This window comes from Pelodiscus sinensis, chromosome 1 (assembly GCF_052426305.1).
Source record: "Pelodiscus sinensis isolate ZL-2025 chromosome 1, ASM5242630v1, whole genome shotgun sequence".
NCBI lineage: Eukaryota > Metazoa > Chordata > Testudines > Trionychidae > Pelodiscus > Pelodiscus sinensis.
In genome coordinates this window covers 350,312,443-350,434,050 of record NC_143052.1, presented here as the reverse complement: position 1 = coordinate 350,434,050, position 121,608 = coordinate 350,312,443, and the positions used below count along the sequence as shown (strand labels likewise).

Below are 121,608 nucleotides of genomic sequence, written 5' to 3'. Positions count from 1 at the left end.
ACTGTTTAGGATAGTCAAGACAGAAGCAGACTGTGAGGGACTCCAAGAAGATCTCACCAAACTGAGTGATTGGGCAACAAAATGGCAAATTAATTTTAATATGTATAAGTGTAAAGTAATTAGGAAAAATAAACAAATTACACATTAGGAAAAATAAACAAAACTATATGTATAGTATGATAGGGGCTAATTTGGCTATGACAAATCAGGAAAAAGACCTTGGAGTTATCGTGGACAGTTCTCTGAAAACTTCCACACAGTGTGCAGTGGCGGTCAAAAAGGCAAATAGGATGCTAGGAATTATTAAGAAAGGGATAGAAAATAAGACCCAGAATATCTTACTGCCCCTGTATAAAACTATGGTACGCCCACATCTTGAATACTGTGTACAGATGTGGTCTCTTCACCTCAAAAAAGATATTTTGGCCTTGGAAAGGGTTCAGAAAAGGGCAACAAAAATTATTAGGGTTTTGGAACGGGTCCCATATGAGGAGAGGTTAAAGCGACTGGGATTTTTCACTTTAGAAAAGAGGAGACTGAGGGGGGATATGATAGAGGTCTATAAAATCATGAGTGGTGTGGAGAGGTCCGATAAAGTGAAGTTATTAATTAGTTCCCTAAATAGAAGAACTAGAGGACACCAAATGAAATTAATGGGTAGCAGGTTTAAAACTAATAAAAGAAAGTTCTTCTTTACACAGCGTGTAGTCAACCTGTGGAACTCCTTGCTAGAGGAGGCTGTGAAGGCTAGGACTATAATAGATTTTAAAGAGAAGCTGGATAAATTAATGGAGGTTAGGTCCATAAAAGGCTATTAGCCAGGGGATAAAATGGTGTCATTGGCCTCTGTTTGTCAGAGGCTGGAGAAGGATGTCAGGAGACAAATCGCTTGATCATTGTCTTCAGTCCACCTTCTCTGGGGCACCTGGTGCTGGCCACTGTCGGCAGACAGGATACTGGGATAGATGGACCTTTTGTCTGACCCAGTATGGCCGTTCTTATGTTCTTATGAAGGGTGAGTTCTTCTACCTGCTCCAGCTCTGGTGCCTTGAAACATGGAAAACGAAGGCCACAGCCATTCCCACCGTGATGGACACTTACATGCATCATGAAATGAGCTACTCATCTCCACTCTCTACACTGAGGTTCCAGTGAGGTGTAAGGCCTGGACGTCCCCATGGATGAGGGAGGACAGAGCCCTAGGAAGGAGACAAAGGCAGGCAGCTGCATTTCCAAAGTGATTGGGTTCATGGAGAATCAAAGGATGGGTGGCTCATAAAGAACCTTAACAGTGGCTCTGTCGACTCCAGTGTTCCTCTCTGTACCATCAAGAAAGAGAAGGGATGTGGATGTTGTTTATTTGACCTGTCATTGACCTGTCTCTGGTTCAATTGCTATGGGCCTGGAAAAGCTGCAGAGCTGTTGTGCAGTGGCAATCCTGAGATTAAAAGGACTGGGACTAAAAGAGGAGACTGAGGCAGGAGATGATCATGGTCTATAAAATCATAACTGGAGTGGAAAAAGTGAATAAGGAAAAGATGTACTTGTTCCCATAACATCAGAAGAAGGGATCACCAGATGAAATTAATAGACAGCAGGTTTAAAACAAAGAAAAGGAAGTATTTCTTCACACAGAGCATAGTCAACCTGTGGAACTACTTGCCAGCGGATGCTGTGAAAAACAGTAATTTAAAAGGTTTCAAGGAAGAACTAGATACATTCCTGGAGGTTAAGTCCATCCATACGTATTAGCCAGAATGGGAAGATATCCCTAGTCTTTGTTTATCAGAGGCTGGGAATGGGTGACACGGGAGGGATTACTTGATGAGTACCTATTCTGTTCACTCCTCTGGGGCACCTGGCATTGGCCACTGTCAGAAGACAGGACACTGGGCCAGACGGCTCTTTGGTCTGACCCAATGTGACCGCTCTTATGTTCTCATGAGGGCTCTTGATGCTGAATGATCCATGAGACCTGGCCCAGCTATGGACAATGGGCATGGTCACTCACCCCTCACTGAGGTCCTCAAAGAGGTGCCTGTGGCTGCATGATTCTCATAGACTCATAGATTTTAAGGTCAGAAGGGACAATTATGATCATCTAGTCTGACCCTGTGCACAGTGCAGGCCACAAAATCTCACCCACCCCTCCTAGAATAATCCTCTCACCTATATCTCAGATATTGATGCCTTCAAATACTTTGAAGACCCCAAGATGCAGAGATCCTCCAGCTGTGATCTGTGCCCCATGCTACAGAGGAAGGCGAAAAACCTCCAGGGCCTCTGCCAATCTACCCTGGAAGAAAATTCCTTCCCAACCCCAAATATAGCGATCAGCTAAACCCTGAGCATGTGGGCAAGACTCACCAGCCAGACACCCGGAAAGTTCTCTATGGTAACTCCTATAATCCCTCCATTGACCTATTTCCCACTGATAATGAATGGTCAATTAGTTACCAAGATCATGTTATCTCATCAAACTATCCCCTTATCATAGAATCATAGAAATGGAAGAGACACCAGAAGGTCATCAAGTCCAGCCCCCTGCTCTAGGCAGGACCAATCCCTTCTAAATCAACCCGGCCAGGGCTTTGTCAAGCCGAGACTTAAACACCTCTAGGGATGGAGACTCCACTACTTCCCTAGGTAACCCATTCCAGTGCTTCACTACCCTCCTATTGAAATAGTTTTTCCTAATAGCCAACCTGGACCTCTCCCACCACAACTTGAGACCATTGCTCCTTGTTCTGCCATCTGTCACTACTGAGAACAGCCTCTCTCCATCCTCCTTGGAACCTCCCTTCAGGAAGTTGAAGGCTGCTATCAAATCCCCCCTAACTCTTCTCTTCTGCAAACTAAACAGACCCAAGTCCCTCAGCCTCTCCTCATAAGTCATATGCTCCAGCCCCCTAATCATTTTGGTTGCCCTCTGCTGGACCCTCTCCAATCCTTTTTGTAGTGGGGGGCCCAGAACTGGACACAATACTCCAGATGTGGCCTCACCAAAGCCGAATAATGGGGAATGATGTCAGAGACATGATTAATGCTGGGGATCTAGGAGTAGCCACTCACAAAGGCTACATCTAAACAACACCCCTCTGTCAGCAGAGGGATGTAAATTTGACGTATAGGAAGTGCAAATGAAGCAGGGATTTGAATATCCCACCCTTCATTTGCATAATGGCAGCCGCTGCTTTTTTTTTCCGAAACGGGGCTTTTCGGGAAGGGGCTTGGTTTAGAAGGGGCTTGCAGTTTAGAAGGGGCATTTTCGACTGAAATGTCCCGTTTCGAAAAATGCCACTGCACGCCAGGATCTTTCAAAACGGGGCATTTCTGTCAAAAATACCCCTTCTAAATTGCCAGTTTTTTCCGAAAATCCCCGTTTCGAAAAAAAGCGGTGGACGCCATTATGCAAATGAAGGGCGGGATATTTAAATCCCTGCTTCATTTGCACTTCCGATATATCTAATTTGCATCCCTCTGCCGACAGAAGGGTGTAGGTTAGACACACCCATAGTCCAACCCCCTGCCCCACTGATGGCTCGTCACACCACACACTTGCGGAGCCCATTCCCCACTGAGGCAAAGCAGAGCTGGGTCAGGGAGGGAGGCTCTGACACGCAGGAGTCCTGGCAGGAGACTCAGGCCCAGTTTCCCTCCTGCCCTCGCCTTGGTTTGTGCTGCCCCAGTCATGCGAAGGGGTGGAAATGGCCATCATCTCCCCCACAGAGTCACGGCTCGCTCCTATCCCAGCCAGCCCCTTGGTTTCCGAGTGAGCCCCATTCAAAAGGCAAACACGGGACATATTCTAAAACTGTGACCTGTCCCACACCTTCTGTTTCCCATTGTGTTCTCTCTGCCCCGCTCCTACTCACTAGCTGGAACTCCGTACTCTGCCCAGGCCAGAAGCCAGAGCCAGGCAGGGATAAAAGCTGCCAGAGAGAGCAAGAACCACTGTGAGGAAGCCCAGATCCACCACCTGCCTTGGGCAGGAGGCTGGAGGCCATGAGAGAAGCAAACACCCTGTCCCCCAGGAAGTTCAACCCAGGCAAGCTGGTGACTCTGTGAGTCCCGGGCAGCTCTGACCAAGGCGAAGCTTAGGTCTGATCAGAGAAGCAGAGCTTCAGGAGAAGAGGATGAGCAGGGGCAGTGGTGAATGGCCCTCAGGGAAGGAGGAGGAGGGGGTACTGCAGGCCCAAACCAGTGCAGACCATAGAAAGAAGGTGGGGAGCGGGGACTCTTGAGTCAAAGCAGAAGATGGGCAAGAATGTAGCAGAGATGGTTCTTTGGAGAAGACTGAATAATTGAGACCCCATAAAGGGCAGAGTGACAGGGTCCCAGACGGCAGAGTCACCTAGGGTACGTCTAAACTACATGACTCCGTTGACGGAGCCATGTAGATTTGTTGTTCTGGACGCTCCCCTGTCAACATCAAAGCCCTTTCTCGGCAGCCCCGGTAAACCTCATCCCACGAGGAATAACGGGGCTGCCGACAAAGGGCTTTGATGTCAGCAGGGGAGCGTCCAGACTAGCGCACTGAGCAGACAAACAGCTGATCAGCTGTTTGTCGGCTCAGCGCGGCAGCCATGTAAACTTAAATGAAGCCGCGATCATTTAAATCGCGGCTTCATTTGACTTTGCCTATGTGTCTAATCTACATGCCTCTGATGACAGAGGCATGTAGTCTAGACACAGCCCTAGAAGCTAGATTGCAGAGTCGGCAGGCAAAAATGGGGGGGTCTTGTGATGTATGAGATAGATGAGTGTAGATCTTTGACAGCCACCTGTCATTTTCAAACCTTTTTCTCCAGTGCTTCATGCTTTTGACTACTAACCCGCTTTCTTTTCAGGAGGCTGGGGGGAAGGTTGTCCACCTGTGCCCACTTTACCCAGAGCCACGAATATCTAGCCAAGCTCACTGCTCCAGAGAGAGACAGGCTGCAGTCAGCCCCAGCGCCTCAGCCAGCGCCAAGCCGGGGAACCCACCGCTTTCCCCATTTCCAGTTTCCAATGACAAGGGAAGGGACGTGGAACGACCCAAATGAAATTTCCGTGTACGTAGCCCTGTGGAACCTCCTTTTACTTTCTGGATGCCTGGTTTGATAATGCAGGATAATTTCAGCAAGATCACAGCTGTTATTGCTGCCATGACAATTGGCTGCCCACACAGTAGCCATGGGCTTAATCAGACCTGTAGGAACAGTGTGGAGAAGCCCAGATTCTAGGAACAGAGCCCGCACCAGGGCTGGTGCTGCAGGCCTGTTGTTTAGCATCATCCTCCGTCCCCTGGGATTTGGCCTCCTGCCATTTGCCGTTGGCTGTGACGGGGTTAAAGCTGGTGCACATGAAGCCAAGCAGCTGAGACTCCTTGATGGCCAAGTGGCCCCAAGGGAAGGTACAAACATGCTGCATAAAGGCAGTTGACTCCCTAGCTGAACACACACTGCCTGCTGCTCCTGCAACCTCTCTGATGACTTCTTGTGCTTTCAAGTCAAGACCTCTGGTGCCAGCGGCTCCCTTCTAGCAGGAACTGGGTACGTGGGCAGGTTTCTCTGTCTGTAACATGCTAAGTGCAGGGTGAAGGCTGCAGGCTGTTTGCATTGGCAGCTGTTCTGTGCAGCAGCAGAGGACTCAGCTGGGCTGTCGGGGTGACTCAGTGATGGGGCTGCAGGGCAGGCAGCGCTAGCAAGTTTGGGAACCCTCCCCTACCTCTCTCTATGCTCCACAGTGGGCTGCTCAAATAGCTTCACGATTTCTGAACAGGTCAGGATTTGTCAACATGCAGTGTGGTCGGGGCTCAATTTCTCTAGGCTCTGAGTGAGAGGAGACCCCACAGACTATAGATGACGAGTTCCCAAATCGACTTACACTTATTTGCTCCTGGAGGTTTAGGTTGGACATTAGGAAAAAGTTCCTAACTGTCAGGGTGGTCAAACACTGGAATAAATTGCCCAGGGAGGTTGTGGAATCTCCATCTCTGGAGATATTTAAGAGCAGGTTAGATAAATGTCTATCAGGGATGGTCTAGACAGTATTTGGTCCTGCCATGAGGGCAGAGGACTGGAATCGATGACCTCTCGAGATCCCTTCCAGTCCTAGTATTTTATGATTCTATGAAATCTACTCAGGAAATGTGTTTTAGTCTCTGGCTCGAATGTTAAAAAAAGGAATAAGGGATCTTTCGGAAAAGGCTTTATTTTCCAAAAGATCCCCGTCTAGACTGGCGCTTTTTTCCGGCAAAGCTCCGAGCCGGAAAAAAGCGGCAGCCATGTTTATGCAAATGAAGTGGAGGGGATTTAAATCCCCGCTTCATTTGCAATTGCGATGTGTCTAATTTGCATCTCTTTTACGGAAAGGGACACAGCCCTAGAGTGAGGCAATTGACGTCACTGTTATTGAATTAAGCATGATTTTAAACAGGGTCATTGCAAGACAGATAAAAACAATGACTGTTTTCCCTACGCACCTGTGCTTTGTTGACATGCATTCCCTGATACAGTGGGGCAAAATCAGAAGTGGTGGACCAGAAAGGGTTTCTGTATAAAGGTCAGAATGGTAAAATCACACTGTCCTCAAGTAGGCTGTGGAACTCCTACCCACAAGATATTAATGGGTCCAAAAGCTCAGAGAGGGAGTGTATATTCGTATTAGTAACCACATATTTCAATCACATTAGTGAGAATTTAAAAAATAATCTTAGAAGGGCTCCAGACCTTCCCAATTTATACCACAAACTGAGTCTAACTAGTTGGTGTCAGGAGAAGTGTTTCCCGTTTGCTGTCACAGGGCTTCTGCCACCTTTCTCTGCAGCATCTCATGCTGATCACTGGACACTGAGTTGGATGGACAACAGGTCTGATCCCAAGCATTGTTACAGGCTGGGGACCAAATGGCTAAGTAGCAGTTCTGCAGAAAAGGACCTAGGGATTACAGTGCATGAGAACCTGGATATGAGTCAATAGTTTGCCCTTGTAGCAAAGAAGGAGAATGGCATATTAGGGTGCATTAGGTGAGGTCACATCTAGAGCATTGTGTCCAGTTCTGGGGCCCCATTGGAGAGGGTCCAGTGGAGGGCAATCAAAATGATTAGGGGGCTGGAGCGCATGACCTATGAGGAGAGGCTGAGGGATATGCGTTTGTTTAGACTGCAGAAGAGAAGAGTGAGGGGGGATTTGATAGCGGCCTTCAACTTCCTGAAGGGAGGTACCAAAGAGGATGGAGAGAGGCTGTTATCAGTGGTGAGGGATGGCAGAACGAGGAACAATGGTTTCAAGTTACAGTGGGAGAGTTCTGGGTTGGATATTAGGAAAAACGTTTTTGCTAGGAGGGTGGCGAAGCACTGGGATGGTTCACTAGGGAGGGGGTGGAATCTCCATCCCTAAAGGTTTTTAAGTCTCAGCTTGACAAAGCTCTGGCTGAGATGATTTATTTGGGATTGGTCCAGCCGTGGGTAGGGGGTTGTACTCGACCACCTCCTGAGGTCTCTTCCAGCTCCAAAATTCTATGACCCAGTCTGGCAGTGCCTGTCATCAGTGGGATAAATCCAAAATTAAAGGGTTTTTTTCTCCTAATTTTCCAATAGCTCCTGGGAGATTGTAGAACTGCATTGAAAGTAGAAAGATGTCTCGCTGTATATCATCTAGTCATCTGGGGTTCTTTTCCTGTTAGGAAGGAAAATTCAGAATTACTTGGACCTGTTGAATACATGATGTCAGCTGCCAATGACACCACATTCCAATCTACCGTGTTCCTCCTCACTGGGATACCTGGCCATGAAGACATCCACCCCTGGATCTCCATCCCCTTCTGCTTTATATATGTTATTTCAATAGTTGGAAATTCAGTCATTCTGTTCATTATAAAAACTGATTCAAGTCTCCATGAGCCCATGTACATTTTCCTTTCCATATTGGCCATCACAGACCTTGGCATATCATTAGCCACCATGCCGACAATACTGGGCATATTCTTCTTTAATGCTAGAGAAATTACTATTGATACCTGTTTTGCCCAGCTGTTCTTCATCCACTTTCTTGCAAAAATTGAGTCTTCTGTGCTGTTGTTGATGGCCTTTGACCGCTTCATTGCTATCTGTAATCCACTGAGATACACGTCCATCTTAACCCTGCCGAGAATAGTCAAGATGTTGCTGGTGTTTGTGCTAAGAGGGCTGGCCGTAATATTCCCTCTTCCCTTTCTCCTGAAACGGTTCCGATACTGTCGAACCGGTGTCCTCTCCCACTCCTACTGCATACACCAGGATGTCATGAAGATGGCTTGTTCAGATATCAGAGTCAACAACATCTATGGCTTGTTTACTACTCTCATCACATTGGGGCTGGACTCGCTGCTCATCTTCATCTCTTATGTGATGATCCTCAAGACCGTGTTGAGCATCGCGTCCCACACGGAGAGCCTCCGGGCCCTGAACACCTGTGTCTCCCACCTCTGTGCTGTCCTGCTCTTCTACATACCAGACATCGGCCTGGCTGTGATCCACAGATTCGGGAATAGCTCATCACACTTGCCTCAGAGTCTCCTGGGCTATGTCTACCTTCTGGTCCCACCCTTGATAAATCCAATTGTGTACAGTGTGAAAAGCAAACACCTTCGTGCGAGGATAGTCAGGGCCTTTGTCAAATGAAGGGTCAGTGCATCACCCATTTCCAGGGGTGGTGATACAAGAGATGAAAATCACAAGCGATGGCCATGCTATCTGTCCTCTCCTGGGTCCCTTTCACCTCAAACTCTTCCATCTGCCCCATCTCACTCCTACTACTCCCCTTTTAACGGAGACTCTGACCCCTCTCCTGACTAGAAGTGAGAGTCAGGCCACTGTAAGTGCTTCCCAGAGGGCACTGTGAGGAGAAAGACTCTCCATATTTGACCCCCAAGGATGTACAAACCAGGGACGGTGTAGAGTCTAGTGCTCTCCACAGCAGACTGAGTCTGTGGCTTGACTAGTCTTGACTTTCTGGGTGGGAAGCAAAATATGTAGGGGGGGCATGAGAAACTTCCTGTGTGCATTTTACCCCCAGCGATGAATAACTAGCAGAGCTGATTCCTCCCGACAGATCCAGTCCTCGGATGGAGCTGAATGTTTATCTATAGATGAGTTTGCGTATATTAACGGATGGTCTGTTTTGGAGATCCCAGCGTTCAGTTGACTGAATTGACTGAAAAGGATTAAACCCAGGACAGCGGGTATCAGGGAAGTGTTGGCTGGAGAGCCAATGGGAAGAACGTGAGAAATTTGAAATTAAACTGTTTTTTTTCCTTCTTCAGTTTTCTGTGTGAGTTCAAAGCAGGAGCTGGGGGGAGTGATGGACTACGCCAGGAATAAAGGCACAGATTTTTCAGCAATATCCATGCATAAGGAAAGATTGAACAAAAAATGCTTAGTTAGACACAATCAGGTTCTTTTCTTTGGTTTTGTTTGGTTTGGTTAAACTCTTCTCTGCTAAACACCCCCGTACAATGTGATTGAAACTGAATCCCAGGGAAGCAATTCTCTGGGCTTTAATCTTTTCTTAGTTGCTCTGTAACATCTAGCTACTAAGCCTGACTTACCTCTTTGTTTTGTTAATGAAATCATCTCTTTTTAAAACTATGATCTGATTCCTGTGTCCTAGAAAGCAGGAGGTTCTGTGTCCATGTGCCTCAGACTGAAGGTCTATTACTAAGAAACTAGCCAATTAGCCCGTCATAAGACGGGATTTTCAGCTCTTCTTTCCTGAGCTCTCTCGCTCTGTCTCTCTCTCTCTCTCTCCTCCTACTGCCTCCCCCTCTCTCTCAGCTCTCCTCCGCCTCCTGCCTCTCTCTCCATCTCTTTCTTTCTCTTCTCCTCCTCCTGCATCTCTCTCCCCTCCATCTCTCCCCACCCCCCTTCCTCTTCTCCTACCTCCCCCGCCATGGCGCTTGGCTGAGTGCTGCCTGCTCAGCCGGGCTGCCGCAAGGGAGGGGGGTGGGGCAGTGACGCACACGGCCAGAGGTCTGGGCCTTGTATGTCACAGCCCTCCCTCCCCCTCCCACCCCGGGGAGCCCAAACAGCCCCTTGCGCTGCTGGCTCCCCTGGAAGCCTGGCTGAGGGGTGCAGCACTCAGCTGAGTGCCAAAGCAGGAGGAGAAGGGGGCGCTTAGCCGGGCCACCGCGGGGGAGGAGGGCCAGGGCAGTGACGTACTCAGCGCCATGGCGGGAGGAGGAAGGGGGGCAGTGACGTAGAAAGCCCCACCCCCTGGCCGTGTACATCACTGCCCCTCCCCCCTTCCTGTCCCACCGGGGCTCAGCTGAGCGGCGCAGCACCAACGCCACTCAGCTGGGCCGCGGTGAGGAGCAAGTGACGGCAAGCAGCCATTTGGGGTCCGGCTGTGGCCAGTGGCTACACCCCCACCCCCGTCAGGTCTGCTTCCCGTCCCCCTCCTCCCATCCAGACCCACAGCCCCCGATCCTCCCCAGCTGTGCTGCCTCCCCTCTCTTCTTGCTGGCCAGTCCCACGGCCCCCCATACACCTCCCAACTCCCCCCCGCCAGCGCTGCTTCCCTCCCCCCTTCCTCCGGGCCCCCCATCCTACCCTCCAGCTCCACAGCCCCCGATCCTCCCCAGTTCTGCTTCCTGCCCCCCTTCCGGCCAGCTCCGCCCCCTTCCCCTCCCTCAATAGCGCACTGAGATGCTCAGCTGAGCGGCGCTCCCACTGGGCCTCAAAGTGCCACTTCCCACTGCTTGCTCCCCTGCCAGGAGTGCCACAGAGCGCCACGGAGGGAGGGAAAGGGGGGTGGGTGCCACGCATGGAGGGGAAGGGGGTGGGGCTGGCCAGAAGGGGGATATAAAAGAGCTGGGGGGGGGGGCACGGGGGCTGTGGGGCTGGAAGGGAGGATGGGGGGGGCCCGGAGGAAGGGGGGAGGGAAGCAGCGTTGGCAGGGGGGAGTCTCTGGGGGGCCCTGGGGCTGGCCAAACAGACATGGAGGGAGAGGAAGGGGGATCGGGGTGCTGACGTACACAGCCAGGCGGCTACTATATATATGATTGCAGGTTGTTTTTCAGCCATCTCCTGAGGGAGAGTTAAAAAGCTCTGGGTAACCCCACAGGAAGAAATGCCCTAGTGTGTCTTCCTCTGTTCCAAAAGGTGTTTTTTTTTCATTTGGGTAGTTATAGTATCTCACCCAAGTTCATGGAGTCTGTGACCTTGGGGAGTTTTTAAGCAGACGCCATTACTCTTGCGGGCCCCCACCTTCTGCACTCAAAATACCAGAGTGGGGAGCAGCCTTGCCCGCATGCATCGCATTATACAAAATTGTTGCCATCTGTACCTGAAAGTGCTTGCTACAGTCTGCTGCGCACGTTTCACTGTAAGCGGGGACCACAATCACATTTTCTCTTTGGTTCTTATTACAACAGATCAGTGACACATTTGTGCAACAGAAAAAGCAAACTCTCAAAGGATTCAAGTGGTACCCAGCCGCTGCATATATCAGTGTATGTACTTGGCTGGTAGGGGAGAGTACACTCTTACAGTCACAATGGGGAGGGTGATCCAATATGTTTGAGCTCTCATTAGCACAGGCTGCCGAATTTCACCCAGTTACCCCTGTATTGTGCCCATTGACTGGTGTCTGTCTAATGCATAACCTGTTGTTCATCTGAAACGTATTTTCCAGAAAGGCATCTAGGGCTGGTTTGGAGACAGCAGGAGAATCCACCACCTCCCCTGGGAGTCTGTTCTTCTCTGTTAAAAATGTGCACCTCATTTCCACATTTCATTTGTCCAGTGTCAATGTCCAGCTATTGCTTCTTCCTGTAACTTTCCCTGCTACAGGTTGAATCTCTCTAATCCGGCACCCTCAGGACCTAATCAGTTCTGAACTAGAGAAATTTCTGGACCACAGGAGGCCAGTATCATCTAGTAGCATTGTCAACACTTTCACTTCTTATTGGGCCATTCGAGGGAGCTAGCAGGGAACTGGAGAGGGTCCTAGAGCAACTGCGGAGGACCAGAGAGTGTAGGTGGCTGAATTTAGCTACCAGTGGATCCCTGAAATCTGTGCCTAACTGTGGGGATCCTGAGATCTTGGGTCCCCTTTTTCATTTCCACATGGAGAAAGGGAAGGGACCTCCCCTCCTGGAACCATCCAAGGAAAATATCCATGTACTGAGCCTTCTGGAATCTCCTTAACCTGGCTTGCACCCTGGGGGTATGTCTACACTACATCACTAATTCAAACTAACTTGATTTGAATTAGTTAATTAGAACTAAGCTAGTTTGAATTAGTGCATCTAGACTTAAAAAGTAATTTGAATTAGCATTTTGCTAATTTGAACTAGCACGTCCACACTGATTGGACGCTGGGGTGCATTTAAGGGCAGCTGAAACCGGTTCCAGCAGGGCATCAGGTCAGTAGCTGCTTTGTGTGGCTGCTGTCTGAGGCTATCTGAGGCTCATGCTTAAAGGGACCCCCCTGGACAGCCGGTTCTCAGCTTTTTTGCTTGGTTGCCTACCTCGCAGAGGGACAGCAAAGCGTTTTTCTCTCCACCTGCCTGTGTCGGTGCTTCCCATTGGGGAACGCCACTGCAGTTGGCAACATGGAGCCAGAGCTCACCCTGGGCATGCTGCTCAAGATTTTAGACTTGCTGCTGCAAGCCTGCCAGTAATGGGTGGAGGGTGCCTTGCACCACCTGGTGCATATCAGCACCCTGCCTCTCTCCCTGGCCTACCCGGGGGTCATGGAGGAGCAGCAGCAGCGCCCAAACGCCAGCGTGCCCCGCTGCATCTGGCATCTGGACACCAATAGTGACTGGTGGGACCGCATCGTCCTGGAGTGCTGGAGAGACAGACAGTGGACCCAGAACTTCAGGATGAAGAAGGACACCTTCCTGGAGCTCTGCAAGTGGCTCGCCCCTGCTCTGCAGCGATGGGACACTCTCATGAGGCCCGCCATCTCCCTCCATAACCGTGTGGCCTTCGCCCTGTAGAAGCTCTCCACGCTGGACAGCTACCGATCTATCGGGAACCAGTTTGGCGTGGGGAGATCCAACGTCGGAGCTGTGCTCATGCAGGTATGGCACCCACTGGCCACTGGGCCAGAGGGGAGGGGGGCTGCAAGGAGGGGATGGGCCGCCCCAGGGAAAATGGGGGGGAGAGGAGGCGAAAGTGCCCCGCACCGGAGGGTTCGGTCTGTCCCAGCCGTACTACACGCCACCCATGGGGGTTGCTTCTGGGAGTGGGGAGCGGGGCAGTGCCAGGGAACGAACATTCCCAGGCACCCAGGCAACCCAGTGATTCATGGTTTGCTGTGTCCCTCTGCAGGTGGTCAAGGCCATCAACTGGGTGCTGCTCCACAGGGTGGTCCGCCTCGCCGACCTGGACACCATCATCCAGGGGTTTGGTGCCCTCGGCTTCCCCAGCTGCGGGGAGGCCATTGAAGGGACGCAAATCCCCATCCGTGCTCCGGAACACCAGGCCTCCCAGTATGTCAACCAAAAGGGGTACTTCTCCGTACTCCTGCAGGCCGTGTGTGACCACCGGGGCCAGTTCACGGACATTAATGTGGGCTGGTCCGGCAAGGCACACGACTCCAGGGTGTACCGGAACTCCTCCGTGTGCCAGAGGCTGCAGGCCAGGACCTTCTTTGCCACATCAGGGTCGGGGAAGTGGACATGCCCGTGTGCCTGGTGGGGGATGCGGCCTACCCCCTACAGCCCTGGCTGATGAAGACGTACACGAGGCACCTCAACCCCTCCTGCCAGGCCTTCAATGCCAGGCTCACCAGGGCCCGCATCATGGTCGAGGGGGCCTTCAGACGCCTGAAAGCCAGATTTAGGTGCCTCCTCACCCGCCTCGACCTCGCCGAACACAATATCCCTCCCGTGGTGGCAGCATGTTGTGTGCTGCACAATTTGTGTGAGTGTAAGGGGGAGGCTTTCCTGCCAGCCTGGATGGCTGAGGCTGACCGCATGGCTGGCCAGTACATGTAGCCCTGCAATGCCGCCATCCGGGAGGCCCAGCGGGGGACCGTCCAGATCCAGGAAGTCCTGAGGGAGAGCTTCCAGGTGGAGGAGGAGGACTGAACTCTCTCTGCATGCCCCACTGGGGCCTTCTTCCACCCTCCCACCCTTCCCTTTTCCCCTCCCTAACCCCCCTTCCTAATGTCAAATAAACACACCTGTTTTGCCAAGAAAAATCTCTTTTTATTTTACATAACTGGGGTGGGGGGAAGGGGGAGAGAGGGTGAGAGAAGGGAGGGGAAAACCTGGGAGGAGGGATCTGGAAGCGGGTGGAAGGGGAGGAAGGGAAGGGAAAGCTCAGGCTTGGGGGTCCTGCTGGCTCTCCCGTCTCACAGCACTGCGGGTGCGGGGGCATCGGGGGGGAGTGGGTGTGGAGGATGGGGCAGGAGGGACGGGGGGTGTGGAGGAAGCGGGAGGGGGAGAAGGGGTGGGAGGAGGAGCGAGAGCTGGGGCAGCCACAGTGGCTGGAGCAGGAGGAGGCAGGAACCTGTCCACCAGGGTCTGGAGGTGGCCTCTGAAGGCATGGCCCTGCTCCTCCAGCGCCTCCAAGCTCCGCTGCCTCAGCCGCAGGTCCTCCCGGACCCAGTGCTCCTGGATGCGGATCTGGTGCTCCAGTAGCCACAGGTGCCACCGCTGGTAATCCTCCAGGTTCCTGGTGTGCCATGGGTGGCTGTTGCAGGTGGGGTGGTGCGCCCTGCAGTCCCAGGTGCTGCAGCTGTGGTGAAACAAGAGCAGTGGTCAGTTTTCCCTGGGGATGCGGTGGGTGAAACCCAGCCCCCCTCTGAAAGGCAAGGATGGCATGTGGAGAACGGGCCAGGGCCCCTGCATGACACCCAGCTGCTGTTCCATGGTGGGCAAGGCACAGGCACACAGTCCCTGGGATCCCTCTCCCCCCACCGCCTCATACACATAAGAGGAGCATGATGGCACTCACATGTGGAGCCCTCCTCGGCCTCGGACGACACAGCCGATGTGCTGTGTGGGGTGCCTTGGGTGTTCCGGGTCCTGGGCAGGCTCTCTGCAGGCTCCTGGCTCTCGGCGTCCTCTTCCTCCATGTCCAGGATGGATCCCTCTGCCCCGGGGTAGATCACTACCCTGGGGACATGCATTGCGTGTGCCCCCAGGATGCGGTCCAGGGCCTCATAATGGGGGCAGGTCTCTGGGTCGGCCCCTGGCTGGCAGGCCCTGGATTAGGCCTGCCTCAGGTCCTTAATTTTGCAGCGGACCTGCTCCCAGGTCCGCATGTGGCCTCTGGTGGCCAGGCTGTCAGCCATGCGGCTGTAGATGGCCGCGTTCCTGTGGCTAGTGCGGAGATCGTGGATGTTGGAGGACTCCTCCCAAACCTTGATTAGGTCCACGATCTCCGCACTAGACCAGACGGGCGCCTGCCTCTTGCGGCTCCAGGCAGGCTCCTGTGAGCCGCCAGCTTGGTCCTGGGAAGAGGCGGAGGGCTAGGTGGCAGCGGGTGGCTGGCTTATCTTGTGCCAGGTGCAGGGTCTGCTGGCTGGGTGCTGGCAGGCTTGCAACTGGCACAAGCAGTATAGCCAGACTGTGGCCCTTTAAGGGCTTCGGGGCCAGGCGAGGGTCAGAAGAGTTTCCCTGGTTGTGCCCAGAGTGGCCACCAGGGCAAGCTGGGAAGGGCTAGCCTCCACCTACTTCGAATTAAGTGTCTCCACAGCCCTTAATTCGAACTACTTAATTTGAACTAGGTGTTAGTCCTCGTAGAATGAGGTTTACCTAGTTCGAATTAAGCGCTCCGCTAGTTCAATTGAAATTTGAACTTTCTGTTTGCATGTATAGATGCTATGAAAGTTAATTCGAACTAATGACTGTTAGTTCAAATTAACTTTGTAGTGTAGACATACTCTGGGTTTGTAGTGCAGGAAAGGGGTTGCTGGGCAGAAATCTAATCATTGCTATTTATTTTATTTTATTTTATTTTATTTTATTTTATTTTAACAATATCACAGACCCGAACGTACAGCGCTGACAAACCCAGATTCCAGGAATGGAGCCTGCAGCAGGGCTGGCGCTGCAGGCCAGTTATTTGCATCCACCTTCCCCCATCTCCTGGGATTTGGCCTCCTGCCACTTGCCATTGGCTGTGATGGGGTTAAAGCTGGTGCACACGAAGCCAAGCAGCTGAGGTTCCCTGATGGCCTAGTGGCCCCCAGGGAAGGTACAAACATGCGGCATAAAGGCATTGGCCTGTCTAGCTGAACACACACTGCCTGCTGCCCATGCAACCTCTCCAGTGACTCCTTGTGCTTTAGGGTGAAGACCTCTGGTGCCAGCAGCTCCCTTCTAGCAGGAACTGGGTACGTTGGCGGGTTTCACTGTCTGTAACATGCCAAGTGCAGGGCGAAGGCTGCAGGCTGTTTGCATTGGCAGCTGTTCTGTGCAGCGGCTGAGGACTCAACTGGGCTGTGACTCAGTGATGGGGCTGGAGGCAGGCAGCACTAGGTAGCCTAGGAGCCCTCCCCTACATGTGCCCGTGAATCACTATAGCTACTGAAGCTTCACAAAAATCTGACTTTGAGAGTGGCCTGGTAATGTTAAAACCCCAATGTCCATGATTTCTAAAGCACCTTGTGCTCAAATCCCAAACTTGCCAGAAGCCGAGATGGAGGAGACCTCACAGAATATCAGGGACTCGTTCCCAAATTGCCTCCGTTTTATTTACTCCTGGAGATTTAATCAGGAAATGCATTTTCACTGGCTTTATGCTGTTTTAGTCTCTGGCTTGCCTGAGAGGGCCACAATTCAGAGCTGTGCTGCTCTGTGGTAAGAGATCTGAAAGAGCGAATTTGAATTTTTTGACTGGCTGAGGACACCAGCACTCCTGCCCGGTCTACACCACTCAAAGTTACTGTTTATTGCTTCGACGAGGACACCAGAACTTCTGCCCTGTTGATACCCCTCAGAGTTACATGGCCACAGGCATCTCTGACCCTTTCTGGTCTCTGGGCACCACATATACGGCCTGGTATTTACCCTGCGCTCTCATGGGGTAAAATCCCACAATCCTCCACCCTCAGGCTGGGCCCTGGGCTACAACACGCTGTGGGCTGACTGTGCCTGCCCAGCAGGTTCAGGTGAGTACAGCTGCTCTGTTTCTTTCCCCTTTGGGAGTCTGTGAGTAGCAGTGAGATGTGTGACCAGCCGGCCTTCCTGAACCAAAATGCTGTGTAATCTGAACAGCAGGAAGAAAGTGTGACATGGAGGGATCAGCAGGTTTTCAAGCAACAGTCTGTCCAAGTCTCTGACCTCAAGTCTTCCCACTCCGATGGGATCCCAGGCAGGCCAAGGCCCTGCAGACTTCCCCAGCAGCGGCTGTGCCTGTCAGTCTGAAGAGCTTCCCAGCATTGGGAATTCACCTACATGGCTGTGTCCCAGGAATAGGCTGACAGCTTCTAGCTCCAGTGTTGTCTCTAGACCTTCTAGGGGGTGGTTACCAGCCACCTGCTATTAAATTAAGCAGAGCCATGCTGGTTTCACTTAATACCGCCATAACACCCACATCCTAGAGTTCAGCCAGTATCACTGTTCCGCAAGCATCCCAGGAGCTGGGTTTCACAGACACATTCCTTATGGCAGCTCAGCTCCATGTCTGTCACAGGGCATTTCCCATGTTATGAATGCAGGGCGTAGGCAGTCTGCTCGAGAGACAGCAATAAATTGCTCTCAGGTGTGAAACAAAGTGTCATTTCCATGAATACTCAGCAATTTGGCTTTGAAATCCACTTCCTGCAAACTCTCATCATGCCAGGTGCTGGGGTCAAGAGTACTAGAGAGTGAGAAGTCAGGAGATAATATTTCATATACTGACCCTTGTATCTGTTACCACTCCAGATTCAAGCTACAGACCGACAGAACAGAACCTAAAGAGAACCAGTCAGCTGTTAACCCAGGGATAGAGAAACTATAAGAACATAAAAATGGCCATACTGGATCAAACCAAGGGTCTATCTAGCCCAGTATCCTGTCTGCCGACAGTGGCCAAAAACAGGTGTCCCAGAGGGAGAGAACAAAACAGGAAATTTTCAGGTGATCCCTCTTCTGTCACTCATTTCCAGACAAAAAGAGGCTAGGAACATGATTCCTACCCATCCTGGTTAATAGCCATTGATGGATCTAACCTCCATGTATCTATCTATCTAGCTCTTTTTTGAACCCTGTTAAAGTCCTGGTCTTCACCAAATCCTCTGGCAAGGAGTTCCACAGATTGACTGCGCTGAGTGACGAAAACCTTCCCTTTGTTTGTTTTAAACCTGCTGCCTATTAATTTCATTTGGCAACCCCTAGTTCTTATATTGTGGGAATAAACACATTATTTTTCCTTATTCAATTTTTCCACACCAGTCATGATTTTATATACCTTTACATAACATAAGAACATAAGAACGGCCGTACTGGGTCAGACCAAAGGTCCTTCTAGCCCAGAATCCTGTCTACCGATAGTGGCCAGCACCAGGTGCCCCAGAGAGGGTGGACCGAAGACAATGATCAAGCGATTTGTCTCCTGCCATCTCTCTCCAGCCTCTGACAAACAGAGGCCAAGGACACCATTTTATCCCCTGGCTAATAGCCTTTTATGGACCTAAACTCCATGAAATTATCTAGCTTCTCTTTAAACTCTATTATAGTCCTAGCCTTCACAGCCTCCTCTGGCAAGGAGTTCCACAGGTTGACTACACGCTGTGTGAAGAAGAACTTTCTTTTATTAGTTTTAAACCTGCTACCCATTAATTTCATTTGGTGTCCTCTAGTTCTTCTATTTAGGGAACTAATACATAACTTTTCTTTATCGGCCCTCTCCACACCACTCATGATTTTATAGACTTCTATCATATCCCCCCTCAGTCTCCTCTTTTCTAAACTGAAAAGTCCCAGTCGCTTTAACTTCTCCTCATGTGGGACCCGTTCCAAACCCCTAATCATTTTAGTTGCCCTTTTCTGAACCCTTTCCAAGGCCAAAATATCTTTTTTGAGGTGAGGAGACCACATCTGTACACAGTATTCAAGATGTGGGCGTACCATAGTTTTATACAGGGGCAGTAAGATATTCTATATCTTATTTTCTATCCCTTTCCTAATAATTCCTAGCATCCTATTTGCCTTTTTGACCGCCGTTGCGTAATGTATGGAAGTTTTCAGAGAATTGTCCATGATAACTCCAAGATCCCTTTCCTGATTTGTCATAGCCAAATTAGCCCCCATCATACTGTACATATAGTTGGGGTTATTTTTCCCAATGTGCATTACTTTACACTTAGCCACATTAAATTTCATTTGCCATTTTGTTGCCCAATCACTCAGTTTGGTGAGATCTTTTTGGAATCCCTCACAGTCTGCTTCTCTCTTGACTATCCTAAACAGTTTTGTATCATCCGCAAACTTTACTACCTCACTGCTTACCCCTTTCTCCAGATCATTTATGAATAAATTGAAAAGGATTGGTCCCAGGACTGACCCTTGGGGTACACCACTAGCTACCCTTCTGCAATCTGAACATTTACCATTTATTCCTACCCTTTGTTTCCTGTCTTTTAATCAGTTCTCAATCCAACAAAGGACCTTCCCTTTTATCCCATGGGCATATAATTTACACAAGAGCCTTTGGTGAGGGACCTTGTCAAAGACTTTCTGAAAATCCAAGTATACTATATCTACTGACTCCCCCTTATCCGCCTGTTTGTTAACCCCTTCAAAGAACTTTTTCATATCATCCTTTAGTCTCCTCTTTTCTAAGCTGAGAAGTCCAATTCTTAGAATCATAGAACATTCCAGAATTTTGCTGACAGGTGATTGATTGGGACTGAGACACTGCGATCTTTTCAGTTTCTGAAGAAATCCAGGTGACCGGTGTTACATTTCAAATGTCACCCTCGCCTGATGAATCATCTGTGAAAGGAGATCAGAGGGGAAGGAATGGGCTGACATGTGTGTGACAAAGTACAAGTTTGTAAATGTTAGGACAGAACATAAGTAAGGCCATACTGGGTCAGACCAAAGGTCCATCTAGCCCAGTGTCCTGTCTACCGACAGTGGCCAGCACCAGGTGCCCCAGAGGGGGTGGACTGAAGACAGCGATCAAGCAGTTTGTCTTCTGCCATCCTTCTCCAGCCTCTGACAAACAGAGGCAAAGGACACCATTTTATCCCCTGGCTAGTAGCCTTCTATGGACCTAACCTCCATGAAATTATCTAGCTCATTTTGAACTCTGTTAGATTATGTCTAGACTATAGGGTTTTGTCGACATAAGTTTTGTCGACAGAACCTGTCGACAAAACTTATGTCGACATAGAGCGTCTAGACTCCATCCAGTTCTGTCGACAAAGCAAGCCGCTTTGTCGACATAACAGTGTGGATGCAAAGGACAGTGTAGATGCAATAATGCCTTCTATCGACAGAACTTTGTCGACAAAAGGCGTTATTCCTCGTAGAGTGAGGTTTACATACGTCGACAAAACTGCTGATTTTTGTCGGCGTTATGTCGACATAACTCAAAGGCAGTGTGGACGCAGGTATAGTTTTGTCAACAAAAGTCCACTTTTGTCGACAAAACCCTGTAGTCTAGACACAGCCTTATAGTCCTAGACTTCACAGCCTCCTTTGGCAAGGAGTTCCACAGGTTGACTATGCGCTGTGTGAAGAAGAACTTTCCTTTTTTGTTTTAAACCTGCTACCCATTAATTTCATTTGGTGTCCTCTAGTTCTTCTAATATGGGAACAAATAAATAACTTTTCTTTATTCACCTTCTCCACACCACTCACACTTTTATATACCTCTACCATATCCCCCCCCCCCAGTCTTCTCTTTTCTAAACTGAAAAGTACCAATTTCTTTAGCCTTTCCTCATATGGGACTCATTCCAAACCCCTAATCATTTTAGTTGCCCTTCGCTGAACCTTTTCTAATGCCAGTATATCTTTTTTGAGATGAGGAGACCACATCTGTACACAGTATTCAAGATGTAGGCATACTATAGTTTTATATAGGGGCAGTAAGATGTTTGTCTTATTTTCGATCTGTTTTTTAATAATTTGTAGCATCCTATTTGCTTTTTTGACTGCTGCTGCACACTGCATGGATGTTTTCAGAGAACTATCCATGATAACTCCAAGATCTCTTTCCTGATTAGTTGTAGCTAAATTAGCCCCCATCTTATTGTATGTATAGTTGTGTTTTTTTCCCAATGTGCATTACTTTACAGTTGTCCACAGTAGATTTCATTTGCCATTTCATTGCCCGATCACTCCATTTGGTGAGATCTTTTTGAAGTTTTTCACAGTCTGCTTTGGTCTTGACTATCTTGAACAGTTTAGCATAATCTGAACATTTGCCACTGATAATTTTAAATACCTCTATCATATCCTCCCTCAGTCTCCTCTTTTCTAAACTGAAAAGTCCCAATTTCTTTAGCCTTTCCTCATATGGGACCCATTCCAAACCCCTAATCATTTTAGTTGCCCTTTTCTGAATGCTTTCTAAGGCCAAAATACCTTTTTTGAGGTAAGGAGATCACATCTGTATATAGTATTCAAGATGTGGGTATACCGTAGTTTTATACAGGGACAGTGAGATATTCTGTGTCTTATTTTCTATCCCTTTCTTAATAATTCCAAACATCCTATTTGCCTTTTTGTTCACCGCTGTACACTGTGCGGACGTTTTCAAAGAACTATTCATGATAACTATCCACAATAATAAGATCTCTTTCCTGATTTGTCTTAGCCAAATTAGCCCCCATCATACTGGATGTATAGTTGGGGTTATTTTTTCCAACGTGCATTACTTTACACTTAGCCATATCAAATTTCATTTGCCATTTTGTTGCCCAATCATTCAGTTTGGTGAGATCTTTTTGAGGTTCTTTACAGTCTGCTTCTGTCTTGACTATCCTAAACAGTTTTGTATCATCCACAAACTTTACCACTTCACTGCTTACCCCTTTCTCCAGATTATTTATGAATAAGTTGAACAGGATTGGTCCCAGGACGACACCACTAGTTACCCCTCTCCATTCTGAAAATTTACCATTTATTCCTACCCTTTGTTTCCTGTCTTTTAACCAGTTCTCAATCCATGAAAAGACCTTCCCTCTTATCCCATGACAATGTAATTTACACAAGAGCCTTTGGTGAGGGACCTTGTCAAAGGCTTTCTGGAAATTTAAGTATACTATATCTACTGGATCCCCCTTGTCCGCATGTTTGTTAACCCCTTCAAAGAACTGTAAGGATATGTCTACACTGCCACGCTAGTTCGAGCTAGGGTGGCTAATGTAGTTATTCGAACTTGCAGGAGGAGTAACGATAGTTCAAATTAGGAGCTTTAATTCGAACTACCTAGCCCGTGCCGCGTGTAGCTGTGGGCAGGTAGTTTTAACTTCGGGACATTTAAAAATGGCGGCATCCGGGAACATTCAAATAAAGCCCAGGATATTTAAATCCCGGGCTTCATTTGCAAGTTCAAATGCCTACATTAGCCACCCTAGTTTGAACTAGGGTGGCAGTGTAGACATACCCTAATAGATAGTAAGACATGATGTCCCTTTACAGAATCCATGTTGACTTTTGCCCAATAAATTATGTTCTACTGTGTGTCTGACAATTTTATTCTTTACTATTGTTTCAACTAATTTGCATGGTACTGACATTAGACTTCCTGGTCTGTAATTTCCAGGGTTGCCTCTAGAGCCCTTTTTAAATATTGGCGTTATGTTAGCTGTCTTCCAGTCCTTGGTTACAGAAGCTGATTTAAAGGATAGGTTACAAACCACAGTTAATAGTTTGCAATTTCACATTTGAGTTCTTTCAGAACCCTTGGGTGAATACCATCCAGTCCCACTGACTTGTTACTGTTAAATTTTTCTATTTGTCCCAAAACCTCCTCTAATGACTCTTCAGTCCAGGACAGTTCCTCAGATTCATCACCCACAGAGGACGGTGTAGGTTTGGGAATTTCCCTAACGTTCTCAGCTGTGAAGACTGAAGCAAAGAAATAATTTAGTCTCCCCACAATGGCTTTATCTTCCTTGATTGCTCCTTTTGTATCTCGATCGTTCAGGGGCCCCACTGATTTTTTAGCAGGCTTCCTGCTTCTAATGTACTTAGAAAACATTTTGCTATAACTTTTTGAGTTTTTGGCTAGCTGTTCTTCAAAATCTTTTTGGCTTTTCTTATTACATTTTTACACTTAATTTGGCAGTGTTTATGTTCCTTTCTATTTACCTCACTAGGATTGGACTTCCACTTTTTAAAAGATGCTTTTTTTAATCTCTCACTGCTTCTTTTACATGGTTGTTAAGCCAAGGTGGCTCTTTTTTTGGTCTCTTACTATGTTTTTTTAATTTGGGGTATATATTTAAGTTAGGCCTCTATTATGATTTCTTTGAAAAGTTTCCATGCAGCTTGCAGGGATTTTGCTCTAGTCACTGTACCTTTTCATTTCTGTTTAACTAACCTCCTCATTTTTGCATAATTCCCCTTTTTTAAATTAAATGCCAGAGTCTTGGACTGCTCAGGTGTTCTTCCCACCACAGGAATGTTAAATGTTTTTATATTATGGTCACTATTCCCAAGCGATCCTGTAATAGTTACCTTCTGGACCAGATCCTGCACTCCACTCAGGACTAAATTGAGATTAGCCTCTCCCTTTGTGGGTTCCTGTACCAGCTGCTCCAGGAAGCAGTCATTTAAGTCATCGAGAAATTTTATCTCTGCATCTCGTCCTGAAGTGACATGTACCCAGTCAATATAGGGATAATTGAAATCCCCCATTATTATTGAGTTTTTTATTTTGGTAGCCTTTCTAATCTCCTTTAGCATTTCAACATCATTATCACTGTCCTGGCCAGGTGGTCAATAATATATCCCTACTGATATATTCTTATTATAGCAGGGGGTTACTATCCATAGTGATTCTATTGAACATGTTGATTCATTTAAGATTTTTACTTTATTTGATTCTACATTATCTTTCACACATAGTGCCACTCTGCCACACGCATGACCTATTCTGTCCTTCCGATATATTTTATATCCCGGTATGATTTTGTCCTACTGATTGTCCTCACTCCATCAGGTTTCTGTGAAATCCTTTCACTGTACTACGAATAGTACAAACTAAATGCTCATGACAAAAAAAGAAGATTAAGGGGGGACATGATAGCGGTTTTCAAATATCTAAAAGGGTGTCACAAGGAGGAAGGAGAAAATTTGTTCCTCTTGGTTTCTGAGGACAGGACAAGGAGTAATGGGCTTAAAGTGCAGCAGGGGAGATTTAGATTGGACATTAGGAAAAAATTCCTAACTGTCAGGGTGGTCAAATATTAGAATAAATTGCCAAGGGAGGTGGTGGAATCTCCCTCTCTGGAGATATTTAAGAACAGGTTAGATAGACATCTGTCAGGGATGGTGTAGACGGAGCTTGGTCCTGCCTTGAGAGCGGGGGGCTGGACTCGATGACCTCTCAAGGTCCCTTCCAGTCCTATGATTCTATGACAAGAATATGTGTTGAAAGCCAGCAGTAGGGCTCTACAGGAATCTGTCTAGGAGGGAGCAGTGGTAACATTACTGCTTACTGTCTTTGGCTTTAGAAAGCATTTCAGAAGTACGGAATTATAGACTCGCAGAAGCAGAACATTGGTGTTGGAAGAGAACTCAGGAGGTCATCCAGTCTAATCCCAACTAAATCATCCCAGCCAGGCCTTTTTCATGCTAGGCCTTAAAAACCTCTAAGGCTTGAGATTGTGCCACCAAATCTAGTAATCATTATGTTGCTTCAGTACCCTCCATGGTTTGGTGCTATGAACAATTTAATTATATCATCTGGTAACTGAGCAGAGGCTGTTGCTAACGCTTGCATTTATGGTCATGCATTCAATCGCTCTGCAGGGCTTGTGTAAGGTGTTCCAAACAGTCTAGAGAGAGCAGATCTACTGATCTGTGGTGCAGGAAAGTGGAGTGTAATAATGCTTCTATGTAATTTGCACCCATCACCTCTTACAGGAGCATGGCTGAAGGCACTTGCACACTCAGAGAAGCCTGAAGGATGGTCTTGTGCTCTGGAGTCAGTCATCCTTAGCCAGGTAAAGCACTTCAGCTGCTCTCGGAGGGATTCTTGGGGACCATAGTATATCACCAGGAGCGTTTGGTCAGGGAAAGTGAATAGAATCAGGTTCTGATCAAATTTCTACATGAAAATCTGAAGGGAGGCAGCTGAAGGCAATGTTACTGAATTATGAACATGACCCTAAGAATTTGTCACATGTGCTTAACAGAAGCAATGACATGATCTGAAAGCTCACAAATGGAGTATTTTTTTAAAAAAAAATACATATAATGAGGCCATCAGACATGTCTATAAATAGAGTCAATGCAGGGGTGATAAATATACAGATTGTTTTCATCATGTGTCAAGGCTGTTTCCCTTTCTGGCACTTCGAGTGCAGAAGGTGGGGACCCGTAAAAGACCTTCAATACTTTGCCTCTCTGGGCTTCTGCTTATAAAACTCCCCAAGGTCACAGATTTCCTGCCCTTGGGAGGTAGTTGCCACCATTAAGTATAAATACCCCTTCTTCTGAAACCCAAGAAGAAGCACTTGAACTTCTTCCTGAAGGGTCCCCCACCCAAAGCTATTTTACCACAAGAGAACTTGAGAAAAACAAACTGCAATCTCTGTTAGCTGACCTCTAAGTCTTAGGCACGCATACACAGACCTCCTGCTACTTTTCAGGACACAAGAATCAATTCATTGTCTTAAAAAGGTGATTATTATTATCAAAACAAAAAGATATATTTGATAAACCAAATTTGATTGCTAGGTGGCACAGAGCAACTGAGTAAAAATAAAGTAAAACACAGGAAAACATAGTATCTCTGGGTGCAGCTTAGATACAATGAATGGGGGAGGGGTGGGCACACATGGATTTCACACAGAGAAGTGTAACCAAACAACAAAAGAAAAATTACCTGATCCTTACTAAATGTGCATTTTCTTATCTACTCATGATCCATACTTCCCAGCCTGGTCCATTTCCATGCCCAGTATTCATTGTAGGCATGGTAGTTCTGTCTGGATTAATTCATCCTGTTTCCCCGAGCTCCTAGCTTAAAACTCACTCACAGGTTTCTAGACATAGGGAAATGAAGCGGCGATTTAAATAATCGCCGCTTCATTTACATCAAAATGGCTGTGCCGATCAGCTGTTTGCCGGCACAGTGCGGTAGTCTGGATGCTCCGCAGTCTACAAGGGAAGCCCTTGTCGACCACCCCATTATGCCTCGTGGAATGAGGTTTACCGGGGCGGTCAACAAAGGAAGCCCTTGTCGACCACGGAGTGTCCAAACTACAGTGCTGTGCCACCAAACAGATGATCGGCACAGTGCGGCAGCCATTTTCATGTAAATGAAGCGTTTCCCTTTTTTGAGTACACTAATATACATGGCTCTGTCGATGGAGCCTTATAGTCTAGACATACCCAAAGAGAACAGCAGGCAGGTATATCTATTCAAATTTAAACAATCTTTAAATTTCAACAATCTTTCCCATTGGCTTTCCTGGCTTCCTGCCAACCCCCTCCAGGTACCCAAGTTTAACACGTTAGTTCCTGAGTGCTAGTCAGCACTCCTCCTAGCCATCACACCATGAATTTGCTCTCTGTTTATATATGCTGTGATACAGCAAGTCACACTCAGCAAGGGAAAGCCAGGAAAGCTGTCTGTGGGGAAAGTCACAATGATAAAATCACATGGCGCTGAAGTAGGACTTGCAACACAATGCCACAAAATATCAATTGGGCCCAAAATTTAGCAGCATTCAAAGAGGGTCTGGATGTGCTCATGAGCAATCAGAAAATCCAAACTTTCCTGATTTGCACCACAAAATGTGACTCAAAATGGATGTCAGGGGGAAACATTCCCTGGGAGCAAGTTATATCAAAACATCCAATTGCAGGGTTCTTGGATCTTCCTCTAACCATCTGGTACTGGCCACTGGAACCTGAGCAGATGAACTGCAGCTCTGATCCAGTCTGGCAGTGCCTATCTTCCTATCTGTGGTATAAATCAAAGACCATGCATTTGGTGATCTTCCTTGAGCTCCTGGGAGAACAGAAACATGTCTCATTAAATGTCGTCTCATCTCCTGTTCTATTTCTTTTTAGGAAGAAAAGTTCAAAATTCCTTGGAACTGTCCAGGATATGATGTCAGCTGCAAATGACACCAAATTCACACATGCAGTGTTCCTTCTCACTGGGATACCTGGGCAGAAAGACATCCATCTCTGGGTCTCTATCCCCTTCTGCTTAATATATGGTATTTCAATAGTAGGAAATTCAGTCATTCTCTTCATTATAAAAACAGATCCAAGCCTCCATGAGCCTATGTACATTTTCCTTTCCATGCTGGCCCTCACTGACCTTGGCTTATCAATAACCACCATGCCGACAATATTGGGAATATTCTTGTTTAACTATAGGGAGATCAGCCTCAATGCCTGTATTACCCAGGTGTATTTCATACACACATTTTCATTAATTGAATCTTCCGTGCTGTTGTTGATGGCCTTTGACCGCTGCATTGCGATCCGTGACCCGCTGAGATACACTTCCATCTTAACTCCACCAAGAATAGCCAAAATGGGATTGGTGTGTGTGCTAAGAGGAGTGGTTCTAATATTCCCATTCCCATTTCTTCTGCAACGGTTCCAATACTGTCGAGCCAACATCCTCTCCCATTCCTACTGCCTGCACCAGGATGTCATGAAGTTGGCTTGTGCAGACATCACCGTCAACAACATCTATGGCATGTGTACTGCACTCTTCACGTTTGGGATGGATTCGCTGCTCATCTTCCTCTCTTATGTGATGATTCTCAAAACAGTGCTGAGCGTCGCATCCCGAGCGGAATGCCTCCGGGCCCTGAACACCTGCGTCTCCCATCTCTGCGCCGTCCTGCTCTTCTACATACCTGACATTGGTCTGGCTGTGACACACAGATTTGGGAATAGCTCTTCTCTCGTGCTTCAGATTCTCATGGGCTATATCTACCTGTTGGCCCCACCGCTGATGAACCCAATCGTGTACAGCGTGAAAAGCAAACACCTTCGTGCAAGGATAATCAAGGTCTTTGTCAAGTGAAGGGTCAGTGCATTGCTGATCTCCAGGGCTGGAACACAATTGACAGCCATGGCCACCTATGCCATCCTGGATTCTTTAACTCTGAAGCCCGTTTCTTTGCCCCATCTCTTTTCCCAAGGCCACACCTGTAGTATTGCACAGTGCCCAGACTCTGCCACCTCCCCATACTAGAAGCCAGAGCTATTACACTATAAGAGCTGCCCAGAGAGCCAGAGCCACTATGATAGGCCACACATTACCCATGTTTCACCACCCCCAAGATAGAATAATAGAATCATAGAATCATAGAACTGGAAGGAACCTCAAGAGGTCATCAGATCCAGTCTCCTGACCTCACGGCAGGGTCAAGCACCAACTAGACCATCCCTGATAGATATCTACCCAACCTGCTCTTAAATATCTCCAGTGATGGAGATTCCACAACCTCCAAAGGCAATTTAGTCCAGTGTTTAACCACCCTGACTGTTGGGAATTTTTTCCTACTGTCCAACGTAAATCTCCCTTGATGGAGTTTGAGCCTATTGCTTCCTGTCCTATCATCAGTGGTTAAGGACAATAATTTTTCTCTGGCTTCCTTGTAACAATGTTTTAGATACTTGAAAACTGTTATCTCATCCTCTCTCAATTTTCTCTTTTCTAGCCTGGACGCAACTAATTTGTTCAGTATTCCATCATAGGCCATGTTTTCCAGACTTTTAATCATTTTTGTTGCTTCTTCTCTGGACCTGCTCCAATTTCTCCACCTCTTTCCTGAAATGTAGCACTCAACAGGGACACAATACTATAGTTGAAGCCGATTCATCACAAAGTAGCTTAGAAGAATTTCCTTTAATGTCTTACTTACAACACTGCTGTTAATGCATCTCAGAATGATGTTTGCTTTACTTATTTATTTTTTTGCAACAGTTTCATACTGTTGATTCATATTTAGTTTGTACACTGTGAGCCCTGATCCCTTTCCGCAGTACTTCAACCTACACGCAGTTATATGGGCGCATCCACACTGCACCCTAAACTCGAAATAAGATAAGCAATTTGAACTATACAAATTTTGTCTCTTATTTTGAATCTATTTCAAAATAAGTTACACAATTTGTATAGTGCAAATTGCTTATCTTATTTCAAGTTTATGATGCAGTGTGGATGCACCCGTATAGAATCTATTTCAAAATAAATTATTTCGAAATTTGGCTCATCTACAGAGCACCAAATTTCGAAATTAGACACTATTTCAAGACGTCCCTTAACCCTTGTGGAACGAGGATTACCGAGATGCTGAAACCGTATGCCCGTTATTTAAAAAAATATTTTGAAATAATGGGCAGCTTGTGTAGATGTGGGGTAACTATTTCAAGATACTTCCAGGATCCTGAAATAACTGTGCAGAGTAGACATACCCTATGTGCGAAACTGATTGTACCTTCCTAAGAGGAGTACTTTGCATTTTCCTTATTAAACTACATCCTATGTACTTCAGACCATTTCTCCAGTTTGTCCAGACCATTTTGAATTCTAACCCTATCCTTCAAAGCACTTGCCACCTCGCCTGCCCCCCCTCCCCCCTGGCTTGATATCATCTGCAAACTTATTCAGCGTACTCCTATATCATTATCTACATTGTCGATGTACAAGGTGGAGAGTCTGTGCTCCCCACAGCACCCAGGGTCTCTCTGGCAGCTTTAACCTTGACCCAGCTCTGGCCTGGCTGGAGGCAGAGCATCAGGGAAAGTGGAGGGGTAGGGGCAGGGCCTAGTAGGAAGGGTTGTGCTATGGGGCAGGGCTTCAGAAGGCGGCAGCGCATAGGGGGTTTGACAGGCCAGAACAAACAATGACCTAGCCAGCAGGAGCATGCGGGTGTTCCTAAGTAAAGCAGAAAATGTGGTAAGGAGGCCGGAGAGCCCTTATTTTAGGGAAACTGAATTAAAGTGACCTCACAACAGGGGATCCTCTTTTAGGTCTCGGAGGTTGATTGACAGTCATTGTGAGGGTCTCAGAGGGAAGGCCTGTGTGTACTCAGGGTTACCTCAGGCCTGAGGAAGACGCCCTGGAGTGGCATCTCTCCTCAAGGACTTGGCCCGAGTGTGCTGTGCTCTTGGAAGCTTTTCCCAATGGCCTGGTGTCAAACCAATCTCCACCCTGCTCTGAACTCCATTGAGATAGACTGAGGAGAGACCAGTGAATTTAACCACTCTAACTGGCTCCTGGGCATGCCCTGTATGCCCAGAGGAGAAGCTCTGCCACAGCAGCATAGAATTTAACCAGGCCCATCGCTGCTCACCGGCATGGAAGTCAGGTCCAGTGGGGCGAGCACTGCTCTGTGACTCAGAACTACTGGGTTTGGTTCCCTGTCACTGTAGGCAAGCCACTGGCTGTCTCTGAACCTCTGCACAGGTGGATAATAGCCCTGCCCTCCCACATAGCAATGGTGGGTGGATAAATATATTCAGAGCTCCAAGGATCAGGGCTTTGTCAGGGTTCCACAGAACAGTACCTCCATCCCCTGTCTGCAGCAGTTGTACCTGTAAATATAGTTTAAATGCTTCTTAATTCTTTTCTTCCTAATGCAGTATCCTTAAAAAAAACCCCACAATACCCAGCAGTGCTAGGAACGAGAGGGCAAACAACACAAAAGGTAAAACACAATCATCATCATGTTAGTAGATTCCTGGTATTCTGAAATGATCTTCCATCAGACCTAGCTTTTCCTAAAGCTCTGAAAAAAAATTTTTTGCAGCAGATAATTGCTTACAATTCTTTCTCTTTTTTTAACAAATATCTTTGCGGATTGCAAGAAAAACAAAGTTATTACCCTCACACGTTCCTGTGTTTTTGTTCTCTGGGTAGCCCAGGTTTCAATGGTTTCTACTTTATAAAGGTTTAGGGTGAATTATTCCACCACTCACTTATTAAATGGATATTAATAACTGAATAACTTAACATTAACAATGACCTTAGCATCAAATCTATTACAAATGGGTGTTTATAAGTATTGTGTCAACACTATGCCTGTTATTTAGACAATTTGTCCTTGAGTCCAATGTGTTCAATACCTCCTTGGAATCTTAGCATAAGCTTTCATTTAATTATATATTTGGGGTTTGGGTGAATTAAAAAAGTACGCTATCACCCATATAATCAGAGCCATTTTGTACTTCAGATTTTAGCACTATGCAGATACAAAAATTCTTCTCACAAATGCGCTCAGGCTACTTTTACACTACAAGTTTTCTTGGCAAAAAATATGCTAATGAGGAACTCATTTGCATGAGGTCCAATCTCATTTGCATATTTTATGTGGATCCGTTTTTGCACTAGGGGTTTTTGCACAAAAACTAGCAGTGTGAACATTTACTTTTTGCACAAAATCCCTTTTTCCACAAGATCCTTATGCCCCCAAAAAGGAGGCTGTGACAGACCCTGGTAGCATATCTCTGATGAGCCTGTGCTAGCCAGGAGCTGGAGAGGGCTCTAGAACAGCTGTGGAGGCCCAGGGATTGTGGGTGGCTGGGTCTAGCTACCAGTGGATCACTGAGATCTGTGTGTAACTTTGGGGACCCCTGGATCCTGTGTACCGGTTTACATTTGTTATGGAGAAGGGAAGGGAATGTTGATGGTGATGATTCAGCAACATCAAAGCTGTGGTGGAATCTTTGCTGCCACTTGCCTGCCAGTGAGGTCACCATGGGCCTAATCAGAACCTCACGGACAGTGACCACAAGGCCAGATTCCAAGAATGGAGCCTGCATTAGCACTTGCTTTGCAGACTAGTTGTTTACCATCAAAATGCATCCCCTGGGATTTGGCCTCCTGCTTTTTGCCATTGACTGTGATGGGGTTAAAGCTGGTGCACAGGAAGCCAAGCAGCTGAGGTTCCCTGATGGCCAAGTGGCCCCAAGGGAAGGTACACACATGCTGCATAAAGGCAGTTGCCTCCCTATCTGAACACACACTGCCTGCTGCCCATGCAGCCTCTCCGAGGACTCCTTGTGCTTCAGGGTGAAGACCTCTGGTGCCAGCGGCTCCCTTCTAGCAGGAACTGGGTACGTTGGCAGGTTTCACTGTCTGTAACATGCCAAGTGCAGGGCGAAGGCTGCAGGATGTTTGCATTGGCAGCTGTTCTGTGCCGCGGCAGAGGACTCAGCTGGGCTAGTGACAGGGCTGGAGGGTGAGCAGCACTAGGCAGCTTGGGAACCCTCCCCTCCATCTGCCCATGCTCCAAGGGAGCTGCTGAAGCTGCACACAGATCCCACACTGCAAGGGAGCTCGTAGTGTTAAAACCCGCAAAACCCTCCTCAGAGTTTCTGAAGGGGCCGTGTGCTCTGGGCCTGATCCTGCCAGGGGCCGAGTAAGCGAAGACCCTCCTGGAATCTCAGTGACTAATTCCAAAGTGGCCTCAGTTTGTTTCTTTATTCCTGCACATTCAAACAGCAAATGCATTTACAAAGGCTTTGTTCTCTGGCTCAGGGGTGAGGGCAGCAGCTCAGAGCTGCCTTGCTCTGTGGTCACAGGTCCAACAGGGCCCCAGCATTTGTGCCCTGTAAAGACCACTCAGAATAACAGAACTTCTGTCATGTCTGCCCCCTCTCTGGCCTCTCAAACCTAGACATCAGGCCCAGTACCCTGCCCTGTCCCGGGGAGGAATCCCACGATTCTCCCACCCTCCAATTGGGTCTTGGCCTTCCGAACACTGTGCTTGCCCTGCACATCTGAGTGAGCTTGACATCCTGTGCTTTTGTCACGGGGAGTCTGTGACTCCTGGGGAGATGAGTGACCAGCCAACCTTCCTGAACCAAAACACTGTTCAATGCAACCAGGAGGAATACAGCGTAGCAGGGGTGAAAAAGAGGGTAAGTGGTTTTGCAGTGAGATGTTCTGAGGTGGGCTGGGCAACGTAGCAGATTGGAGCTCTTTCTGTGTGTTGGTCAGTGCCCTGCACAAGGTAGGATGGAAGAACAGGAAGCTGGATGCTCTCTGGGGGTGTTTCTTCACAGCACCCGAAACGCGAAATAAGCTCTGCACTTTGTGCTACACGAATTGCGTAGCTTATTTTGAGTCTATTTTGAAATAGCTTATTTCATCATTTGGCGCTATCTACATAAACCGCTATTTTGAGCCTTACATAAGAACATAAGAACAGCCGTACTGGGTCAGACCAATGGTCCATCTAGCCCAGTATCCTGTCTACCGACAGTGGCAGGCACCAGGTGCCCCAGAGAGGGGGGACCAAAGACAATGATCAAGTGATTTGTCTCCTGCCATCTCTCTCCAGCCTCTGACAAACAGAGGCCAGGGACACCATTTTATCCCCTGGCTAATAGCCTTTTATAGACCTAACCTCCATAAAATCATCTAGCTTCTCTTTAAACCCTACTATAGTCCTAGCCTCCACAGCCTCCTCTGGCAAGGAGTTCCACAGGTTGACTTCCCTTACTCCTTGTAGAACTAGACTTACAGAGATGGGGAAACGGCTATCCACTATATTTCAAAATAGCAGTTGTGTTCAAAAGATGCAGGGTAGCTGTTTCGAGATATTTCGGGTATTCTGAAATAACTTTGCTGTGTAGGCAGCTGTGTCAATGTTATGCCAAAACTTTTAATTGTAATACCGCTATTGTAAATGCTAAATTTTCATGACATGCATTAGAGCTGTTGGAATCTCTATTAAAAGGAGCAGTGGGATCTTTACTGCTTAATGGCTTTGGCTTCAGAAAGGGTTTCAGAAGTATAAAATCTTAAAATCAGAATATTCATGTTGTAAGAGACTTCCAGAGTTCATCCTGGCCAATCCCAACAAAATCGTCCCAGCCAGGGCTCTGTCGAGCTGGGACCTAAAAACCTGTAAGCATGAAGATTCTACCGCTTCCCTAGGTAACACATGCAAGTGTTTCATGGCCTCAATGGGTTTCTGCTATTAACACTTTGTTCGGTGGACAGTTTTATCGTATTGTCTCATGGTAACTGGTCAGAAGTTGTTTCTAGCACTTGCATGCTGGGCCATGAATTCAATCTCTCTGTAAGATAGAGCAAGAACTTCCAAATTGTCCTGGAAGACCCTTCGTTAAGGGAAAATGAATAGAGCCTGGTTCTGTTTGAATTTGCATGTTTACATCTGGAGTAAGGTGGTTAAGTGATTGTTACTGAATTAAGAACCAGGCCCTAAGGCCTGCAAAAAGACAGTGGCATAAATTGAACACTGAAGGGCAATGAATAAAAACATCAAACATGCTACTAAATAGCTTGAATGTGGGACAAGGAACTTCAGTGACTGTTTACCCCACGACTTCTATGTAGACACGTCACGACACAACGTACCACACTCAGAACTGGAGGGCCAGGAAGACTGTCTGTGGAAAGGTCACAACTGCAAACACAGTTCAGAAGCAAGTGGGTGGTGAAGGGAAATTTTCCCTGGGAGCAGATAATCTCATGGCTGAAACATCTAGCACTGGCCAGGGGAGACTGGTCTAGATGGAGTGCAGGTCTGGTCCAGTCTGACAATGCCTATTGTGCTCTGAGGGATGCAAATCCAAGCTAATGTCTTGGTCTAGCTTCCTTGAGTTCGATCTCCTGGGGGACTCTAGACTTCCACTGGCAGGAGAAAGATGTTTTGTTAAATATCATCCACTCTTCTGTTCTGTTTCCTTTCAGGTAGGAACATTAAAAACTCCTCAGACCGGCCCGGTATAATATGTCAACTGCCAATGAGACTAAATTCCAATCTTCCATGCTCCTTCTCACCGGGATACCTGGCCATGAAGACATCCATCTCTGGATCTCCATCCCCTTCTGCTTAATCTATGTAATTTCAGTAGTAGGCAATTCAGTCATTCTCTTCATTGTAAAAACAGACCCAAGCCTCCATGAGCCCATGTACATTTTCCTTTCCATGTTGGCTATCACAGACTTTGTCTTATTAATAGCCACCTTACCGACAATATTGGGCATATTCTTGTTTAACTTTAGGGAGATCAGCCTCAATGCCTGCTTTGCCCAGCTGTTCTTTATCCACTCTCTTGCAAAAATTGAATCCTCCGTGCTCCTCTTGATGGCCTTTGACCGTTTCATTGCAATCTGTAACCCACTGAGATATACCTCCATCTTAACACCAGTGAGAATAACTAAGTTGGGGCTGGTCTTTGTGCTAAGAGGGGTGGCTGTAGCATTACCATTCCCGCTTCTCCTGAAACGGTACCGATATTGTCGAGCCAATGTCCTCTCCCACTCTTACTGCCTGCACCAGGATGTCATGAAGTTGGCTTGTTCAGATATCGGAGTCAACTACATCTATGGCATGTTCACCACACTCTTCACGTTTGGACTGGACTCACTGTTCATCTTCCTCTCCTATGTGATGATTCTGAAAACTGTGCTGAGCATCGCATCCCACACAGAGAGCCTCAGGGCCCTGAACACCTGCGTCTCCCATCTCTGCGCTGTCCTGGTCTTCTACTTACCAAATGTCGGCCTGGCTGTAACACACAGATTTGGGAGCAGCTCTTCTCACTTGCTTCAGATTCTCCTGGGCTACGTCTACCTATTGGCCCCGCCTCTAATGAATCCAATTGTCTACAGCGTGAAAAGCAAACACCTTCGTGCGAGGATCATCAGGGCCTTTGTCAAGTGAAAGTCTGGAAACATGGACAATGAAAACCAGGAATGATATCCCTGTACAGCTCTTCTATCCTGGGTCCTTTTAACCTGAGACCTCTCCCTTTACCCCGTCTCTTCTACCAAGTCTGCAGCTTTTCTAATCCCCTTCGCTTGAGACTGTGCTCCTCTCCAGGCTGGAAGTGAGACCTGGGACATGGTAAGAGCTTCTCAGAAAGCCAGAGTCATTGTGAGGTCCCACTGGGGCTGTGCACTTGTTGGGGCAAGACATGGTGATGGGCCGAGTCACAGATATCCTTTTGTGACTGTCACTTGATGTGCTGAATATACCATTCATCCCACCACCCTGGCTTTTGGGGCACCTCAGCACCCTGTCCTGCTAAGCCAGGACCTTTGACCCTCTCCAGCCTAGACACGGAGAGGTTACTACGCAAAAAAACAAAAACAAAAACAAAAAAACATGGGAGCTAAGCTTAATACAGGAAGAAACTTGTTACAGGCAAAACCTTACTCTAACGGTCATTTAATTGTCTTTTCTCACAGGCTGGAAAGTCTCCCAGCCTGCACTTGATCCTTCCTCCTGTTGAGTCTCAGATGTTTCCAACCATCATCTTGGGCTGTAAGCCGGGGCGTCCTCCTATCTAGCAATAGCTTCTGTCGCTTGGTTTTCCCACCTTCTGATATATTTTGTCCAAAGTGGGAATCCTCTTTGTTCAGAATAAACGTTTTCTCTCCCTTCCATAGAAAAGTACAAGGACTGAGATGGGTCCCAGAGTCAGATGATTGAAAAGTGTCCTTGTGGGGATTCTCAGTCCCCTCCTCAAGTCAGGGCCATAGGAAAATCAAACACATTTACAGATCATTCTCCTTACCCATGAGCCATCAGGTTTCTGAAATATCCTTAATGGCCCTCCCTTAGCAAGCCATTATTAGTAAACCAGCTTTATGAATATTTCCATCAAGATATGACGTGCCCCATCACACCCTTTCCTGTTTACTCCACGCAGATAGCTCACATCTCAACTTTTCAGCAGACAACAGCGTATCCGTGCACCAAGCAAGTTCCTGCTTGCACCACACCTGAGTGACTAGCTCTGATTGGGGCTTGCAGGGAGGATTCTATCCCATCCCAGCTGTACTGCAGCCAGAGGAATTCTGACACCATAGGGCCAGACTGCACACAGCTCGTGTGAAAACGGATATGACCAGGGCATGCTGCAGTGCAGAACAAAGGGGAAGGAAGAGAGGAACGGAGGCTGCAAGGCAAGGGTGGCAAAACTTCACTCTGGGGTTGCTCCCCAGACCTACAATTTTTATCCTTAATTGGGTGCAGTTCTAGGTGGTGACAGCATCTCTCCCCCCTACCCTCCAGAGTCTGGTAGAGACTTGAGCAGATCTGGAGCAGCCAGATAGTGGACCTAACCATGAGGTGGGAGTCACACCAAAAGAAGTGGAGGCTGAGGAAGATGTGAAACCGAGTGGTGTGTCCAGTCAGGAGCTATTCTCCACTCCAGAGGTGTCTAGGCGGTCTCAGTGACTGCTGGCTGACATGCCAGACAAATGAGAGCAGACCCTTGGTAAGTGGTTTTGCTTTGAGACACTCTGAGGTGGGTTAAGGACTGAGCAACGTAGCAGATTGGAGCTGTTTCTGTGCGTTGGGAATTTCCCTGCAGTTAGGTTGGATGGAAGAATAGGAGGTCGATGTTCTCTGGGGGTGCATCTACACAGCACCCAAAACTCGAAGTAAGCTATGTAATTTATGCTACACAAATCACGTAGCTTATTTTGAGTCTATTTCGAAATAGCTTATTTCATCATTTGGCGCTACCAAACTTATAATTAAAGCACTATTTCGAGCCATCCCTTAATCCTGGTAGAACGAAGTTTACAGAGAGAGCGAAATAGCGTGTCCACTATATTTCGAAATAGCAGACAAATTCAAAAGATGCGGGATATCTCAGGTATCCTGAAATAACTTTGCTGTGTCGACATACCCTGAGATTTCACAAAATTCCACCACAGAGATCTCTAGGAAACGTTTCTGGAGGTTCCCAACAAACTTCTGCAATAGGCTCCTTGACAGATCCTCTTTTTTCCCTTGCCACATTGACGGACACTTTCCTGCACCATTCCATAATTACTGGGTTGTGGAACTAAGATACAGGCAGGGGAGAAGCATGGGGCCTGGGATGAAAGCCACACGCATGTGCCAGAGGCACCCTTGCTTCTCAGCTGACCTTTAGAAGTGAGATATTTAGTGAAACACTGGGAAAGTTTAGTGTTGACCCTGATATGTCCCATGTGATTTTTTGCTGTTACCTTTTTGCAATAAACCAGGACCCAGCCTCTGGGTTCACTCACAAATCTGGGGGAACAAAAAACAGGACTATGTAGCACTTTAAAGACTAACAACATGGTTTATTAGGTGATGAGCTTTTGTGGGCCAGACCCAGATCCTCAGAAATCTGGGGGAGTTCTGGATGTTGTGTGTTTGCTTGGGTGAGTGAGGAAGCGATAGGGATGGTCCCAGGAGTGTGTTTTCAGGCAGTGTATCAATGCCGTTTGTGCAGATATTCAAAGCGCTTGTGTTATTACTTGCATTTAATTCCACAGAAATGACCTTAAGGTGCCATCCTTCCGCACAAGCAGACTGTCTCTGCCGGATAAGAAAATGCCCAGGTTGCATCAAGGAGGTCCTCTTCCAATGTGGCGCTCCTGAACTGAGGGGTGGAAACGACTAAATGGAAGGAGTGTAGGGGAAGGGAAAAGCGGGGCAGAAAAGAAAACGATGCATTCCATAGGGGGTTTGCCCAGCTGTTCTTCATCCACTCTCGCAAAAATTGAATCCTCCGTGTGCCTGTTGACCGCCTTTGATTATTTCATTGTTATCTGTAGCCCGCTGATATATGCCTCCATCTTAACACCAGCGACAATAGCAGAGATGGGGCTTGTCTCTGTGCTAAGAGGAGTGGTTGTCGCATTCCCATTCCCCCTTCTCCTGAAACCGTACCCATACCGTCAAGCCAGTGTCCTCTCCCATTCCGACTGCCTGCACCAGGATGTCCTGAGACACCAAACATGATGCAGCTCCTCCTTATGCTCTTGACTGAGCAGATGTGTGCCACCCCTGTCCTTCAGCAGCTAAATTATTTCCCATGGAGTCCCCAAAATCCGCTGGACATTCCTATCAATTTTCTGATACTTTGCACTTTTCTCCACACCCCATCCCCAACAACTCTGCTTTTCAAATGAAGTTGGACCATGCTCGCCTATGACAACAAGAACCCCAATACTCCCCACCTCCATGAGTGTGAGTGTGTTTGTGAGAGGTTGTGATTTATTTGGAAATAACAGCAAGTGTTGTTGATTGGAACGCACGCTTTATTTATTGGCATATTGTTAGCCACCATGCCGACAATACAGGGCATATTCTTGTTTACTGCTAGAGAAATCACTCTTGATACCTGTTTTGCCTAGCTGTTCTTCATCCACTTTCTTGTGAAAACTGAGTCATCTGTGCTGTTGTTGATGGCCTTTGACCGCTTCATTGCTATCTGTAATCCACTGAGCTACACATCCATCATAAGCCTGCCGAGAATAGCCAAGATGTTGCTGGTGTTTGTGCTAAGAGGGCTGGCCATAATATTCCCTCTTTCCTTTCTCCTGAAATGGTTCTGATACTGTCGAACCGGTGTTCTCTCCCACTCCTACTGCATACACCAGGATGTCATGAAGATGTTCAAATATCAGAGTCAACAACAACTATGGCTTGTTTACTACCCTCATTACATTGGGGCTGAACTCGCTGCTCATCTTCATCTCTTATGTGATGATCCTCAAGACAGTGTTCAGCATTGCATCCCACACAGAGAGCCTTCATGCCATGAACACACGAGTTTCCCACCTCTGTGCTGTCCTGCTCTTCTATATACTGGACATCGGCTGTGATCCAGAGATTCGGGAATAGCTCATCTCACTTGCTCCAGAGTCTCCTGGGCTATGTCTACCTTCTGGTCCCGTCCCTGATAAATCCAATTGTGTACAGCGTGAAATGCAAACACCTTCGTGCGAGGATAGTCAGGGCCTTTGTCAAATGAAGGGTCAGTTCATCACCCATCTCCAAGGCAGGTGATAAAAGAGGTGAAAATCACAAATGATGGCCATGGTATCTGTCCTCTCCTGGGTCCCTTTCACCTGAAACTCTTCCATCTGCCCCATCTCACTCCTACTATTCCTCTTTTAACGGAGACTCTGACCCCTCTCCTGATTAGAAGTCAGAGTCAGGCCACTGTAAGTGCTTCCCAGAGGGCCAGAGGGCACTATGAAGAGCCAGACTCTCCATATTTGACCCCCTAGGACATACAACCCAGGGAGGGTGTAGAATCCGCTGCTCTCCACAACAGGCTGAGCCTCTGGGGCTTGACTAACCTTGACTTTCTGGGTGAGGTGCAAAATATATTGGGCTGGGGGAGGTAATGAGAAACTTCCTCTGTGCATTTTATCCACAGCAATGAATAACTAGCAAAGCTGATTCCTCCAGACAGCTCTGGTCCTCAGATGCAGCTGAATATTTATCTATAGATGGCCAATAGCCCGTCATAAGACGGGATTTTCCAGACTCTCCTCCTCCTCCTCCTCCTCCTCCTGCCTCCCCCCCTCTCTCTCAGCTCTCCTCCGCCTCCTGCCTCTCTCTCTATCTCTCTCTTTATCTTCTCCTCCCCCTGCTGCTTCTCATCCAGGGAACCGTGGAGCCCAAATGCCTGTTTGGGCTCTGTGCTCCCCGTACGGGAGCAAGCTGCGCAAGCGGCCATTTGGGCACCGCACTCCTCTTACTGCAGGGGGACTGCGGAGCCCAAGTGGCCACTTGCGCCTCTTGCCCCTGCACAGCAGCCTGTCTGAGCAGCGCAGAAGTCAGCCGAGTACCACAGCAGGAGGCGAAGGACGTGACTAAGCCAACAGCACCGCCCAAAGGCAACAGCCATCATTTCAGCATTATAGAGTCACAGACATTGGGCTACTATATATATGATGAGATTGTGTATATTGATGGACGGGAGGGGTGCTGGTCTGTTTTGGAGATCCCAGCATTCAGTTGACTGAATTGACTGCAAAGGGTTAAACCTAGAAAAGCAGGTATCTGGGAAGTGTTGGCTGGAGAGCCAATGGGAAGAGCATGAGAAATGTGAAATTAAACATTCTTTCCTATTTCAGTTTTTGCATATGAATTCAAAGCAGGAGCTGGGGAAAGTGATGGACTAAGCCAGGAATAAAGGCACAGATTTTTCAGCAATATCTACACGTAAAGAAAGACTGAACCCTGAAACAAAGGATATGCGCGTGAACAAAGAATGTTTAATTAGACAAAATCCGGTCCTTTTCTTTGTTTTTGTTTGGTTTGGTAAAACTCCTCTCTGCTACCCCACTCCCTCCCAAACACACACACCCCTGCACACTGTGACTGAAACTGAATCCCAGGGAAGCAATTCTCTGTGCTTTAATCTTTTTTTTTTAGTTGCTCTTTAACATCTAGCTACTAAGCCTGACTTATCAAGTATGTCCTCTTTGTTTTGTTAATAAATTAATCTTTTTAAAAAACTATGATCTGATTCCTGTGTCCTAGAAAGCAGTAGGTTCTATGTCTATGTGCCTGAGACTGAAGGACTGTTATTAAGAAATTGCAGGTTATCAGCTCTCTCCTGAGGGACATGCCATCCCCACCAATTCTGCTTTTCAAATGAAAGTTGGACCACTCTCACCTCTGACAACAAGGGTAAACACAAGAATCCCAATACTTTGCTGTGTAGACATACCCTGAGATTTCACAAAATTCCTCCACAGAGATCTCTAGGAAATCTTTCTAGAGGTGCTCTGAAATCTTCTGTTCCAGGTTTCTTGGCAGATCCTCTTTTTCCCCTTTGAAGGACACTTTCAAGCTGTCAAGTGTCTGAAATATCCTATTGAAGGACACTTTCCTGCACCATTCCATAATTACTGGGGTGTGGAACTAAGATACAGGCAGGCGAGCAGCATAGGGCTTGGGATGAAAGCCACATGCATGTAGCAGAGGTACCCTTGCTTCCCAGCTGACCTTCAGCAGTGAGATATTTAGTGAAACACTGGGAAAGTTTAGTGTTTCCCTGATACGTCCCATGTGACCTTTTGCTGTTACCTTTCTGCAATAAACCAGGACCCAGCCTCTGGGTTCACTTACAATTCTGTGGGTGTTCTGGATGTTGTGCGCTTGCTAGGGTGAGTGAGGAAGCAATAAGTATGTGTTTTAAGGCAGTGTAACAAAGCCATGTGTGCAGATACTCAAAGCACTTATGTTAAGTGTTGCGTGTAACTCCACAGAAATGACCTTAAGATGCCATCCTAAGACCTTAAGATGCCATCCTTCCTGGACCATCTCTGCTGGATAAGAAAATGCCCAACGTGCATCAAGGAAGACTTCATGTGGAGCTCCTGTACTGAGAGGCGGAACTGACTAAATGGAAGGAGTGGAAGGGAAGGGAGAAGCGGGACAGAAAAGAAAATGATGCGTTTCATAGGGGGTTTGCCCAGCTGTTCTTCATCCACTCTCTTGCAAAAACCGAATCCTATGTGTGCCTGTCGATGGCCTTTAATCGTTTCATTGTGATCTGTAGCCCACTGAGACATGCCTCCATCTTAACGAGACTAGCCGAGATGGGGCTGGTCTCTGTACTAAGAGTTGTAGCTGTAGCATTCCCATTCCATCTCCTGAAATTGTACCCATACCGTCAAGCCAATGTCCTCTCCCATTCCGACTACCTGCACCAGGACATCATGAAGCACCATGTATGATGCAGCCCCTCCTTATGCTCCGGACTGAGCCGATGTGTGCCCCCTCCCCCGTGTCCTTCAGCAGCTAAATTCTTTTCCATGCAGTCCCCAAACTCCCCTGAACGTTCCTATCAAGTTTCCGACACTTTGAACTTTCCTTCACACGCCATCCCCACCAATTCTGCTTTTCAAATGAAAGTTGGAACACTCTCACCTCTGACAACAAGAATCCCAATACTCTCCCCATGATTGTGAGTGTGTTTGTGAGAAGCTGTGATTTATTTGGAAATAACAGCAAGCGTTGTTGATTGGCAAGCATGCTTTATTTATTGTGAGACAGGCTACGGCACCTGCAAATCAACAGGGACTTTTATTAATTCCGTACACTGAATCCTAGACATTAACAATCGCAGCTGCTTCCCAGCATCACAGATGCAATAGAGCACAACAGCCCCAAGCAGAGCAACAAACATGATTGGTTTTCAACATTCAAGCTTCCCCGCAAGCCATCCCTGATTCTTATTGTCCCCATGTAGTGCCCCTTTAATAGCCCTCAAAATAAGCGGCCAGGTATTTCGTGTGGGTCGTCCTTTTGGGGCACGTAGAGCTGAAATCTCTCAAAGGCCTTTAGCCTACGTCTAGACTACATCTCTCTGTCAACAGAGGGATGCAAATCTAATGAAGCAAGGATTTAAATATCCTGAGCTTCATTAGCATAAACATGGCCGCCACTTTTTTTTTAAATGGAGTTTTTGAAAAAAAGGGAGTCTAGATGCGCATCTGTCGAAAATAAAGCCTTTTTTGACAGATCCTGTAAACCTCCGTTTCGGAAAAAAGTGGCGGCCATGTTTATGTTAATGAAGCGCGGGATTTTTAAATCCTGGCTTCATTAGCAATTTCAATGTGCCTAATCAACATCTCTCTGTCAACAGAGATGTGTAGTCTAGACACACCCTTAGTTATGGCAGCAGTCCTTGCAGTGTCTGAGCACCTCGTGAGATGGAACATGTAGAGCAGGGATCTTAACACCACTGGGCAGCCCCACAAGGCTCGAAAACAGCACTATGATCATCTAGTGCAGTACACCCTTTGGCTCTCAAGCCAAATATGGCTTGGTAAGGAACCAAATATGACTCTTCTGTCATTCCCAAAATCCACGCAACTTTTTACATTAAAATGAAAAATTAATTCAATTTCTTTTAAAAATGGGCAATTATTCACGGAGCTTAAATGTGTCATGAACCTGAATTTGACCGGTTGTGACATAAACGTCAAAGAACTGTGCGAAAAGATGCAGCAGCAGACGTTCCATGAAATAAAGTCTGGCAGTGCAATGTTTCAGCTGTGCTATTACAAACCATCATGTCAATTATCAGTAATATGAAGTTGTATATTTTCAGTCAAGTGGATAGGCGTTCTTATACTGGCTCTTTGTCGACCACTTCTTCGGAGTTTCAGTGTAGTTTGGCTCTTTGGTTTGAAAAGGTCACCGGCCTCAGATTTAGTGTCTGACCACTGGGATAGAACAGCCCAGAGGCCTGTCCCACAATAACTCCTAAGGAAGAACTGTTTGAACACCATTCTGGAATAATTTAACAATTGTCCATGCTGGAGAATCTGCCATGGCCTCTGGTAATTTCCCTCATTGTTAACCCCCCACACACACATCTTAGGGAATGTCTACACTAGCAGAGGTTGGGTATTTTGTTGGTGATGGTGGTTGGTTTTTTGTTTTCTTTTTTGTTTTTGTTTTTTTGTGCCAAGGGTCTCAGGGTGCCATCTCTGACAAAAAGGAGCTGAAAGATAAACCTGAGCTGTGTGTTCATATTGCCTCCCATGGGCAGTGTACTGTTCACACTTGTGGCGCTTACCTCAACAAAGATAGAAGTACACTGTGGGTAGCTATCCCACAATCCTCCTCTCCCTTCTGTTGCTAGGTTTTGTGGGAAGGCTATGGGGCATCATGGCATGCACTAAGTATGGTGAGTCTATGTAAACAACACCAAGCAGATTTGAACTTTGGACTGCTGGAGCTACAGTGTTGGAGCTATAAAGCCAGCAGCTGCTCATCCTGGGCTGTGGAGCTCCCTTGTTCTTATCTCTCACTGTAAGTGGTCTAAGTGCCACTGCATGGGACAGTGATCTACAATAGCTGTGTGGGTTACACCTAGGCTCAGCACCCCAGGATGAACTACTTTCTGTCACAGCATTCATTGGGTTTCCATCTTATGTTTGAGGCATATTTCACCAATTCTAGCTTTCTATATTCCCCACCACATCTCTCCGTGGGAATTAATGTCACGGAGCTTCACTCTGATCTGCTGGGTCTCACTAACCCCTCCTGAGAGCCAGGGGAGTCATTCCTGGCATTACCAAGGCAGCACGAGATTGCTTTCACAATCCACAGAGGTGGTGAGCAGAGCAGAGCCCCCCTCCGGGGCGAAGGAAACAAGTGGAGAGTGGAGTGGTTGCATCGCTTTGCAGGCCTAGGAGGATGAGCACTGGCTGCAGAACTTTTGGATGCAGAAAGTCATCTTCCTGGCACTGCTTCCTAAGCTCAGCCCAGTGGAGAAGTGGGTGGAGATCAGAGGAGGGAAGCTGGCAGCTCCAGACTGCTAGTAGTTGATGGCAAAGCTGTTTGGGGTAGGAAAGTCGGTCCCAGGGGCTGTGTGAACACAAGGGAGGAACAATTGTCTTTCCAATCTGGCAAAGAAAGTTATAACATGGTGTGTCTGACTAGCCTTTCCCGGGACTCCCGCATTCATCATGTCTCTGACATGACTCAATCACAATCTCCTGGCTGTGGATTGGGGGAGGGAAAGGTGGGTATCTGTGCCCCTTGAACAGTCCCTGTCCACAGCTGAGGCAGGACCATGGATCACACAGGAGCACTGTTTACATAGAGCCCAGAATATCTGCCTTCCATTAGAGTATGGCAGCCAGCTGGTTTGGATCTGTCACAGAGGACAAACAATTGAAGGCAGTTTCTCAAAAAGATATTATTAGAAGCAAAAGAGCAATCCATCCCCTGCATAGGAAAAATAAGCAGTGTCTCAAGAGGCCACCCTGGCTTAATTAGGAGCTCTTGGATGATGCAAAAATTTTAAAAAAACTATAAAAAGTGGAAACTAGGTCAAATTATAAAGGATTAATATAAACAAATGGCTATAGTGTGTAAGGGCAAACGTTGAAAGGCAAAGGTGCAAAACAAGCTCAGTCTAGCTAGAGACATAAATGGTAACAAGAAAACATTCTACAAATGTATTAGAAGCAAGAGGAAGACCAAGGACTGGGTAGGCCCATTGCTCAGTGAAGAGGGAGAAAGAATAATAGATAATGTGGAAATGGCCAAGGTAGCTAATGACTTCTTTGTTTTGGTTTTCACCAAGAAGGTTGATGATGACTAAACAGCTAACCGCGCGAATGCCAATGAAAATAGGGAAGGTTTGGAAGCTAAAACAGGGGAAAAGCAAGTTAAAAATTATTTAGACAAACTAGAAGTCTTCAAGTCACCAGTAACAGTCAGCATAGATTTGTCCAAAACAAATCTCATCAAACCAACCTTATAGCTTTCCTTGGTAGAATAATAAGCCTTACGGATGGGAGGAAGCAGTAGATGTGATATATCAAGACCATAGTTAAGCTTTTACTAATGTCTTCCATAGCCATTCACAGTGAGTAGTTGTCAATAGTTCAGGGTCACGCTATAAGTGCTTAATGAGTGGGATTCTGCAGGTATCAGCTCTGGGAATGGCTTCATTCAAAAATATTAACCAATGATTTAGATAATGGCATGGAGAGTACATTTATTAATGTGTGGATGATACCAAGCTGGGAGGGGTGGCATGTGGTTTGGAGGATAGGGTCATAATTCAAAATGATCTGAACAAAGTGAAGAACTATTCTGAGGTAAATAGGATGAAGTGTAATAAGGACAAATGCAAAGTACTCAACTTAGGAAGGAAAAATCAGTTTTACACATACAAAATATAAAATGACTGTCTAGGAAAGAACACTACAGAAACGGATCTGGGTGCATAGTGGACCTAAATATGAATCAACTCTGTGACACTGTTGCAAAAAAAAAAAAAGGCAAACATCCTTCTGGGATGCATTAACAGGAGTGAGGTGAGGAAGACACTGTGTCCAATACTGGGAGGCACATTTCAGGAAGGATGTGGACAAGTTGGAGAAGGTCCAGAGAAGAGCAACAACAATGATGAAAGGCCGAGAAAACATGAGCTATGAAAGAAGACTGACAGAATTAGAATAACGATAGAGATGTAGCCGTGTTAGTTTGGTCTAGCTGAAACAAAAGACAGAACTATGTAGCACTTTAAAGACTAACAGAAGATGAGCAAATGCAGAGTCTTGGATTTACACCATTCCCGGGAAGATAGACTAACAAGATGGCTACGAATGCTCATCACCTAATAGACCATCTTGTTAGTCTTTAAAGTGCTACATAGTTCTAAAAGAATTAGGTTTGTTTAGTCTAGAAAAGAGAAGACAGAAATGAAAACAGTTTCCAAGTACCTAAGGGTATGTCTACACTACCCTGCTAGTTGAAACTAGCGGCGTAGTGTAGACATACCCACAAAGAGTGTTACAAGGAGGAAGGAGAAAAACTATGCCCCATAACCTCTGATGATAGGACAAGAAGCAATGGGCTGCAATTGCAACAAGGGAGGTTTATAGTGGATATTAAGAAAAACTTCCTAACTGTCAGGGTAGTTAAACATGGAAATAAATTGCCTAGGGAGATTCTGGAATCACTACAATTGGAGACATTTAAGTGGAGGTTAGATGAACACTTGTCAGGCATGGTATAGATGGAGCTTGGTCCGGGACTAGATGACCCCTTACGGATCCTTCCTGTTCTATAATTCTCTGATTCTGAGTGAGGGGTGAAATATGGAGAGTCTTGGGCTCCACATGGTGGCTCTGGCTCTCTGGGCAGCTCTTGCAAAGTACCGGCTCCAGCTTCCAGTCTGGGGAGTTGGCAGAATCTGGGCTGAGTGGAATAATATAGGTGGTGCCTTGGAAGAAGAGATGGGGCAAAGGAAGGGTTTTCAGGGGGAAATGATCCAGGAAGGAATATGGGGCCAATCACCTATCGTCAATCATTATGTTTTTCATCTATTATGTGTCTGGTCCTGAAGATGCATGATGAATGGACCGTTCACTTGACGAATGCCCTGATTATCTTCGCACGAAGGTGTTTGCTTTTCACGCTGTACACGACTGGATTTATCAGGGGTGGCACCAGCAGGTAGATGTAGCCCAGGAGAATCTGAAGCACAAGAGAAGAGCTGTTCCCGAATCTGTGAGTCACAGCCAGGCCAATGACAGGTACGTAGAAGAGCAGGACGGCACAGAGGTGGGAGACACAAGTGTTCAGGGCCCTGAGGCGTTCCACATGAGATGCAATGCTCAGCACTGTTTTGAGAATCATTATATAAGAGAGGAAGATGAGCAGTGAGTCCAACCCAAACGTGAAGAGTGCAGTACACATGCCATAGATGTTGTTGACGGTGATGTCTGCACAAGCCAACTTCATGACGTCCTGATTCAGGCAGTAGGAATGGGAGAGGATATTGGTTCGACAGTATCGGTAGCGTCTCAGAAGAAGGGGGAATGGGAATATTATGGTGACCCCTCTTAGCATACATGCCAGTCCCATCTTGGTTATTCTAGGCAGGGTTAAGATGGAAGCGTATCTCAGAGGATCACGGATCGCGATGAATCGGTCAAAGGCCATCAGCAAGAGCACAGAGGATTCAATTAATGAAAGCGAGTGGATGAAGAACAGCTGGGCAAAACAAGCATCACGGCTGATCTCCCTAGAGTTAAACAAAAATATGCCCAGTATCGTTGGCATGGTGGATACCAATAAGCCAATGTCTGCAATAGCCAACATAGAAAGGAAAATGTACATGGGCTCATGGAGGCTTGGATCTGTTTTTATAATGAACAGAATGACTAAATTTCCTACTATCGAAATAACATATATAAAAAAGAAGGGAATGGAGACCCAGAAATGGACGTTTTCCTGCCCAGGTATTCCAGTGAGAAGGAACACTGAAGATTGGAATTTGGTATCATTGACAGCTGACATGATTACTCAAGAGTTCCAAGGAGTTTTGAACTTTTCTTCCTAAAAGGAGAAATAACAAGAGACTAGAAGATATTTAAGGAGACATACTTATGTTCTCTCAGGAGCTCAAAGAAGATGAGCAAATGCAGAGTCTTGGATTTACACCATTCCCGGGAAGATAGGCACTGCCAGATTGGATCCAAACTGCAGTCCATGAAACCCACTATCCACTGGCCAGTACCAGATGTTTCAGAGGAAGGTGCAAGAAACCCTGCGATAGGATGCTATTCTATTTCCACCTAACATTTACACACCAGGGCTGTGTCTACACTGCACCCCTTTTCCGGAAAAGGGATGCAGATTAGACCAGTCGGAATTGCAAATCCACGGGGGATTTAAATATCCCCCGCGGCATTTGCATTTACATGGCTGCCGCTTTTTTCCGGCTTGGGGATAAGCCGGAGAAAAGCGCCAGTCTAGACGTGATTCTCTGGAAAATAAGCCCTTTTCCGGAGGATCTCTTATTCCTACTTGAAAGTAGGAATAAGAAATCCTCCGGAAAAGGCTTTATTTTCTGGAGAATCACGTATAGACTGGCGCTTTTCTCCGGCTTATCCCGAAGCCGGAAAAAAGCGGCAGCCATGTAAATGCAAATGCCGTGGGGGATATTTAAATCCCCCGCGGATTTGCAATTCCGACTGGTCTAATCTGCATCCCTTTTCCGGAAAGGGGTGCCAATGTAGTCACAGCCCAGTACTTTAGCACACATATATCAACCCCTTTTCTCCCCTCTGATCTTCATTCACGCTTTGTCCACACTACGGAGTTTTTTCGGGATACTGGAGGAATGCAGAATTTTTTTTGGAAGAGCAGACGCGCTCTTTTGGAAGCCCTGTAAACCTTGTTTCACAAGGAAGAAGGGCTCTTCCGAAAAAGGAGGTTTTTTTGAAATTTGGCCCAGTGTAGACAGACCAAATTTTGGAAAAGCCTCTTCTGAAAAAAGAATAGGGAAAAGGTACACAAATTGCAGAGCAAAATGTGCATACCTTTTTCCAAAGAAGAAGTGTAGCGTAGACATAACCTCAGAGGTAATGTCTCAAACTAGACTGAGATGGAGAATGTAGCATCTGTCATCTGGATTTCCTCAGAACCTGGACCGAGCACAGTGTTTCAGCCCTCAATCAGCAAATATATCTCTAGTAGCTTCTCTGTCCTAGGGTTAAGCTCGGAATTCCTGCCATCACAGTCAAGCCAGGGAAGAAAACCTTTGACAAGGCATTTGTGATTTAAGTGTTCAGGTGTGAGCAAATCTGAAGCAATTTGGGAACAAGTCACTGATATTCTGTGGGGGGTCTCCTCTTGTTTAGTGCCTGGTAGGATCAGGCCAGGAGCACAATGCACTTCCAGAAATTGTGACCTCTTAACATCACGGGGCACTTTCAATGTGAGATTTTCAGCAGCTGCAGTGAAGCTTGGACAGATGGAGGGGAAGGTTCCCAAGCTGCCTAGCACTGCTTGCCCTCCATCCCCATCACTGAGTCACCCCGACAACCCAGCGGAGTCGTCTGCCGCTGCACAGAACATCTGCCAATGCAAACAGCCTGCGGCCTTCGCCCTGCACTTGGCATGTTACAGACAGTGAAACCTGCCAACGTACCCAGTTCCTGCTAGAAGGAGCTGCTGGCACCAGAGGTCTTGACTTGAAAGAACAAGGAGTCACCGGAGAGGTTGCACGGGCAGCAAGCAGTGTTGTTCAGCTAGGGAGGCAACTGCCTTTATGCAGCATGTTTGTACCTTCCCTTGGGGCCACTTAGCCATCAGGGGAAATTCAGCTGCCTGTCTAGTGTGTTGTCAACACCTCTAACATTAACGTGGAGGTGTGGCAGCATTTTAAATGAGAGTGTGGCCAGGGAAGAAGTGTTGGGTGAGAGCTCTCCCAGCACTGCGTGTGAACCATCTCTGTGAGGGGAATAGCTAACAGCCCTGGGCATGCAACCCCCGGCCCTTATGCCTGGTTGACGTTGACACTTTACACTGCAGTAATTTGCTGTGCTCGGGTGGGGATGTCTTTTTTCCCACCCCTGACTCAGAAGGATGGTTGAGGGCTAATCCAGCTAGGAGCTAATCCAACTAGGATGGATGTGGGCTAATCCAAATAGGCTGCGAGCTAATCCAAGTAGGAGCAGGATTGACTCTGTCTTTGTGTGCACCAGCTTTAAACCCCACCATGTCCAGTGGCGAACTGCAGGGAGCCAGATCACAGGGGATGGGGGGGTGATAATACCCATATGGACAGCAGGGCCAGCCCAGCTACAGGCTGTTCCTAGAATCCAGGCGTCTCAGCACTGCTTGTATGGTTCTGATCAGTCAGATGGCTCCCTCAGGGGCGGCCAAGTTGTAACAGTGACACTGTGCTAACTGTGATCTTGATGAAATAATAACAATTATAATAATAAACAACCTGATTTCTCTCCAGCAGCCCCATTTCCTGTATTAGAAAGCCAGGGTACAGGCTGCAGAAGGGACATTCCATGGAAATTTCCCTGGGATCTTTACATTAGGGAGGTCGCTTGTGTTCTCCATGAAGAATGAAAGAGAGGATCCAGGGATCCCCAAAGTTACACACAGATCTCAGTGATCCACTGGTAGCTAGGCCCAGCCACCCACAATCTCTGGGCCTCCACAGCTGCTCTAGGACCTTCTCCAGCCCCCAGCTAGCACAGGCTGATCACAGATGTGCTACCAGCAGCCACTGCCTGTCACAGAAGCCACTGCCCCGAGGATCTGCTGAAGGGGCTGGTTAGAGTTGCTGATGGGCCCACTACCTCAGCTAGAGACTTATCAATATGTTTCAACATTTCCATACCCAGAATACAGCCATAGACTCCCTCAGAGCCACGTTTGCTTCTGAGGGAGAGGAAGACGCAAAGCCTCCCATTTCCTATGGGGCTCCAGCTTTTGTAGCTGGGCTTTTGCAACCCACCCAATTTCTGGGAGTGATCCACCGTCCCATCAAGTGGCCCTGGAGCCACTGGGAGAGAGGAGTAAATGTGTTCTACAGCCTTAGCTGAGATCACGCTGGCTTTTCTGGACCACTGACCCTGCCCCCCTGCTTCTGCCTCACCTGCTTTGGGGGCTGGCGTCTTCACTAGCCTTCCTCTTGTTCCCTACTTCCCTGCTTTGGTCACAGAAGTGAGCCTGTCATGGTCTCACAGGCTGGAACTCCCTCCAGTATGACAGCCCCTTCTCGGGGAGTCCTTTCCACCCCTCTGCTTCCAGGTCAGTGCCTCTCAGGGCCTTCAGCCTGTCTCTGCCATGGGTCCCCTCCGGGTGCCCACTCGCCCTGGACCCACAGGGCCTCCACGTCCTGGGGAAATAGTGTAGCCCTGTCCTTCAGACCAGAGCAACTCTCATGCAGCGTCAAACAGGAGAGTTTATTGAGCTTTGAACACAGCAAAGGTACCCTGAGGCCTGTCAGCCTGACCCCCCTCAGCCTGGCATGTCTGAGTCTGCCCTGTCGCCAGGTGGGCTCTGCCTAATTCTTCACTGTCCCATTCCGAAGACCCCCTTCTTCCAGCTGAGCATCCAATACCCTCTACAGCAGCTCCTCCCCTGTCCATTGCCTTCTACCTGCTGTATAGGCACATCTACATTAGGAAATCCTGCTTCGGACTAATTTTCAGGCTTCTTTGCAGTGTATTCAACATATGCTATTTCAACATATGCTATTTCAGAATAACTATTCCGGAATAGCTTATGTTGAAATAAGTGGGCAGTATAGATGTACCCTCAGTATACAGATAGTTACCTAATATAATAGCATGCTCACATCACCTTCTCCCGGAAGACTGAGCATGGAAAGACCAGCCTCCCTCTGCTGGTGGGACTTTGGTGCAGAGTGGAATATGGAAAACTTAAAAGCTAAGACTTAGAAAGAATAAATAAAGCACAGAGCTTAGATGAGAGAAAGACATTATGGATTAAGCTTCTTTATTCCCATAGCTTTTATCCCCCTTTTTGCATCACTATGGTTGCCTTCACAACCATAACTAGAATTCGCACCCTGAGACTTTGTCGATACACATACTTGATTGGATGATGATATCTTTTGAATATGCATGAATTAAATCATCTGATGCCCCCTTGGATCCATTCCCACACATGGAAAAAACGGGAGCTTTGTGGTTAGGTGCACAAGGCCTGTTATCTTATTTCAAAATGGCGGCTAACTGGATCTTGCCATTCTGGACTTATTTTAGGTCTCATGAGGCACTGCGTCACAGACCCCATCTGTGTACTGACCCAACTGAAAATTTTGCCACGAGGTTTTTTGTAATTTCTAAAAAGGTATGAAGGAAATATAATGTCTAGAAGATAAATTAACCGTTACTTATCACACTACACTACTGCTAAAGCCAAATCATACAAGATAAGCCAAGTCCTGCAGACCTTGTATTTCTGGCATTACCATTAAAATCTTGAAAAATGAATAGCATGGGAATAGATATAGCTTGGCAGGCTACAGTGGTCATATGAGCCTGTATCAAAAGATTTACCAAAATCCTGATATACCAGATCTACTGCTTACCTCCATCCACAAGACTTATTATCCCACTAAAGAAAGCTATCAACTTGGTTTGACAAGATTTGTTCTTGGGAAATCCATGCATACTGTTACTTTTAACCTTATCATTTTCTAGATGTTTGCAAATAGATCCCTTAAATACTTGCTCCAATATCTTTCCTGGCCCAGAAATTAAGTTGACTGGTCTGTAATACCCTGGGTTGCCCTTATTTCCTTGTTTATATTTGGGTGGGACATGTGCCGATTTCCAGTCTTCTGGAATATCTCCCATCTTCCATGTCTTTTCAATGATAATAGTTAAATTAGTTTAACTTCTGTGCCAGGGAAGATAATGGAGCAAGTAATTAATGAAGATAATAAGATGATAGGTAACAGCCATCATGGATTTGTAAAGAACAAATCATATCAAACCAATCTGAGAGCTTTCCTTGATAGGATATCAAGCCTTGTGGATAAGGGAGAAGTTATGGATGTGGTATACCTAGACATTAGTAAGGCATTTGACATGGTCTCACATGACCTTCTTATCAATAAACTAGGGAAATGCAACTTAGATGGAGCTACTGTTAGGTGGCTGCATAACTGGCTGGATAACCATTCTCCGACAGTAATTATTAATGGTTCATAATCATGCTGGAAGGGCATAACAAGTGGGGCTCTGCAGGGGTCTGTTTTGGGACCGGTTCTGTTCAATATCTTCATCAATGATTTAGATGATGGCACAGAGAGTATGCTTATTAAGTTTGCAGATGATACCAAACTGGGAGAGGTTGCAAATGCTTTGGAGGATAGGGTCAACATTCAAAATGATCTGGACAAACTAGAGAAATAGTCTGAGACAAACAAGATGAAATGTAATAAACTTTAATAAGGACAAATACAAACTACTCCACTTAGGAAGCAACAATCAGTTTCACACAGAGAATTGGGAGTGATTGTCTAGGAAGGAGTACTGCAGAGAGGGATCTAGGGTTCATAAGCATGAATCAACACTGTGACACTGTTGCAAAAAAATCAAACATGATTGTGGGATGCATTAACAAAAGTGTTGTGAGCAAGACACGAGAAGACATTCTTCCACTCTACTCTGCACTGATTAGTCCTCAGCTGGAGTATTGTGTCCAATTCTGGGCACTGCATTTCAAGAAAGATGTGGAGAAATTGGAGATGGTCCAGAGAAGAGCAACAAAAATGATTAAAGGTCAGGAAAACATGAGCTCTGAGAGAAGATTGAAAGAATTGGGCTTGTTTAGTTTAGAAAAAAAGAAGATAGAGAGGGGACATGATAGCAGCTTTCAAGTATCTAAAAGGGTATGTCTACAGTACCCTCCTAGTTCGAACTAGGAGGGTAATGTAGGCATACCGCACTTGCAAATGAAGCCCGGGATTTGAATTTCCCGGGCTTCATTTGCACAAGCCGGGCGCCGCCATTTTTAAATCCCGGCTCGTTCGAACCCCGTGCCACGCAGCTACACGCGGCACGGACTAGGTAGTTCGGACTAGGAAGCGTAGTCTGAACTACCTAGTCCATGCTGCGTGTAGCCGCGCGGCACGGGGTTCGAACGAGCCGGGATTTAAAAATGGCGGCGCCCGGCTTGTGCAAATGAAGCCCGGGAAATTCAAATCCCAGGCTTCATTTGCAAGTGCGGTATGCCTACATTACCCTCCTAGTTCGAACTTGGAGGGTAGTGTAGACATACCCAAAGGGTGTTACAAGGAGGAGGGAGAAAAATTGTTCTCCTTGGCCTCTGATGCTAGGACAAAAAGCAATGGGCTTATACTGCAGCAAGGGAGGTTTAGGTTGGACATTAGAAACAAGTTCCTAACTGTCAGGGTGATCAAACACTGGAATAATTTGCCTTGGGAGCTTGTGGAATCTCCATCACTGGAGATATTTAAGAGATATTTAATCTTCCTCTTGCTTCTAATGTATCTGTAGAATGTTTTCTTGTTACCCTTTATATCTCTATTTGCATTCAGTTCATTTTGTGCCTTCACCTTTCTAATTTTGCTTCTACATACTTGTGCTATTCGTTTATATTCATCCTTTGTACTTTGACCTAGTTTCCACTTTTTCTCAGACTCTTTTTTTGATTGTTAGATCATTCTAAATCTCCTGGGTAAGCCAGGATGGTCTCTTGCCATATTTCCAATCTTTTCCGTAGAGTAGAATAGTTTGCACTTGTGCCCTTAATAATGTCTTTTTGAAAAACTGACAGCTGTCTTCAGTTGTTTTTCCTTTTTGATTTACTTCCTATGGCATCTTGCCTACCAACTCCCCGAATTTGCTAAATGTCCCCGCTTGAAATCCATTATTGTTATTTTGTTCTTATGTGACCTTGGTCAAATCCCTTAGTCGATTGGTGCCTTGGGCCTTGTCTACACTGGCAATTTTGTCACCAAAACCTGCGTTTTGGCAACAGAACTGTGAGAGTGTACACACTAGAATGCAACATTTTTCTTGGAAAACACTCAGTTTTGGCAACAAAAATCTTCTACCCCATGAGAGACTTCTGTCTTTTCCCCTCCCTTTATTGTCAACAAAGAACCAGTGTGGACTCTGCTGTTTGTTTTTTCAAGAGACATGCCTTCCACCAGTATCCCACAATGCTTGCCCTGATGGCTGTGCTCAGTGTTCTGTAATCTCTGCTGCTCTGCAGGCATGCAGCCCTCCCCTTTCAAAGCTCCAGGAAGTACCTGGCAGCTGAGTGAGCTGCTCCATTTGGGGAACAAAGAAGAAATCATTGATATGCTCCTGTTCTGCCATGCTAGGAATACAGCAGTAGACAGGCTGCTGCTTGCAGTGGGAGGGTTGGCAAAGCTGCTGTGTTGCTTTGACATGTCTCACAATGGAGAGCTCACAGAACTAGGAGGGAATCCTAAGAAGCACAGGAATCAGCTCTGCCTCCCCACAACACTTCACTGTGAGATGCTTACCCATGTTGCTTTGCTCTATCTGTCGACAGGGTGCTATCAATGTGGCCATGGGATGTCGACAATGGGCGACAGAAAATCCAGTTTGATCGGTTTTCACAGTTGTTGACTTTTCCACGACAACAGCACTTTCGTCCCCAAACCTTCCCAGTGTAGACATAACCTAAGACCATGGTGTCCATCCAGTTTTGAAGCAGTAGCCACTATAGCGGCTACTGCTGTAGCAAACTGGCCACACTCAACCAGCCAAATAGCCACATGTGACCAGTAGCTAGTGTGTTGGACACCACGGGCCTAAGAAAATTCTTGGTTTCCTTGCAGCCATTCTGACGGAGAAAGGGGCCTTTTCCCAAAGGAATGTCAGTAAATATTCCAGGTAAAGAAACAACCTGATTTAAATAATTTGACTGTCAACAAATTGCATTAGAAAACAAGCCAGAAAGCATCTACATGGATGCCAATTACCTAGCAGATAGAGGAAGGAGAGAACTGCCCATAAATGACAGCACAAGGAGGCTGGTCAGTAAACAAACCACCAGAAGTGTCAGAGAGGTGGCCCTGTTTGTCTGTTTCTGCACAATCAAGGAGGAATCCCTGGGCACCTTAAAAACTAACATTGATTTGGGCGCAAGCTTTCATGGGCAAAGACCCACTTTGTAAAATCAGAAAGAAGTGAATACGCATTTAAAATGTAGTTACAGCTACAAAAGGTGAAAGCAGCATTGTGCTATGGACCCTGGAAACCGCCCTGATCTTAGAGTCCCAGAGTATCTGAGCACCTTGAATGTATTTAGCCCCCTATCCCTGCCGTGCGGCAGGGCAATTATCCGCCTGAGCAGAGGCTCAGAGACAGGCAGTGGCTTGCCCCCAGAGACAAGGAATCAAAGCCAGCTGTCGTGAGTCGCAAAGCACAGACCACAGGGCCAGACTTCCAGGCACCTGCGCAGTGATGGGCCTGGCTAAATTCTATGCTGCTCCAGCAGAGCTCTCCTCTGTGCTACAGATACCAGAGTCAATTATAGGGACTACATTCACTGGCCTCTTCTGGAGACTGGGCTGACATCAGACCATTGGGAAGAGCTTCCAAGAGCACAGCACACTCGGGCCAAGTCCCTGAGAACCAATGCTACCCCAGGGCATCTCCTTCAGGCCTGAGGTAACCCTGAGTTCACACAGGCCTTCCCTCTGAGACCCTTGCAAGGATTCAACCTGAGATACCTAAAAGAGGAGTCCCTATTGTGAGGTCACTTTAATTCAGGTTTCCCAAACACATGGGTGCTCTGGCGTACTGACTCCATCCTCCTCCTTTACTTAGGAACACCCCCATAACCCTCTTTGCCGGGTTGGGGTTTGTTCAAACCCCCTATGAGCTTTCTTTTTCTGAAGCCCTGCCCCATGCCACAACCCTTCTGACTAAGCCCTGCCCCTACTCCACTTTCCCTGATGCTCTGCCTCCAGCCAGGCCAGAGTTGAGCCAGTTTCAGAGCTGCCAGTGAGGCCCAGGCTGCTGTGGGGAGGCCTGGACTCTCTGCCTTCCCTAGGTTGTATATCTTGGGGGTAGGGGATGAAGGAGAGTAAATATGGGGACTCCAGGACTCCTCACAGTCCCTCCAGTTCTCTGAACAGCTCACATAATGGCCTAGCTCTGACTTACAGTCCAGGGTTGTAGCAGAGTTGGGCACAGTATAGTTGGGCAGAAAAGATGGGGCAAAGGAAGGGGCTTCAGAGGAGAAGGATCCAGGATGGAAAGGGTGGCCATGGACATCAATCATGGTTTTCATCTCCTGTGTCTCCCACCCTGGAGATGGATGATGAGCTGACTCTTCACTTGACGAAGGCTCTGACAATCCTCGCACGAAGGTGTTTGCTTTTTACGCTGTACACAATCGGATTTATCAGAGGGGGGGCCAGCAGGTAGACATAGCCCAGGAGAACCTGAAGCAAGTGAGAAGAGTCCTTCCCAAATCTATGGATCACAGGCAACCCAATAACAGGTGTGTAGAAGAGCAAGACAGCGCAGAGGTGGGAGACACAGGTGTTCAGGGCCCTGAGGGATTCCAGAGAGGATGCAAAGCTCAGCACTGTTTTGAGGATCTTCATGTAAGAGAGGAAAATGATCAGTGAGTCCAACCCAAAGGTCAAGATAGCAACGAACAAGCCATAAATATTATTGACGGTGATGTCAGTGCAAGCCAATATCATGACGTCCTGGTGCAGGCAGTAGGAATAGGAAAGGACATTGGTTCGACAATATCGGTGCCGTTTCAAGAGAAAGGGGAGTGGGAATGTTAGAGCCACTGCTCTTAGCACACACACCAGCCCCATCTTGGCTATTCTTGGCAGGGTTAAGATGGAAGCGTATCTCAGTGGGTCACGGATTGCAACAAAGCGGTCAAAGGCCATTAACAAGAGCACAGAAGATTCAAGTAATGTAAGCGAGTGGATGAAGAACAGCTGGGCAAAACAGGCATCAAGGCTGATCTCTCTAGAGTTAAACAAGTATATGCCCAGTATTGTCTTTATGGTGGACGTTGATAAGCCAAGATCAGTGAGGGCCAACATGGAAAGGAAAATGTACATGGGCTCATGGAGGCTTGGATCTGTTTTTATAATGAACAGAATGACTGAATTTCCTACTGTCGAAATAACATATATAAAGCAAAAGGGGATAGCGATCCAGAGATGGACATCTTCCTGTCCAGGTATCCCAGAGAGAAGGAACAATGAAAATTGGAATTTGGTGTTATTGACAGCTGACATAATGTACTCAACAGTTCCAAGGTGTTTTGAACTTTCCTTCCTGAAAAGGAAACAGAACAGGAGACTGGATGACATTTAAAGAGACATGTGTCTATTCTCCCAAGAAAGATCAGCAAATACATAGTCTTGGATTTACACCAATGGTAGGAAGATTGGATCAAACCTGCAGTCCATCTACCCAGTACAGGGGGTCCTCACTATAAGACCAAGATATGTTCCAAAAAACTTGGACTTAGAGTGAAACAACTTAAACGGGAATTTTTTTTCCCACGGCTGACTTTCACTTAAACAAATTGGGGGGTGTTTTGCACGATTGATCACGGGGAATGGGAGGACTTATAACGCATCAGTTCCTACAAATGTCAATGACTTTAATGTAGAATGGATATATATCAGGGTGACTTATAGCAGGGAGCCCCTATATCTCCTGGCCAGTATCAGATAGTTCAGAGGCAGGTCTACAAAACCCTGCAACAGGATGCTATGAGAAAACCTGCTCCCAGGGAAAGTTTCTCCCCGACACACATATGAGACATATTCTGTGGTGCAAATCAGGTGCATTCTCAGTAGTGTATTTGGATTTTCTGATTAGTCACATAAGCATGTGGGTTCTCTTTGAATCCTACTAAATTTATGACCCATTGATATTTTGGGGCTGGGAGTTCCACAGCCTGCTTCAGGGCCATGTGATTTTACAGTTCTAGCCTTCCCCTCAGAAGATTTTACAGTTTTCTGGCCTCTCCCCTGCTGAGTGTGACACGTTGTATCATGGGATGTAAAAACAAAGAGCAAATGAATGGTGAGAACAGCCCTTATATTTATCTATCCTGCACTGACTCTATTTATAGACATGTTTGATGGCCTCCTTATATGTATATTTTATTTTCTCCATTTCTGAGTGTTCAAATTATGCCACTGCCTCTTTGAAGAGCAGGTGATAAATTCTTAGGTCCATGTTCTTGTTTCCATAACAGTGAGTTCAATGGCCTCACTCCAGATTTCCCTGTGCAAATTGGATCAGAACCAGATGTTATTCACTTTCCCTTACCAAATACTCCCAGTGACACACTCTGATCCCCCCAAGAATCCCTCCAGGAGAAGCTGAAGGGCTTTGCCTGCTTAGACTCCAGAGAATTAGATAATACTACAGGCCTCTTCTCTTCCTCACAAGACCTGCAACCTCTCCCCATCCAAGTGTATGTAGATATCTGGCAAGTCACAAGCTAACATAGATAGTTACTTCAGCTGGTGGGGGCAGGGAAGGTATCTCAAATGGGTGAATAGTGTAAATATTAGGTCCAGCTGAGTGCAAGCTCCTTCCTCCATCCTCCCTGTAAGAGGTGATGGGTGCCAATTACAAAGAACCATTATTACACTCCACTTTCCTGAACCTCAGCTCTCTACATTTTGCTGCTACACAGACTGGTAGGCTCTCTCAAGGGATTTTGGGATATCTTCGACAAGCCCTGAAGAGCGATTAAATGCATGACTCAGAATGCAGGTGCTAGCAACAGCTTCTGCTCAGTTACCACAAATGAATATGATAAAAGTGTTCACTGAATAAAAGTACTAATATCACCAAACCCTTGAGGGTACTAAGGCAATAGAATGGGATTCCTAGGAAGTTGGCACAATCTCCATCTTTATAGGTTTTTAAGGCCTGGATGGGATGACTTAGTTGGGGTTGGCCAGGACGACCTCCTGCAGTCTCTTCCAACATGAACATTCTGTTTCTGGGAATCTAGAATTCTGCACTTCTGAAATACTTCCCAAAGCCCAAACCCGTAAGCAGTAACGTTACCACTGCTCCGTCCTGTGGCGCTTCCTCTAAAGCCCTGCCTCTGGCTTTCCACACACGTTCTTATCATGAGCGGTTAGTCTGTGCTATTCGTAGTACAATGAAGAGTTCTGGCACAACACTTACAAGCCTGGACTTTGCACACAGACATTGACACAGTCTCCGCCCTCTCATCTTCCTCATTCCTCAGGCTAGAGTGTGATTTAAAATGTAGCACTGGCCATCTGGTTCTTCAGAACCTAAGACAGTCCCAGCGTCTCAGCCCTCAGTCAATCACGGGTCAGAAAACTCAACTCTAGTAACTCCTCTGTCCCTGGGTAGATGGCTGAGTGGTTCTCCTCAAGTTCAGTTCTGTCAGTCTCCAGATTGTATGCTGAATGGTAACAGGTACTGGGGGCAGTATAGGAAATATTCATCCTTTGACCTCTCACTCTCTGGTACACAATGACCCCAGCTCCTGATATGCAGGCATGATGAGAGTTTGCTGGAAATGGATTTCAAAGCCAAATGGATGAACATTCATGGAAAGGACAATTAGTTTCAAACCTGAGAGCAATCTAGTACTGTCTCTCGTTGAACCTGCCTACACGCTCTACTCATAAAGTACCTGGCACGTGGGAAATGCCCTGGGACAGACACGGAGCTGAGCTGCCACAGTGGACGTGTCTGTTAAACCCAGCCCATGGGATGTTTGCGGCACAGTGAGATTGGGGGCACTGTTTAGGATGTTTATGTTATGGCTGTATTAGGTGAAACCAGTATTTCTCTGGATAGTTTAATATCAGGTGGCTGGAAACCACCCAAGGGAGGTCATGAATCAACACGGGTGCTTAAAGCTCTCAGAGCTTCTTTCTGGGGTCCAGACATGTAGCTGAATTCACAATGCTGAGAAGCTCTTCAGACTGGCTGCCACGGTCACCAGTGGGGAAATCTGAGTGGGTCCCTGTCACAGTGGGAGTGTCTGGGATCAAAGATATGGACAGACTTGTTTGAAATCCCTCTTATCCACCCACGTTACACTATATTATGTATATTCTTGCTGTTCGATTCGACGGTACACGTTGAACGTCTCTAGTCCAGAACTCTCTGATCCAGAAACATCTGTGGTCCAGCATGATTTTAGTTAGCTGGATGTCCACTTTTCAGGGGTGTTGGCAAGTTTTTCAAGGTCCCATAAAATTTCTTTACAGCCACCCATCCTGGCTCTCAGGGCTCTGTGCTGTTATTTAGCTCTAATTTACCCCTAAATGTCTTCTAAGTGTCCAGTGAGCTGTGGGCGTGCTGGTAATGCTGCTAGACAATAATGAGCTTGCACAATCTGGCAAATTCTCTGGTTTGGCACCGCTATGGTCCCAAGGGTGCCAGACTAGAGAGGTTCAACTTGTATTTTGGTTCAGGAAGTCTGGCTGGCCACAAGTCTAATCACTGATCACTGGCTCCCAAAAGGAAGAACTACAGGTTTGGAGCTCACAAGTGTCTGCTGGGCAAACACAGTTGACCCAGAGTGTGCTGTAGCCCAGGGGCAAATCTGAGGGTGAGAGGGTCATGGGATTACACCCCATGATCAGGGGGAGGTACTCATGGGTAGGTCTTATATGTGGTACTCAGAGAGCTGAGAGGGGCAGATATGCTGGTAGTCTTGCATCTCTCAGGGGCAGAAGTCCAGGTGCTCTCATCTAACAGTAACTTGGAGTGGTGTGTACAGTGTAGGAGTGCTGGAATCCTCAGCCAGTCAGGAAACACAAATTCACCCTTTCAGACCTGTTACCACAGAGCAACACGGCAATGAATTGCTGCCCTCACAATCAGAGCAGAGACTAAAACAGCATCAAGCCAATGAACATGCATTTGCTGATTAAATTTCCAGGAGTAAATAAACCTGAGGCAATTTGGGAACTAGTCACTGATATTCTGTGGGGCCCCCTCTCCCTCAGCTCCTGACAGGATTGGGACCTGAGCACAGGACACCTTCAGAAATTGTGGCCTCTTCAGAAGTTCTGCTGAGGGAACCACCATGGGGCCACCATTTTACCACCATGGGGCCACTTTCAATGTCAGATTTTTGTGCAGCTTCACCAGCTCCTGTAGAACATGGGTGGATGCAAGGAAGGGGTTCCCAAACTGCCTGCCCCCCCAGTCCTGTCACTGAGTCAGCCCGGCGGAGTCCTCTGCCGCTGCACAGAACAGCTGCCAATGCAAACAGCCTGCAGCCTTCGCCCTGAACTTGGCATGTTACAGACAGGGAAACCCACCAACGTACCCAGTTCCTGCTAGAAGGGAGCTGCTGGCACCAGAGGTCTTCACCCTAAAGCACAAGGAGTCACCGGAGAGGTTGCAGGGGCAGCAGGCAGTGTGTGTTCAGACAGGGAGGTGGCTGCCTTTATGTAGCATATTTGTACCTTCCCTTGGGGCCACTTGGCCATCAGGGAACCTCAGCTGCTTTTCTAGCTTGTTGTGAGCATTTCTAAAACTTAAGTGCAGCCACTTTAAAGAAAAAATGTGGCCAGGGCAGGCGCTCTGGGTGAGAGCTCTCCCAGCACTCTGTGTAAACCACCCATGTTTCACAGAGCTGCTATTTGCTGCATTCGGGGTGGGGATACACCCCTGTGCCAGAAGGATTGTGCAGAGATGCAACATGGGTAGGCTCTACTGGAATCTGGGCTTGTCAGCTCTGTTCATGTAGTTCTGATTAGTCACGTGGTTCCCTTGGTTGTGGCCAAGTTTTAACTGTGATGCTTGCTGAAATAGTCATTATAATTATAATGGGCTGGATTTCTCCCCTGTAGCCTCATTTCCTACATTAGAAACCCAGGTGCAGAAAATGGAAGGGAAAATCCACAAGGCCCTGCACAGGGAACTTCCTTAGGATCTTTATATTAATATATATTCTCTTGCCTTCTCCATGAAGAATGAAAAAGGGGACCCAGGATCGCAGGGTCCCCAAAGTGAATTCTGTCCCCAGGATATACAGATGTTAGACTAGATCAATGGTTCTCAAACTCCTTTTGATCACCCCTCTTCTTTGTGTCTCTATGGGTATGTCTACAATGCAGAGTTGTTTTGGGGAAAATGGCCATTTTTCTAAAAAAATACTTCACTTACGTCCACACTGCAATCACATTATTTTGAAAAAAATCGAAAGAACAGAGGGGCTTTGAAACAAAAAAGAAAGAAGCCTGTTTCTGAAAGAGTTCTTTTGGGTAAAGGCATGTGTGGACAGGGAGAGGGAGTTCTTTCGAAAGAAGAGGTAAGAGGAAAAAGCACAGGTGCCCTGGTGGCCACTCTATCCATAGTAATCACAGCCTACATGTGAGATAGCATCCATTCAGTGTGGACACTATCTTTTGAAAAAACAGATCACTTTTTCAATGCGCTTTTGCTGTGTAGACACTCTCTTTCAGAAGAAGTTTTTTTGGAAGATCTCTTCCGGAAAAGCTTCTTCTGAAAGAAGCCTGTAGTCTAGACATAGCCTAAGGATACATCTACAATGTGGTATTAAGTCAAGTTAAGCTACACATCTTCAGCTACGTTAATTGCGTAGCTGAAGTCGAAGTAGCTTAACTCAGCTTTCGGTACTATCTACACAGCAGGAAGTTGAAGGAATAGCATTCTTCCTTCTACTTCCCTTACTTCTCATAAAATGAGGGTCACAGGAGTATGAGTAAGAAGCCCGTTATTTCAAAATCATTTCAAAATACTGGGCTTGCTGTGTAGATACGCACTTGGTTGTTTTGAAATCATGTGAGTTATTTCAAAATAAGCGTGCAGTGTAGACATAGCCTAAAGTTTAAACCCCTTCCTCCCTCCACACAAATACATATATTGATATTCGTTTGGGTGGGGTTGCAGTCAAATCAGTGGCAGCTTCTTTGTTTGTCATATCTGGGTTTTATTATTGTTGCATCAATGAGCCAATAACTGATTGGATAAGAATAAGATTCTTATTTGGATTGGATTGAATAAGAGCTAAAAACAAAATGACAAAGGAGGCCCCTGCTTACAGTGGAATGCGCACAGTGCACCATAGCCCACGGCTGCACATACAGCTGCCGATGACATTGTATAATGCTCTGCAAACTTAGCAGAAAGCCAACAAAAGGCATATCCCCATGTAGATTCAAATGCTCACCGCTGCCTACACACGGGATCTGTCAGGAGCAGTCGTTGTCTAGATATACAAAGTGGAGTGTAATATGTGAACAGGAAGTTTCCCCCCACAACCTACTCATGCCCAACTCCCATATATTCCACACACTTCCCAAGAGCCTCACAAGTCTAGTTTGAAAAGGTAGGGACTAGATGATGTCTCCTTCTGGCCGTAAATTCTATAGATCTATGAATCACTCTCTTGCAGGAATTGTTATCTTGGATTCAACTAGTTGCTCCTCTGAATGCTGATGGGCACTTATCAAGGATAAATGCTGGCCAAGAAGCATCAGTACTGTCACAGTAAAGCTGGGATATATAGTGTCTTTACCTTCTCAACCAGGTCCTTTCTTGTCTCGGGGAGAGTCTAAAAAATTGTCCCCCTCTTCCAGCTGGGAACACCCCCCATCTAAACTAAAAGATGATCACCAAGCAGGCCCGATTAGACACCCCAGTCTCTTCTCTTTCGGGTGTTTGTGTCCAGAGCTAAACCATCACTGCCGGCATCCTTAAGGTAGGAGGTGTATTGTCAAAGAGCACAAAGCGTTAGAGAAAATAGGTTTAAAATACCAGGCAACTGTCACCTGTCTCCACCCTTGTATCTCATGTATCACTACACCCAAAATCAGACTGGCTTTCCTCTGGAGATACAGAAACAGAAGTGGCCACATTTTGGGGATGCTCAAACGCTCTTTTGACCCTGTCTAAGGGGAGGCCCGTTTGGCCACCATGCCATTGTTTGGCAGTTCAACTCATTCAGACAAAATGTCTGTCAGGTGATGTGCTGGTATCCCTGTTGGCACTGCACCACTCCCCCCTCAGGAATCTGCTACCTCCCCCTCACTGTCATCCTCGAGCACACCCACATCTGCCACAGACACCAAGGCGCTGGAGCCACGGGGCTACCCAGAAGCCAATGCCACAGGAGGCGGCAGTCAGAGGCCTTTTCCAGAGAAATGCCAGAGGTGCTGCTCTGTTGAACTCTGACACAGGCCTGAGCTGAGGGTCTTAGAGTATCTGAGCACTGAAAATGTATTTAACTCCTGCCACTGCTGTGAGCCAGGGCTGGGCGATTACCCCCCTGTGTAGAGGCTCCAAGACCGCCAGGGGCTTGCCCACAGTGACACAGGGCGAGGCAATCAGACCCAGCTAGCTTGATGCCCAGAGCAATGTGCCAGCATCCCACAAACACCCTCCCACCCATCTGAGCGGTGTGAGGCCCGGCTGAATTCCCTGCTGGGCCGGCAGCGCTCCCCTCTGGGCTGTGGAAGATTGGGGATGTCTGGGAGCCAGTGACAGGGGTTTGATTCACAGGCCTGGTCTCACCTTACCTCAGTGGAGTTTAGAGCAGTGGTGTGTGGGGGGAGGAGGGCTGGAGTGAGCTCTGCCCGTTGATATCAACTTCCCAGAGCATGGCACATGCTGGCCAAGTCCCTGAAGAAAGATGTCACCTCATGGTGTTCCCTTCAAGCCTGAGGCAGCCCTGCAGGCACACAGACCTTCCCCCCGAGCTCCTGGCCATGACAGACTCTCAGCCTGGGACATTAAAAACAAAAGCCCCCTTTGTGCGCTCACGTTTAATTTAGTCTCCTCCAAAACAAGCTCTGCTGCCCTTGACCCCCATCCTGCTCTTTCACTCTGGAACACGCTGATGATCTCGCTTGCTAGGATGAGACTAGTTCTAGACTTTTCCTCTTCAAGTCCCAGCTGTATCCCATCTCCTCCCACAAAGCCCCACCTCCTCTCCTTCCCTTTCCCTCATGCTCTGCCTCCCAGTCAGGCCACAGTCAATCCTTTGAAAGATCTGAGCAGCAGCCCAGGCTGCTTTGGGGAGCTACGGACTCTCCAAACTCCCTGGGATATGCATCCTAAAAGTGGCCCAGGCTCTCCAGCCAGCTGTTACCATGACCAGCTCTGGATTCTGTAACCAGTCGGATACGACCCACTCCCTGGACTTCACAGCTGACCAGATGTACTTCTCTGCTTTTCCCTTCTTCCCTGACCTTGGCTTTCTTAGTTATAATTTGTGAAGCTTTTTATCATGCTTCGGGTATGTGATCTGTAGTACAATGCAATTTCTTGGACTCAAGGCTATGAGGCCCCACTGCGCTTAGAAACCAAATAGCTTATGAATATATATGTAACCTGTGGAATGTGTGTGAGGTGTGAATGAGAAGTACCCAACCAAAAAGGTAGTTTAGGATCCATCACCTTTTCAGACAGACAAAGACCCAGCAAGCCGATAAATTAACTGAGAAGCAGCCAGAAAAGCTCCCTCTCTCAGACAAAATGTAACATCACAACAGAAACTGGGACCGGCCCGGAGGAAGTAAAGCCTCCTGCAGATCCGAAGGGATCTCCCACAAAACATCATGGTCGAGTCTCTGGGAAGCTGACATCTGTCGAGCACTCCAGCCACCTGCAAAATCAAAAGTAATCTACGCTGCCCTTGCAGCCTGCCTCCAAACTGCCAGCATGACTGTGACGTGTGTGTGAGAGTAAAATCTTACTCTTACGAATCTATGCCAATAAACAACCCCAAACGCAATACTGCTCCAAACCACCCTTCGTCCCAGTTTGTTCCTCAGCAGGTCTTAGGAAGTGAAACCCTGAACAGGGAACAGAGTCTCGGTTAAAGGGGAGTAGTCGAGGTGCAGCCTTGAGTGAAGAGATGAAGGAAGGGAGGAGCCTCAAGGGAAAAGGATCCAGGATGGAATATATGGCCGTGTCCTCACAAGTGTTTGTTGTCTCCTGTGTCACCAGCTCTGGAGCCGGGTGATGAACGGACCCTTCACTTGACGAACGCCTTGATGATCCGTGCACGTATATGTTTGCTTTTCACACTGTACACAATTGGGTTCATCAAGGGTGGAACCAGTAGGTAGACATAACCCAGGAGAATCTTAAGCAAGTGAGTAGAGTTGTTCCCATATCTGTGGATCACAGCCAGGCCGATGTCTGGCACATAGAAAAGTAGGACGGCGCAGAGGTGGGAGACGCAGGTGTTCAGGGCCCTGAGGCTCTCCGTGCGGGATGCGATGCCCAGCACTGTTTTGAAGATCATCACATATGAGAGGAAGATGAGTAGCGAGTCCAACCCCACGGTGGAGATTGCCACAAACATGCCATAGATGCTGCTGGCTCTTATGTCTGAACAAGCCAACTTCATGACATCCTGGTTTAGACAGTAGCAATGGGACAGGACACTGGCTCGGCAGTATTGGTAGCGTTTTAGAAGAAGGGGGAATGGGAATGCTATAACCACTCCTCTTACCACAAACACCAGCCCCATCTTGGCTATTCTCAGTGGGGTTAAGATGGAGGCATATCTCAGCGGGTTACGGATCGCAATGAAGCGGTCAAAGGCCATCGTCAAGAGCACAGAGGATTCTATTTTTGAAAGAAAGTGAATGAAGAACAGCTGGGCCAAACAGGCATTGAGGCTGATCTCCCTATAGTTAAACAAGAATGTGCCCAGTATCGTCGGTATTGTGGCTATCGATATGCCAATGTCTGTGACAGCCAACATGGAAAGGAAAATGTACATGGGCTCATGGAGGCTTGGGTCTGTTTTTATAAAGTATATTATGACTGCATTTCCTACTATCGAAATAGCATACATGAAGCTGAAGGGGATAGCGATCCAGAGATGGGCACCTTCATGGCCAGGTATCCCGGTGAGAAGGAACACTGATACTTGTGATGGGGTGTCATTGACAGCTGACATCCTGTACTGGGCAGGTCCAAGGGGCTATGACCTTTGTTTCCTGAAAAGATAAAGAACAGGAGACCAGATGATGTTGAACAAGACATCTTTCTGCCCTGAATGAATATCAAGAGACTCCTAGGAGTTCCTGGAATATCAGCGAACATACAATTACATTTACAATATTGATTTAGCATTTACACCCATTGTGACGGCGCGTTGGGGTCCCCCGTCTCCTGCACCCCGAAATGGCACAAACAGACTGCACCAGCCAGTAGAATTGGGGAAGTTTATTGCCTCTCCAGGATACAGCACAGCACAGATGTAATCTGGTCACAGAGCTGGGCTAGGATGCCTCAGGCCCCCTTGAGTTGGGGGGAGACTGGGCCCCTAAACTCCAGCTCCTCTCCCTAGGCTGTCTCATCCATCCTCACAGACAGCCACCAACCAACTAACCAACTTCCAGCCCTGCCCCCCAGCCAGGGCAGCATTCCACCTTCCTTTGTTCCTCTCCATGGGGGGTGTCTGGCCCCTGGCTCAACAAGTTTGGCATTACCTCTGCCTAGCGAGGTTTTCCCTGCTGGGTCTTGCTCCAGACAGCAGGGGTCACCACAGCCCAGCAAGTACCCCCACTACGTCACACCCATGAGTGACACATAGTTTCTGGTATACATCAGGAAGATATAAAGCCCGTCCAAAACATTTAAAAACAAATCTTCACTTCTGTAATTTGAAGAGCAAGTAACAAAAGACACACAATTAAATGGAATTTACCCATCGGAATAGTGGTTTTTCTTTCAGCAAAGACAAAAGCACAGGTGCAGAAAAGGGGAGTGTAATGTAGTTGTATGTAATCTACACACGTAACCTGTCCCAGGAGCATGACAGAAGTTTTTTTAACACTAAGCTTGATCTTAGCACAACTCTAGTGTTTGCAACATTTACGCATGTGTTGCTTTCGCCACCCACCCCAGCTGAAGTCACTGAGGGTATGTCTACACTACCCAGCTAGTTCGAACTAGCGGGGTAGTGTAGACATACCCTGCCTGTGTTAATTTGTAACTTACCAAAAGTCAACAGACCCTTGTATGGGGAGAGGATGTGGGTTCCGTAGGGTGAAGGCTGTAGGATGGTCAAATTCCCTGGATTCCGTCAACATTTGCCATGCAAATACTTTAGCTTCTCTTTCTGTGATTGCATCACCACGAGCATTTGGTAAGGGAAATTAGTACAGCCCAGTTCTGTTCCAATTTACACATCTGTATCTGGAGGGAATATAGCACCACTGAATGTTGCTGAGTTCAGAACCCAGCCCCAAGGACTTGTCCCATATTCTGCAAAGCAGAAGAAGCTTAATTGCAGTAGCTTAATTTGAACTCTCTGGACTGTGAAAAATAAAAAAAATTCATACAATAAGGAAAAAAAGAAACCACCTTCAAATGAGGACAGCTAAATACAATGCCTCTGGACTGTATTCTTGCCAGGTGATTGCACACCTCACAAGAGGACACACTCAGAAGTAGAGGCTCAGAAAGGATGTGTATGGGAAGGTTACAATGGTAAAAACAGACAGAGCTTGAGTAGGCTGCAGAACTCAGTGAGACAAGACAGGAAGGTGCCAGAAAGCTTAGCATGATTCACAGAGGGACTGGATGTTTATATGGTTAATCATATCCAGCTTCTCATCCACTGTTATCCCCAGGTCCTTTTCTGCTGAACAGCTGCTTAGCCCGTTGGTCCCCAGCCTGTAACAATGCTTGGGATTCTTCCGTCCCAAGGGCAGGACTCTGCACTCGTCCTTGCTGAACCTCATCAGATTTCTTTTGGCCCAATCCTCCAATTTGTCTAGGTCATTCTTGACCCAATTCCTGCCCTTCTACATAACTAACTCTCCCCTGTAGCTTAGTGTTATCTGTGAACTTGCTGACGGTGCAATTCATCCCCTCATCCAGGTTATTAATAAAGAGGTTGAACAAAACCGGCCCTAGAATTGACCTTTGGGGCACTCAGTTTGAAACCGACTGTCAACCAAAGATTGAGACATTCATCACTACCTGTTGAGCATGACAATCTAGCCAGCTTTCTGTCTACCTTACAGTCCATTTATCCAATGCATACGTCCTTAACTTGCTGGCATGAACACTGTGGGGCTGTGTCCAGACTCAGGGGTTTTTTCGAAAAAAGTAGCCTTTTTTCGAAAAAAACTCACCTGCGTCCAGACTCAAGCCGCGTTCTTTTGAAATTAAATCGAAAGAACGCGGCTTTTCTTTCGATGGCGGTAAACCTCATTTCACGAGGAAGAACGCCTTCTTTCGAAAGTTCCTCTTTCGAAAGAAGGCGTTCTTCAATGTAAATAGGGCTTCTTCGAAAGAGAGCATCCAGACTCACTGGATGCTTTCTTTCGAAAAAGCAAGCCGCTTTTTCGAAAGTTCAACGTGCAGTCTAGACGCTCTTTTTCGAAAGAGGCTCTTTCGAAAGTATCTTTCGAAAGAGCCTCTTTCGAAAGAGGCTTGCAGTCTAGACATAGCCTGGGAGACTGTACCAAAAGCTTTGCTAAAGTCAAGGTAGATCACATCCACTCACTTCCCCGTGTCCACAGAACCAGTTACCTCGTCACAGAAGGTCATCAGGTTGCAGCATTTCCACCCTCATTAAGGGTGCATGTCTACAAACAAACATTAAGTAACTTTTCTTTCTTCGTATTAACAGCTGACTGGTTCTCCTCAGGTTCTGGTCTGTCAGTCTGTAGTATGGGGAGTGGTGATAGGCCCTGTGGGTACCATGTTAAATATTGAGTCCCAGGGCTCCCACTGTCCAGCATACAGTGACCCCGGAACTGTTATTCAGGCATGAAGAGGTCCTCAGCGTGCCAGGAAACTCGACTCAATGGGAGCCTAAGGTCAGAGACGTGGACAGACTGTTCCTTGAAAACCCTCTGATTCTCCAATGTTTCACTTTTCTGCTGCTGCTCAGACTGACCAGTGTTTGGCTCTAGAAGGCTGGCTGGGCACTCGTCTTGCTAGTTGTAACCTCCCAAAGAGAAGAACCACAGAGGCTGGACCTTTTCACAGATCCTGGGCAAGGGCATTCAACCCTCAGTGCGCTGCAGCCACGGCCCAGTCTGAAGGTGAGAGGAGCCTGGGAATCCAGCCCATGAAAGGGCCGGGTACAAGCCCTGGCATCTGTCAGTCAGAGACCAGAGAGGGGCAGAGATGACTCTGTGACTCTGAGGGGCATCCACGGGAAAGGAGCCCGGGTGCCCTCAACTAGTTGAGAAACAGAACAGTTACCACAGTGCCATGCAGCTCTGAGTTCCCGACCTCAGAATCAAGCCAGAGGGTAAAGCCATTGAAAATGCCTTGAGTGATTGAATTTCCAGGAGCAAATAAATCTGCGGTGAATTGAGAACTAGCCCCTCCTAGTCCGTGGGCTCTCCCCTTGTTCAGCCCCTGGCAGGATCTGGCCCAGAACACATGAAACCTCCAGAAATGCTGACTTATTGCTTCCGGGGCTTAACACTCTGAGCTACTTTTGAATGTCTGAGCTCTGTGTAGTTTGAAAAACACACCACGGAGCATGGACAGATGTAGGGGAGAGTTCCCAAGCTCCCTAGTGCTGCCTGCCCCCCAGCCCCGTCACTGAGTCACCCCACAGCCCCGCTGAGTCCTCTGCTGCTGCACAGAACAGCTGCCAATGCAAACAGCCTGCAGCCTTCGCCCTGCACTTGGCATGTTACAGACAGTGAAACCTGCCCACGTACCCAGTTCCTGCTAGAAGGGGAGCCGCTGGCAACAGAGGTCTTCACCCCACAGCACAAGGAGTCACCGGAGAGGTTGCACGGGCAGCAGGCAGTGTGTGTTTAGATAGGGAGGCAGCTGCCTTTATGCAGCATGTTTGTACCTTCCCTTGGGGCCACTTGGCCATCAGGGAACCTCAGCTGCTTGGCTTTGTGTGCACCAGCTTTAACCCCCATCACTGCCAATGGCAAACAGCAGGAGGCCACATCACAGGGGATGTGAGGAGGTGATGCTAAACAACTGGCTTGCAGCACCAATGCTGCTGCAGGCTCTGTTCCTGGAATCTGGGCTTGGCTGCTCTGTTCCTATGGGTCTAATTAGTCACAGGGCTCTCTTCAGGGCTGCTGAGTGGTAACAGTGGTGCTGACACAGATCTGATCTTACTGAAATAATGATAATGACGAGAAGAAGAAACCAGATTTCTCTGCAGGTGCCCTCTTTCTTGTATTATAAACCTGAGCTGCAAGCAGAGAAGGGAGATTTCTCAAGGCTCCTGACAGGAAATATCCCTCAGATTGTTCCAGAAGGGGAGGTCCCTTCCCTTTTCCCTGAAGATTGAAAAGGGGGACCCAGGATCTGGGGATCCCCAAACTTATTCACAAAACTCCACTGGTAGCTCAGCCCATCCACCTACAATGTCTCGGCCTCCACAACTGCTCTAAGACAGTCTCCTCAGACATGTGTGCAATTCAGAAAGACCTCTGTTGTCGACTCCCATCTTCTGAAAGTCAGAGATTTTGAGACACCCAACATAGGGGGTTGTATCCTTAACCATCTTGGCTAATAGCCACTGATGGACTTATTTTCCATGAACTTATCTAGGTGGTTTTTTGGAACCAGTTATACTAAAATTTTGCTACCTCACAATATACCCTATATTCGGGTCATTTATGACTCTGTTGAACAACATTGGTCCCAGTGCAGACCCAGAAGTACCCGAATACTTATCTCTCCCCATTCTGAAAAATGACCATTTGTTCCTGCCTTTGTTTCCCATCTTGTCACCAGTTACTGAGCCTTTGGTGCGAGTCCTTGTCAAAATCAAAATCATTCAGAAAGTCCATGATATATGCATTGGATCATGCTTATCCACATGCTTGTTGATACTCTCAAAGAATTCTAATGGATTGGTGAGGTATGACTTCTCTTTGAAAAGCTGTATTGATTCTTCCCTAACAATGTATGGTCATCTGCATGTCCATTAATTCAGATCTCTATTAAAGTTTCAACCCATATGCTTGGTACTGGAGTTAGACGTATTGGTCTCTCTGGCCAGGATCACCTCCGAAGTCTTGTTTAAAAATCAGCACATTCTTAGTCACCTGACACAGAGGCCGATTGCAACCATAGTTACACAGGAACTTGTTGGGGAATATTTTAACCTGCCCAGACACTCCTGAATGGATCTCAAAGTTTCCATATTATTACAAGATAATTTAAAAAAAACAGCTTGAAAGAGAAGCTGCAGAGCTTAATTTCATTTACAAGTTTGATACTTACAATAGAGGTTTAAACAAAGACCTTAAATGGTTTACCCGCTACATTCCACATTCTAATGACATAAAAAGGCCAAACACCAGATATGTAAGAGCACTTAGAACCCTCTCTATCAGCTTCATTTAGCATGAAACTCTAATTGACTATTCTTTCCCAATTATTTTTCTCCTCTCCTTTCCTCCCCTTCCCCTCTGCTTCTCTGCTATTTATTTGGAATTTGGACCCTGTCATGGGGTGGTAAGACCAGCCCTGCCCCCCGGAGGCAGGGCACAGTGCCTTCCAATCTGGGATGCTCTACCCCATAATTGTTCCCATTCCCAGGTCTGCAGCAGTCCCTGTCAGAGGGGCACTAGAGGCCAAGTCAGTAACAAACATTCCCTATTGCAGGGCAGTAAGGCCTACTGGCCTGAGTCAGCAGCCCAGACGTAGTGACCCCTTTGGGGGCTAATGGAGTGGGCTAGGGGACCCAGGCCCTCCCGCTCCACCAGGTCCCAGCCCAGAGCCCAGTCAGTGGCGGGCACGTCCTACCACTAGCCCAGTGAGAAATCCATCTGAAATATACTGAGCTTCCAAGGATTCCAATTCCCAACCCTTGGCTACTTCCTACCCTGTCCCGGATGGCCAGCGTCTTTCCCTCCTGTGTCCTCCAGGCCGAGCTTTGCCCATTGGTAACAGCTTCCCAGAGCACAGCACATTCTGACCAGGTCCCTGAGGACAGACGCCAGCCCAGGTTTTCTCCTTGGACCTGAGGAAGCCCTACAGGCACAAAAAACTTCCCTCTGAGACCCTTGTAAGAGATACTGAAAGGAGGAGCCCCCTTTGGGGGGGTCACATTAGTTCAGTCTTCTCCAAAACGCAGGAAGGAGGATGGGGCTGTTCCCCTCTAGCGCCATCCTCCTTCATCCCACAGGGGCATGCTCACTGCTTTGTTTGCAGGGCTGAGACTTGTCGCAGAATTATCACACCCTGACTTTCTTTTTCCCTTGTAGCCCCAGTTATATCCCATCTCTTCCCAAAAGTTCCTGCTCCGTTCCCCTTTCCCTGATCCTCTCCCTCTCAGCCAGACCAGAGTCCATCTGGGATGGACTATAGGGCCGTATCATCACAAGCGTTTGTTGTCTCCTGTGTCACCAGCTCTGGAGGCGGGTGATGAACAGACCCTTCACTTGATGAAGGCCCTGATGATCCGAGCACGAATATGTTTGCTTTTCACGCTGTACACGATCGGGTTCATCAGGGGTGGAACCATCAGGTAGACGTAGCCCAGGAGAATCTTAAGCAAGTGAGTAGAGCTGTTCCCATATCTGTGGATCACAGCCAGGCCGATGTCTGGCACATAGAAGAGCAGGACGGCACAAAGGTGAGAGACGCAGGTGTTCAGGGCCCGGAGGCTCTCCGTGCGGGATGCGATGCCCAGCACTGTTTTGAGGATCATCACATAGGAGAGGAAGATGAGTAGCGAGTCCAACCCCACAGTGGAGATTGCCACAAACATGCCATAGATGCTGCTGGCTCTTATGTCTGAACAAGCCAACTTCATGACATCCTGGTTTAGACAGTAGCAATGGGACAGGACACTGGCTCGACAATATTGATACCTTTTTAGAAGAAGGGGGAGTGGGAATGCTACAGCCACCCCTCTTACCACAAACACCAGCCCCATCTTGGCTATTCTCAGTGGGGTTAAAATGGAAGCATATCTCAGCGGGTTACAGATCGCAATGAAGCGGTCAAAGGCCATGGACAAGAGCACGGAGGATTCCATTTTTGAAAGAAAGTGGATGAAAAACACCTGGGCCAAACAGGCATTGAGGCTGATCTCCCTATAGTTAAACAAGAATGTGCCCAGTATTGTCGGTATGGTGGCTATCGATATGCCAATGTCTGTGACAGCCAACATGGAAAGGAAAATGTACATGGGCTCATGAAGGCTTGGGTCTGTTTTTATAAAATATATGATGACTGCATTTCCTACTATCGAAATAACATACATTAAGCTGAAGGGGATGGAAATCCAGAGATGGGCGTCTTCGTGCCCAGGTATCCCAGTGAGAAGGAACACTGCAGATTGGAATTTGGTGTCATTGGCAGTTGACATCCTGTACTGGGCAGGTCCAAGGAGTTATGAGCTTTCCTTCCTGAAAAGAAAAAGAACAGGAGACCAGATATTTAAAAAGACATCTTTCTGTGCTCAGTTGTAGCCTATTAGTCTAATTTTGTCTGCAAACTAATATATTTTTTATGAATTTTTGCCTGTTTTAATTCTATCTTAGTAGTCACACAAGGCCTACAGAGATTTTATCCTGTTAGAACTTAACTTCAGCAGTAGATTATAAGAAGGATAGTAGATAGAAGATGTTCTTTCTTGAAATATGGTATTATAGCACTCAACCATAAATATCTATGGTGAAGAATATATGTAGTCGGTTTTCTAGCTCATTGGGCTGGGATAGGTAATAGCACAAAAGTCAATATGCTGATGTACAAGGCACCAAGCCGATTTTCTATATCCTGAAATAGAATTATCAGACCTGGCATCTAATACCAGTCTCACAGGTGCAGGTGTTAGGTCATACCTGTCTGCGTTTAAGAGCAGTATGCCCCAAATATCTCCTTTCTTGAAGGGGCAAATGTCCTTTTTCCTCAGAAAGGTAGGAACAGCATGTGACTTGCGGTATTTCTCTGAATGTTAGTCAAAAACACCCCCTCCTCGTGGGGAGACAACGTGACAGCTCAGGCATATTCAGAGAGGTGTTTTAATTTAATTCTCCAATCAAACATGATCACCCACAAACACCTTAGAGTGCAGAAATCTGTTTTTGGCTTTGAGAGTTGGCTTAGAAATGACCGGGAGGAGGCCTATAAACCTATGCGGCTGAGAGTGTCAGGCACATTCGTGATCTGCTTTCTCATCCTTTCATTACTTACCTTTCTAAACTTTTATCAAAAATATTACCTAAGTCTTCCATTTCTTATCCTATCCTAATCTCTCATCTCTCACTGAGATCCCTGCTATACCAACAGAGTAGGCTGCTCCTTTAACTCCTCAAGGTCTTCAGGAGGGCATGAATATGATGTTCTATTAGGTAATTGCAACAGTATACTTAGACTGTATTCATGATACCAGCTGGGGTTATTGAAACTCTTTATCTAATCGTTGCCCGTGGCATGTCAGTGTGTTTACTTATACTGCCTGTTGCAATAAAGGTAGTTATTAGTTTGTACCAGACATACAGTGGCTGTGTCTAGACTGTCAAGTTTTTCTGCAAAATCAGATGTTTTTGCGGAAAAACTTGCCAGCTGTCTACACTGGCCGCTTGAATTTCCGCAAAAGCACTGACGATCTCATGTAAGATCATCAGTGCTTTTCCGGAAATACTATGCTGCTCCCGTTTGGGCAAAAGTCTTTTTCCGAAATAATTTTGTGCAAAAGGGCCAGTGTAAACAGCACAGTAGTGTTTTCCACAAAAAAGCCCCGATCGCGAAAATGGCGATCGGGGCTTTTTTGCGGAAAACCGCATCTAGATTGGCCACGGACGCTTTTCCGCAAAAAGGGGTTTTGCGGAAAAGCATCCTGCCAATCTAGACGTGCTTTTCCAAAAATGCTTTTAACGGAAAACTTTTCCGTTAAAAGCATTTTTGGAAAATCATGCCAGTGTAGACGTAGCCAGTGTGTGTAGATTTTGTAGTTCCCTAAACTCCCTCTCAGACACAGAGATCATCAGTAATCTCTAACTTTTTGACTGGAGGAAGGGGACAACCTAGGAAAATCTCTAGTCAGCTTTACCAAGACTTATACCCAATTTATATTCCAAAACTCCCGGCTAACAGAATGGAAGTTGGGAGACCCTCAGGAGTTCATGAAAGATCAGCAAACATACAGTTTCACGTCTACACCACTGATTTTGCATTTATACCCACAAAAGAGACATATTTTCTGGTATAAATCAGGACCATTTAAAGCCCTTCCAAGACATTAAAAAAACCCTTCACTACTGTAATTGGATTTATTGGTTACCCATTTAAATATCTGGCCCTTCTGTGAATCCTGCTAAGCTCTTTTGCCCCCTTCTTGTCTTGTGTCCCTGAGTTCTGCAGCCTACTTGAGCTCTGTGTGGCTTTACAGTTGAGAACTTCCCTAAAATAACGTTTCTGGGCCTCCACTTCTGAGTGTGTCCCATTGTGATGCATACAATCCCATGGAAAGGGCAGGGTGTAAATTCATTGTATTGAACTGTCCTCCATTGAATGTATTCATAAATGTGTTTCTTTGCCCCATTACATGCATTTTGTTATTTTTCTCCACTCCACAGAGTTCAAATAAAGCCATTGCTTCTTTGCAGAACATGGGATAAATCCACAGGGCTGGGTTCTGAATTCAGCAACATGCAGTTCTACAATATTCACTTCAGATGTATATGTGTAAATTGGATCAGAATCAGGCGTTATTAACTTTTCCTTACCAAATGCTCATGGTGATGCACTCCAAGAGTAGCGGCAGTATTTTCACGGCAAATGTTGACTGAATGCAGAGAATTGGATCATCCTACTGCTTTCTCCCCACAAGACCTGCATCCTCTCCCCATGCAAGGGTCTGTAGACATCTGACACCTGAGGGATTTCGGTTTGTTTAGTCTGCAGAAGAGAAGAGTGAGGGGAGATATGATAGTTGCCTTCAACTACCTAAAGGGGGCTTCCAAAGAGGATGGAGAGAGGCTATTCTCAGTAGTGACAGATGGCAGAGCAAGGAGCAATGGTCTCAAGTTACAGTGGGGGAGGTCTAGGTTGGATATTAGGAAAAACTATTTCACTAGGAGGGTGGGGAAGCACTGGAATGGGTTCCCTAGGGAGGTGGTGGAATCTCCATCCCTAGAGGTTTTTAAGTCTCGGCTTGACAAAGCCCTGGCTGGGTTGATTTAGTTGGAATTGGTCCTGCTATGGGCAGGGGGCTGGACTTGATGATTCCTGAGATCTTTTCCAGCCCTAGGATTCTATGAAATTACACACTAAAACAGACAGTGATTTCAGCTGGAGCAGGGTGGGGAGAGCATCACAAATGGATGAATATGGCAAACACTAGGCTTACAGTAATTTCAAGCTGAATGTGCAAAAAACTTCAGTTGCGATTGTGTGACAGGTTACCAGTGTAAATTACATACACCCACTGTATACTTCCTTTTTCTGCAACTCAGCACTAGTCCTTGCTAAAAGAAAACCGAGTGGTTCTTTTCTCAGGACTTTTGGGGACGTCTGGCCCAGGCAGCGTAGAAGGACGGTGTTCATGAACCAGAATGTAAGTGTCACAAACACCTTCTGGTCAGGTATCAGAGGCGGAGCTGTGTTTGTATGTATACACAAAAACACCGAGGAGACCTGTGGTACCTTACAGACTAACAAATGTATTTAGGATTTAGCTTTTGTGTGCAAAACCCCACTTTGTCAGATGCACCTGAAGTTTTTTTTCCCTTGTGAAAGCTTATGCCTTCTGGCCAATTACCAGCAACCAGTATCAAGCCACTGTTGATAGAAGAAATAATTGATTGTACAGACTGATTGGCAACTCTTTTGGGGAACTTCCGAAATATTTTAAAAGCCAAATGCTTTGGAGCAGTAAAGTTAACACTGCTCCTTCCTTTAGAGATTCCCACAACTCTGCTGCTGGCTTTCCATACACAGGCATGGCTTGAAAGTTTAGTCTGTAATACATATAACACAATGAAAAGATTTGGCTTAAATTAACATTCACACCTCTATACCTTAGGACACATATGTCAATCCACTCCATTCCATGCAATCTTCTCTCAGAGATGATTTCTCAGGTCAGAGCGGGACTGGAAATGTGGGTCTTGTCATCTGGATTTCTACAGAACCTGAAAAGGTCGCAGCATCTCCATCTTCATTCTGCCGCTTGTCTGCAAACAAAAATTTGGTCTCTCTTCTATCTTTGGCTTCGTAGCAGACTGGGTCTCCTCAGGTTCTGTTCTGTCAGTCGGTAGCTTGCATTGGGAGTAGTAACAGGCACTGGGGTCACTATATGAAACATTGTTTCCCAGAGCTCTCACTCTCCAGGAAATAGTGACCCCAGCACCTGTTAGTTAGGCATGATGAGGCCTTCGGCTGCGAAGGTCCTCGACACAATGGCAGCCTGGGGTCAGAGACGTGGTCAGACTGTGGCTTGAAAACTCTCCGATTCTCCCGGGCTACATTTCACTCCTGCTGCTCAGACTGACTAGTGTTTGGCTGAGGAAGGCTGGGTGGTCACTCGTCTCAATAGTCACAACCTCCCAAAGGGAAGAACCATGGAGGATGAATGTTCTTGCAGCTTCTGAGCAAGGGCATTTGACCCACAGTGCACTGTAGCCCACGGCCCAGTCTGAAGATGGGGGGTCATGGGAATCCACCCCATGAGAGGGCCAGGTACAAAGCCTGACTTCTGTCACTCAGAGACCAGAGGGGGCAGAGATGCTGGTAGCTCTGTGATTCTGGGGGGCATCCACAGGAAAAAAGCCCAGGTGCCCTCAACTAGTCAGGAAACAGAGCAGTTACCACAGCACCTTGAAACTCTGAATTCCTGACCTAAAAATCGAGCAGAGAGTAAAACCACTGACAATGCATTTAGTGGTGGAATTTCCAGGAACAAATACATCTGAGGTGAATTGGGAACTAGCCCCTCCCATTCTGTGGGGTTTCCCATTGTGCAGCTTCTGGTAGGATCAGGCTCAGCGCACACGATACCTGTAGAAGTAGGAGACCTTGTGAAATCCTGACTTGGGGCATCGGGGTTTAACACTCTCGGATGGTTTTGAACGTTGGATATCTGTGTATTATCAAAAACATCCCCATCACTGAGTCACCCTGACAGCCCAGCGGAGTCCTCTGCCGCTGCACAGAACAGCTGCCAATGCAAACAGCCTGCAGCCTTCGCCCTCCACTTGGCATGTTACAGACAGTGACACCTGCCAACGTACCCAGTTCCTGCTAGAAGGGAGCTGCTGGCACCAGAGATCTACACCCTAAAGCACAAGGAGTCATCGGAGAGGTTGCACGGGCAGCAGGCAGTGTGTGTTCAGATAGGGAGGCAACTGCCTTTATGCAGCATGTTTGTACCTTCCCTTGGGGCCACTTGGCCGTCAGGGAACCTCAGCTGCTTGGCTTCCTGTGCATCAGCTTTAACCCCACCACAGCCAATGGCAAATAGAAGGAGGCCAAATCCCAGGGGATGTGTGAGGATGCTGCAGGCTCCATTACTGGAATATGGGGTTGTCAGCACTGTTTGTATGGGTCTTATTAGCCACATGGCTCCCTTCTGGGTTGGCTGAATGGTAAGCATGATGCTGTCATGGCTGTGATCTTGCTGAAATAATAATAATAATAATAATAATAATAATAATAATAATAATAATAATAATAATAATAATAATAATAATAATAATAAATGAGTTTTCTCCCCAGCTGCCCCCTTTCCTACATTACAATCCCGAGCTCAAACAGGGAAGGGAGATTCCACAAGGTTCCACACATGGAAAATTCCCTCAGATTGTTCTGGGAGGGGAGTTCCCTTCCCTGTTCCCTGAAGAATGAAAAGGGGGACCTAGGATCCTGGGATGCCCAAACTCATGCACGAGACTCCCCTGGCAAGGGTGGAGTCTCAGGAGAGCAACGAGGGCAGCAGCCAAGCACCCAGGGATGCTGCTTGCTTTAAATTTCATTAAACTTTCTTAGGAAAACGGAAACCTGAGATCCCCAAGAAGTGTCTGGATTCTACACATTGGGGATTGTTGAAAGACAGAAAAGTCTGTGAGATTCCAAATAAAATCCCATCAGGTGGTGCTGTTCAGGGGGGTCAACAACCTCTATAGGCTCCTGGGCTAGGTGTGGGGCTGGCCTGGCTCTGCACTTCCAGGTGGGGCGGAGCCTTGACAGAAGAGGCAGGGCCAGTGGCAGCCAGACCAGCACAGAGCACAGCGCCCCTCCCCCAGCCCTCATAGCTGCACCGTGTGTGCAATGCAGGACTCCAGCGGCGATTTAAAGGGACAGGGGCTCTGGTGGCTGCTGCTGCCACAGTAGCAGCTACAGTGGTTGTGAGACCTATGCCCCTTTGAATCACCAGGCCCTGGGGCAACCTCCTCCGTTGGTGGACCTGGTGCTATTGGCAGTCAGACAGGGTACAGTCACAGAAGACCCCGTGGTGGGAGCCTCCCGGAGTGCCGAGAAGGCCACTCCCACTTGCCTTCCTGCACTCTGGGACTTCTCACTGCTCTGTCCTGCTGGTCCAGCTCATTGGTCTCCCCATGCCAAGGTACAAACCTGAGATCACTGCCCCTTATCCCCCCAAGAAGCAGTGCAGACGCTGAATCTCCAGGTCCAAGGAAAATGCAGTTTAGGGCCCAGCTTCCTGGAATACCATTCCCCAGATGGGATGTGAATCCCAAGATGAATTATTTAGGAAACCCTCCCTCCCCTGTAGCAATGGAAGGAGGATGTGCACTCTGATTGCTCCCCCAGGTAACAATTATTTACACTGTGCTTGATAGTAATTAAAAGTGATTTTATTAAGCACAAGCAGTAAGATTTAAGTGTCTGTAAGTCAGAACAGGCAGAGCAAAGTAGGTTACAAACTCAAAGTAACAGAGAACGTTTAGCTAATTCCAACACTGAAACCTCAGTACAAACTCACCCTGAAACTGTTCCTTTCCAAGCTAAGCCTTCCAAACCAGAGCTGTTCCTCACTCTGCAGTCTTGGGTTCCTTCCCTACAGGTGTGTCCAGCCAGCCCCCAAAGACCAAACCTGCTAGCTTCCTATTGTTGTTAAAGATTCCCTTTGGGCGGGAATTCTGTTTCTACATTCCATCCTTCCAGTTGGGGCGATCATGTGACTCCCTCAGCCCAACCACTGCTAAGACTTAAGGACAAAAAACTATTTGCATAAGATTGCCCAAACACTGGAAACACCCTTGATGGCTTTCCATTTACACATTTGAAATCATAACGTAGTCCATACTCTAATTTTACACACAAGAATGATCCATACACCAATTTAAGATAAAGGGGCCCAGCCGATTAAGACATGAAGACTGATAGGTTACTTGAAGCAATTTGGCCCAAGCAGTTCTGAGTTATGTATATTTGTGTCCATATTTTCCTTTCATAAAGCATGCGGAGGGGGGAGGGTGGCGAATATCACACCCTGTTCTGACCCTACCCCAGTGGAGTTCAGAGCAGCCTAGGGGCTGGTCTGAGCTCTGCCCGTTGGTAACAGCTTCCTAGAGCACGGCACACTCTGGCCAAGTCCCTGAGGACAGACACCATCCCAGGGACACCTTCTTTTTCCCCTTGAAGCCCCAGCTACATCCCATCTCTTCCTACGAAGTCCCTGCCCACCTCTCCTTCCCTTTCTCTGATGCTTTGCCACCCAGCCAGGCCAGGGCTGGTCCACAGTATTTTCCACCCTCCCTGGTATATACATCTGGAGAGCAAAATGTGAAAGATCTGGGGCTTCTCACAATGGCCCCGGCTCCCTGGCCAGCTTTGACCATGGCCCAGCTCTGGATCAGAGGGGGCAGAGTCTCAGTTAAATCAGAGTAGTCGGGGTGCAGCCCTGCGTGAAGAAAAGGAAGAAACAGCTGGAGAAAAGAATCCAGGTGTGAATATGTGGCAGTGGTCACCGGAAGTGTTTGTTGTCTCCTGTGTCACCAGCCCTGGAGCCCTGTGGTGAACGGACCCTTCACTTGACGAACACCCTGATGAGCCGCATACGAATATGTTTGCTTTTCACGCTGTACACAATCGGATTCATCAGGGGTGGAACCAGCAGGTAGACGTAGCCCAGGAGAATCTGAAGCAAGTGAGTAGAGCTGTTCCCGAATCTGTGTATCACGGCCAGGCCAATATCTGGCACATAGAAGAGCAGGACGGCGCAGAGGTGGGAGACGCAGGTGTTCAGGGCCCTGAGACTTTCTGTGCGGGATGCGATGCTCAGCACTGTTTTGAGGATCATCACATAGGAGAGGAAGATGAGCAGTGAGTCCAACCCCACAGTGCAGATTGCAACAAACAAGCCGTAGATGCTACTGACTCTTATGTCTGAACAAGCCAACTTCATGACATCCTGGTTTAGACAGTAGCAATGGGACAGAACACTGCCTCGACAATATTGATACTTTTTCAGAAGAAACGGGAGTGGGAACGGTACAGCCACTCCTCTTACAACACACACCAGCCCCATCTTGGCTATTCTTGGCAGGGTTAAGATGGAAGCGTACCTCAGTGGGTTATAGATCGCTATGAAGCGGTCAAAGGCCATCAACAACAGCACTGAAGATTCAATTTTTGCAAGAAAGTGGATGAAGAACAGCTGGGCCAAACAAGCATTGAAGCTGATCTCCCTAGTGTTAAACAAGAACACGCCCAGAATCGTCGGCATGGTAGCTATCGATATGCCAATGTCTGTGACAGCCAACATGGAAAGGAAAATGTACATGGGCTCATGGAGACTTGGGTCTGTTTTTATAAAGAACAGAATCACTCCATTTCCTACTATCGAAATAGCATACATGAAGCTGAAAGGGATGGAGATCCAGAGATGGGCATCTTCATGGCCAGGTATCCCGGTGAGGAGGAACACTGCTAATTCTGTTTGGGTGTCATTGACAGCTGACATCCTGTACTGGGCAGGCCCAAGGAGTTATGAGTTTTCCTTCCTGAAAAGAAAAAGAACAGGAGACCAGATGATATTGAACAGGACATCTTTCTGCACTGAATGGCACGAGGCCATTCAGTTCCACGAGGCGTACAGATAGTTCGGATTAGAAGCCTAATCCGAACTATCTAGTCCGTGCCGCGTGTAGTCGCGCGGCACGGGGTTCGCACTAGCCGGCTTTTAAAAATGGCGGCGCCGGCTTTATGCTAACGAAGCCCGGGAAATTCAAATCCTGGGCTTCATTAGCAAGTTCGGTATGCATACATTACCCCCCTAGTTCGAACTAGGGGGGTAGTGTAGACATACCCTCTGTTATGGGAACTAATTAAGAACTTTTCTTTATTCACCCTCTCCACACCACTCATGATTTTATAGACCTCTATCATATCCCCCCTCCGTCTCCTCTTTTCTAAACTGAAAAGTTCCAATCTCTTTAGCTTCTCTTCATATGGGACCTGTTCCAAACCCCTAATCATTGTAGTTGCCCTTTTCTGAACCCTTTCCAAAACCAAAATATCTTTTTTGAGGTGAGGAGACCACATCTGTACACAGTATTGAAGATATGGCGTACCATAGTTTTATACTTCCCCTCCTCCTTCTTCCCCTGGTTTCCCCCTTCCAGCTCCCTCCTCCCAGGTTTCCCCCTCCCCTCTCCCACCTCCTTTTCCCAGTCTCTCCAGAGGTCCCCCCCCCCCCCAGTTTTGTTAAATAAAGAGAGTTTCTATTTTTGAACACACGTGTCCTTTATTTTTTACATCAGGAAGGGGGGCTAGAGAGGCGTAAGTGGAAGGAGGTGAGGGAGGAATGGGGCACAAGCCCCCGATGGGGAGGACTGGGGTGGCTCTGCGGGATGCTCAGGGTGGAAGATCTCCTGCTGGGCCTTCTGGATCCTGACAGCTCCCTGACTGACACCCCTGGATGGCAGCCTGCGGCAAGTGCAGCCGGGCTGATGGCCGAGTGCTGTGATGTGCCGTGTGAGGGCACTCAGGGCACTCCAAGCCAGGACTGTTTTCCTGTCCCTCATCGAGGTAGGCAAGCAAGTGGGGAACCCTGAGAACTGTCTGTCCGAGGTGGGGGTTGGGTCCCTTTAAGCACAGCCCTCGGCTAGCCTGAGACAGCAGCTCCACGCTCTAAGTCCTAACCTGATGCCCTGCCGGCACTGCTTCCGGTCAGCCTTAACTTTGGTTCAGGGTCCACTCAATGTGGACTTGCCATTTCGAATTAGCAAAATGCTCATTAGAAATAGTTTTTAGGTCTAGATGCACTAGTTCGAATTAGCTTAGTATGAATTAACTAATTCGAATTAAGTTAGTTCAAATTAGTGCTGTAGTGTAGACATATCTTTGGAGACATAGTAGTCCTGCCTAGGTTTACATCATTTGTGTCTCTCAACTCCTGGTTTCTCTCTCCCACACAAAGAAAGCAGGCAATATCCAATTCAAATTTCAACAGAATATCTTGATTGGTTCTCTCAGCCCCCTGGCCAACACCATTGCTAGGTACCTGAGTTTAGTCCCTTAGGGTATGTCTACACTACCCCGCTAGTTCGAACTAGCGGGGGTAATGTAGTCATCCGCAGTTGCAAATGAAGCCCGGAATTTGAATTTGCTTCGTGGAATGAGGTGTACAGCTAGTTCGGATTAGAAGCCTAATCTGAACTAGCTAGTCCGTGCCGCGTGTAGCCGCGCGGCACGGGGTTCGAACTAGCCGGCATTTAAAAATGGCACCGGTTGGCTTCATGCAAATGAAGCCTGGGAAATTCAAATCCCGGCCTTCATTTGCAACTGAGGATGACTACATTACCCCCACTAGTTCGAACTAGCGGGGTAGTGTAGACATACCCTTAGTCACCGGGTGCTCATTAGGACTCCTCTTGTCTATTACACCTCCATTGAAATGTATTGATAAATCTATTTCACTGCCTCATTATATGAATTTTTTAAATTTTTCTAAACTCATTTGAGTTCAAATTTAGCTACTTCTTTGCAAAATACGGACCAGGGCCTACAAGATAACAGAGACAGTGACTTCAGCTTGTGTGGGGTGGGGACAGCATCACAAATTAATAAATTTTGCAAACACTAGGCTTGTGCTGATATCAAGCTAAGGGTTCAAAATATTTCAGCCAGGCTCATGTGACTGGATAAATTACATACAACCATATCATGTCATGTAAGTGAATGAAAGTGGCACAAACACCTTTCCCATGAAACCTTCCAGTCAGTTACCAGGAACCAGTATCAAACAACTATTCATATAAGAAAGTGTTAATTGTACAAACTGGCTGGCAACAGTTTTGGGGGAACTTCTGACCTATTCCATAAGCCAAATGCTTTGGAGCAGTAAAGTTAACACTATTCTTTCCTTTAGAGATTCCCACAACTCAGCTGCTGGCTTTCCATACACAGGCACGTCTTGAAAGTTTGGTTTGTAATATATGTAACACAGTGAAAAGTTTTGGCTTAACATTTACACATCTGTACCTGAGGACACACGTCAATCCATTCTGTCCCCTGCGATCTTCTCTCAGAGATGATTTCTCAGGTCCGAGTGGGACTGGAAATGTGGGTCTTGTCATCTGGATTTCTACAGAACCTGAAAAGATCCCAGGGTCTCCGTCCTCATTCAGCCATTCATCTGTAACACAAATTCAATAACTCTTCTGTCTTTGGATGAATAGCTGACAGCTTCCCAGGTTCAGTTATGTCAGTCTCTGGAGTGTTTTGGGAGTGATAAGAGGCACTGGAGGGACTATATTAACTATTGATTTCCTGAGCTCTCACTCTCCAGTATGCAGTGACTTGAGTACTTGTTATTCCAGCATGATGAGTCCCACAGCCTGCCTGGGTCCTCGACTCAATGGGAGCCTGGAGTGGAAGACATGGAGAGACTATTGCTTGAAAACCCTCTGGCTGTGTCTAGACTGGCCACTTTTTCTGGAAAAGCAGTCGCTTTTCCAGAAAAACTTGCCAGCTGTCTACACTGGCCGCTTGAATGTCCACAAAAGCACTGACGATCTCATGTAAGATTGTCAGTGCTTTTGCCGAAATACTATGCTGCTCCCATTCGGGCAAAAGTCTTTTTCCGAAAGACTTTTGCACAAAAGGGCCAGTGTAGACAGCACAGTACTGTTTTCCGCAAAAAAGCCCCGATCGCGAAAATGGCGATCGGAGCTTTTTTGCAGAATAGCGCATCTAGATTGGCCACGGACGCTTTTCCGCAAAAAGTGCTTTTGCGGAAAAGCATCCTGCCAATCTAGATGCTCTTTTCCAAAAATGCTTTTAATGGAAAACTTTTCCGCTAAAAGCATTTCTGGAAAATCATCCCAGTCTAGACGTAGCCTCTGATTCTCCCTGGCTATGTTTTGCGCCTTCTGCTCAGACGGACCAGTGTTTTGGTTCAGGAAGGCTGGCTGACCGCTCGTCACAGCCTCCCAAAGAGAAGGACCACAGAGGCTGAACCCTCTTGGACCTGCTGGGCAAGGACTTTTGACTGTGGGACAGGGCCCAGTCTGGGGGTGGGAGGAGCGTGGGAATACAGCCCATGAGAGGGCAGAGTACAAAGCCTGACATCTGTCACTCACAGACCAGAGGGGGCAAAGATGCCGGTAGCCCTGTGACTCTGAGGAGCATCCACAGGAACGGAGCCGGGTGCCCTCAGCTAGTCAGCAAACAGAACAGTTACCACTGCGCCATGCAGCTCTGAGTTCCTGACCTCAGAATCGAGCCAGAGAATAAAACCAGCTCCAAAGCAACCTTTGGTGATTTGGGAAGGAATCACTCCTATTCTGTGGGGTCTCCTATTGCTCAGCCCGTGTCAGGATCAAACCCACAGCACATGAAGCCTCTAAAAATGCGAGACCATAGGACATCCTGACTTGGGGCTTCGGGGTTTAAGCCTCTGAGCTTGTATTCAATGTCAGATTTGTGTGTACCTTGGGAGCATGGACATAGGAAGAAGAGGCGCTCCCAAGCTCCCTAGCACGGCCTGAATCCAACCCCATCACTGAGTCACCCCCACAGCCCCGCTGAGTCCTCTGTATCTGCACAGAACAGCTGCCAATGCAAACAGCCTGCAGCCTTCGCCCTGCACTCGGCGTGTTTCAGACAGTGACACCGGCCAACGTACCCAGTTCCTGCGAGAAGGGAGCCGCTGGCACCAGAGGTCTTCACCCTGAAGTACAAGGAGTCACCGGAGAGGTTGCACGGGCAGCAGGCAGTTTATGTTCAGCGAGGGAGGCAACTGCCTTTATGCAGCATGTTTGTACCTTCCCTTGGGGCCACTTGGCCATCTGGGAACCTCAGCTGCCTGTGCACCAGCTTTAACCCTATCATGGCCAATAGGATAATATAGAGGTCTATAAAACCATCAGTGGTGTGGAGAAAGTGAATCAGACACTGTTTCTTGTCCCTTCCTATAATACAGCAACCAAGGGTCACCCATGAAGTTATTGAGCAGTAGATTTAAAACAAACAAAAGGAAGCATTTCTTGGAAGACGCCTCCATCATTGATTGATCATAGACACCACCCCATATTCTGGGTGTCTCTGAGTTTCAGAGGATAGTAGCAGAGGACAGAGGAGGTACCACATGACTAGGGGTCACCAAATGAAATGAATAGACAGCAGATTTTAAACACACAAAATTAAGCTTTATTCACTCAGCACACAGTCAACCTGTGGAACTCCTTGCCAGAGGATGTGGTGAAGGCTAGGACTTTATCAGGCTTCAAAAAAGAGCTAGATAGATTCATGGAAGTTAGGTCCATCAATAGCTATTAGCCAGGATGGGTAGGAATGGTTTTCCTAGCCTCTGTTTCTCTGGAGGTGGATGACAGGGGAGGGATCACACGATGATTACGTGTTGTGTTCCCTCCCTCTGTGGGTCATCTGGTATTGGCCAATACTGAGCTGGATGGACCATTGGTCTGACCAAGTATGGCATTTCTTGTGTTCTTATATATTCTTATATTCACAAGGTAGTTGCCCTTGTCTGTTCATTTTCTCTGTAGCACCTTGCATAGGCTACTGAAAGAAGCTAGATGGACAATTAGTCTGGCCCAATATGGCCGTTCTTATGTCCTTAAATTGTTATGTTCTGATAGATGGGCTGTTGCAGACAAGCCTTTTCCATGGGATCCCTCTCTTACGGGTGTGTTCTAGCCATCATAGGAAAAATCTGTAATAGGGTGACCATACATCCTCTTTGGGACTGGACAGTCCCTTTTTAAAGTCCTGCCATCACAAGTATTTCTTTTCCAAGGTGTTTGACCTGGTTCCTCTTGCTGGCATGATGAGTGGGAAGGGCAAAGAGGAGGAAAGCCTGCTGGTGTGGAGAAAGCAGGGCAGTAGGCAGTGGAGGAAAGTTCTGGGCTGGTGAGTGGAAATGCCAGCCTATGAAAGGGGGTGAGATAGAGATGAGTTGGGGGGTTCCAGCCAAAGGCAACAGCCTCCTGAGACCTGAGTGGGCTCCAGTTGGGTTCCAGAGACATGGGACAGTCCTATATGGGGGGAGGGAGACAGTGGGTGCTATTCAGCGGGGCCGGCAACCTCTGTGGGCCCCTGAGCAAGCTATGGGGCGGGCCTGGCTCTGCACTCCTGGAAGGGGCGGAGCCTTGGGCAGAAGAGGCAGGGCCAGGGGCAGCCAGACCTGCATTGTGCATGGAGCACAGCGCCCCTCCCCCACAGCCCTCACAGCCTCACGGTGTGTGCAGGGCAGCACTCCAGCGGCGATTTAAAGGGCCGGGGGCTCTTTTGGCTGCTTCTGCCACAGTAGCAGCCACAATGGTTTTGAGCCCAGGGCCCCTTTGAATCACCAGGTCCTGGGGCAACTGCCCCTTTTACTCCTCCCCCGTCGGGGGCCTGGTGCTGTTGGCAGCTCACAGGCGCAGCACCCAAAACGATGGTGCTGGGGGTTGGGTAGTGAACAGACCCACCCCGCCCCTCCCTCAGATCTAGCTCCCCCCTCATGTGGAGAGGTTGGGAACGCGGATGCAGGCTGGGAGGTTTATCTCCAGCACTCCAGAGTGGGGCTCATCCGTCATGGAGCAGGTTGAGGGCCGGCTGAACTCTTCTGGGGGCCGGGGCCCACTAGATTCTGTGGGGGCCCTTAGGCTCTGGGGTGCAGGCAAAAATTAGGGTGTCAGGGAGTGGGAGGGGGCTGAGGGTTGAGGCAAGAGGATGGGTACAGAGCAGGAGGTGGTGAGAGTTCTGCCTGTGGGTGCAAGGTCTGTGGTGGGGTTGAGGATCTGGCATTGGGGCTACAGGACGCTCCAGGCTGTGGCCAAGGGATTCAGAGTGCATGAGGGGCCTCAGTGCAGGAGGCGGAGGCGGGGAAGGGGTCTGGGTATGAGATTAGATGCAGGGGACCAGTGTTGTGGGATGGTGTCTGGGAGGGAGTTAGAATACGGAAGGAAGGTGGGGCACAGGCTCTTACTTGGGGGAACTCCCATCTGATGGGGGGAAGTGAAAGCAGGTGCCTCCATGAGGCCAAACACAAAACTGCGAGGGTGGCCGCTGCTTTCCTCCGGGCACAGCACACAGAGCCACTGACAGCTGGCAATGACTTTGTATAATGCTAGGCAACCTTATCAGAAAGCCAACAAAATGCCCAGCCCCACGTAGATTCCAATGCACAGCGCAGTCTGCACACGGCATCTGTCTGGAGCAGGGCAATATGCAAACAAGGAGGCTTTGTTCCAAATCCTTTTCATGCCCATCCCTTGTTAATGCCACATACCTTCAAGAAGGCCCACACCCCGAACGGGAAAAGATAGGGACTAGATTATGGCTCCTTCTGGCCCAAAATCCTCTAGATCTTCAACTCACTGTCTTGCGTGGACTGTTACCTTGGCTTCAACTTGATCTCAACAAGGACAGATGCTGGCCAGGAAGAATCAGAACTGTCATCGTAAATCTGGGCTATATGGTCTCTTTACCCTCTAAACCAAGTTCCATCTTGGGGGAGACTAAAAATTGTCCCACTCTTCAACTGGGAAGAACACCTGTCCTGCTAAAAGATGAGCACCAAGCATATCCGATCGGAGAGCCCAGTCTCTTCTCCTTCGTGTGTTTGTGTCCAGAGCTAACCCGTCACTGCTGGCATCCTTAAAACGAGGAGGTTTATTGTCAGACACCACAAAGCAATAGAGAAAATGGTTTGGAAATACTAGGCAGCTGTCACCCGTCTACACACATTTGTCTGACGTATCAGTACAACCAGAGCCAGGGAGGTTTTGATCTACAGAAGCGGGAAGAGAGGTGGCCACACTTTGAGGGAGCTACACAGCTCTTTTGACGGTCTGGATTCCTTGTGGCTCTGAGAGCATCTTCCCAGCTTTTCCCCCTTGCTCACAGAAGCAGCCTTTGCTGAAACCCGCGTAAGCCTAGCCCCGGTCACTATAGCACAGAGCCGTGTCTGAGTTACAGGCTGAGGGGTGCAGCTGATCTCTGCCCTCAAGCTGCTTCCTGCCAACCAGACGGTCTAAGGAGACACCCCCACCCCCGATTCCCCCGCCACCGCTCGATTGTTTGCCTGTTAGACCCTTCAGGCTCAATGGGCCAGCAGCACAGAACCAGCCTTCCAGTCACATGGGTGACAACAGGCCCGGCCAAATTCCCTGCTGGGCCAGCAGAGCCCCCCTGTGCTGTGGAGATTGGGGGTGTCCAGTTACAAAGGGCTGAGTCACAGACCTGTTCTCACCCTGCCTCACTGGAGTTCAGAGCAGCCTGGGGTCTGGGCCGAGCTCTCCCAGGGGTAACAGCTTCCCAGAGCACGGCACATGCCGGCCAGGTCCCTGAGGAGAGACGCCAGCCCCGGTTTTCTCCTTGGGTCTGAGGTAACCCTGCAGGCACAAAAACCTTGGCTCTGAGACCCTTGTAAGGGACATGGAGAGGAGGAGCCCCCTTTAGGGGGGGTCACATTAGTTCAGTCTTCTCCAAAATGCAGGATCTGCCCCCTCCAGCCCCATCCCCCATCCCACAGGGACATACCACTGCCTCGTTAGCAGGGGTGAGACTTGTCCCAGTCTTGCCACGCCCCGAATCCCCTTATGTGCCCCATCTCTTCCCACAAATCCCTGCCCCCTTCCCTTTCCCTGATCCTCTGCCTCCCCGCCAGTCCAGAGTCAGTCCATGGTGAGACCAACACAGCAGCCCAGGCAGCTTTGGGGAGCTATGGACTCGCCACCCTCCCTGGGATGTACATCTTGGGGGAAAAATATGGAAACCCTGGCGATCCTCAGAGCACCATGACCCGGCTCCGGCTTCCACCCTGAACCGAGAGCAGAGTCTCAGTTAAAGGGGAGTAGTTGAGGTGCGGCCTAACTTCAGTACCAGTCAAATTAGTCGAAACAATAGCAAAGAATACAATTGTCAGGCACATAGAAGAACATAATTTGTTGGACAAAAGTCAACATGGTTTCTGTAAACCTAATGTCTGTAAACTAATGTCTTACTAATCTAGTAGAGTTCTTTGAAGGGGTTAACAAACATGCGGACAAGGGGGATCCAGTAGATATAGTATACTTAGATTTTCAGAAAGCCTTTGACAATGTCCCTCACCAAAGACTCTTGTGTAAATTACATGGCCATGGGATAAGAGGGAAGGCCCTTTCTTGGATTGAGAAATGGTTAAGAGACAGGAAACAAAGGGTAGGAATAAATGGTAAATTTTCGGAATGGAGAGGGGTAACTAGTGGTGTCCCCCAAGGGTCAGTCCTGGGACCAATCCTTTTCAACTTATTCATAAATGATCTGGAGAAAGGGGTAAGCAGTGAGGTGGTAAAGTTTGCAGATGATACCAAACTGTTTAGGATAGTCAAGACAGAAGCAGACTGTGAGAGACTCCAAGAAGATCTCACCAAACTGAGTGATTGGGCAACAAAATGGCAAATGAAATCTATGTGGATAAGTGCAAAGTAATGCACATCGGGAAAAATAACCCCAACTATACATAGAGTATGATGGGGGCTAATTTGGCTACAACAAACCAGGAAAGAGATCTTGGAGTTATCGTGGACAGTTCTCTGAAAACTTCGACACAGTGTGCAGTGGCGGTCAAAAAGGAAAATAGGATGTTAGGAATTATTAAGAAAGGGATAGAAAATAAGACACAGAATATCTTACTGCCCCTGTATAAAACTATGGTATGCCCACATCTTGAATACTGTGTACAGATGTGGTCTCCTCACCTCAAAAAAGTTAGTTTGGCCTTGGAAAGGATTCAGAAAAGGGCAACTACAATGATTAGGGGTTTGGAACGGGTCCCATATGAGGAGAGGTTAAAGCGACTGGGACTTTTCAGTTTAGAAAAGAGGAGACTGAGGGGGGATATGATAGAGGTCTATAAAATCATGAGTGGTTTGGAGAAGGTGAATAAAGAAAAGTTATTTAGCAGTTCACATAATAGAAAAACTAGAGGACACCAAATGAAATTAATGGGTAGCAGGTTTAAAACTAATAAAAGAAAGTTCTTCTTCACACAGAATGTAGTCAACCTGTGGAACTCCTTGCCAGAGGAGGCTGTGAAGGCTAGGACTATCACAGAGTTTCAAGAGCAGCTAGACAGTTTCATGGAGGTTAGGTCTATAAAAGGCTATTAGCCAGGAGATATAAATGGTGTCCCTAACTTCTGTTTGTCAGAGGCTGGAGAAGGATGGCAGGAGATAAATCGCTTGATCATTGTCTTTCGTCCACCCCCTCCGGCGCACCTGGTGTTGGCCACTGTCGGCAGACAGGCTACTGGGCTAGATAGATCTTTAGTCTGACCCAGTATGGCCGTTCTTATGTTCTTATGCAGCCTTGAGTGAAGAGATGAGGAAAGGGAAGAGCCTCAGGGAAAAAGGATCCAGGATGAAATATGTGGCTGTGTCATCTCAAGTTTTTTTTGTCTCCTGTGTCACCAGCCCTGGAGTGATGAACGGACCCTTCACTTGACAAATGCCCTCATGATCCTCGCACGAAGGTGTGTGCTTTTCACGCTGTAGATGATTGGGTTCATCAGGGGTGGAACCAGCAGGTAGACGTAGCCTAGGAGGATCTGAAGCAAGTGGAAAGAGCTGTTCCCAAATCTGTGTAGCACAGACAGACCGAACATGGGTGTGTAGTAGAGCAGGACAGCACAGAGGTGGGAGACGCAGGTGTTCAGGGCCCGGAGGCTCTCCTTGCGGGACGCAATGCTCAGCACTGTTTTGAAGATCTTCACGTAAGAGAGGAAGATGAGCAGCGAGTCCAGACCAAATGTGGAGATTGCAAGAAACAAGCCGTAGATGCTGCTGACTGTTATGTCTGAACAAGCCAACTTCATGACATCCTGGTTTAGACAGTAGCAATGGGATAGGACATTGGCTCGACAGTATCGATACCATTTCAGAAGAAGGGGGAGTGGGAATGCTACAACCACTCCTCTTACCACAAACACCAGCCCCATCTTGCCTATTCTCGGCAGGGTTAAGATGGAAGCATATCTCAGCGGGTTACAGATTGCAATGAACCGGTCAAAGGCCATCGACAAGAGCACAGAAGATTCAATGAACGAAAGTGAGTGGATGAAAAACAACTGGGCCAAACACACATTGAAGCTGATCTCCCTAGAGTTAAACATGAATACGCCCAGTATCGTCGGTACGGTGGCTATCGATACACCTAGGTCTGTGAGGGCCAACATGGAAAGGAAAATGTACATGGGCTCATGGAGGCTTGGATCTGTTTTTATAAAGAACATAATGACTGCATTGCCTACTATCGAAATCGTATACATGAAGCTGAAGGGGATGGAGATCCAGAGATGGGCATCTTCGTGACCAGGTATCCCAGTGAGAAGTAATACTGCAAATTCTGTTTGGGTGTCATTTACAGCTGACATTCTGTACTGGGCAGGTCCAAGGAGTTATGAGCTTTCCTTCCTGAAAAGAAAAAGATCAGGAGACCAGATGATATTTAACAAGACACCTTTCTATGCTGAACTGAAGTTGAGAGAGTGTCAGGAGTTCGTGGAGTATCATCAAACATCGTTTTGCCTTTACACCACTGATTTTACCTTTTCCCTCACTAGACTAGAGATATATAGTTCCTGATACAAATCAGGAAGATTTAAAACCCTTACAACACATTTAAAAGCAAATCTTTGCTTCTGTAATTGTATTTACTGGTTAACCATATAAACATCCATACCCTCTGTGAATCTTGATAAGCTCTCTGCACCCTTCCTGTCTTCTATATCTGAGTTCTGCCACTTGCTGGAGCTCTGTGTGGTTTTACTATAGTGACCTTCCCACCAACACTCTTTCTGGGCCTCCACTTGTGAGTGTGTCCTCTTGTGAGGTGTGTAATCACATGGCAAGGGTGTGGTGAAGTGTCTTTCTATTGAGCTGTCCTCCACTGAAACTTTATACATGTGTTTCATTGCCTCATTATATGTATTTATTTAAAATTTCTCCACTCCTCAATGTTCAAATTAGGCTTCTTCTTTGCAGAACATGGGATACATTCTTAGGGCAGGGTTCTGAATTCAGCAACATTCAGTGCAAATATAGTCACTCCAGATACAGATGTGTGCATTGGATCAGAAGCAGGATCTATTAATTTTCTTTATAAAATGCTCATGGGGATACTTTCCCTGAAAGAAAAGCTAAAGTATTTGCATGGCAAATGTTCGCTGAGTGTAGAGAATCGGAGCATCCTACAGCCTTCTCCCCACAGGACCTGCACCCTCTCCCCATGCAAGGGTCTGTAGACTTTTGGCAAGTTACAAGTTAACACAGACAGCGAGGTCAGCTGGGGCAGGGTGGGGAGAGCATCACAAATGGGTAACTATTGCTAACACTAGGCTTGTGCTAATATCAAGCTAAGAGAGAAAAAAATTCTGTCATGCTTTCATAATGGGTTATGTGTGTAAATTACATACAACCATGTTACACTCCCTGTTTCTGCTCCTCTGCTCTAGTCTTTGCTGAAACAAAACCCAGTGGTTCTTGTCTCTCAGGTCTTTTGGGCACTTCTGGAACAGGAAGGGCAGAAGGATGGTGTTCATGAACTAGAATGTAAGTGTCACAAACACTTTCTGGTCAAGTATCAGAGGGGGATCTGGGTTAGTCTGTATCCGCAAGTATACCGAGGGGTCCTGTGGTACCTTACAGACTAACAGATTTATTTGGATATAAGCTTTTGTGACAAAAAAGCCACTTTGTCAGATACACATGACAAAGTATTTTTCCCCCCGTGAAAGCTTATGTCTTCTGGCCAGTTACAAGTAACCAGTATCAAACAACTGTTCATAGAACAAAGAGTTAATTGTGCAAACTGATTGACAACTGGATGTGAGGGATGTATGAAATAATTTATAAGCCAAGTGCTTTAAAGCAGTAAAGTTAACAATGCTCCATCCTTTAGAGATTCCCACAACTCTGCTGCTGGCCTTCCATACACATGCATGGCTTGAAAGTTTGGTCTGTGATACCTGTAACACAATGGAAAGTTTGGGCTTCACATTCACACATCTATAGCTTAGGACACACGTCAATCCATTCTGTCCCCTGTGATCTTCTCTCAGGGTATGTCTACACTAGCTCCCTATTTCGAAGTAGGGGGCTAGTGTAGACATACCCTCAGAGATGATTTCTCAGGTCAGAATGATACTACAAATGTGGTTCTTGTTATCTGGATTTCTTCAGAGCCTGCAAAGGTCGCAGCGTCTCCACCCTCATTCAGCCACTCATCTGCAAACAAAAATTCAGTCTCTTCTGTCTTTGGATGACTAGCTGACAGCTTCCCAGGGTCAGTTATGTCAGCCTGTGGCGTTTAAGGAGTAATATGAGGCATTGGGGACTATTTTAAATATTGATTCCCACAGCTCTCATCCACTATACAGTGACCCCACACCTTTTCTTCAGGCATGATGAGTCCCATGGCCCGCCTGGGTCCTCAACACAATGGGAGCCTGGATCAGAGACATCGTCAGCCTGTTGCTGGAAAACGTCTTCTTCTCCCAGGCTATGTTTTACTCCTGCTGCTCAGACTGGCCAGTATTTGGCTCTAGAAGGATGGCTGGTCACGCGTCTCACTAGTCGCAACCTTCCAAAGAGAAGAACCACAGAGACCAAACCTTCCCACAGCTCCCACGTAAGGATATTAGACCCACAGTATGCTGTGGGACAGGGCCCAGTCGAAAGGGACCCATGAGAATTGATGGGTACAAGCCCTGACGGTCACTCTGTCACTCAGAGACCAGAGGGGGCAGAGATGCCGGTAGCCCTGTGACTCTGAGGAGCATCCACAGGAATGGAGCCTGGGTGCCCTCAGCTAGTCAGCAAACAGAACAGTTACCTCTGCGCCATGCAGCTCTGAGTTCCTGACCTCAGAATCAAGCCAGACAATAAAACTATTCAATATGCATTTAATGATTAAATTTCTCAGAATTGCCCATATTCCGTGGGGTCTCCTCTTGTTCAGACCCTGGCAGGATCAGGCCCAGAGCACATGGCACCTTATAAAATGGGAGCCCATTTGAAATCCTGGCTTGGGTCATCGGGGGTTTAACATGCTGAGATGGCTTTAAATGCCAGATTTCTATGTTGCTTGTACAGCTCCCTGTGGAGGTTGGACAGATGTAGGGGAGGGTTCCCAAACTCCCTAGTGCTGCCTGCCCTCCACCCCATCAATGAGTCACCCCAGACAGCCCAGCTGAGTCTTCTGCTGCTGCACAGAACAGCTGCCAATGCAAACAGCCTGCAGCCTTCGCCCGGCACTTGGCATGTTACAGACAGTGAAACCTGCCAACGTACCCAGTTCCTGCTAGAAGGGAGCCGCTGGCACCAGAGGTCTTCTGCTTCAGGGACAAGACGTCACCAGAGAGGTTGCACGGGCAGCAGGCAGTGTGTGTTCAGCTAGGGAGGCAACGGCCTTTATGCAGCATGTTTGTACCTTCCCTTGGGGGCCATCAGGGAACCTCAGCTGCTTGGCTTCCTGTGCACCAGCTTTAACCCCGTCACAGCCAATGGCAAATGGAAGGAGGCCAAATGCCAGGGGATGAGGGCTGATGCTAAGCAACTGGCCTGCGGCACCAGCCCTGCTATAGGGTCTGTACCAGGAATCTGGACTTGTCAGCTCTGAGGGTTTTTTGGTTCAGTTTAGTCACATGGCTCCCTGAGGGATGGCTGAGCGGTAGCCATGATACTGTCATGGCTGTGAGCTTGCTGAAATAATTCTAATACTAATAATAAACAACCAGATTTCTCCCCAGCCGCCCCCCTTCTTGAATTACAAATCCGAGCTGCAAGCAGAGAAGAGAGAGTCCACCAGGAATCTCTGCATGGAAAATTCCCTCCAATTGTTCCAGGAGGGGAGATCCTTCTCTGTTCCCTGAAGAATGAAGAAGGGGACCCAGGATCCAGGAATCCCCAAACTTATGCACAAAGCTCCTCTAGGAACTAGGCCCAGCCACCCACAATCTCTGGGGCTCCACAGCTGCTTTAGGACCCTCTCCAGCTCCTTGCTAGCACAGGCGGGTCAGTACTGCCAGGGTGTGTCTTGTCCTGGTCAGTGATGCCAATCGGCAGCCTCCCGGCAGCTGAGCCTTCAGAGATAAAGGATCCGTTTCCGATGAAAACTCAGCCCATAAAAGTGAATGAAAAGGAAACATTTTAGTCTGGGTGAAAATGTTTCATGCAGCGAAAGAAAGCCCTCCTCTTCCCAGCCAAGCTCCAGCTCCACCCATGCACCTCTGTTCCTCGCGGCAGAGAACCACATCCCTAGATGGCAGTGCTATCCCCTCTCCTCCCCGTGCAGCCTCCCATCCAGAACAGCCATCTCGGGTCAGCCTATTTCCCAATGACAATAATGGAGACGTGCAGCTACTCACCAAGCGCGTCCATGTGAGACTGTCCCACCTCTTTGGAACCCTACGGGAGCCCACTCAGATCTCAATAGGCTGTGACCTTTGGCTGGAACCCTCACCTCCAATCCTAGCTCTATCTCACTCACTTTTGGGGTCTGGAATCGCCACGCGTTTCCCCAGAACTTTCCTCCGCTGCCTACTGCCCTGCTTTTTCCACACACGCGGGCTGCTGTCCTCTTTGCCCTTCCCAGTGATCACGGCAGCAAGAGGAAGTGGGTCAAATACCTTCCTTTGAAAAAAAATACTAGTGGTGGCAGGGAGAGGGAATAAGAAAGAGACTGTCCCAGCCCAAAGAGGACATGCGGTCACCCTGCCACAGATGTCTCAAGGGATGGCTGCAACACCCCTATAACAGATGGTTCCCATGGAAAAGGCTTGTCTGCAATAGACAAGGGCAATTATCATGTGATTCCTGCTCCGTTGTCTGCTCCCATCTTCTGAAAGTCAGATGCTTTGAGACATCCAGAAGATGGTGGGTGTTTTTGACCATTTTGGCTAATAGCCAATGATAGAGGCATCTTCCAAGAACTATCGAATTGTTTTGGGGACCTAGTTATTATTTTGGCCTTCACAACATCCCCTGTCTAGGAGTTCCCCAGGCTAATTATGCATTGAGTGAGGAAGTAATTCCTTTTGTTTGTTTTAAACCTCCTCTCATTAACTTTATGGGTGACCCTTGTTTGCTGTGTTACATGAATGGGGGAAGGAACAGTGTGAGATTCACTTTCTCCACACCACTGCAGCTTTTATAGACCTTTATCTTATCCCTCCTTACCACCCCCTCGGATATAAGACCTAGGGGCTGTGTCTACACTGGGCCACTTATTCCGGAAAATCAGCCGCTTTTCCAGAATAAGCTGCGAGCTGTCTACACTGGCCCTTGAATTTCCGGAAAAGCAACGACGCTCTACTGTACAAAATCAGCCATTATTCCGGAAAAGCTACGCTGCTCCCGCTTGGGCATAAGTCCTTATTCTGGAACACTGTTCCGGAAAAGGGCCAGTGTAGACAGCCCAGTAGTCTTTTCCGGAAAAAAGCCCCGATCGCGAAAATGACGATCAGGGCTCTTTTCCGGAAAAGCGCATCTACATTGGCCACAGATGCTTTTCCGGAAAAAGGGCTTTTCCAGAAAAGCATCTGTGGCCAGTGTAGACGCTCTTTTCCAGAAATACTTATAACAAAAACTATTCTGTTTTAAGCATTTCTGGAAATTCATGCCAGTGTAGACACAGCCTATGTGTTATGCCAAGTGGGAACTGAAGCAGTGTGACATGATGGGGAGTCAGAACAAAGCCAGGCTGCACCCAGCGCCATGGAAGGCAGGGAATCCCCATCAGATTACGGTGAGGGAAGGAGAAAGGGGAAGCGATGTGTGTGGGGCAGGATATTCCTGCTGCCTCCAAGCGAGGAGCGTGAGCCCCATGCTGGGATGCAGCCTCGCCGGCAGGTCAGAACAAGGGCAGAGTTTATTAGGGAAAAGGAAAAATTGGGGTCCCCCTGGAACAATTGGAACCCCCTCGTTCCTCCCCAGGTTACTCGGGAGCAGGTCACACTCCCCTGTGTGCCTGGATGCCAGGTGATTTTAACCTTAAAAGTGATCCTGAGTCCAACTCTCCTGAGTTGGATAGTTGGGGATCCCTGATGCACCCCCTTGCTGCTAAAGGAATATACAACGGCGGGGCCTCCACCTAGCTGGCTCTGTACAGGTGCACCTTGGGAGCCACCTTATTCCAGTAATAATCTGGATCTAACTCCAAACCAGCTATGATAACTAATACACATCAAATGGATTACATGAGAATTAACACACTTTTATTCAACCACTTAAAGCAACAGGGTTTCACAGCCGAAAAGTGAATAAAACCAACTCACAAAGGACACAGAAATAAAGGAAACGTGTGTAACGGCCATTTATCCTGTCCCCATTCATCCCACCTCCCAGCGTGCACTCCTCTGGCTCCCACAGTCCTAGACACTTGCTGGCGTGGGCGCTTGCAGATCTGCAGCAGGACTGGGGACAGCCTGAGCAGGGTGTGTGTGTGTCAGTCCATGACACACAGCCAGGCCAGGCCAGGCTGTCCAGCTGCTCTGGTTCCCTGGGCAGATCACTTCCCAGCCATAGACACAGACAAAGTCTGTCCCTCCAGGCAGAATCCCCAACAGCCCCTGGAGCAGCCTGCTAGAGCTGAGCTCCAGAGGTCTCTCGGCAGCTCCCAGACTGGAAAAGGCTCCACACCAGCAATCTGGCTCTTCTCCCCAAATTGGAGCATCCTTCCCCTGCACTGTCTGGAAGGGTGCAACAGTTTCCTTCCTTTTTCCCATGGCATCCTGGGAGTTTTAGTCTCTAGGGCTAGATTGAGGGTGGTGAGGGAAGACTCACCATCTTCCCTCGTATGTGCATCTTAGGGGCAAAATGTGGAAGGCCTGGGGCTCCTAAGAGTACCATGACCCGGCTCTGGACTTCACAGTGCTTAGGGAGCACAGTCTCATCTACAGGGAAGTAGTCAGGGTGCAGCTTTGAGCGAAGAGATGAGGGAAGGGAGGAGCCTCAGAGGAAAAGGATCCAGGATGGAATATGGGGCTGTGTCAACACAAGTGTTTTGTCTCCCATGTCACCAGCCCTAGAGCTGGGTGATGAATGGACCCTTCACTTGACAAACACCCTGATGACCCTCGCACGAAGGTGTTTGCTTTTGACGCTGTACACGATTGGGTTCATCACAGGTGGAGCCATCAGGCAGATGTAGCCCAGGAGGTTCTGAAGCAAGTGAGTAGAGCTGTTCCCAAATCTGTGTACCACAGGCAGCCCCAACATTGATGTGTAGTAGAAGGTCAGTTCAGTCAAGGAGGATGAGGCACTCTTCTAGCAGCTGATGTGGAGGTGTGACCACCGAGAGAAGAGAAACTGCTTCTGTAGTTGGACAGCCATTTGCAGTCTTTGTTTAATCCTAAAATGATGGTGTCAAATTTGCAGATGAACTGGAGCTCAGCAGTTTCTCTTTGAAGTCTGTTCTTGAAGTTCCGATTCGCCTTTGAAAATTCACTTTTGCAGATTCAGACTCTCATGGCTACTCTCTGATACTTCAGTTGGTATGTTCTTGTGATGGGGTAGCGGGGGCTGAAAAGGCAAGCCCCACGCCCCATACTTGGGTGCTGGGCGGCCTTGGCACCGCAGGATGCAAGCGGCTCTGCTGAGCCTGCTCGGCGGCAGCCGCCATCTGTGCAAGTGCGGGAGTTTCTGATGGGCGCACTGGAGGAGGGAAGGAGGAGCCATGGAGCACAGGTGCTGGCATCCTGGGAAACGGGCACAGACTTGAAAAAGGGAGGGTGCCCGCCCCGAAGGAGGGGGCAGGGACCGAGGCCAGCGAGGCTCCGGGAATCAGTGTCAACCACTTCAGGCCTACGGACATACAGAATGGCCCAGCAGGCTTGGGGAAGATGAGGGGGCCAGAACGCCCTGAGGACCAGAAGGTCTGTCCTGGATAGTCTGTCCGGTTTTGGGGACATCTCAAGGAGCAGCCAGTGGGAGTGGAAAAGATTCAGAGAAGGCAGGTGGTTGGCACTAGGGACTAAAGAGGCTCTCAGGAGCTAAGGGTATGTCTACACTACCCCGCTAGTTCGAACTAGCGGGGTAATGTATGCATACCGAACTTGCTAATGAAGCCCGGGATTTGAATTTCCCGGGCTTCATTAGCATAAAGCCGACTCCGCCATTTTTAAAAGCCGGCTAGTGCGAACCCCGTGCCGCGCGGCTACACGCGGCATGGGCTAGATAGTTCGAACTACGTAGTTATTCCGAACTATCTGTACACCTCGTGGAACATACCCTCACTGGTTCAAGGATTGTTGCCAATGAAGTGGAAGAAAACATGAAATCGCTGCTGGTGACGTGTGTGGGTGACAAAATACAAGTGAAGCGGGAAATCAGGCTGAGGCCGGGGCAGTGACCTGAAGTGATCTGTATCCACTGGGAAGCTGGTGCCATGCGAACAGAACAGGTTTTCCGAGAGCCAAAGGCAAGGTCCTACCCCACCCCAAAGCCCACAGGACACAGCCCCTGGAATGGGGAGCTGTACCTGGCCAGCAGTGACTCTGGAATGGATTCAGGGGGAACTCTGGGCAAGCTGCTCCCCTGGCACTCCCTCGGCAAAGCTGTGGGGAGCATGGCTACAGCCATCACTAGACACATGAGCACAGGAGTGAGCAGGGCCGGGAGGGAACACAGCATCTGTGAGCCTGAGATTGGAGGCTGCAGCTTGCGGCAGGGGAAACGCTAACACTGATGTTGCAAAACTGGGGATGAGGCCATAAGGAGCCCAATGATTTGAGGACTGAAGGAAAACTCCCTTCTGTTTAGCTTCCACCAGAGAAGGCTGAGAGGTGACGTGATTGCAGTAACTAAGGGCCTGTCTACACTAGGGAGTTATTTCGAAATAAGTTCTTTCCAAATAATAACCCCTGAAATAACGATTTGGAGATAGCCCTGTTCTTCTGCCCAAGCAGGAGTTGTTATTTCAGAATAAAATAACGTGAGTGGTGTGGAGAGGGCTGATAAAGAAAAGTTATTTATTAGTTCCCTAAATAGAAGAACTAGAGGACACTAAATGAAATTAATGGGTAGCAGGTTTAAAACTAATAAAAGAAAGTTCTTCTTCACACAGCATGTAGTCAACCTGTGGAACTCCTTGCCAGAGGAGGCTGTGAAGGCTAGGGCTATACCAGAGTTTAAAGAGAAGCTAGTTAATTTCATGGAGGTTAGGTCCATAGAAGGCTATTAGCTAGGGGATAAAAATGGTGTCCTTGGCCTCTGTTTGTCGGAGGCTGGAGAGAGATGGCAGGAGACAAATCGCTTGATCATTGTCTTCGGTCCACCCTCTCTGGGGCACCTGCTGCTGGCCACTGTCGGCAGACAGGATACTGGGCTAGAAGGACCTTTGGTCTGACCCAGTACGGCCGTTCTTATGTTCTTATGTTATGTTCTTATAATAACAAGCCCTATATTTTGAAGTAACTCTTGAGTGCAGCCATGTCCCATGTGCCTTCCTGGAGAGAAAACAGATGGGATTCAAGGGCTGTTCATTGTTGCAGAAAAAGGCAGAACAAGACCAATGGCTGGCAGGTGGAAACAGACAAATCCGGATTAGAAATAAGGCATAAATATTTCACGGTGTGGATGATTCACCATATGAACAAACGACCAAAACCAAGTGACCGCTTCTCCATTGTTTGGCAACTTCTTATGCAGCCGAGCTGACTTTCTGGTGCGTGCTTGGGTGAGAGCTTAGCTACTGTGAGATACAGAAGGGCTGGGACAGGCAGGGATCAGATTTGATGCTCTAATTGGCCCTTCTGGCCTTAAACTCCATTAATTAACCAAATGCTGAGTGTGGCTGAGAGAGCAGCCTCTGGGGCGTCACTGGCCAGCCAGCTTGGTCCCAAGACTCAGCTGCTATTTGGTGAGGTGCTCCAGGAGAACCTTGCTGGAGAGGGTGGGAGTGGCAGTGACATCACAAAGGCCTGTTGCAGGACTTCAGCTCATTGGGGGAAAGTGATGACCTCACAGAGAGACCCTGACAGCAGCCAATGAGGACAGACGCACAAGGCAGGGGGCAACTTCAGAGATTCCCATGGCCCTGAAGCAGTGAGGCTCCTTCTCAGTGTCTCTTCCGGGGGACTGATGGAGAATTAGGATGAAGGGGCTTGGCAGGAGGAGGAACCTCATCGGCATTTTCTCCTCCCTGCTGCTGATTGTGCCGGGCTTGGTGAAAAGGTCATGGGCTCAGAGAGGTTTGGAGCCTGTCCAGTCTGGCTTTCCTAGCCTCCTACCCGCCCTCAGTCTCGTATTCTCTTGCGTCTTCCCCCCTTTTCCATTCACCCTCCTCCACCAAGCAGGGCTCTTTGGGTGTTGGGAATTGCTGTTGCTGGAGGAGGCCCTCACACAGAAGTGGGGCTGGCAGAGTGCTCAGAGCCAGAGGTAACCAGGGTTATCGTTTTGGACTTCTGCTGAGATCCCTCTGCCTCCCAGCTCCCAGAATCTGGATGCTGATTGGCCGAGTGGGTTATTATTGACAGGGGAGGATCAGGCCCTTTTGTTCTCTCTAAGACCAGACCAATATGCCTCTAGTCAGCTGCTTCTAGTTGTGCTGCTTCTCTGTAATTCTTGTCTCTGGACAGTTCCTGAGTCTCTCTAATGTACCAGGGCTTCTCACGCCCTTGCTGGATGGTGGCTAGGAGCAGTGCTAGCTCTGTAGCTCATTGGAGAGCTCTGGATGCTGATTGTACATGTGCCCCAAGGGGTGGGATGGGGGCAGGACGTGAGCCTTGCAGGGGTGTTTGGGGGTGGGGGTGATATGACAAAAGGCTGTTCGGGAAGGTGCCTGGGGATTGCTCTGAAACTGACCCCATCTGACCTGGGCCATTCTTTTGTGAGGCCTCCTGCCTCTCGGAGTCTCTATGCTGATGGCTGAGCAGGGGGTTTTGGCAGGAAGAGCCTCCATTAGACAAAGCCCCATTAGACTCAAAGCTTGGCGGTCATGGCCAGCAGTCAGAGACTTGGGGCAGAGCTGGATCAGGAGTCCAAGAGCAGCCAAAAGGCAGGTCTCATTGACTCAAACTTTAAGAGCAGGAGGGACTGTCATGATCATCTGGTCTGACTTCCTGCATGTTGCAGGACACAGACCCTCAACTCCTCCCCCCCCCACACACTCCTATCCTACACCCATACTCTGAGTCCCTGAAATCCTCAAATCATGGAATCACATTACAGAGAACCCACCATTACAGAGAACCCACATTACAGAGAACCCACCATTTACGCTAGGTGAAACCATCAAGTGACACCCTGCCCCCGAGGTCTCTGCCAATCTGACCTGGCCCATGTTTGTCAGAAGTCGTCTCTTCTCTCCCATTCCCCACTTCCTCCAGAACAAGGAAAATAACAAAACATCACTTGTCACCACTTCCAGCCCCCAGCTAAAACCCCTCCAGCACATCCATGACCTGCAACTGCTCCAGGAAAACCATCCCTCACTCTCAGGCTACATCTAGACTGGCATGATTTTCCGAAAATGATTTTAACGGAAAAGCTTTTCTGTTAAAAGCATTTGCGGAAAAGAGCGTCTAGATTGGCACGGACGCTTTTGCACAAAAGAAATCTGGGCTGTCTACACTGGCCCTTTTGTGCAAAAGCTTTTGCGCAAAAGGACTTTTGCCCGAACGGGAGCAGCATAGTATTTCTGCAAGAAGCACTGATTTCTTACATGAGATCGTCAGTGTTCTTGTGGAAATTCAAGTGGCCAGTGTAGACAGCCCCACAGTCCTTGGGAAACAGGCCAGTCCTTGCTGACAAACTGCCCCCACCCTAAGCCAACACTTGCTAGCTGCCATCCACCATACTACAGAAACACCAGCCCAGGAACCAATCCCTGAAAGAAACCCCGGCATTGCCAACTCTGCCCACACATCCACTCAGGCAAAAACATTTCTTGCATCACATGAAGTGGGCTTTGACCCAAAAAAGCCTGAGCCCAAATGAATCTGTTTGTCTCTAAGGGTGTGTCTAGACTACAGGGTTTTGTCGACAAAAGTGGACTTTTGTCGACAAAACTATACCTGCGTCCACACTGCCTTTGAGTTATGTCGACATAACGTCGACAAAACTTAGCAGTTTTGTCGACGTATGTAAACCTCATTCTACGAGGAATAACACCTTTTGTTGACAGAGTTCTGTCGATAGAAGGCATTATTGCATCTACGCTGTCCTTTACGTCCACACTGTTATGTCGACAAAGCGGCTTGCTTTGTAGACAGAACTGGCTGCAGTCTAGACGCTCTTTGTCGACAGAAGCTTTGTTGACTGTATCTGTTGACAAAACTTCTGTCGACAAAACCCTGTAATCTAGACATACCCTAAGGTGCCACAGGACTCCTCGTTGTTTCATTCTTAAAACAGGTTTCCACTTAGTATTTCTAACGTCACATGGAGCCTGCTCTTGCTGTGCTCCAGGATTTGGGCAGGGGTCTGGGAACCTGTCCCTGCAGTGTGGGGAGTGGCTTGCAGGGGGGAGGAAGAGCTGAACCTCTGCTGCTGTGGGTGGCAGCTTGGGAGCGGGGCCTCGGGTGGAAGACACGGGGCTGAGGGTTGTCTGCTCTGGGTCAAGGTTCACCCAATCCCTAGGATACAATACCTCATGTGTTATGCTGAGTAGGAACTGAACCAGTGTGACATGTTGGGGAGCCAGAACAAAGCCAGACTGCACTCAGCCCCTCGGAGGGCAGTGAATCCCCATCAGATCACCGCGAGGAAAGGAGAAAGGGGAAGCGATGTGTGGGGCAGGATTTTTTCCATTGCCTCCAAGTGAGGAGTATGAGCCCTGTGCTGGGATGCAGCCTTGCCAGCAGGTCAGGAAATGGACAGAGTTTGTAGGTGAAAGGAAAAGTTTGGGTCCCCCTGGAAACAACTGTAACGCCCTCGTTCTTCCCTGGGTTACTGGGGAGCAGGCCACACACCCCTGTGTGCCTGGGTGCTGAATGTTGTTAACACTAAAGAAGATCCTGAGTAGCGCTGGGGTGGTGTTGGATAGTTGGGGATCCCCGATCCACCCCCTTGCTGCTAAAGAAATATACAATGGCGGTGCCTCCACCTGGCTGGCTCTGTACATACTGAATGCCGTGCCTTGGGAATCTCCAGGAATAATCTTCTGCCAGTGACAGTGGCCTCTAATGCCAAACTAACCATGACAACTAAAACACATCGAATTGATGACGTTCCAATTAACAGTCCTTTACTCAACCAATTAAGCAACAGGGTTTCACAGACTAAAAGTGAATACAATCATTTCACAAAGGACACAGACATAAAGGACACCTGCCTAACTGGCCTTTACTCTGCTCCCATTCATCCCATCTCCCAGAGTGCACTTCTCTGGCTGTCACAGTCCCAGACTCTTGCTGAGTGGGCTATTACAGATCTGTGGCGGGTGTAGAGACAGCCTGAGCAGCGTGTGCGTGTGTCAGTCCAGGCCACACAGCCAGGCCAGATCACTCTGCATCTCTTCGGTCCCACTGTCTGTTTACTGGGCTCCATCCCAGGCAGCACCTTCCGAGACAGCCACTCACAGCACCTTCTCTGCAGGGTTCAGCAGGCCCTTCTGACTAAAGGGTGACACTCAGGTTGCTAGGGGGTTGTTGACAGGAACCCCAATATTGACATTTGAATTGTATTGAGATATTTAGCTGCTTCTTCCTTTGTGCAAGTATAAACCAGAGCTGGAGGAAGCAATATGAAGCAATCAGACAGAATTTTGCTTACAAAGAATACGGGGCATGGGACATGGGTAGAGAGAGGACTGTATGTTTCATCGTGATCAGGGTATTTTTCTTTGTTTTGGTTGTTTGATTAAGCTTCTCTGTGTAAAATCCATGTGCTCCCCATTTACTAAGCTGTACCCAGAGATAATCTGTTCTCTGTGTTTCAATTTGTTTTCCTCAGTTGCTCTGTAACGCCTAACAATCCAGTGTGTTTTATTAAGGATCTCTTTTGGGTTTTAATTAATACAGTAATTTGTAAGGCAATGATTTGATTTTTGTTTCCTGGGAGGAAACAGGAGGACTGAATGGCTACGTCTAGACTGGCATGATTTTCCGGAAATGCTTTTAACGGAAAAGTTTTCCGTTAAAAGCATTTTCGGAAAAATCGTGTCTAGATTGGCAGGACGCTTTTCCGCAAAAGCACTTTTTGCGGAAAAGCGTCCGTGGACAATCTAGACACGGTTTTCCGCAAAAAAGCCCCGATCGCCATTTTTGCGATTGGGGCTTTTTTGCGGAAAACAGTACTGTGCTGCCTACACTGGCCCTTTTGCACAAATGATTTGCGCAATACGGCTTTTGCCCGAACGGGAGCAGCACCGTAATTCCGCAAGAACACTGACGATCTTACATGAGACCGTCAGTGTTCTTGCGGAAATTCAAACGGCCAGTTTAGACAGCTGGCAAGTTTTTCTGCAAAATCATCTGATTTTGAGGAAAAACTTTCCAGTCTAGACACAGCCAATGTGTGCCTGCCCATCCTGAGAGTTTGGCACAGTGTGTTTTCTTTTGTTTCTTTTTTTGAGCTCTTTTGTGGCAGAAGAGCTTGGTGTATCCCTGAGGAAGTGTTCCTCCCTGGGTTTTCAGGGATCATTAAAAAAAATCACTTGATAGGTGGCAGCCTATCTTCCAGAACCAGTGCATCTGGGGAGCTTTTCTGTATGCAGAGCCTAAGGAGTAGGGCGGGGAACCTCACGCCTTGGAGCTGGATGCGAGCCTTGCTTTGCTTGGATCTGGCCTCTGAGGCTCAGGGCTGCCTCTCACAGCACTAGGAAGCCCACAGCACTAGGAAATCCAGACCCACCAAGGCTGGAGCACACAGAATCTGCCACCCTGGCTCCGTTCTAGGCTCTGGTGTGTGTTGGGAATGTGGGGTGGGTCTCTCTCCTACTCAGGCACCACTTAAGCATTTGTTTTGGTTTGTTTTTCCTTCTCACTTGTGTGCGTCTGATTTTACTCTCGGTCAGTGGCCTCCAACCTAAAAAAGGTTCCCCACCCCTGCTAGAGAGGCAAGGGATTTAAGGTCTTGTGTGGGCCTCCATCTTGTGCACTGGGAGTGCCAGAGGGGGAACAGCCCAAACAATTGCGAGGCAATCTTATCAAAAAGCTAACAAAATACACAGTGCCATGTAGACTCAAAAACAAGCCCCGATCTGCACACGGGAATTGTCTGGAGTAGGGCAATGTGCAAAGAGGAAGGGTTTTTTTTCCAAAACCTTCTCACTCCCAACCTCTGTACAGGCCACATATCCCCAGAGATGCCCACACACCCCATTTGAAAAGGTAGGGAGTAGATTATGGCTCCTTCTGGCCTGAAAACTTCTAGATCTATGAATCACATGTCTTGCATGGATTGTTACCTCGGATTCAACTTAACCAATTTACTCCTCAGCAAGGACAGATGCTGACCATGAAGAAACAGGACTGGCACCGTACATCTGGGCTGTATGGTCTAAACCAAGTCCCATCTTGGAGGAGTCTAAAAATTGTCCCACTCTTCCAACTGGGAACAACACCCCTCTGTGCTAAGATGTGATTGTCAGGCACATCCCATTGGACACTCCAGTTTCTTCTCTTTTAGGTGTTTGTTTCCCGCGCTCTGCTGTCCTCCTTAAAGTAAGAGGTGTATAGTCAAAAAGCACATTGTCACTGCCTTGTTTGCAGGGGTGAGATGTGTCCCAAACTTGCCACTCCCTGACTCCCTTTATGTGCCCTGTCTCTTCCCAAAAAACCTTACCCACATTCCCTTTCCCTGATGCTTTGCCTCCAACCCAGGCCAGATGGCCCATGGTGAGACCAACATAGCAGTTCAGGTTGCTTTAGGGAGCTGTGGACTCGTCACCCTCCGTGGGATGTGCATCTTGGGGGCAAAATGTAGAAGGCCTGGGGCTCCTCAGAGTACCATGACCCGGCTATTATTTCCTCTCTGAACAGGGAACAGAGTTTCGGTAAAAGGGGAGTAGTCGAGGTGCAGCCTTAAGCAAAGACATCAGGAAGGAGAGGAGCCTCGGAGGAAAAGTATGCAGAATCGAATATATGGATGTGTCAACCCAAGTGTTTTTTGTGTCCCATGTCACCAGCCATGGAGCTGGGCAATAAACTGACCCTTCATTTGACGAACACCCTGATGATCCTTGCACGAAGATGTTTGCTTTTGATGCTGTACACAATTGGGTTCATCAGAGGTGGAGCCATCAGGTAGATGTAGCCCAGGAGGGTCTGAAGCAAGTGAGTAGAGCTGTCCCCGAATCTGTGTAGCACAGGCAGACCCAACATTGGTGTGTAATAGAGCACAACGGCACAGATGTGGGAGACGCAGGTGTTCAGGGCCCGGAGGCTCTCGATGCGGGATGCAATGCCCAGCACTGTCTTGAGGATCATCACATAGGAGACAACAATGAGCAGCGCATCCAATGCCACAGTGGAGATTACAACAAACAAGCCGTAGAAGCTGCTGACTCTTATATCTGAACAAGCCAACTTCATGACATCCTGGTTTAGACAGTAGCAATGGGACAGGACGTTGGTTTGGCAGTATTGGTACCGTCTCAGAAGAACGGGAAATGGAACTGTTACAACCACCCCTCTCACCACAAATACCAGCCCCATCTTGGCTATTCTGCGCGGGCTTAAGATGGAGGTATATCTCAGCGGGTTAAAGATTGCGATGAAGCGGTCAAAGGCCATCAACAGGAGCATGGAGGATTCAGTGATTGAAAATAAGTGGACAAAATACAGCTGAGAAAAACAGGCATCCATGATGATCTCCCTAGAGTTAAACACGTAAAAGCCCAGAATTGTCGGTATGGTGGATATCGATAAGCCAAGGTCTGTTACGGCCAACATGGAAAGGAAAATGTACATGGGCTCATGGAGGCTAGGATCTGTTTTTATAAAGAATATAATGGCTGCATTTCCTACTATTGAAATAGCATACATGATGCTGAAGGAGATAGCGATCCAGACATGGGCTTGTTCATGGCCAGGTATCCCAGTGAGAAGGAACACTGCAAATTGCGATTGGGTGTCATTAACAGCGGACATCCTATACCGGGCAGGTCCAAGGAGTTCTGACCTTTCCTTCCTGAAAAGAAAAACATCAGGAGACCAGATGCTATTTAACATGACATCTTTCTGAGCTGAATGGACATTGAACGACTTCCATGAGTTTGTGGAAAATCAGACAACTTATATTTGCATTTACACCCACAGGTGACACATATTTTCTGGTCTAAATAAGTCAGATTTAAATGGTTCCTTGACAATCTTCACTGCTGTAATTGGATTTTCTGGGTATCCATAGAAGCATCCGGTCACCCGTTATTCCTACTGAGTTCTCTGCCCCCTTTCTGTCGTGTCTCTGAGTTCTACAGCCTACTTGAGCTCCATGTGGTTTTACAGTGGCAACCTTCCCACCCACACTCTCTGAGCCTACACTTTTGGGAGTGTCCCCTGGTGAGGTGTGCATTCACAGGGCAAGGGCATGAGGAAGAGTCACTGTATAGAGTTGTCCTCCATAGAAGCTATAGGTAAATTTGTTTCATTGTCTCCCATGCATTTTTTTTATTTTCTCCACTCCTGAGAGTTCAATTTAAGCTACTGCCATTAAGCTTGTGCTTCTTTAAAAAACATGGGATAAATATTTTGGGCTGGGTATGATATTCAATGCAACTATATTCACTCCAAATACAGATGTGTACATGGGATCAGAAGCAGGATCTGTTAATTTTCCTAATAAAATACTCATGGTGATGCTTTCCTTGTAAGAGAAGCTAAAGTATTTGCATAGCAAAAGTTCACTGAGTGCAGAGAATTTAAAATCCTACAGCCTTCTCCCTAGAGAACCCGCATGCTATCCCCAAGTTAACACAGGCCGTGACTTCAGCTGGGGTGGGTTGGGGAGAGCCTAACAGATGGGTAAATATTGCAAAAACTAGGCTTGTGTTAATATCAAGCTGAATCAGAAAAAAATTCTGTCACGCTCCTGTGACCGGTTATGTGTGTAAGTTACATATGACCACATTACATTCCTATTATCTGCACCTCTGCTCTCGTCTTTGCTGAAACAAAACATGGGGACCTGGCAGATGGTTTGAACGTGGAGGGAGCGTGGGCTATAATAGCACAGAAAAAGGAGGAAGAAGGCAAAAATGGGAGGCCATGTCAAATCAGTATCTTAAATGCCTCTATACGAATGCAATAAGTATTCCAAGGTGGGCTCTAAAGAAACTACACTGTCTCCTTAAAAGCCTCCCTACAGCTACTCGGGAACAAATCCACACAGAAACACCTTCTGACCCCCAACCAGGTTTGTTCTATCTGCTTCCCAAGATCCATAAAACTGGACACCCCAGACGTCCCATCATCTCCGGTATTGGCACACTCACTACTGGTCTATCCAGCTATGTAGACTCTCTCCTCAAACCCTATGCAACCAACACCCCCAGCTATCTCTGAGACATTACTGACTTCCTAAGGAAACTGCAAAACATCGATAACCTCCCCAATAACACTATCCTTGCCACCATGGATGTAGAAGCTCTATACACTAACATCCCACATGAAGACGGATTACAAGCAATTAGAAACACTATCCCAGAGGACACCACTGCCAACCTGATAGCAGACCTATGTAACTTTGTTCTCACCCACAATTATTTCCAGTTTGAGAACTAATTCCTCCAGACCAGCGGCACAGCCAAGGGTATACGCATGGCCCCACAGTATGCTAATATCTTTATGACTGACCTAGAACAACGTTTCCTCAACTCCCGTCCCCTTTTACTCCTTCTCTACTTACGCTACATCGATGACATCTTTATGATCTGGACGCATGGCCAAGAGACACTGGAGACATTCCACAGAGAATTCAACAACCTACATTCCACCATCAACCTCAGCCTGGACCATTCTACACGAGAGATCCATTTCCTGGACACCACAGTTCAAATCAACAATGGAATATTAGACACCACCCTCTACAGAAAACCCACTGACTCATACAGTTACCTACATGCTTCCAGCTCCCATCCAGCACACACCATACGATCCATCATCTATAGCCAAGCCCTTCGATACAACCGCATCTGCTCTAATCCCACTGACAGAGACCAGAAACTTCAGGATCTCTACCAAGCTTTTATAAACCTCAACTACCCTCCCGGAGAAATAAAAAAGCAAATTGAAAGAGCCAGATGAATACCTAGAAGCCATCTATTTCAAGACAGACCCAAGAAAACCAACAATAGAACACCACTTGTCATCACCTACAGCCCCCAACTTAAACCTGTCCAACACATTATCAATAAACTACAGCCTATACTGGAACAGGACACTAAACTCCAAGAGGCTCTGGGAGACACACCCATAGTCTCCTACAGACAACCACCTAACCTCAAGATGATTCTTACCAACAACCACAGGACATACCACACTAATACCAACCCTGGTACCTTCCTTTGCAACAAACCCCGTTACCAGCTTTGTCCACATATTCTCTCTGCTGATACCATTATTGGACCTAACCAAGTGAGTTATAAGATCAAGAACACATATTCCTGCACATCCAGAAATATAATTTATGCTATCATGTGCCGAAAATGTCCGTCTGCTTTGTACATTGGACAAATGTCTCAGACACTTAGCCAAAGGATCAATGCCCACAAAACAGATATTAGACAGGATCACAAAGAAAAAACAGTTTCTTGCCATTTCAACCTGAAAGGACACGGTCTCAACGACTTAATTACCAGCATCCTGCTTCAGAAGCCTTTTAAATCTGTTCTTGAAAGGGAATCCTCTGAACTGTCATTCATGCTAAATTTCGACACTCTACGCATGGGTTTCAACAAAGACCCCAGTAATCTTACCCATTACAAAGATAGCTTCCCTAATTATCACCTCTAATACCATTAGCTCACAGACATTTACCTTTCCACACCTCTAATACCATTAGCTCACAGACATATACCTCCTCCCCCCCCGCATCCTCCTTCTGTTCTGAAATGTGATTTGTCCTTTTCATATGTGTTCTTTTTTTTAATTGTATCCTTTGGTATATATGGTTGTGACTATTTTCTTCCACTATTTGATCTGAGGAAGTGGGTCTGACCCAAGAAAGCTCATAATCTAATAAACCATCTTGTTAGTCTTTAAAGTGCTACATATTCCTGTATTTTGTTCTCAAAGAGTAGTTATTAGTGGGTCACAATCCTGCTGGAAGGACATAACAAGTGGGGGCCCCCAGGGGTTCTGGGACCAGTTCTGTTCAATATCTTCATCAATGATTTAGATTTTGACATGGCGAGTATACTTATTTAGGGCATGTCTACACTACCACCCTAGTTCGAACTAGGGAGGTAGTGTAGACATACCCTAAGTTTGCAGATGATACAAATCGGGGAGGGGTTGCAACTACTTTGGAGGATAGAGTCATTATTCAAAATGACATAGACAAACTGGAGAAATGGTCTGAAGGTAAATAGGATGAAGTTTAACAAGGACAAATGCAAAGTGCTCCACTTAGGAAGGAACGAGCAGTTTCACACATACAGAATGGGAAGCAATTGTCAAGGAAGGAGTACTGCGGAAAGGGATCTAGGGGTCATAGTGGACCAATATGAGCCAACAGTGAGATGCTGTTGCAAAAAAAGAAAACATGTTTCTGGGATTCATTAGCAGGAATGTTGTGAATAAGACACGAGAAGTCATTCTTCCACTCTACTCTGCACTGATCAGCCTCAATTGGAATATTGTGTCCAGCTCTGGGCACTGCGTTTCTAGAAAGATGTGAAGAAATTGGAGAAGGTTCATAGAAGAGCAACAAGAATGATAGAAGGTCTAGAGAACATGAAATATGAACGAAGACTGAAAGGATTAGGCTTGTTTAGTTTAGAAAGGAGATGACTGAGAGGGGATATGATAGCGCACTTCAGGTACCTAAAAGGGTGTCACAAGGAGGAGGTTGACAAATTGTTCTCCTGGGCTTCTGCGGATAGGACATGAAGCAATGGCCTTAAACTACAGCAACAGAGATTTAGGCTGGAGATAATGAAAAACTTCCTAACTGTCAGGGTGGTTAAACACTGGAATAAATTGCCTAGAGAGTTTGTGGCATCTGCATCTCTAGAAATATTTAAGAGCAGGTTTGATAGACATCTTTCAGGGATTGTCTAGATGGTACTGGGTCCAACTGAGGGAGAAGGTGGCTGGATTCAATTACCTCTCGAGGTCCCTTCCAGGTCTAGTGTTATATGATTCTATGAAAACCCAGCGGTTCTTGTCTCTCGGGATTTGGGGGACAGCTGATCTACGTAGTACAGAAGACAGTGTTCATGACCCTGAATGTAAGTGTCACAAATACCCTCTGGTCAAGTGTCAGGGGGTGAATTGTGTTACCCTGTATCCAAAAAACCATGAGAAGTCCTGTGGCACCTGACAGACTAACAGATTTATTTGGATATAAGGTTATGTGGCAAAAATCCACTTTGTCAGATGCACCTGATGAAGTGCAGTTTTCCCCACAAAAGCTTCTATCTTCCAGTCCGCTATCAGAAACCAGAAGGAAACAACTGTTCAGAGAACAAAGAGTTAATCTTACAGACTGAGTGGCAAGAAGATTTGGGGAACTTCTGAAATGAATTATAAGCCCAATGCTTTGGAGCAGTAAAGTTGACCCTTCTCCTTCCTTTAGAGATGCCCACAACTCTGCTGCTGGCTTTCCACACACTGGCATGTCTTGAAAGTTTGCTCTGTGATACATGTAACACAATGCAAAGTTTTGGCTTAACATAGACACATCTCTACCTTAGGATACGTGTGTCAGTCCATTTGGTCACCTGCGATCTTCTTTCAGAGATGATTTCTCAGGATAGAGTGGGACTAAACTGTAGTTTTTGTCATCTGGATGTCTTCAGAACCTGAAATCATAGGATCCTAGGGCTGGAAGAGATCTCAGGAGATCATTCTGTCCAGACTCTTGCCCAACGCTGGACTAACCCCAATTAAATCATCCCAGCTAGGGCTGTGTCAAGCCAGAACATAAAAACCTCTAGTGTTAGAGATTATACCATCTCCCCAAAGAACTCCTTCCTGTTTGTCACCACCCTGATAGAGACATAGCTTTTCATAACATAAAACTTAGACGTCCGCCACTGGAACTTGAGAATATTGTTCCTCATTCTGTCATCTGCTACCTCTCAGAAGAGCCTCTCTTCATCCTCCATGGAACCCCTCTTCAGGAAGTTGAAGGCTGCTATCAAAATGCTAAGGATGCAATTCATCCCCTCATCCAGGTCATTAATAAAGACGTTGAACAAAACCGGCCCTAGAACCGACATTTGGGGCACTCAGTTTGAAACCGAATGTCAACCAAAGATCAAGACATTCATCACTACCTGTTGAGCATGACAATCTAGCCAGCTTTCTATCCACCTTACAGTCCATTTATCCAATCCATACTCCCTTAACTTGCTGGCAAGAAAACTTCAGGAAACCGTATCAAAAGCTTTGCCAACGCCAAGACAGATCCCTGTGTCCACAGAGCCAGTTACCTCACCACAGAAAGCAATCAGGTTGCAGCATCTCCACCCACATTAAGCCACAAGTCTAGAAACAAACATTCAGTAACTTTTCTTTCATTGGTTTAACAGCTGACTGGCTCTCCTTGGATTCCGGTCTGTAGGTCTGTAGTATCTGGAGGGGTGATGGGCCCTGGGGGAACCATGTAAAATAATGATTCCTAGGGCTCTAAGTCTCCAATAGACAATGACCCCAACACTGTTAGTCAGGCATGATGAGGCCCTCAGCCTGCGAGAGTCCTGGACCCAATGGGAGCCTGGGGTCAGAGAGGTGAACAGACCTTTGGTTAAAACCCTCTGATTTTCTAATGTTCCATTTTACTCCTGCTGCTCAGACGGACCAGTGCTTTGGTTCAGAAAGGCTGGCTGGTCACTCATCTCTCTAATCACCGCCTCCTAAGGCAAGAACCACATAGACTGAACCTACTTACAGCTTCTGGGAAAGGACATTCGACCGGCAGTACGCTGTGAGACTGAGACAGGCTGAGTGTGGGAGGAGCCTGATATCTGTCACTCACATACTAAAGAGGGGCAGAGGTGTTGGTAACCCTGTGACTTCGAGGGGTATCTACAGGGAAGAAGCCTGGGTCCCTTGACTAGTTAGGAATCCGAGCGGTTACCACAGAGCCGCTCGGAGCTGAGTTCCTGACCTCAGAATTGACCCAGAGAGTAAAACCATTGAAAATATATTTCCTGGTTACATTTTCTGGAGCAAATAAATCTGGGGTGAATTGGGAACTAGCCCCTCCTATTCTGTGGGGTCTCCTCTGGCTCAGCCCCTAGAAGGATTAGTCTGAGAGCACATGAAACCTCTAGAAATGAGAGACTGTGGGACTTAGGGGGGTTAGCAAACTGAGCTGGATTTGAATATCTAATATCTGTGTAATTTGAACATCAACCATGGAGCATGGACAGACATACCGGAGGGTTCCCAAGCTACCTAGTGCTGCCTGACTCCAGCCCCATCACTAAGTCACCCCGATAGCTCAACTGAGTCTTCTGCCACTGCACAGAACACCTGCCAATGAAAAGAGCCTGCAGCTTTTGCCCTACACTTGGTATGTCACAGACAGGGACACCTACCAACGTACCCAGTTCCTGCTACAAGGGAGCTTCTGGTGCCAGAAGTCTTCACCCTAATGCACAAGGAGTCACCAGAGAGTTTGCACGGGCAGCAGGCAGTGTGTGTTCAGCTAGGGAGGCAACTGCCTTTATGCAGCATGTTTGTACCTTCTCTTGGGGCCACTTGGCCATCAGGGAACCTCAGCTGTTTGGCTTCATGTGCATCTCCCATCACAGCCAATGGAAAAGATCAGGAGGCCACACCACAGGGAATAGGGGGTGCAGCGCCAGATCTGCTGCAGGCTCCATTCCTGGAATCGGGACTTGTCAGCTCTGAGGGTTTTTTGGTTCAATTTAGTCACGTGGCTCCCTCGGGGGTGGTTGAGTGGTAGCCATGATGCTATCATGGCTGTGATCTTGCTGAAATAATACTAATGCTAATAATAAACAACCAGATTTCTCCCCAGCTGCCCTCCTTCCTGCATTACAAACCCAATTGCAAGCAGGGAAGGGAGATTCCACAAGCCTCCCTACATGGAAAATCCCCTCAGATTGTTCCAGGAGGGGAGGTCTCTTCCCTGTTCCCCAAAGAATGAAAGGGGGGAGTTGGGATTGAGGGATCCCCAAACTTATACACAAAGCTCCTCTGGCAGCGATGCCCAGCTGCCCACAATCTCTGGGGCTCCACAGCTGCTCTAGGACCCTCTCCTGCACCCTGCTAGCACAGGCTGGTCACAGATGTGCTCCCAGGTTGTGTCTTGGGGATCCAGGTGGTTGCCCCTCAGTAGCCTCACGGCAGCTGAGCCTTCGGAGATAAAGGATCCATTTCCTATGAAAACTCAGCCAATAAAAGTGAATGAAAAGGAAATATTTTCGTCTGGGTGGAAATTCTTAATGGAGCTTCTCACCCAAGTGTGTCACTCTACCACGTGAGGCTGTCCCGACTACGGAACCCTACGGGAGCCCACTCAAGTCTCAATTGGCTGTTGTCTTTGGCTGGAACCTTGATCTCCAACACATCTCCATCTCACCTCCTTTGGGCCTGGCACTCGCCTCCCCAGAACTTTCCTCCATTGCCTACTGCCCTTTCCATACTAGCAGGCTATTGTCCTCTTTGCATTTTCGACTGATGACTCCAGCAAGAGGAACCAGGTCAAACATCTTTTGAAAAGAAATACTTGTGGTGGCAGGGAGAGGGCTTAAGTCAAGGACTGTCCTGGCCCAAAGAGTTCACCCTACCTCAGATGTCTCCTAGGGTGGCTACAAAACCCCTATACCAGTGGGATCTCATGGAAAAGGCTTGTCTGCTGTAGACAACAACAATTATCATGAGATTCTCCTTCTGTCATCTGCTCCCATCGTCTGAAAGTCAGAGGTTTTTAGACACCCAGAAGATGGTGGGTGTCTTTGACCTTTTTGGCTAATAACTAATAATGGAGGTATCTTTCAAGAACTATTGAGTTCTTTGGAGGACCAAGTTATCATTTTGGCCTTCACAAAATCCCCGGTCAAGGAGTTCCCCAGGCTAATTATGCACTTTCTTTTGTTTGTTTAAAACCTCCTGCTCATTAACTCTGGGGGTGACACTTGGTTACTGTGTTACATGAAGGAATAAGTAACAGTGTTTGACTAACTTTCACCACACCACTAATGGTTTTATGGACTTCTATCTTATCCCCCCTTATCAGACTCTTTTCCAAGCTGAAATGTCTCATCTTTCAATCTCTCTTCATATGGACTCTGTCCCATTTCTCTTAAAATTTTTCCACCCATCCGTATGTTTCTTCAGTTCTAATATATCAGCACTTTTATATTGAAGGTGAGCATGTCCAATGGATTAATACAGAGGCAACATGGTATATCTTTCTTCATATGTATCCCTTTCCTAATGGTTCCTCATAGTCTGTTTGCTTCCCCTCTGCCCCACTGCTGCTATATGTTGAGTAGATGCTTTCAGAGAACTAGCCACAATGACCCCAAGATCTCTCTTGAGAGCTAATTTAGATGCCCTCAGTTGGTATGTGTCATTGGGAATATGTCTTCCAAAAGGCAATGTTTTGCACTGATCAACACTGAATTTCGTCTGCCATTTTGTTACCCAGTCACCCACTTTGTGACACCCCTTTCCATACCTTCTTACTCTCCTTTGTGAATGAGCATCTTGAGTAATTTTGACTCATCTGCATATTTTGCTGCCTCACTCTATACTCTGTTCCCAGGTCATTTATGACTCTTTGAACAACACTGGTCCCGGTTCAGAACCAAAACAACCCCAACATTTACCTCCCCATTCTGGAAAGTGACCATTGATTCCTACCTTTGTTTCCTATCTTTTAACGGGTTACTGGGAGTTTCCCACTCATTCCATGATGGTTTCCTTTCCTTAAAGGCCTTTGGGGAGAGCCCTTGTCAATCCATTCAGAAGGTCCATGTGATATTGTCATGGTCTCACAGGTTGTGCCCACACTTGGCCTGTTGGTCCCCGGGTGGAACCTCCCTTTCAGCGCCACAGCTCCTCCTCGGGGACTCTGCTGCAGTGAGACAGCCCTGTCTCAGGCAGTCTTCCTCACTCCGGGGGTTCAGCTCCACCTCCCGGATGGAGGCTCTCAGGCCTTCAGCCTGTCTCTTCCAGGAGCCCCCTCAGAGTTCACTCGCCCTGAGGATTTCACTCCCTGAGGGAATCGCGCAGCCCTGTTCTCCGGACTGGAGCGACTCTCAGCCAGTATCAAACTGGAGGGCTTATTGAGCTTTGAATGCAGCAAAGGCTCTCTGAGGCCTGCAAACCTGGCTTCCCTCAGCCCAGCACGTCAGAGTGTTCCCTGCAGTTAGGTGGGCTCTCCCTGATGAGAATGTCTGCCCCAGGTCTAGGTTCACCCAATCCCTAGGATACAAGACCTTTTGTGTTATGCTGAGTG

The 121,608-nt window shown here is 47.5% G+C and overlaps 10 protein-coding genes across 10 annotated transcripts; 3 read left to right on the top strand and 7 right to left on the bottom strand.

Moving 5' to 3' along the window:
* Positions 1 to 7,705: 7,705 nt before the first annotated feature.
* LOC102448671 (olfactory receptor 51G2-like) lies at positions 7,706 to 8,644 on the top strand. Its single transcript, XM_014578293.3, has one exon. It carries the CDS (start codon positions 7,706 to 7,708, stop codon positions 8,642 to 8,644), a length of 939 nt encoding a protein of 312 aa, XP_014433779.3.
* An 18,564-nt stretch (positions 8,645 to 27,208) lies between these two features.
* Positions 27,209 to 28,147, top strand: LOC102444069 (olfactory receptor 51G2-like). The gene has a single exon (XM_006128053.3). The coding sequence runs from the start codon at positions 27,209 to 27,211 to the stop codon at positions 28,145 to 28,147; it is 939 nt and encodes a 312-aa protein (XP_006128115.3).
* A 6,688-nt stretch (positions 28,148 to 34,835) lies between these two features.
* LOC106731314 (olfactory receptor 51G2-like) lies at positions 34,836 to 35,771 on the top strand. The gene has a single exon (XM_014568552.3). It carries the CDS (start codon positions 34,836 to 34,838, stop codon positions 35,769 to 35,771), a length of 936 nt encoding a protein of 311 aa, XP_014424038.3.
* An 11,967-nt stretch (positions 35,772 to 47,738) lies between these two features.
* On the bottom strand, positions 47,739 to 48,674 carry LOC149526025 (olfactory receptor 51G2-like). Its single transcript, XM_089776750.1, has one exon. The coding sequence runs from the start codon at positions 48,672 to 48,674 to the stop codon at positions 47,739 to 47,741; it is 936 nt and encodes a 311-aa protein (XP_089632876.1).
* Positions 48,675 to 57,996: 9,322 nt separating this feature from the next.
* Positions 57,997 to 58,932, bottom strand: LOC112546599 (olfactory receptor 51G2-like). Its single transcript, XM_025187215.3, has one exon. The coding sequence runs from the start codon at positions 58,930 to 58,932 to the stop codon at positions 57,997 to 57,999; it is 936 nt and encodes a 311-aa protein (XP_025043000.3).
* Positions 58,933 to 67,667: 8,735 nt separating this feature from the next.
* On the bottom strand, positions 67,668 to 68,603 carry LOC102443590 (olfactory receptor 51G2-like). Its single transcript, XM_006128051.3, has one exon. It carries the CDS (start codon positions 68,601 to 68,603, stop codon positions 67,668 to 67,670), a length of 936 nt encoding a protein of 311 aa, XP_006128113.3.
* A 6,435-nt stretch (positions 68,604 to 75,038) lies between these two features.
* On the bottom strand, positions 75,039 to 75,974 carry LOC102464082 (olfactory receptor 51G2-like). The gene has a single exon (XM_006128050.3). It carries the CDS (start codon positions 75,972 to 75,974, stop codon positions 75,039 to 75,041), a length of 936 nt encoding a protein of 311 aa, XP_006128112.3.
* Positions 75,975 to 83,600: 7,626 nt separating this feature from the next.
* On the bottom strand, positions 83,601 to 84,536 carry LOC102463826 (olfactory receptor 51G2-like). The gene has a single exon (XM_006128049.3). It carries the CDS (start codon positions 84,534 to 84,536, stop codon positions 83,601 to 83,603), a length of 936 nt encoding a protein of 311 aa, XP_006128111.3.
* A 9,966-nt stretch (positions 84,537 to 94,502) lies between these two features.
* On the bottom strand, positions 94,503 to 95,438 carry LOC106732351 (olfactory receptor 51G2-like). Its single transcript, XM_014575983.3, has one exon. The coding sequence runs from the start codon at positions 95,436 to 95,438 to the stop codon at positions 94,503 to 94,505; it is 936 nt and encodes a 311-aa protein (XP_014431469.2).
* Positions 95,439 to 111,161: 15,723 nt separating this feature from the next.
* Positions 111,162 to 112,232, bottom strand: LOC102463434 (olfactory receptor 51G2-like). The gene has a single exon (XM_006113132.4). It carries the CDS (start codon positions 112,176 to 112,178, stop codon positions 111,162 to 111,164), a length of 1,017 nt encoding a protein of 338 aa, XP_006113194.4. The 5' UTR covers positions 112,179 to 112,232.
* Between the last annotated feature and the right edge of the window lie 9,376 nt (positions 112,233 to 121,608).

Coding starts and splice junctions, on each gene's coding strand:
- LOC102464082 (XM_006128050.3), bottom strand. CDS start 75,974: ATGTCAACTGCCAATGACACCAAATTCCAATCTGCAGTGTTCCTTCTC.
- LOC102463434 (XM_006113132.4), bottom strand. CDS start 112,178: ATGTTAAATAGCATCTGGTCTCCTGATGTTTTTCTTTTCAGGAAGGAA.
- LOC149526025 (XM_089776750.1), bottom strand. CDS start 48,674: ATGTCAGCTGTCAATGATACCAAATTCCAATCTTCAGTGTTCCTTCTC.
- LOC102444069 (XM_006128053.3), top strand. CDS start 27,209: ATGATGTCAGCTGCAAATGACACCAAATTCACACATGCAGTGTTCCTT.
- LOC112546599 (XM_025187215.3), bottom strand. CDS start 58,932: ATGTCAGCTGTCAATAACACCAAATTCCAATTTTCATTGTTCCTTCTC.
- LOC106732351 (XM_014575983.3), bottom strand. CDS start 95,438: ATGTCAGCTGTAAATGACACCCAAACAGAATTTGCAGTATTACTTCTC.
- LOC102448671 (XM_014578293.3), top strand. CDS start 7,706: ATGATGTCAGCTGCCAATGACACCACATTCCAATCTACCGTGTTCCTC.
- LOC106731314 (XM_014568552.3), top strand. CDS start 34,836: ATGTCAACTGCCAATGAGACTAAATTCCAATCTTCCATGCTCCTTCTC.
- LOC102443590 (XM_006128051.3), bottom strand. CDS start 68,603: ATGTCAGCTGTCAATGACACCCCATCACAAGTATCAGTGTTCCTTCTC.
- LOC102463826 (XM_006128049.3), bottom strand. CDS start 84,536: ATGTCAGCTGTCAATGACACCCAAACAGAATTAGCAGTGTTCCTCCTC.